The 110,510-nt window shown below is 35.3% G+C and overlaps 6 protein-coding genes across 7 annotated transcripts; 3 read left to right on the top strand and 3 right to left on the bottom strand.

The window, feature by feature from the left end:
• Positions 1-6,292: 6,292 nt before the first annotated feature.
• Positions 6,293-8,895, top strand: LOC144441315 (potassium channel subfamily K member 18-like). Its single transcript, XM_078130873.1, has 2 exons — positions 6,293-6,719; positions 7,940-8,895. The coding sequence occupies exons 1-2, from the start codon at positions 6,293-6,295 to the stop codon at positions 8,893-8,895; spliced, it is 1,383 nt and encodes a 460-aa protein (XP_077986999.1).
• Positions 8,896-11,435: 2,540 nt separating this feature from the next.
• LOC144441037 (phosphatidylserine lipase ABHD16A-like) lies at positions 11,436-35,931 on the bottom strand. The gene is made up of 20 exons (XM_078130547.1): positions 35,863-35,931; positions 32,031-32,087; positions 27,857-27,923; positions 26,521-26,607; positions 26,196-26,281; positions 24,708-24,778; positions 24,123-24,212; positions 23,141-23,214; positions 22,676-22,824; positions 21,909-21,972; positions 21,647-21,696; positions 21,125-21,289; positions 18,956-19,019; positions 18,170-18,233; positions 17,722-17,778; positions 16,964-17,023; positions 16,204-16,280; positions 15,365-15,463; positions 14,485-14,531; positions 11,436-13,766 (listed from the first exon to the last, which is right to left on the bottom strand). The coding sequence occupies exons 1-20, from the start codon at positions 35,929-35,931 to the stop codon at positions 13,641-13,643; spliced, it is 1,623 nt and encodes a 540-aa protein (XP_077986673.1). The 3' UTR covers positions 11,436-13,640.
• Positions 35,932-37,184: 1,253 nt separating this feature from the next.
• Positions 37,185-38,680, top strand: LOC144441314 (microsomal glutathione S-transferase 1-like). The gene is made up of 3 exons (XM_078130872.1): positions 37,185-37,328; positions 38,123-38,202; positions 38,446-38,680. Exons 1-3 carry the CDS (start codon positions 37,185-37,187, stop codon positions 38,678-38,680), a joined length of 459 nt encoding a protein of 152 aa, XP_077986998.1.
• Positions 38,681-39,173: 493 nt separating this feature from the next.
• LOC144441480 (rab GTPase-activating protein 1-like) lies at positions 39,174-73,138 on the bottom strand. Of its 2 annotated transcripts, none has more exons than XM_078131062.1 (21): positions 73,043-73,138; positions 71,643-72,143; positions 67,074-67,305; positions 64,727-64,907; positions 58,912-59,180; positions 54,844-54,910; positions 54,079-54,178; positions 53,366-53,532; positions 52,961-53,126; positions 51,729-51,973; positions 50,919-51,032; positions 49,965-50,039; positions 49,576-49,701; positions 48,586-48,729; positions 48,001-48,042; positions 46,794-46,922; positions 45,175-45,267; positions 44,694-44,804; positions 44,067-44,171; positions 43,437-43,592; positions 39,174-42,778 (listed from the first exon to the last, which is right to left on the bottom strand). In XM_078131062.1, the coding sequence occupies exons 2-21, from the start codon at positions 72,124-72,126 to the stop codon at positions 42,470-42,472; spliced, it is 3,315 nt and encodes a 1,104-aa protein (XP_077987188.1). In that variant the 5' UTR covers positions 72,127-72,143; positions 73,043-73,138; the 3' UTR covers positions 39,174-42,469. The 2 variants fall into 2 exon arrangements, with proteins under 2 accessions (XP_077987188.1, XP_077987189.1); XM_078131063.1 differs by having other exon boundaries at positions 71,643-72,126; positions 73,043-73,133.
• Positions 73,139-75,840: 2,702 nt separating this feature from the next.
• On the bottom strand, positions 75,841-81,747 carry LOC144441313 (solute carrier family 35 member F3-like). The gene is made up of 6 exons (XM_078130871.1): positions 81,509-81,747; positions 80,453-80,672; positions 80,026-80,151; positions 78,464-78,653; positions 77,377-77,466; positions 75,841-76,001 (listed from the first exon to the last, which is right to left on the bottom strand). Exons 1-6 carry the CDS (start codon positions 81,745-81,747, stop codon positions 75,841-75,843), a joined length of 1,026 nt encoding a protein of 341 aa, XP_077986997.1.
• A 1,861-nt stretch (positions 81,748-83,608) lies between these two features.
• Positions 83,609-93,231, top strand: LOC144441014 (uncharacterized). Its single transcript, XM_078130521.1, has 9 exons — positions 83,609-83,929; positions 84,719-84,839; positions 86,591-86,707; positions 87,194-87,291; positions 87,919-87,999; positions 89,104-89,235; positions 90,107-90,256; positions 90,926-90,973; positions 91,191-93,231. The coding sequence occupies exons 1-9, from the start codon at positions 83,855-83,857 to the stop codon at positions 91,299-91,301; spliced, it is 933 nt and encodes a 310-aa protein (XP_077986647.1). The 5' UTR covers positions 83,609-83,854; the 3' UTR covers positions 91,302-93,231.
• Positions 93,232-110,510: the final 17,279 nt, after the last annotated feature.

Here is a 110,510-nt window from a genome sequence, read left to right as displayed (position 1 = left end):
CACACACACACACACACACACACACACACATACATACATACATACATACATACATACATACATACATACATACATACATACATACATACATATTAAATCTCAGTCTTAGTGAAAGCAATTGCTGCCCAATTTGACAGTACTGGTGCATGGTGTTAGTTTTGTGCCTCTACAAGTGTCAGGTCAATACATGTATAGAATTTATAAATATACACCTAGACTTCTTTATTCTTTGAAATCTGAACACAGCGTTCAGTGCTTTCCCAGTTTCATTCATGGAACGGGGTTTTTCCGGGACAAAATTGTGTACGAGTGATAGTATTAGTCTCCAAATGCAAAGTACGAACTGTTGGTCAATATTAGTTAAACGAATGACTGTATAATCAAATATAATTTTAAGAACACCACAGAAGTGAGCCCTCAAGCGAGTCTTTGAAGTAAAACAGTAGGCCTACATACTACATGCTATTTTTCCGTTCCTTTAAAACGAACTAATATTCAAAGTCTTGTTTTTACCACGATGATTGAAAACAAAATTATGCCAGAGTCCTGTAATAGGTATCTCGAGATGAATTGAAGACAAAAAAAATATAATTCGTTAACGATATGATGTTGAACCGTGTACACGGAACCTAAACTTCACTTTTTCAAGTAATAAAGTGTATTGGTTTTTGGTAGCTCTAAAACTGTCAGATTTGACGTTGGTGGCGCTACATAGCAGTGCTTTGAGTAGAGTGTCATCAACGACTTGTCGTATAATAGTTTATTAAACAAAAATTTGCAATTTTATTTTGTTGTTGTTGTTGTTGTTGTTGTTGTTGTTGTTGGTGTTGTTGTTGTTGTTGCTGTTGCTGTTGTTGTTGTTGTTGTTGTTGTTGTTGTTGTTGTTGTTGTTGTTGTTGTTGTTGTTGTTGTTGTTCAAGAGTATGAGGTGAAGTTCTCTGCTTCGGTCCTAAGCTTCTAAACTTCTCTTCTTGAAGAAGAGTACTTCTGAGCCGAAGACTGACGTTTCGTTTGTTATTCGTTCGAATCAATATTTTTCAAAAATAAAATAAAATAAACCCTACCTACCCTATTTTAAGAGGTCATGTTATCGGAAACACACAACTATTTTTCTTTCGCCTAATTGTCATGTAAATTTCATTGTTTTGGAAGGTCCAATATCATATAGTTTCTGGATAATCCCACCAAAAAATCAAAATCCTCACGCTACTGTAAACACACCTGTGTGTGCAGTGGTCTCAAATTGACCAATCGGGTTTGATGATGTGTATTAGCAAGTCATTGTGAGTAACAGGCCAGTGATTGGCCAATTTATTTCAACGACCTGTACACTTGTGGAACATTTGCACGTGCTTCAATCATTTTTCTCAATATGAGCCTTGGTGTGGATAGGAGCACATGTAGTTGGTCAGTTACATGCTCGCTGCCCCTGTGATATTACTCTAGTTTGGTTTCTCCACGATTTCAGGAACAGACTGGTGAGTGAAATTGAATCACTGTGACCTAAATTTGTATGTATAGTCTTTTTAAAATGATTGTTTTTGTCCGCAAGGCTTGAAATCCGCTCTATGTGCCTCAAAATCCTACTGGGTTATCACGTGATTTTACTCACCACTGGGTTATCACTTATTGTCACTCTGTAAGTCTCATTGTAAGCCACGGTCTGCACATTCTACGCCATTTCGTTAACAATTAGTGTAGTTATAAAACATATGCCAAGTGTGGTACGGGTTTTTTCAAAATATGTATCCGACTATCGTACTCGCATTTTGTCTGATAGAATGTTCTCCCCATTTATGAACTTCTCAATCGTCCAAATCTACGAAAATTATCAGCAAGTTAGGGACATCATTTACTACAATTGAGTACACACCCCAAGAAACATTAATTATTCTGTACTGTACAATCATTTCACCATGCCCATAGCACTAATGATGAACCTCAGTTCAGTCAATTCAAACTGTGCTGTTTAGGTGTACAGCCATATATCGTATTTTCAAATCGATTCATATTTGACCTTTAATAACTGTGGTGTTAAAGTTATATTTTTGACCTGCAAAGACCTATATTTGATCACCACATATTCTTTGTGGCTCTGATTTAAGCATGCAGGTCTAGGCATTGAACTTTACTTTTGAATTAACATAAATTATGTAGTTTGTTTTTGAGCTTTTTGTCGTTCCTAGGTTTGCACTAAGTTCAATAATGAAAAATAAAATGTCAACACGAAACACCATCTATGTTTGAGACACAGTGCTTAACACTAATATATTTCAGACTCATGTTTTGTGTTTTATGCAAACTTTTTATTAGTGTTTAAATGAACAAATACATAATTTTTCTAGTGTAGAGCATTGTCTTAATATTACATCGTACTAGTGCAATATCTGGATATTGCACCGAACCAGTGCGATATTACACAATATCGATGCAATCTTGTAAGTAATGTACTCGTAAAACAAAGCGTTTAGACACGTGAAGTGGTGTAAAGGAAAAGTGACATACACCACCAACGGCATTTGTTTTGTCTAGGCGAATCGATATACCAATGTACACTGTTGTACACTTGCTCGAGTGTAGACCTATATGATTCCTCTACCTTTGTTAATATAGTATTACAATAGTCTGCTTTCTTTTATTGTCTTTTATGAGATAGCCATGTGTATAGTTTTATGGCGAAATCGCTTACCTTTGAGGATAGCCACTACTGAACGAAACGCAGGAAGATCCGTTAGGCGACCATGCCAGTGCTAGTTTATGAGGGATAAATACAAGTATTATACGAGAACCTACATTTCCAATCTATCTACATAATTAATTATGTTAACCTTGTAATTGTTTAATATCTATTATAGTACTATCTTCAAGACCCAAAGCTAGAACAGTAATATGCTAACTTCCAAATTGTCGTTTGCTTTATATATTATTTATAGTGACCTTTACCGGTAAACATCTATTTTAATCTCTTCACTGACATTATGAAAAAGATTCTTAGAACTTCTCCAACTTCCCACCTACAATGGAACTGTTTACCCATCAACATCAAAGAAGCGCAATCTAGTACTGCTTTTAAACAGTGTCTACAATCCCTGGATGTCAATTGTTCAATGTTTGGATTACTACTAACTTGCTCCCAGCTACCTCAATAGTGTTTTACGTACCTGTGTATGTGATAATCCGTACTCGGATGTTTACACAGTATTCTACAGATACAGATACAGATACAGATACAGATACAGATACAGATACAGATACAGATACAGGTACAGGTACAGGTACAGGTACAGATACAGATACAGATACATATATACAGATACAGATACAGATACAGATACAGATACAGATACAGATACAGATACAGATACAGATACAAATATATATACAGATACAGATACAGATATATATATACAGATACAGATACAGATACAGATATATACAGATACAGATACAGATATAGATACAGATACAGATATATATATATATACAGATACAGATACAGATACAGATACAGATATATAGATACAGATACAGATACAGATACAGATATATATACAGATACAGATACAGATACAGGTACAGATATATATATATACAGATACAGATACAGTTACAGATACAGATACAGATAGATACAGATACAGTTACAGTTACAGATACAGATACAGATACAGATACAGATACAGATACAGATACAGATACAATGAATAGTGGTATATCACCTTAAAATGCTTGGGGTAAATGGTCATGTGTAAGCATGTATCCAGTACTTATGACGGTTCAAATATAACAAATAATGTTACCGTAATACACAAAACGTCAGTAAAAGATATGGTGAGATCAAACTGTATTGGAGAAAACCCCGAGTTGTTGGCAGATATACAGTGGCGATATTTCATTCGTAGGTGCAAAAATTTGGAATGATATTCCTATCCAAATCAGATCGAAAAATTCCCAACATATTTTTAGGAAATCTCTTAAACAATATTTAGTAGAGCAGTACAGGTGATTAAATTGTAAACTTACAGATGTATTGACTTTTCGTTTATTGTATTAGACTTTTTCATGTAGTAAAAATGTTTTTTGTGTGTACATGTATATGTATATGCATATGTATATGTATATGTATATGTGATATATTTTCTTCTCCCAGTTATGTTTTCAGTCATCTTAATGACTGAACCCTCTTATTGTTTTCATTCGCAATATACAATGTCGGGGATCAGGCTAGACTAGCTGTAAGCTATTTCTTGACTCCCCATTTACCCTTCTCTCTTTTGATTTTTGTTACCATTATTTTGTAATCATTTTATACGATTGGGTAAATAAACCACTTATATATATTTATAAAATAAATGTCTTGTGTAAAACATACCCATCGATCAAAATACTTGCATGATTGAACTCCATTAAAAGGTACACGATTACAAGGGTCCTAGGTAATTAACACCTAAATCGTATTACATGAGTGTAATAGCATGTCGTGTACAAGTCATAATCATAAATTACAAATGGTATTCCTTCTAATATAATCAATTTATCTTTATTTTGGGAAAGGTTAATTAAGAACAGAGTTTTTATCTTTACTGATATAATACTTGTAATTACCGAGTCCATATCATTGCGGTGTTCGTCTTCACGTGCAGTGAATGTCTCCTGTCATAGATATGTACACCCCAGGGACCTGTTGTCGCTAACACAGGATGTAGCTTGTGATAGTAAAACCACAAGTCGCTTGGCTACACTCGGTAATGCTCGATTATTACTCGGCGATTACCAATTCCACCAAATCGTTAATTCCCTAGTATGGAGCAGGGGTTGCATGTCGTAAACCACTGTCCCTTTTACGGTAACACCAACCCACATTTTCTATAGGCCTAAATGGCACAATATTTTTCGTTGTGCCATCCGCATCAGTGGAGAAAAGTATGGCCTAGCTTGCGAGAATGGGAGACTAGATTCCAAGCATACATTTCTGGTGATAATTGTGTATTTGTGATAGTTGTAATCATTTTAATACATCCCTCGATAATTATCATACTGTGTGCGAAATTGTACGAAAGGGGCCTGGTACTTTAAAGCTGTTTATACAAAAAAAATAGTTCAACATTATAATGCAATTAGTAACCGTCATCGAATCATATGTTGTACTAAGGTATTTCTTTTTTTCCAACTCATATGGAATCTGTCAGTGGTAAGGTCAGTTTAATTAATGTTACATTTCGGCAATATTAATCATGGATGCACATACTGTAGGTGAAACTAGGGAGTTCCAACACAGTACAAGCTTCAGTTGTAATTTCCTGAACCAATTTGTTAATTTGTTCATAATTGTCGTTTACAGTGAATACAGTTTACAAGCAGTCCTGCTTTTTATAAAAGTCTTCTAATATTTCAAGACAGTTTGGTCGCGATCGTAATTAGCTTAATAAAACAGTAATTACGAGAAGTTTATAAATTAAATTGATTATTCAAGTTAAAGATGGGGAATATGTTTAAAGCACTGCCGTTGTCAAGCGCGCATGCGTGGGTTGTGAGCTCATACAAGCTCATACAGTTCGTTCAGAGTTTCGCAATTCAATACATGTACTAGAAGACCCCCTAGAGTAACAAACGTATCGGCCATATTAAATGACCTTTTTGAAGTGACAACCATGTCTTAGTCGCAGATAAGAGTCACCAAAAGACCCAGTTAACCGTGCATATGATGATACTGCCATGTATAGGTCACTATGTGACCCTTTTGCTAAATGTGTACAGGAATATAAAGGAGAAATTGCTGATGTTATCGCCTCATAAGCGTTTTCGATATTCCCGCCGAAAAAAGGACCTCTTTTGTGTGTAACCTAGACTTTCACCTGTTGAAAAGTAATTCCAAAAAAAAATTAAAAAGTATTTTTACTCACTTTTAAAATCTATTAAATTACATGTCAATACACATTTGTCAACCAAATTATTAAATGATTAGATATGTGAAAGTAATTGTGTCACTCAAAAGTTATTAAAATATTGCATACCAACTCGTATACATATTTGAACACCATTATTAATCAAAAGTAGTCACGTGATGACTACATTAACAAAATGAGGTAAAGCGGGGATATACACTGTCTACATTTGCAATAGCTTCTTGATGACATCTGAAATACTACAGCTAGCTCACACTGCAGTTCATTGTGCATGGTAGCTATCCATATTGTTCCAGTATAGTTTTTTTTGGCCAGCCAAAACTCGAGAATTTCAAGTTGATATTTTAGCGGCTTGCTATCTATCTACACTTGCCAGTTTCTGAAGTATGGGGTTTGTAAACGACCTGGTCCCTGACAAGGACAAAGGCATTGCTAGTTTGCGACATGCTGCCTGTCGTTTCAACGTTTTCAGGAAAAGTATTCGTAATACGACAATTCTATTTGTAGCTGCCATAGCTTACGTCATGTTAGGAGGGAAGTTGTTCCAATTTTTGGAAGGACCTGACAATGATATATCGCCCATGACATACGATGCGAACACGACACGTCCTGAACGCAACTTGACTGAGGTGCTATGGAACAGAAGCAGGTACATGGATATGGAAGAGTGGATCTTGTTTACAATGGAGCAACTGGAAAATCTACGACAATTGGATGATGAGTCGAAGAGGGAAGAGTTAGCCAGGCAACAAAGCACACGCTGGAATTATTTTTCAGCATGTTTCTTTTGTTTGACTGTCGTCAGCACGATAGGTAAGTATCTCAGGATAGTTTGATAATGACAAATTTAGATATTTTTGAACATGCCATATCAAGACTACACCTAAGCCATAATATGCAGTTGTGACGTACGTGTATAGCTGTTGTTTCTGGCGATGTCAAAATTAATACCCTTTATTAGAACAATTGTTATTTTCTGTTTTGTTGTTTGCGCCATTGTTGTTGTTGTTATTGTTGTTGGTGGTGGTGTCTTCGTTATCGAACCAAAAGATTAACAACACATCAATGAAAAAGGATTTCTGGCACTACCGAACCATTACATCTGTTAACGTTGTTTATGATGATTTTCGCCAACTGCTTTGGGCCACCGCCACCACCACCACCATCACCACCACCACCACCACCACCACCACCACCACCACCATCATCATCATCATCATCATCATCATCATCATCATCATCATCATCATCATCATCATCATCATCATCATCATGTTACGTTTGGTGTCAACATTTGGTCGTGTGTCTTTACATTACCCTAACCGATATCGAGGTACCAAGTCAGTTGAATAAAAATTCCACTTGTATGCATTGGTAGTAGGCTGAACAGTTAGACCCTATAGTACATTCTGATAAATACAGTAACCTGCAGTTTCAGTTCTCTGCACACTTTTATCTAGTCTAGAGTATCTTAAGTCATATGACCTGGGTCTCTGCAATATCGGAGGTCATTCGACCATGTAAATGAGCTTCATTTTCTAATTAAGTAGGTTTTTATTACAATAGCATGAGAACCAGTCATGCGAGGTGAAACTGCCCATAATCACTTACTTATAAATAATACAGGAATTATTGTTATTTAAATTGTTCATGAATTTATGAAAATACTATTGCATAAATTTTCAAAATGTTTCTGGAAGACAAACATGTCATTAACGGTTGAGTGTGTGTGTGTGTGTGTGTGTGTGTGTGTGTGTGTGCGTGTGTGTGTGTGTGTGTGCGAGTGTGTGTGTGTATGTATGTATGTATGTATGTATGTATGTATGTATGTATGTATGTATGTATGTATGTATATATGTAATGTATGTGTGTATGCATGTATGTATGTATGTATGTATGTATGTATGTATGTATGTATGTATGTATGTATGTATGTATGTATGTGAAATAGCGTTTTAATATTCCCCTGTAAACATTCATTTATAAGAATAATGTTTAAAGTCGTTTCGTCGTTTGTGTTGTCTTTTTAACAGGTTATGGAACAATTGCCCCAGTTACAATATCAGGTCGGTTCGCGTGCATCCTCTACGCTGTCATTGGTATTCCTCTCTTTGTCATATTTCTGGTTAAATTAGGAAGACTCATCGCTGTTCCATTGAAATACATCCATAAACGTGTAAAGCAGAGATATGTATGCTGCCAACAACTGATCACCGAACATACAGCTGATCTAACATTTCCAGGACAAACGGACACTCAAGAAAATGGTAGGAGTCACAGTGACAAAATGGTTTCTCCTGGATCATTTGGGTTACAAACAACGACTCGTATGGGCACATCAACTAGTCTCGAAGAAGTTGAAACATTTATAATGGATGGGAAAGTAAGTGATACCGGATCTCCAAGAGGAAGCTGGGAAATTGCTACCGATAAGCCGGGTAAAGGTAACGCGGCTGGTCTGAAGTCTCCTGAACTTGCCTCGAGCGAAGACTTTGATTTAGGGTGGGGGAATAAACCAGGGAGAAGTGTGAATTCTGGGGCATCAACACTTGAAGACGTGTCACCACTCGGGAAAGATATGTATGATGAAATAAAACCTGCCTACGAGAGTACACCAGTTACTTTCATTGTTATTGTATTGTTGGTGTATATTATGACAGGATCTGGTATTCTGATGCTATTAGAAGAAAAGTGGACATTCGTAGATTGTATCTATTTTAGTATCATTACTTTCACCACCATTGGTTTTGGTGACATCACCCCTGCTGATCGCCATGGTAAACTGACGTATGAAGAGATACTTGTAAGACAAACGTTCGTTTCCTGCTACATCGTAGTGGGGCTTGTTATCATGTCTATCGCCCTCAACCTAGCAAGAGATGAACTGAAAAGCAGAGTTCGTTCATTGGTGAAAGAAGAGGGTCGCAAAATGCAGAGATGTAGAAAATGTCTACCAAAATGTGTCTGCAGTCAGGCAACAGATGTATAAACAGCTGTGTCAGTTTACCCAAGAACAACTCAACTTTGCCAACTATCTTCGGTTTACGTGCTCGAACATCTCCACCTTTTAGACATTCACACGCCGAGACAAGCAGACGGATATACCTAGCTACGTCCACGCATATACACCTACACATTTATACTAATCACAGTAGATGTTACTTTTAGAAGAGAGTTTTCGGTTCGGGGTATTACTATCTTTAGACTTTAGTAGGCCTTATATTCCATTATATATAACGCAAACAGAATAAATTTATTCGAATAATATTTCTTCACGGACTTCATTGTCTGTGTTCTGTTCTATGACATCGATATATATATATATCCGTTTTGCCGGCGTTTTAACAGTACATACTATACCTTCAAATGGAAATTCATCTGTGTTGGTAAACCGTGGTGTTCACATTGAATACATACCATACCTGAATAAATTTCACCTGTACAAAATGTTAGTATCTTTAATTTCAAAAAGAGTCTTTTATCTCTCAATGCAAACTTTATATGACCCACTTTTATTTTTTTTCAAGTTGCATTTTCCGATAATACACATTCATTCATAACTTCAAAGTTCACCTTCATATTCGGGTTTTACCAGAATTTTTGCCCCATGCCCCAGGTTCGATCTGAACACATTGCTCTGAATTGAACAACATATAGATATGACCGGAATGCAACATTTAATACGGAGAAAAATCCAGACAGATGGAAAATGTGTTTTGATCTCCTGCTCATTTGTTTCTGTTATTGTAATGGTAATGAGGAATGTCATCTTTAAATTTATAAGATATCAGTCATTAAAATAATTTATACAATCAATATTTGTGATGGATAAGTGATTTCAATGATTATGACAGCATGATGTATAACTGATAATGATTTAAATACCTGGTGTATTAATACCTGCATGACCTCTATCAAACTGGGCTTTGCGCATTCTCTCAAGCAAGCATGTGTTGAGAGCACTGTACATTGCCGTAAAATGGTAAGTCATTTAGGGAGCCCTAAGTAATTGCAAGGGGCGTCGTGGGAATCGGTAAAATGGTAGTCTATTAGGGAGCCTTGTGTAAATGCAAGGGGCGTCGGGGGAATCGGTAAAACGGTAGTCATTTAGGGAGCCATAAGTAATTGCAAGGGGCGTCGTGGGAATCGGTAAAATGGTAGTCAATTAGGGAGCCTTGTGTAAATGCAAGGGGCGTCGGGGGAATCGGTAGTCATTTAGGGAGCCTTCCGTAATCACAAGGGGGGAGGGGGGAGGGAGTTGGTAAAATGGTAGCAAGATCCCACCACATTGATAGTTTCTAAAAAGGCATTTGTTGTTTCCCATTATTACCACCACCACAGTGAGTTTGTGTTTGTATTAAATCAATGTCTGTGTTTGGATACTTTATTTCTGAGCTGATGACCAGAACTCCCAAAGACGAGATGTGCACACAACTGACATACTTGGGACTGAGGTCAACATATCCACTCCCCCACATTATAACCAATAACTTGCAATGCTGTTGCCCCTTTACTACTGTGAGACGCATTCCTCTCCTCACACCCTAACTAAAAAAAGTTAATTCACTGCATTTCACTGATACGTTATGATATTACTTCACAATGTGGTGGGATGTGATAGTAGTAGGATTTGGAACTGGTGGCAGCAGTGGGACCATGCCATCCATATCAAGTATAACAGTATACTGTTTCATTTGCTAATTGACCGCATTAGAAAGGTCACATGCTAGTCTTGTAAACCAACCAATTGAAACGGTATACCTATACACTTCATATGAATGCTATAAATGAGTGTAGCACAGAGAAAGTGCTTTACTTCAGTGTTACTGGTTGTAAAATGAATGCTATAAATGAGTGTAGCACATAGAGAAAGTGTTTTACTTCAGTGTTACTGGTTGTAAAATGAATGCTATAAATGAGTGTAGCACATAGAGAAAGTGTTTTACTTCAGTGTTACTGGTTGTAATATGAATGCTATAAATGAGTACAGCACATAGAGAAAGTGTTTTACTTCAGTGTTACTGGTTGTATTATGAATGCTATAAATGAGTGTAGCACATAGAAAAAGTGTTTTACTTCAGTGTTACTGGTTGTAATATGAATGCTATAAATGAGTACAGCACATAGAGAAAGTGTTTTACTTCAGTGTTACTGGTTGTAATATGAATGCTATAAATGAGTACAGCACATAGAGAAAGTGTTTTACTTCAGTGTTACTGGTTGTATTATGACCATGACATTAGAATACAAAACATGATTGGTGTGGCATACTGAACTCAAAGTTGTTGAAATGGAAGTTTAAAGGGCTGTTGTGTCACTATAGATCCGTGACAGGGGTAATAATTGTTAGCGTCTGAAGCTCTCAGGAGAACAGATAAATCGTCAAGTCAGAGCAGTAAGATCATATCTGCTATACAATTGTATAGCAGATACGACCTTACTGCATTATTGCGACAAAATTATCAATACACATAATTTTAAAAAATCAAACAATTATTGCCGTACTTTTACTGTGTATAATTCTTTGCTTTTAATTGTAATAATCAAGTTGATTTGATAAAATCTCAATAACAATGTGTTCAGAGTATTACATACATGATTCAGAACATGCTTAAAGTAACAAATTGATTTCCCCAGACTAGTTTCAATTCAAAGTTACAGTGCAGTTTCTTTCAGCTAGAACAATTACACTTATCAATTTCAAACAATATTTCTGATTCCCCCACTCTTAGTCTTACTGATATCTTAGAAATGACTTGAATGGTGTAAATTATAAATAAGAACATAAAAACCTGCATAATATAACAGAACATACTAAACTACAAATTTTTTTAAATTTACAAAATATATCTACAATCATAACAAAACATACATTTATTTCAAGTAATGTGTTTGGCAGAGCATTTCAGTAATGAATGAATGAAGTGAATGAAAATGATCATATTTGGAATATTCAAATGGAAACAGCAAACTCCAAAGTAAATGGTTTCTTTGTAAACATCCGCAACGAGACAAATCAAACCAGAGATACTCATTTACTCTACAGGCAACTTGTGCTTATAATTTCTGAGTTACCCTATTAATCAAAACATATAATATGAAACAAGGCAGGGGGTTGCAGTTTCCACACACACACATACGATCAGATTCTCAATTCTAAAGTACTTGTCATTAACCATGTGATGCCATTACGTCCACTGAAGAAGTCGATCAAATCAAGTCTAGATGAAAAATTTGGACAAGGTAATATTTCCCACTTGTAACAAAATAAACTTAATCTATATCAAACATATTGTAATAAACATGAGTGTATATCAACATATACATGTGCATTAATATTTGCATTTCTTATTAAGTAGCTAGTCAATGCAGAATAATGTTACAGTACCTGCTTTCTGTATGTAATATTAAGTTTTGAAAACAGAAAACCAAAGATACAACTATACCAGAATAACTTAGGGTGCCTGTACTTAATTATATGTTTCCTATGAACAGACAGTACTTCTTCAATCAGGTGAAATAATGAAAAAAAAATTTGATGCTGTCTAAAGCAAGGTCAGACAAAAGTCATATTGTCACTGATTGTAAGCTAGCATCCCCACAAGTGCATACATTGTATCTCAGCAAAAATTATTGTTTATTGCTGAAATTCAAGTTGACAAACAAATGGTTTAGTTTCCTTCTGATTTTAATTGTCATTTTTCAGACTGTTAAAGTATGATTATGAACTGAAAGTATCACCAACTTGTACGCATACACTACTTTTGTCTTTTTCCCAACCAACTAACTCATCATTGTAAAGGTGTTGATAAAATGAGAAACATGGAATAACTTAAGTCCACACTTATCAAATCATAACTAGAATCTGATTACTCAAATGAAAGGATAGTAAGGTATTTCAGATCAGATTGTGGTTGTGATAATCACGATAAAACTGGGTTGAAGGATGACTTGTGGTAATAACATCTTTTTACAACTGCCGACATCAGACCATAGACGAACAGAAGTAAACGATTGAATTGGATTAATAATACTTGGCACAGCATGTTGGAACAGCAGAGGCTTGTATTACATTTCATGGTTTGATAAGAACTGTTTTATCAAACCATGGTGTGCAATAAAAGTATCGGCTATGATTATGTAACATTTCACAGCATATTAACTGGATAATAGATTTAGGGAGCACTTGCTGATTACTCAAAAATAATTTCTAACATTAATATTTTACTTTTCATTTGTGATTGCTTCTAGCAAGGATCCACTCATTTAACATAGTATGTGCCTCACAAATAAACATCTTAAACTTTAACTGTTACTTTGGTCAAGAAAACTCAAACACATTCTCGGTTCAAATCAGAGATTGTGCAAATTTTTGAAATACGAGTCAAAATTATATCAAATATTGTTGCCAACTACTATGTTAACTCTGCTGGGGAAAAAAGATTGTTGATTCTTTCAAATGAAGAAAACTGACCCCTCAAAGGGCTAGGAACAAGAACAAGCTATTATATGGCAACGTCTAGAGAGACTTCAAAAACTTTGATTTTCAGGGATATTGGTCTCGAAACATATTTCAACTTAAAAGACATACTTTGTAGATTGCTATTATATCACATTTAAATTGCAAGAACTTTAAAAGAGACAAAATATTTCACTCCATGACAATCAACAATAAGTTCCTTTTATACTGTTCTCTACTGGCCAATAAACACATGCAAACATTTTGTTCATCGTTCAACAATCATCTTGTTCTCCATCATAGATGACAAATTCTTCATCCAGTGTCCATGGCAACACAAACTGACTGGCAGGTAAGGGAGTACAGTGAGTTGAATCAAAGTCCACCATGTACTTGGTAGCCTGTAATATAAACGGTAAAAATTAACATGGTATATACAATAGAACAATATGTTATATATTCCACAGTGAGTTGAATCAGAGTCCACTATGTACTTGGTTGCCTTAATAACAGTACAGATTACATGTAACACACTACTGATAAGTAATGTTACTTATTATATCATGTGCAGCTTAATTGTATGCATTCAATCTGTTGTGTCACTGTGTGAAGACTTTCAACTCTACAAAGTGACTTTCCACTGGTAGTATAAAAGAGGTATCACTAACGACAACCTTTTTATGAAATAAAACAAACAGGACTTGCAAATTTTAGGTTTCCTTCACAAATCAATATATCATTATGTGTATACATCAAAACATATCAATTGTAGCGGTCATACCACTACGATCGATGTTGTGTAAAAACATGATGAAACACATTAAAACACTACCAGAAACCCAGCACTGTATATCACATTAGAAGTAAATTTTAATCAACTTATCAAAATCCCAGTAGTAAATATAGAACCTGTTATCATTGAAGGTGTGAAAGCTTTCAAAATTTGGTTAGAAGTGTGAAAATGAAGTTCAGCAATCACATTGACACCAGACCCCCTCCCTCCCTAAGCAAACAAAAGTTTGTTGATTGAGCTCATGTAACAGTGTGTGATCATCCCTTAGGTACTTCCCTATCCATGCCAGCCCTTAATAACTGAAAGAATAGTCAGCGTCAACTTACCAAAAATAAAAGGAGTTTCATCTTTATTTCAGGACTTAAGTCATCACCTGTAATATGAAATTGATAAAGAAATAAAGAAAACAATGTTTAAATTTATTAGCTTTTCACAGCACTTCAATATAAATCAATGTATTTGGTCACTTCTAAATGGCAAAGTCAACTCTTTCATCCATTGTTGTAGTTTATTTATTTGTGTCAGTAATAGTTTGTTAAAATCACAAGCAGAGAAAAGTCTGTGAGGCTGACATTTGCCAAATGGAATACAACACTACTGTATTATTAATGTCAGGTTTAATAGCAACCATAATCTGTATATTTCTTACTGTGGAAAAATTACATTATCCATAGTGATTTCAAATCCTGAATGAAAGTTCAGTTTGTGCTGTACTAGTAGTAACTGGAGTATCATTTTTCAATCAGACAAACATTATATATTCACTGAAAAATGTTAAAATACCAATAATTGGTTGATATTATCCATAAGCAGTACAGAAAAATTATTGAAATTGTGATCGCCGTTGAGGGCGCTGTTTGGGTTCAGACCAAAAAATCATGTTGATCATGTATACGTCTACAAAAAACATGTTTACCCACAGGTGATTCAATACTATTTACGCAGGTGAATCAATACTGTTCATGCAGGTGATTCAATACTGTTCACGGTTTACAACATTACAAGTGAGTTATTGTACCTAACAACATAATTTCCAAAAAAAAAAAGTTTCCAGTTGCCGCTAGTACAGCTTTAATACTGGTGGAGAATGTGGGTCACCAATCTCTTGTCCCACCACAGACCAAGTCCAAGTCCACCCCTACTCCCATATCCCAGTAAAATAGAGAGACAATTTGCCACACCACATGTATTAGAGAATGTACCTACCTATAAGCATAGGAAATCCTGATGAGTACTCCTCGGAGTAACTCTGTAGTAACTGTAAACATTCTGAGTCTTCCATCTCGATAGATGTTAATATAGATACTGTAAGATATAAATATTAATATACATATTAATATCATGTAAAAGTTACCATAAACATCAAGATAACAAATCTGACAACTCAAGTACAAAGTGTCATGATGATTAAGTGAGTAGTTCTTTTCCTACTCTTTAAAATTTGACCATCCAGAAAATATTTCATTTCTCATGAAATATTAGAGCTATTATTTTCAATTATTCCTATGGATATTCTGGATTTTTATATCGAGAAATCTGACAAACTTTCTCCAAAACCTCTCAATTTTCATTGTACATTATCATTCTCAAGTAGGTCCTGTTTCATCACCCCATAAAGATTAGTTGAAATCCTACTACAAGAAGTTGTTACTCCTTATTTAAAGTGGCCATATGGATGAGAATTGGGTATTCATTTTGAAATTGTAATTTATGAAACAATTCTCCTGTTTTTCTGCTTGAAAAATGATGTGAAATAACACATACCAAGTCCTGTTTGTAACTCAATAAATTGCAAAATTAAGATTCAAAAAGTGTAAAAAAAAAAAAAAAAAAAAAAAATATTTTTCATACAATGACAAACATTTTGCACATTATTTTAACATTTTGTAATTGACTGAGTTACAAACAAGGACTTGGTATATATTATTTCATTTTGTTTTTTCATGTAGAAAACATACTAAAGTTGTTCTATAAATTAAAATCTCAAATTAAATACCAAAATTCTCATCCATATGGTCGCTTTAACAAGCTATAAGTATACTTACATTGTGTTACTTGGTCATCTGCTGATAGGAAAGCTCTTAGTACTGATAGACCTTCGTCTGTGATGAGCTTTGGATACCTAGTACACATAAAAAACAACAAATAAATTGAAAACTTACTTCTTTCAGTTATCATACATTATTACACAAGTATCGAAATCTTTACTTTACGATTGCAATCTTTCAAGTCTGCCTAAACATAATTTCCTGTGTCTAAGTCTACATGTTAACATACACACACAGAGACAGACACACACACAAAAAAAATTACTCATACAAATACGCACGCACACGCACACACACACTCATACATCCACACACGACCAGATGCACATGCACATAGAAAGAAAGAAACACACATGCATGCATGCACATATTGTTGCAACTAAAGAACATGTACATATTAATTACACTTCCCTAGAATTGTCCAATAAATAAGTCCTTGCACTGACCTAGCTTGGTAAACCCTGTTACAATTTATTAATCCCTATGAAAGGTACAACCCCTTGTTGCTCTTGCTGCAATAGCTCTATCCTTCACTAAACAATCATTCCCTACGCAGTAGCTATTTACTCGTAGCATCAACTGAGGCATAAGTGTGCTATAAATAAAGAGACTATGTCATCAATGGAAAGAACATCATGTGCAGAATACTAGTCAGTAACTAACTCTCTGAATATCGTGATTCCCAAATTCCATAATTGTGATAAATCAGATCTTTCAGATAGTCAGAAATGCAATTACTGGGTATACAATAACCTACCTATGTTTTAAGACTTTCACCAATAAATCATTGCCACGATTCGATGAGACATTTTCTTCACTGTAATTAAACAAAATACACAGATGGAATAAAACTTTAATCAACACAAAGCTTTCTACATGGAAAGTTGCCAAATGCATCAAGCTCTGTTCCTGGTAAAAGATAATTGTCTACATTAAATGTTGACACTCTGTGTTTTCCATCAAGCTATGAAAATATTGCACACACAGTTCATCTCCAAAGCGGTGTGATCAATTTTTTCACTACCACTGTCCTCTTTGTCCTAGCAAAAGAATAAGTGGATGCACTAGATTTTGTGATATATTCTATTGATATGCAAGAAGTTGGCATAATCTATTTTGAGTTCCTAATGACCCAACCGACCCTAAATTTCAAGGATCTGACCAAAAATCATTTTTCAAACACCCTCTAGGGCCATCTGAGAAGAAAACGCAACTTCATTTATGGTAATATGTTGACACCACAAGCATGTATGTGGGTGAATTATGATACCTTTAACAATTAAAATAGTATTATTGTACCCTTAAAGTTAAATTGGCATTTCTAAGACATCCAGAATGTAACATTTGGCAACAATCTGGCAACACAGCAGTTCCAGACTGTAACATTTGGCAACAATCTGGCAACACAGTAGTCCCAGACTGTAACATTTGGCAACAGCAGTATTTCATGTAATCATAAGTAGTGATGTTTGTCAGATTGTTTTCATTTTTGGATTGATCAGTTTATACACTTACTCTGTGGTAATTATTTCATCTTTACTTCTTCGTATTAGCCTCAATGGACCAGAATAACTGTGAAGAGACAATAGTCACAAGTTGATGTCTACATTCCAGTTTGATGTGATAGAGGAAGAGGAAAAGCAATCTTGGGTAATTTAAATATCTTCTTATACGTATTTGCTCATTAGTTTCTAGTGTATCATATGGAGATGGTATTTCAGTATTGAGAGTTTAAAAGGTGTCCATGTCAGTCATTCTCAACTCTTGCAATCTCACTCTTCATATACTGCCTTCTTTAAAACACTCCATACATTCACATGTAAGCTTCAAGATGCCAGCTGTATCACATTTTACATATCTCAGCTGAGACCTATGACGATAGCCTATAGTAGTACACCCCCTGATAATGTTGATGAGATGAAGTTTGAGAGAATATTATGAGAGAATAAAAACAAAGACTTACTGTGAGAGTTGTTCTGCAATGTTAAGATTGACATAATCTCTGATTCCTCTGGTTATCACACCCCCTACAAGGCAACAGAAGTAAGATCAAGTTCTATTTTTATTTATTTATCTGGTTATCACACCCCCTACAAGGCAACAGAAGTAAGATCAAGTTCTATTTTTATTTATTTATCTGGTTATCACACCCCCTACAAGGCAACAGAAGTAAGATCAAGTTCTATTTTTATTTATTTATCTATCTATTTTGGCAAATATTTTCAACCACAAATAATAGGATGGTAACATGGTAAAATTTCTATGTTCCATAAATGTTATACCATAATTTTGTCACAGAAATAAGCAAGATACATGTATATACATGTACCTGGTTAGAGGTTGCTAAGAGAGATCTTCACAGATACATTTGTAAGTTTTGGGTGGGAATACATCCATGAAGATCTCTCATATCAAACTCTAAACCAACATAGAAGTATTGTTAGCAAGTCAGAGTGTTAGGAAGGGGTGGAGCCTATTCCATTGTACATATGCTCTCGGTAAGATGAATTCTTCTTGAAATGGAGAACTAGCAACTGAGTTTTGAAGATTTCTATTGGTCATTACATTAGGGTCAATGGAGGATGACTGCTAAAATATCAATACATGATGACTCCACCAGCTAACACTTTATGTTGAATGTATAGAATGAGACAGAATGAGAGGATTGAAGTATACCATTGAGAGCAGGTCTATTTTATGATGAAACATAAATTTTCTGTGACATTAAGAATTAGTTTATTTTACTTACGCATACTATCTGGCATCTTAGCAATAGCTAATGGCACGAGGTCATCAAATGTTGCATCAAGAATCTGAAAATATTTTAAAATTATATTATTACATATATGACAAATATCCGTATTTGACAGTAACCACAATGTGGTATACCCAGGGTAAGAGTTTGCAGTGTTCTCTGTGGCCAGTCATTTGTGAAACAGTGACAGGAAACACTGCCAGAATGAGTGCAAATATCAACAAGACTACACCATTCTGGCATTCAAGAATCATGGTGTTCTGTTAGTATTACATATGTACTATTGTGTACGTTGGTGTACAGTCAAAAATAAAACCGGTATTTTCACTGGTGGCTATGCAAATGAGATAAAATGAGATAAAATAGATCCAAAAGTAAAACCAATTCCTGATGAAAATAAGCAAATAAATGCATTTTTTTAAATGCACATATGTGTCTTTCCTGTTGTTACACACTTTTTGAACAATTTTTTGTTGGTTCATAATGTATTTCACTATTTTTCTCGACCATCGCAAGTTCTGGGGTATCAAATAACTATGCAAATTAGTGCCTTACCTATCAAATAACTATGCAAATTAGTTAGGTATTTTCACTGTTCATTATGCAAATGAGTAAACAACCTTTCGAACTACTTTATGTTTGTAAATATTGCCGGCGACCACTACTTTACAAATGGAAGATATTTCGGTGGATTCTGAACATAACGATTTGTTTAATTTGAATTATTTTGAACTTTCTGAGAGTGAATTTTATTATGATCAACAACAAAATAAAGCTGACCCGAGGCACGCGCCCAGCGACTACGGCCACCGATGCTTCGTACACATCAACAACGCCCAACAAATGCAGCCGATGGGAGATCGTGCAACACAATCCTCAGGACCATCAACCAGCCAGAACGCAGTCAATCAATTCCCACAGTTATGCGGAATGTTTTGAAAATACCCGTATTAGCGGTGGATCTTTCAATTTCACATTTCATGTCGCCGGAAACACCTCTGTCAAAGTTCTTGTCAATGTCAGTGTGTTTACATTATAAAACGCTGCAGACAATCCGTAATCTTTTCCGATTCTGATGAAGACTAACTTTTATAATATTGTACATTTTGAAAGATTTTACTGAAGTACTATTATATAGGACACTAAGAATACCACGCTGTTGAATTGTATCTGTTTCTACTACTAAAATAATCGTGTATGCATTTCTTCTGATCGGTTTTGTGAATGAATCACAGCGGAGCTAGCCAGCGAGAGCAGGTCAACACGTAATTTGCATATCAATACTTATTGTTGTTGACAACCAATCATCGCTCATAATTCACGTCTGTGACCTCTGCCTGACCTGAATGACATGAGCTGGTGACCTGATACATATTCATACGAATATGTTGTTCGCCCTTCCCCACCTGCATTTTATTGCGTTTTTGGTGTACATATGTAATAATAACAGAACCCCATGGCCTCGCAATGGACGGCAGGGCATACAGAAGTTATTTTCACTCGTGATTCGGTTTATTCTGCTGTATTTTCACTCGCTATCGCTCGTGAAAATACGCGGCAGAATAAACCGAATCACTCGTGAAAATAACTTCTGTACGCCCTACCGTCCATTGCGAGGCCATGGGGTTCTGTCATATTATCACATCTGTTTATCCACAACATCAAAATTTCAAAAGAACATATCTGACCACTCGTGATTTTGAATACATGGAACACTCATATGCACAAGCAAATACAACCATGTTTTACAGTATTGCACTACTATCGCATTGTGCAGTGTGTACACAGATGCTAGCAATCACTGGTACATAATGTAACTATACTGTTTTCAGTATTGCACTTTCAGTATTGACATGCTAACTCACGGCCCTTGATGAATAACGGTTGTTACAATGGACCCTGTGACCTGCGACTTATCGCAGGTCCACTACTGTATTAAGAATACCCATCTAAACATAACAGCTCCCTTTTGATAATGAACCAAAAGTATTATCAGGTTATTGAAAAATGAAATAGGAATGTATATCTGTTTAACGGAATTGCTTTCTCTTCTTTTGCTTGTTGTTTTGTTTTTTTTGGGAAGGGCTTGAATTTCTTGAGGAATCGAATAAACCTGTTCTAACGACTCCTTGTATCTCCTACAATGTATTATGAAAAACTCACCACAGCCCTGACATCTGGATAATTAGCTGCTGCCAGGGAAGCTGAATATCCACCTATTGACCATGCAAACAAGATGATATCTTCCACTTGAAAACCTAGTTTATGGATAGCATACTGCATTACAACATCTACTGCATTGGCTTCATTCTGTGGCATCGGTTTACCCTGTATCAATCAAATTAACATGTCATCAATTATTAAAATAATCAAGCATAAATTTGCATATCTAATTGACTAGTGACCAATCAGAATTCAGATATCTACTACACTGGCTTCCTTCTCTGGGAATGGTAGCCCTGTGTCAATTTAGTACAATGTGTGATCACTTATTCATGATTCAATGTCTTTTAATGCCAAAACTTGACAAACTTAATTTCTGACTTTAACTCTTTTCACCAAAGGTCACTTTTTCACAGTTCACATACCTATTATGCAATAAAACTGATTTGAACAATTTCAGTGTCTTACTAGGACACCTGCCTGCTACCAGACATATTATTGTAAAGATTTTAACAAACTTACCGTACTACCTGCAAATCCTGGATGATTCCATCCAAATACTGAGTAACCAGCTATGGGAAGATATATCATATATGTTATGTGAAACTAAAATCTAAATTATGTACATGACAAAAAAATTTCAATCATATTGGGTGCTTTTTCATGATGACTAAGTCAGTAAACTTGCATCAATTCTGGTAAATACATTAAATGTAGTTTACTTAGCAGAAAATTTGTTGAAAAATTCCTATAATACTTTGTTTATAGTTTATCACATATATACCTTCAATAGGTGTGCAAGTACACCCAATTTCATAAAAACCTGCATTGCCTTCACAACACACAACCTGTAAATAACAACGGAAATACAATATGTTGTAAATTCTAGCAGGAAAAGTACATGTACCACCAACACACTCGGTGCCATGGCAGTGTATACACCGGTGACTTTCTATCAGTTCATATTATATCATCTACCGTTTACAAATTGTAAACCAGTGTAAGAGTGTTATACTCCATGATAGGTGAGTGCAAGTGTGACATACATGGGGTATGTGCATCAGTTGTTACAGTGTTCTACGCTGACATACTTTCACGAGTGTAGCAATTGAAAGTAAGGCAGAAAACACGGCAAGCACAAGTACCCACACTGCCACTTATGGGTCATGGGGTTTTGTTATCTTTACATCTGTTTATCTGAAAAATTTACTGCGACATCGATGTGTTTATACATAATGTCCCCCGTGATGAAAATTGCAGCAGTCGCATCACTACAATCAATGCAATGCAATGTAAAAACATAATAAACACATTAAATATTAGCACAAACCCAGCACTGTATATCACATTAGCAGTACATTTTCATGAACTGACATTTCAATAATAAATACAGAACCTGTTATTGTTGAAGGAGTGAAAGCTTTCTAAATTTGGTTAGAAGTGTGAAAATGAAGTTCAGCAATTGCACTGATACCAGACCCCCCCCTACCCCACCATGAATTTTTAAATTCATCTATCGAGTTTGTGTGACATTGTGCAATTATTCCTTACTAAGATATTGCCGTTACTGAATTGTTCTTCTTTGTTCCGTCTATCTATAAACATAGTATCAATTTTATTTCCATCTCTTGCCAGAAGCTTGGCTCTCATTCCCTTGTGGTCATCTATTAGCTTGGCTCTGCCTTGTTGTAACATAGGACCTGATAAATAAAACAAATAACCCATATTATTTTCGGATGGGAATATTTACCTTTACGAAAAAAAAAAACCGTTTTCCTGTGAATATCAAAATCAAATATTGGACCCGTCTATTCAGCACTGTTTGAGGTTCTGAATTTATAATTTTGGACTGATGATAAGATTTTATGACCAAAATCACTGCGTTTTGATTTATTATCTAGCCAGAGACTCTAAATAAAATCCTAACCAACTGTGTCAGTCTGTTGATTTATTACTTTAAATTGTTCACACATTCAAACAACCCATCCCAACCATATACCTGATTATATTACTCACCTACAGCTGATGCTAGCACAGACACTGAACCAGGATAAATCATTCGACGACCAAATGTATGGACGAGTACATAACTAAAATGACAGATTTGAATTCAGTAAGGAATATGTAATATACATGTGACAACACTGTGTCAATTACAACAATGATGTACTAAGTAGCCTACTAACGAAACCTACACATACTTACCTCTATGTTAAAAATGCTAATTTTCAATTCCGGGTCAGTGTCTTGACACTTCCAACGTGTATCAAGCCAACATTTTCATGAATACAGTCCCCAAAATACAACTACTTTCAAAATTACTGTGATAGATTTCTTTCCTGTATTTTCACAATAATGTAGTCCAACATTAGGAGATAAAAACACTCTGTAATAACAGTAGTTTCATAGGTGCTCTGTGAGCATGTTACACGGCAAAAGTCGTCTAGCATAATGAGCATCATTCATTAATTTATATGCAGTGTAGGCCTGGAATATCCATTCATATTCCAGGTTGTACTGAGGTCACACAAATCATGTGAAATCACCCTTTACATGTAAAAGTTTGGGGAAACTTGGATAACAGTCAAGTACATATCGCCCTCATGAAATTTATTTGAAACAAATTCTCAATTAAAAATGTGAATGAAAGTACCTCTGTTTACACTACTTTGGGAAATATTACACTCAGTATACTATTTAGCACATAAAGACATACTAAATGGTTTCCTCAGCTAGAAGATGTGCCGAACATTTATGTATATCTGTATAATTTATATGTAGGTTTCCTGCTGGTCACAGACTGCGTGAAGCTTTGAACCTATAACCTTCTGATTTATGGCGCTTTAGTTTCAAATAATGTGCCAAATAAGCTGTTTTTATTTACCTATATTTTGTTTAGTGTAAAGTTTTTGTTTAGTTCTGAACAGTATTTACTGGAAGGAAGGGAAAGGACAGATTTATACAAATACAAATACTGACAGATTGATTCTATAGTTACCTTAAAACTTGACATGGTAAACCTTTCACTTTCTCAGCCAGACGTTTTGATTTGTATTTTTTGGGGGTTGACTTGGGTTTCTTTTCATCACTGAAAAATAACAACATGCATTCATCAGAACACAAATTCACACCATCCAATAATTTGTAAATGTCTAACCAGATCTCCACACCATCCCACACCATCCAATCTATGTATTTTTTACCAGATCTACATACACCATCCCACCCCTTCCCTGTGTTAAATGTCCAATCCTTAGGCAAAGAAAAATAATTGTGTGTTTTCGATAACATGGCATAGGAAAATAGGGTAGGTTTCATGTTGAGATTCCCCTTCTGTGATAGTTTGATGAAATACATGTATGTACAGACATCACTGGGGAAAGAAAACAGACATGCATGAAGGTCAAGAAGACAAAGAATTTCTCATTTTTTTACTTTGAATGTTTAAAAAATGTTGGCGGCTTAAACTAGGGTTGGTCAGGTTATCAAAAACAATTTTTTTTTTGCCTTTAATAGCACAAATACAAATACTATTGTCTTTCATAAATTGTCTGGTTGTGTCTAGAAGATAAAAAATCCTTACCTTGATACCTCATGCCAACTAAAGTCTACAGGCCAGGCTTTGAAGTGATAGTCATACAGGGCTAGCCGTCTCTGTGGTAAAAGTAACAATTGAAAACCATATTTTAGACAAAATCATTATTTTTTGATGTTAACAACAAAATGTACAGATTACTTATCCCCAAAAAAATACATTCAGTTAAAAAAAAACTATGATACGACAACAACATAAAGACTCATTAAAAGTACAAACAGCAGTTGGATAAAAAACTTGTTTTTGAAACAATTAGTTTTGGTTTTAAAAGGCCTATAACATGTACCAGATGGTAACATATCAAAACAATGGGTAATTAATGTGACTGATTATACACTTTGACTTTCTGGTAGTATAGGTTTAAAAAAGAGACTCAGGAGATGGTAGCTCATCCCAAATGATATTAGCTGCTGTCAATGATAATTTCCATGACTTCATTTGAAATAGCAAATTCGAAATTTTGAAATGTTTTGCCGCTGGTAGCACACTCACTTTAGGGAGGTTGCAGCTACTTCTGTTTTGTCCCTTTGTAATCGATCAATAATTCGCAATAGCGCTTGCAGCAGCAGCAATCTAGCAAAAGTTATTTCTGAAGAAAGTTAAAAGTTCTGTCCTAATAAACTGAGAAATAGGTACCTTATAATATGTACAGATACATGTATATTTCCAGTGTTTGAAAAAGAAATAATCGTGAGCAAACAAAAGGGTCTGACAGTCAACTCAATTTTCTGAAAGTACTCTTGCTAAATCACATGTCACTGCAGACGCTATCACGAATGCAACAACAAAACGGAAGTGGCTGTGACCTACTTAGAGTGAGCGCCACAGTAGCAAAACATTTTGAAATAGTGCTGTTTAATTTTTCCATTATCTTAAAATCTTGTGAGAGCCTTTTAATAGTATGCAATATTTGTGAAAAGTTTTGTTGTGGTGGCATTCTATGATGAACACATGATAATCACTGAGCTTGTGTCAGGGAAATATTCAGCATGTTTTCAAACTACAGAGGGCGCTATACCATCTGGTACAAATGTATGTCCACTTTGTGTGTCACAAATCTCCGGACATCATGTGGAGTCATGATGGGTGAATGGTTAGCGTGACCGGCTTGGAATCTACAGGTTGCAGGTTCGAGCCCCGTCGCAGCCTGCTGTTTGTTTCTGAGTGGCTAAAGTCCTTGGGCAAGATTTGAACCACGACTGTGCCTCAGTCAACCCAGCTGTATAACTAGGGACCTGGTAGGATGTAGGTTGCAATGTGAAGGCTTTAATCCTATGCGCTTAAATGGCTGCAATGGATTGTATGCTCCCCAGGGAGTTGAGGAAGACTAAAGGGCCATTGTGCCGTTCTGATCTGAGCCAGGGGTAATAATTGTAAAGCGCTTTGAGCACGGAGTGGGAAAGCGCTATATAAGAAACCAACATTATTATTATTATCATGCATGGTAACATATATATATATATATATAATACTCACTCTGTTTTCAGTGTTTTTGTTCATCTTTGCTTCATACAAAATTTTAATAAATTTTCTATATTCTTCATTGGAAAATCTGCCAATTCCTACAAGAGTCAAAAAAAATGTCAAAAGCTGAAGTATTTAAATTTTTTATAAATTTTCTATACTTGTCACTTGAAAATCGATCGATCCCTACAAAAGCATGGGTTCACCCATAAAATCCCTCTCTATCATTGATGCTGTTAGTCTTTGTTCATCACATCACTAGGATTTAATTCCACTATTGATGAAGTTGATTTTACTTCTAAAAGTTAGGAAAATTTAAAAAAAATAATAGACCTACCTCTAAAAATGACAGCTCCACACAAGATAATAAATACAGTACCAGTAAATCTGGCAATACTTGTCACACCATCAGATGTAAAATAACCTGGAATGGGAGGAAAAAATGAAAGCAGGTGTATATTGCAGGTATAAAATTAAACATCACACATACATGTATATACATAGAATTGGATATGCGGAGAATGTGTCATCATTTAAATCTATGCTTTCATCATTTATTACCAGAAGTTTGTGAATTCATTTGAACTGACTGTCTTCTGTACATGGTTCTCTGTAAATGTCATGTGTGCAAAAAAGTTTAATGTCAATGAATTTGTTATTATTAATATCAGTTTTTGTACATTCACTTTGATAATTTATTTTAGAACTGATGTGTTTTTGATGTTAGTTGGACACTAGTAGAGGTGCTTGTCACCTGTTTGTTCATTCCATTTAATACACACTGTCTTTTGGGGTATTTTTGGATTTTTATTGTTTCCTTGTCGCTAGTGTTTTGGGTATATGTATATGGGCTTTCTGTCTTGTTGTAGTCTATTGTACATGTTGTCACTAGTGTTTTGGGTATATGTATATGGTCTTTCTGTCTGGTTGTAGTCTATTGTACATGTTGTCACTAGTGTTTTGGGTATATGTATATGGTCTTTCTGTCTGGTTGTAGTCTATTGTTATTTTGTTTATATCATTGTGTAATTTTGACTTGCCAATGATGAAGAGAGTAATAAACAAAAAAATAATAGGACTGCAAATGAACACATTATAGGTTCTCAATCCTCATGCAATATTATAACTCTAGATGGCGCTGTTCCAACTGTACAGACAAATTACAAACAAAATGTTTCATTTTTTAAACTGAATAATGACAGCATCAGTGTTGTCTTTTATTTTATATACTGAAGATTGGTACGATATGTGTTGCCTTTCTGGCGATTTTCATTGTTATAGATGGCGTTATTTCTTTATTTTTTGCAGGGTTGGTCACACACACACAAATAGTTTAAATAGTAAAGAGACACTAACTACTGGGAAAATGTGTTATCAGCAAACTAAGATAGACACAGACTAAAACTATTGTTGTTGCATGTGGTAGATTACACAAGTGGGTGACATCAGAGCCTAAGTTAGTTGTCTGTGTAGATATAATCACCCTGTAATGAAGATAGTGCAAAGACTGACTGAGGTTGAATGTGTGACCACTTCAGAAATACTTGCTGCAGAGTGTAAATCAATATCCATTGATAGTGTATATAATTTTGCAAAATTAGCTTTACTTTGTGTCTATCGTAGTTTGCATATAACTTGATTTCCATGGTAATACAACATTTACTACAACTTACCTCTTTTATACAGATACAGTCCAACACCAGGAGACATATACCATGTAAAATTCCACAGAAAGTTTACCTTTAAAGAAAAGTGAGTGAAAACAACAAATAAATACAACACATAAATCAGAAGATTTACAACATAATATTTAATAGTGGTATTTGTAAGCATGTTGTACAATTGATGTCTAAAATATGATTTCCTTGTCAACAGACTACATTGTCATGACAAGGGGAACGTAGTCTGAAAGGTACGCTGTGACATGATGAGGCATCTCCAAGAAACGGCTGCGGACGGACAGACGGACAGACGGACGGACGGACAGATGGACGGATGGACGGACGGACGCACGGGCAGACAGAACCCAATCCATAAGTCCCCGTCCCGGACTCCGTCTGGTGGGGTCTAATAACACAGTCCCTCATAAAGTTGGTGTTTATTGGGGCAGATATAGTAATGTCCAAATATGGTATATTTGTCAGCTCAGGATGCTACTTATACGGTACTGTTTCCGTCAGTTGGGTTCATTGATTGGATGAACAACTTTTTGTGCTGATTGAGGGACTTTGACCAGACGTGGTTTAGTTAGAAACCACATTGATATCCAGACTAGTTTCGTTATGAAACACATCAGAGCACATGTGTTAACATGTTGTCTATCCTCACATCAAAATACATTTTGGACTGTGGGGAAACAAAGCATATAACCTCACGTGTCTGACAGTGTGATGTTATGCTGTGACTTGCATCAGAGCACATGTATTTGCACGTTGTCTATCGTCACATCAAAATACATTTCGGACAATAGGAAAAGCCAACTAAAAATTAAATGCATGCAAACAAAGCACATTGTCTATCGGCAAATCAAAATACATTTTGGACCATGGGAAAAGCCAACTATACAAACAAAGCACATAACTTCACGTGTCTGACAGCGTGACGTTATGCTATGACTCGCATCAGAGCACATGTGTTTGCATACTGTCTATCGTCAAATCAAAATACATTACGGACCACTTTCCGAAAAAAGCACACAATGTCATGTACACATTTTGTCACATCAAAATATTTATTGTACAGTGGGAAAACCAAACTTTTTCAAACAACATCACATGTACATGTATACTGGTATAGAATTTTGTGTCTTCATATTTCCACATACTGACAACTGGCACATTCAATATTCATAAGACCCCAGTTTTTCAAACAAAAGATGTAGATAATACAGAAAAGTAACAACATACCTAGGCACTCTGACCAGGACTTCAATGCAATATGCCATGAATGTTGCATGTATTATTATTTTTTTAGTACACATAATTTATCGAGAGGGAGGGGGGATTATTAAAGTACAATAACATGAAACAAAGAACAAATTTAAACTGAATTAATCTATACTACAAAGAAAAACTACTCACTAATATAATAATAGCACATAAATCAAAATATATTTTTAAAAAGAGTACATTTCAAACGTAAAGTTATATGTATTTAAACTTTGAGGTGGATTTGATATGTTGAATAGCTCTGTTTAATAAATTGGCCTAGAGTGATAGATGTATTTTCTTTGAACTTGTATTCTTCTGGAAGCAGATTAAAATTGGTTATGTTACTTTCATATTTTCAAAAAAGTTCTTTTTAAATGTCTATCATAGAGGGGGCACTGTAATACAAAGTGTTTTTTGTCTTCTACATGTGATAAGTCACAACATTTACATGTAGTTTATTATCTAAAGTTTGCTGATGTTAGATGTTACTACTCCCTACATCAATCTGGGTAATGAAATCTCATGGCAACAACACCTGTACAACAACCGTTACAATCAGGCAGACAAATTAATCTTCTTTACATGTATCTGAATACTTGAAATCAAGGCTAATATTCCTTACTAATTTCAACATACACAGCTGTTACAGTAGTGATCAGAAACTACACTTGTATACTGTACCATTTGAACCCTGGGGGCAAATTTCACTAAAAAGTCAAAATTCTTAAAATCTCTCCAGACTTTGCCATATGGGAGCATGCTTCTGGTTCTTTTGACTTAATACAAGAAATGGGTGGGGGTTAGGGGTTTGACCATCCTGTTTTCAAGGAAATCTTCAATCTTTTATTTTCCCATAGAGTTAATGCAGTATTCAGCGGCCATATTGGATTTGGCGGCCATATTGGATTCTAAAATGGCTTAATTTTGCTAACATTTTGACCACAATTTCACCCTTGATTTTTTTCTTGATTTTAACTGAGAAAATGATGACACAGACATACATGCACACACAGAGACACAGACTTTCATCCCAATTGGACAATAAAAGTACATTGTGTATGTGTTGAAAGTAATATTGCATAACATGAAGATGAATCTGTCACACATTAAACCATGTCTGTTGGATACCCTGTGTTTATACAAAGTTACATAACATATCTGACATGTCAGTGCAATAATTATGTATCTTCTATTCTATTGTATACTACACTGGTGCGACAATATGGAAATAGGTCTGTCACGCATCAAACCATGTGAGTTGACTTGTATATATCTATGTTTAAACAAAGATTTCGATTTGTTCAAAAAGTGACCACATATGAGGCAAAAGCAATGGAGGTGTACACAGAAATAGAAGTAAATTGTTACCATTGTACCTTTTTGCATGCAAAAAATGTTTAGGGTCGACGACCTAAACTAGGTATGGTCAGGTTATCGGAAACACACTATTTTTTTTATTTGGCCACATGAAAACAAATCTGTCACACATCAAACCATGTGAATTATATACCCTGCATTTGTACACATCAAATGTGTCACGCATCAAACCATGTGGGTTGTATATATCTTTTGTGTTATACAAAGCAACACTACATATGACGATGAATGTGTCACGCACTAAACCATGCTGGTTATATACCCTGTGTTTAAACACATAAAATGTGTCACACATCAAACTATGAAGGTTGTGTACATGTATATCCTTGAGATAATACAAAGCAACACTACATATGACGATGAATGTGTCACACATCACACCATGAAGGTTGTGTACATGTATATCCTTGAGATAATACAAAGTAACACTACATATGAAAATGAATCTGTCACACATCAAACCATGCTGGTTATATACCCTGTGTTTAAACACATCAAATGTGTCACACATCAAACCATGTGGGTTATATACCTTGTTCACAGCCTGTTTTAAGCAGTACAAGAAATGACCTGACTAAATATTTTACTTCTTTTACCAAGCTTTGTGCTAATTCTGATAGAAGGCCAGGGATTCAATCCCAGGAACTTCTTGTATTACCATTATCTTATCAGTGCAGCCATAAGGATAACATACGATCATTAGTTTGCTATAGACAGACTTTTTCTATAGCCCTGTCAGACAACTGTATCTCAAACTGAAATAACAATCTTAATCTGAAGTGGGACTTGAACATTAGAAACATAGCCAACTTGAGATGATATTGTCATCTAAATAAAGTAATTTCATGAAACTTCTTCTAGTTCTGTATTGATCTAGATCGATGGTAGCATAGAGGAAGAAGGTAAGAGACAGAGAGGAATGAGAAAAGACTCTAAAAAATAGTGATACATGGCATGGCAAGTACAGTAAAATCATGAAATCTTACTATACCACTGCTATATTTCATCATCAGGTTCAACAAAAACTGTAATAACTGCTACATTTTATCCACTGGCTCAACAAAAATCTTACTACACTCGACCCCCTCGGACTTTGAATGATGATCAACTTCATGTAACTATTGCTCAAGTCAAGGAACTAAAAGTTACCGTCAACATTATACAGATCTATGCATGCAGCAGTGTGATGTACCAGCCTGCACATATTCAAGTTTTCCGCTAGACTGTCAACAGTCGTCCTGACTCAACTAAAATCTTACTAACCCTACTATGTTTCATCATCTTGCTTGACAAATATTACTGCTGGTAAGATTTTATGGGCCAGACGATAAAATGCAGCAGTTTAGTAAGTTTTTTGTCGAACCAGAAGACGTTTTGTTTCAGATTGCGTTATTATACATGTAACTGTAGTTGTTTCACCACTGTGAGACTAGTAGTTACCACTACTGTGACTAAACCATTACAAAGTTATAGCTTTGTTTCTACCTATCAGCTATACATACAAACCAAACTTTGAGAACATACTTTAAAGGAGACTTACCCACTTGACGACTGTATCGCTATGGCGTTCCAGACTATTGGCTTCATAATCTCGTCCCTGTCATTAAACATTAAAACACAATATACATTAATATACATTCAATAATTTCATTGTCTGCAACATATGTATATTCAAATTACTGCAATAAATAAAACATAACATCCACAGATAACAATAAGTACAATGGCTAACAAGTGGTCACAATCATAAACTATTCAAAATATATGCATATATTCTTGATATTAAAATGTATATACCTTATGAATATTAATTATAGTCTAGTCAGGGTTCAAACATTGTGGGTCGCATCAAACTAGGGAGCAATATCATGGTTTATGCTATGTTCAAGCAATATGGGTCACACCAAACTTGTGTTATCGGGCCCTTATGAGAACAAGTCTGTGGACCATCATTTTTTTCAAAAATCGGATTCCATCAAGAGAACCAGATCTTTTTAGACTATAACAGTAGTCTGCATAATGTGTTCGTAATTACTGGAATTTGTAAATACCTGCATTCAGCAGGTGACAATTTAAATTTACTGGCATTTAAAAGGTGACGTTTCAATTTTACCTGCATTTTGGCCACATGAAAACAAATCTGTCATGCATCAAACCATGTGAATATACCCTGCATTTGTACACATCAAATGTGTCACGCATCAAACCATGTGGGTTGTATATATCTTTTGTGTTATACAAAGCAACACTACATATGACGATGAATGTGTCACGCACCAAACCATGCTGGTTATAATATACCCTGTGTTTAAACACATCAAATGTGTCACGCATTAAACCATGTGGGTTGTATATCCATACATGTGTTTATACAAAAAAACACTACATATGAAGATGAATCTGTCACACATCAAACCATATGCGGGGTATATACCCTGCGTTTTGGCAAAAAAAATACAGCTGAATCATCAAGGGATCGCCGAACGACTGTGCCTATCATACACATTTTATGTTCCCTAAGAACAATTTAGATAGATAAGAAACAGGCTTCCCACAGACCACTCAATACAAATATAAACAACATCATCCAACCCCTACTGATACACAGACACACTCATCGTCCTCGGCACAAACAAGCTATTGAAAGTCATCACATTGCAGGATTAGATTTTGACGCATACAAGTGTATTGATTCAAAGTTGCAAGTGACTCTCACATTGAAAGACGTAAATTCATATAATTTTCAATAATACTAGAACTAGGAACTAGGTACATTGTGATAACTGTGGTCTTCACAACATTATTTTACGTAAATTTCACCAGTGGGATCTGTAAGTAGGGTTTCAAAGATATCGGCACTGCAGGAAAACAAAACACTTCTCTGTACCATAACAAAGCGTCATTGCATACTATTTCAACTACCATGTATTTCCTCCGCCAACTTTGACAGATGAAGAGTCTGTGTTACAAAAGACTGTTCTGGATTTGTACACTGTACATGTTGATTTTGAAGTTCTGGTTTTGGTCTTAGTTTTAAACTGTTGGGAGTGTCTCATAATTCTTGCTGAACCATCGATGGTTTTAGCCTACGTATTACCTATTAGCTTGGTATTACTATTAGTGACTGTAACTGAACTTGAAGTGTGTCCTGTATGTAGTGAGTATCTGTTACGATTAATGTGTTGCTTCATGCTTGAGAGTATGCCGCAACATCAAACTTAGGGGCCGTGTCATTTTAAAACTGACGCACAAGAAACGTAATTTCTTCATTTTCGTTTTATTCACACGTTTCCATAATTTATACACAGTTGATTTTGATTGTCGCACCACGACAGTGATGAACACGTTATAGCGGCTTTCACAGTCATACATGTTTCAACTATCACTTGAAAACATCTACAAATCTGTTTGGAATTACTAAACTACGGCTAAATAATTATTTCACATGTTTCAGGTGATCGAACTTTATGGTTTTCACGTTAATAGAAGGATTGAATCAACATCAGTCGAACGATCAACTTGTTGTTAGTACTGAAAAAACGTTCACAATACCACGCTATCTACGACAATTTAGTCGAAGTTTAGAGGTCATGTCAAACGTGACATCTCATCATCGGTAATTTCCGGATTTACATTTTTATTCGTTTCACAACGTGGCCTAACTGTGAACCTTAGGAGCATTTTAGCGATGCCCTCTCATAGTCTATTCAACTCAATTATCGTGAATGTCCTATAAGTGTTGCCACTACGATTGAACGATCGGCTTGTACCATGGCACCTTTGGTAATTTTCGTTGACAAGGTCACACACCGTTACGTACGTAGTATAGAGTGCAGTGTTGTTGTTTATATTTGCGTACGTTGGACCTCATCGTGTCTAAACAGCCTACCCGACTAGAATTTGGCATAAGGTAATACTCAAAGCTAGAGTTGCAGGTACAAGAAAACAAACAATGTCTGCAATATTACATGAACAGTGTAACCCCTTGCTTTGGCAGTCGGTTTACGTGTATCATCCAAGTCGGAAGAAATTGGTTGACGTGTGCGTCCCAAGTATCATCATTTAAGCTTATACTTATAGTCGGGATGACAAAACAAACCGTTAAAAGTCTTTTGATTTCAGGAACTTCTGTTTAACGTGAAAACCAAAAAGTTCGATCGCCTGAAACAATTATTCAGCAATAGTTTAGTAATTCCAAACAGATTTGTAGATGTTTTCAAGTGATATTGAAACATGAATGACTGTGAAAGCCGCTAACGTGTTCATCACTGTCGTAGTGCGACAGTCAAAACATGGAAGTTGAAACAGTATCAATGACGCTTTGTTATGGCACAGCGAAGTGTTTTGATTTCTCGCAGTGCCGATATCTTTGAAATCCCACTTACAGATCCCACTGGTGAAATTTATGCAAAATAATGTTGTGAAGACCACAGTTATCACGATGTGTTTAGTTCCCTCAAACGGGACGGGTCAACGCAATCGATAGTATGAGCACAAATGCATCGTATATTCATCGATGAGTGGAAGTGGGTCTCTTTTATTGTGTATACATGTACTTCCATTTATCCTAATATATGACAGTCGGTTTGCATGGTTCCCTGTGGTGATATGTGTGTGCACATACAGTGCCTGCTTGTCGGCAGAAGTGTGGTGTTGTTTATATTTGTAATGAGTGGTCGTGGGAAGCCTGTTTCTTATCTAACTAAATCGGTCTTGGGGAACATAAAATGTGTATGATACGTGCAGTCGTTCGGCGATCCCTCGATGATTCAGCTGTATTTCTGGTCTGCGTGCGCATCACTAAAATATTCTCACATCAGTCTTTTTTTGTGTGTTTCATACAGTCTGCAGATCCGTGGGGAAACACAAAAATAACCCTCCCTACTTCAGTGAAGACAACTGCAGAGCCAATCATGAACAATCAAATGACATCTGCCCCACATACACACTTGTTCTGAAGTACTAAATAAAAAGAACAGTAACTACAATAAATGGTAGACTGAGTGACAGGTTTGTTGAGAATTTAACAAAAAAATGTTTAAAAACATCTGTCATCAGACCATTTTAGACAAATTGTCCTGACAATTCAAATTTATCTTCGATTTTGGTTCCCTCGTGTTTTATTGTAGCATTAGATTCTTGTTTAAATTTTTGACCAAAAATTGAAAACATCTTATTCACAAGGATTGGAAATATCATTAGTGTGTATTTCCTTGCCCGTGTTTATGATCAATTTTAGATGCCGACATGACAGGCTAATATTTATTTCACGTCTAAGCCTACCCCGACTTTCAGGTTAATTCAATACCTTTCCGGACAGACTCTAGGTTTTGAACTTCACTTATTTTCGTACGTGTGAATGAAATACTCACCCGAACTTCTCCCCGGCTGTAAATTCGGTAAAGCCGGGGTCCAAAAGTGCACTTTATGAAAGTCGCCATTTTGACTACCTTGTGACCTCGTACCAGGCTGCAATTAGTTGTCTGCAAAAAGATTTACATCACAGAAAAGTACTGTTTTGGATAATTTGCAATATCAATTATTATGAGATTTTATCTTTTTAAAACTCAATTTGCAAGATTTTATACGTCACAGACGGCTTCATACAAGATCTCTTGACAAAATGCGGCCCTACAACTGCTTGTTGATTGAATCTGACTCGAGAGGGCGACATTTATTGGGTACCATGTTGGGTTTACAGGTGTATTGTTACTATTCAGCAACAACTTGAGATTCTATCTACATGAATGGCGTTAATTATCACCACAAATTAGCATTTATATTTTACTATTGTCTAAAGCATTGCAGATGGTGATCTGAATATAATTAGTATTGTACTTGTTCAATGAAATCAGTCAGTAAATTGCAAAAATATCTTAGCTTTTGACATCAAACGTGAATTTTTACCTTCCATATTCTCCAGCTGTTTTTTCGAAGATATGGGTGCCATCAAAATTTCAATCCGTCTTTTCAATCACGTGTTCTCCCCACTGTTATATACAGATTATCCTTTAATAATACACATTGCATTCATGATTCATCATTTGTCAATCATGCATATCATTAAAGTGGCACAAGCTGAGTCTATAAGCTTTTTTACTCAAGTGAAAATACTTCAATAAAACAGTCCAGTCGACGCCTGTCTTCTGTGATATTCAGATTGTCTTCTGGCATTGTTGGAATAGTAGATTGCATACACAGGGATTTCCTGACGTCATCGGATCGTTTATGGGTTATATCTTAATACCAGGTTTGAGTTGTTGAGTTGAGTTGAGTTGCAAGTCATGGTGGTTAAGTATGTTTCAGTTTAGAACAATAATGCGAGTAACTTTTACATATGCAGCAAAAACTACGCCGAAATACGTATACAATATAACGTGTGTCACTTTCATAATACCACAAAAACGTAGATCTCCGCGGCCTACAGGTAACGTGTTTGACTGGCTCAGAATATTGTCACGTGATAAAGTAAAGTTCTTCGCAATTATGATTTACTAATATACCCTTCTATTGTATTACGGCGATATACCTTTGTTTAACAATATCCACCACATACTGTGTGTACAGACTTGCAAAAATGAGGGTCGCCCTCAAAAATGTATTTCACTTTGAATTTTGTGCTCTTACTGAAAACACTTGCAGAGACGAGGTCGTGAAACTCAATCAACGGTTGCTTTGAATTGAGCTGTGAGAGATGTCAAACTCCAGTAATTCAGAATCCCTCAAATGCACCTTAGACAATCAAGTTTTCTGGGACTTTGTCTTCTTTGCCTGTGTTCTCATCATCAAGTGGTTAGTTTTGGCACCGCTGACTGGTATACTACGAAAGATTAAAAACGTGAGTATTGTGCATTTTTGTAAAAACCTGCAGTGCTAAATCACACGGTGGTCAAATTTCATCGCACTGTTGTATAGGAGCAGGATGAACGGATGGATAGGTGTGTGGATGGCCGGGAGATATATGAGGATGTCTGGGTAAAGAGAGTTATATGCATGAACTATACAATTCACACGCAAAACCTGATATCAGAAAGAACTTTTTTTCACCAACATAGTCTTTGACCAATAGAACAAACTACCTGACAAGTCAATGCCATATCATCAACACTCTATGAACCATTAAGATAACTACACGAAGGACCAGATAGATGATATTTAGAATCTACGTGTAAAAGGCCTTGGATTACTAGTTCCGTCAACCAAACTGAACTTCAACAGACCTTATATATAGTTAGTCAGTGTTGTTAGTTATGAGTCACGATATCCGTTACAAATGTACTTTACCTCGACAAGTGCAATAATTGAGATTAATCCATTTGTAACATCTTGCACATTAGTCAATCGTCGTATACCACTACCCTCTTTACGGCTAGCTAGGCGTATTATTTGTCGTTGTTTTCGCGGAAAATATGCTTTTTCTTTACGAGAATTAGTTAGTGCTCTCCCCCTTAAACGAATTCCTTGAAGAGTTGAAAGGGGTCGAGGCTACAGACGGATAGCGTAACAACATAAACGTTTATGCACTCTATCATAATTTCAGAAGACGTAACATAATTGCATGCAAGGAGTGATACCAATGATTGTTAATTTTTGTTATCATTTTCTTCAATTATAACATTGACAACGGTCCAGGCTTATGTCAATTTAGAAGATACAGGTAGTGCTGGTAGCCAGGCCGTCAAGCAGGACCCGGATGTCGAAAGAATTCGCAGGTAGGGCTTTTATCTGTTTTCTCTATTCCTAAAACTACTATTCACGGAGATGAATATTTATCAACTTAAACCAAGGCGTTGTGCGAAAAGAGACAACTTTTGGATTGGTTGTAAATTTCTCATATTTGGAGTTAAATATTATTGTTTGATGTCATCGGTGACATGGTCAAAATTCCACCCTTTAAATGCAATTTACTATCATGATAATACGTAATTATATATATTTTTAATTTCTCTACAAAGATGCCATCAGAACGACGTTGAAAACATCACTCCGTTCCTCATCCTCGGACTCGTCTACTCAACAACCAATCCTTCACCGGTGGTGGCGCTGTACATATTCCGTATATTTACTGTTGCTCGTTTCTCCCACACCTTTTTCTATCTGTCTGCCAAACAACCAGCCAGGTCAATGTCCTTTCTAGTTGGCATGGTTTGCAACGTTTCAATACTCCTGCAGATTCTTTACAGTCTTTAGATCATGATGGTTTTTGGGAAGAATTGCTGTGGTGTTTGGTTGAAGTCTTAAAGAAAAATAATTAATGTGAAAAACGTAAAGTAAGCCGAGTCTTCTTTTAGTCTATAGGCTATCCATTTAACACTTGCACTATTCAATGGTTTTCCCTTAACTGTCTTCAAATTCAGAAAACCAATGGTTATCCTGTAACCTAAATTTTACATGACCTCAGCAAATTGTGGTCTTGGTACACTACATGATTATTATGTACAGCCTAGCTTTGTATCCTGTTTACACATAGCAACAGATCCTTCAGTTTTTCTGACATCAATAAACAACAACAAATCAAGTTAAATAATTGTCATACATAAATTTCAATTTATGAATGAGAGACAACAAGTCTCCAAGTGTGTGAATGTAGTAAGATTGTAATGTCTGGGGTTAGATGGATGGTGTTAATTTCTATGTAAATGTTTAAATAAACATGCACCACACATCGCCATTGTTTTCTTTCAGTTACTTTACTCCTTTATTGATACATATATTTGAAATTTCATACACTTGGCATGGCAAGCCATGTTTATAGCCTAATATCACAGCTTTCATTCACTTGGCATGGCAAGCTATGCTTATGTTTCTTAGCTTAATATCATTGAAAACTACAAGAACAGATTTTGCTCAGAACAATGTACATTTGACCTTTTTTTGACATAACTTTACACTTTGTTATTTGCTATAGTTTACAAGAAGATGTCTTCATCACAGAACATTTAATTATTTAGCAGGGGGTTGAACTGAAAGTATACACAATATTGGTAATGAAGCCTTATATATGCCACAATGTGTTACTCCCCTTTGGATCTATCCACCCCTCAAAAGTATAGTATAGTCTGCTGTTAACATGCATGCTGTATGACTGTCAATGACCATTTCAGAAAAGCTAATAGATACATACACATTGCAAGAAAACAAATGTGTTTTTCAACTATCCAGCTTTGACAATGCTACTATAAACATAAAAAAACAAGATGTAGAGTTGACTTTTCAAACCCCATTGATTCAAACAAACAAACAAACAAACAAACAAACATATGATAAAGAACGCTACTTAAGGGAAGATAAAACACAACAAAGAAATAAAACAATTTAAAACTTCATAATCCATCTTTTTATCAATTTTATCTTAACGAGTGTAACCATTTGCCAAGCCCTGACAGTTTTAGATGACAGTGGAAAGCTTACCATTGGAAGTTGCCTTTCAAAAGTTGTGTTTATTTCTATCAATACAAGCTTGTCACAGTATCTATGTTGAGAGCAACCTTTCCTCTGTAGTAGATATTACTGATTACAAGAACCTCAGGATGGAATGATACTCTTGTCTCAGGCAATCCATGGGCACAACTTGTAAATATCCAAAATGGAATTTACTACTTACTAAAAGAAGTTAAAATTTGAATAAAACTGAAAAGATTGACTGAAGGTCAAGAAGGTCAATTTGATTGGTCATGTGACATGATCAGGTGACACCAATGCACTAGACATATGAATATTATAATTTATAGGATGTCAAATGTAGCTCAAACGGCAAGAATTGAACGCTTGAATTTGTCTCGTTCATGCAACCACCTCAAACTAAAATAATTATAGCAATGCTTTCTTCTTGCTTGAGATATGTTTTTATTTGTCATTTTTCACTATTCATGCAAGACAAAAAATAAACATTAAAAAATTTTAAATTGCATTAAAATAATCATCTCGTATGCCCATGGATTCACTGAAATGCTAGTACTATCAAGTCCTGTAATATCTACACTGAAAATGTGAAAGTCTAAATCTTGTGATTCAATGGACTTTAACATGACATCTCACACTGTACACCATTGAGGACAGACAACCCAGCACTGACAGATTGCCCAGTATTCAATTCTTACTTCACAGCAGCATACATTATATATGGCTTGGAATTAACAAGTAAAAAATCTTGTTCCATTTTTTTTCATTTAAAAACAAAGAAAAAGTTACAGGGGAATGTACAGAATCTGGAGATTTCTCTAAACCCCAAAAACAATCAAAATATTCCTAGACTTCAGAAAACAACAAGTCTGAGAGATAACAAGAGAAGTGCATTTCCTGCATCAAAATAAATATCTACGACGAATTGGTTGATAAAGTTTACAAGAAATGTTTGTACTCTTTTAGACACACATCAGACACTAAGATATATGCCCTATTGGTACAAAAATCACATTGCAGTACTATGTATTAGCATTACAAAATTTCCATGCATTCAAATGAGGTCATTTGCATAATATTGTATAGTTAAGATGACATGCTGGGATTTGCAGGCAAGGCAAGTAGCGTGTTTGATAGAATACAATTTGGATAACTCTAATAGCTATTATAATGGGGTAATTCCTGGGAGTCACTTTTTGTTTCATTTAACTTTTCCAACTAGATTTTGCCAAAGAAGATATGCCTAAATATCACAATTATATTAGCTCTCTTTGCCAAGATTAATAAAAATCCTTAGTGCAGAATAGTCAACTACAATGGATGTAGCTTGGGAAGCTGATCTGTGAAATTCAGTAGTCTGATGAAACAGTGCAACTTGTTTTCTGAAGTCACTGTGAGGAATTGAACAAATGTACTTCTTACTGTCCTTGAAAAGGTTAGGTGTATTTTGTTCAGTCTTGGAATAGGAGCAACTTAAACCATGCATCACATTGGGCCAATATCAACAACAGCTGTGCACATACGCAACATAAAATGGAGCAAGCTGTGTTATCATATATAATATATCACACAACTACTCAGACAAATTTTAACTATTTATATATATGACATACATTGTACCTAGCCATCTACTGGAAGCATATATTACATACTTTTGATTATCATTATCACTACATGAACATTTTGACCTGGGTTTTTCAAAGATGGCTGACATGCAAATTACCTGCTTGATTATGATTGGTCTTGGTTTATACAGAATACAGACTGGCTTTCTCAAAACCCAAAACTACCATGTGACTCATGACTAGCTATTACCCCTTCTTGGTCTTTTTGTTTAGGGAATGAGTACATTTCTGATTATTTTACAGCAATACCTGGCATTTAATACACTACATTGTGATGAAAAACAATGTTCTCTAGTGACCAAATGTGACAGTGGCATACATGAACAGTGCATTCACATGTCATAATATGACAGGTTTGTCTAGAGTGTCACACATTGTATCAGAAAATTCCCCATGCATAAACCTGTTTGTAAATATATGAAAACACTTGTTTTAAAACCTGTGTTATAGCAACATCCATTGGGGTAAACTGTAAGATACAGTTGTGTTGTTCAGCCCTATCATGCTTCGTGAGTGCTGGCTGATAACATGAATGTTGTATCTTACAGACTACCATTGTGTTAACAGACACTTATTTACATTCAATTCACTATTCCATGGTACATGGTACATGGGCTGTTAATCAATGTTGACATACATGGCCGAGGGTGCTCTTTATGATCAAAATATGATCACATGTAACGGGCCACTCATTATTGTTGACATACTTTTAGATGACTGAGGGCGCTCTTTGTGATCAATTTAAGATTACACATGGGTGATATTTCTTGTTGGCATACTCTGACATGGTTGAGGGCAGTCTTTGTTGTCACAACCATTTTGGTACAGGTAATTCTTTCTGAAACTGACCAGTAGAGGGCATTCTTCACGGGAGCGGAATTATTATAGTGGGTTCTCTTTCTTGAAAGGTCTATTGTTGAGTTGAAAATGGCAGTGACAGGAATGATTGTCGTCAGCCTTCCTTCTTTGAAGTGACTTCTTTGAGTTGAGTAAATGTTTTAGAGAACCAGTTGTTTTTGGAGGCTTGTATTTCTCCCACAGCAGCGGTCAGCTGATGTTCCAGATCTTGCGTCTTACATTCGGACTCTACCAATTGCAGTTTGGTCTGGGCAAGCTCTAGTTCAAGTTCCCGCAGTTTCTTTTCAGCATCGATGACCCTTGGATCAGTTTCTTCTTTGGGTATTTTGTTGGTGACATTTAATTGCACATTGCCGTTGCTTGTAAACATTGCTGAACACTTCTCACACATTGACACAGCCTCCTACATGGACAAGACAGGAAATATCATGCATTTTAGACAGTTTACTGAAATGGCAAGTATTCTAGTGTTACAAGGATTTTGCCCAGTGTTCTCCTTGTAAGATTGGATTCACTATGGTTGAATGGTTAGAGTTAAAGGAAAAGGGTATCTTATTAATTAACAATGTTTACAATGGGTAACACTGAAGTAAAGTACTGTCTCTATGTGCTACACTCGTTTATAGCATTTATATCATGTGTTAAAGTATACTGTTTCAATTGGTTTATTTACAAGCCTAGCATGTGGCCTTTCTAATGTTGTCAATTAGCAAATGAAACAGTATACTTTTACACTTGATATGGATGCTATAAATGATTGTGGTACATACAGAAAATGCTTTACTTTGGTGTTATGGGTTGTAATAAAACGTTAGACAGGATAAAATGCATTGGTTTCATTCACTACACTTCTCAGTATGGCATTGGCAGTAAATTGAACTTGGGTGGAAGTGATGCATGGGCCTTACTAGTCAACTTCCGTTAAACATATTGTTGACTGTTTGTAATGTTATGGTAATTACATTAACAATAGAAAGACTTAATGCATTTAAAAGATGAAGCTATTAATGTAGCAAAGCACTACATAGAAAGTATTCATCATTATAATTAGCATAACTTACCCTGATTCCCTGTATTTCTGTTTTATATGATGTCTGTTGTTTCTCTAACCTCTCACTAAGTTGTGAACAAATCTGTTTATATTCTCCTACTATTGTGGTATTCCGTTGGTTTTCTTTCTCTTGACGTTCCAACTCTACCCGACACATTGTCTTCACCTACAGGATAAATAATGGTTTAAGAATTTATCACAACCAAGAACACTGAATGTTAGAGCTGCAGTTCTAAATATAAGTGTGTTGCTAAAAAAATATCATTGTAACTAAATATATATTTTGGTACAAAAATAACTTATAAAGTTATCAAACTAAAAATTTAATATAAATATTTAATGGGAAAAATTGTAGAATAAGTCTGCATGCACACATGTGAGATAGTTTGAGACAAATAATGAAGTAGTAGTGGGAGGTGGAAAGTATGCCCTCAATGGCACATGTACTAAATTCTGTTGTTTAAATCTGTTATTCCATGACAACTGGCAATTGTACCAATAATATCAGCATTAGTCAATATCAATTCAGAGAAAGAAGAATTTTGAATGAAAGTGGCATGTTCATGTTGTGGATTATGCTGAAAACGATCCTGTTTTGCCCCTAAGTTGTAGTTTTTTTGTGTACAAAAAAAATACTAACCTGTTCCAACTCAGTAGTTAACCTAACCACTTCATCCTGTGCCTCTATACACTGTTCTTTAGTGGTCAACAATTCCTTGTGATAACTATCAGCTTTATCTTCTGCCTGTGAAAAGTACAAACAATATAAATTATTGACATGAATGTCTCAGATTAAATGTGTATATATCACCATGCCATCACCTTCATTTTCAAGACAATGGTTATTATATGATGTCCCTTACTATAAGGTAAAGCTGGACCTACTTTCAGTCAAGTTGAACAAAAATATGGAATATATACTCTGGTTGTTCTACGTCACATCAACGTGCGTTTACGTCACAGCAATGTACGTGTTTGAAATATTGCTATTACTTTCCCCAATTTTTCTTTTGATATTACTGGCACTGGTATAATTGTTATTCTTCAATATTTTTCTTCACTCAGCCAGAAAATACTTGTGACCTACGGTTTTTGTCACTACGAGTCTAAAACGATTCATAGTACTAAGGCCCCCTTAGGTCACTCATATTTTCCTTGGCTGAATGAAGAAAAATATTGGGGAATAACATCTAATTATCAGACAGAACCTTGTATGACATCTCTAGCAGTAAGTCGGTGTATACTGTATGCTGGCAATGATACTTACTGTGTCAAGGTCATGCCTTAGTGCTATTTTACTTGTCACAAGTTCATGGGCAAGGTCATCATTCTCCTGTTCCAGCCTCATATTGGCCTCCACCAGCCTTTTATTCTCACGCTACAGGAAAAACAAAATTGTTGCATCAAGATTTTGTAATAAATGATGATGCATGAAGAGTTCATGTCATTTGCAAAGGACCTCAACTTCTACATATAAGATACCACAGTGTCTAGTGATCCAGGAGTAGAACAAGGCAAATAACATACATCTCAAACTCAAACAAAAACAAAAACAACAACAACAACAACAACAACAACAAAATCTCACTTGTTTAGTATTCTCACTGCATTGCTGAGTCAATAGTTAAAGATGCTAATTATTGTAACAGCGGCCAACACATACTGTGTTTTGTGAATAGAGCTATTCATACATTCTACACTGTGAGAGTAGTAAACAGGCAATGTGAAATGACAAGAGTTAAACTCACCTCATATCTAGACAAGGGATCTTCCTGCTCCATCTGTTTCTGTTTTATCATGTAATATTCTTTCTCATATTTCTTTAATTTCTTAGAACTCAGCTGGAAAACAAACACAAGGACACGAATACATTATTTTTACCATTCTTCACACACACACACACACACACACACACACACACACACACACACACACACACACATACACACACACACATACATACACACACACACATGAATGCATTCGTGTGCACTCATTCCCTCAAAATAAAGAGACGTGTATTATACACACCCTTATGTATATACAACCCAACACATTTGTACATGTCCCCTCCACACACACACACACACACACACACACACACACACACACACACACACACACATATACACACATACACACACGATATTAATATATTTATTAAATTATGAGCAGCACTTCAAGCTATCGTCTACATTTCTGTTTTATTAGAAATTCAATATCATGTTTTTGTTTTTCAAAGATATCCTATTCCATAACAAATGTCAACTATAGCCCCCCTGGAATATAAGTTAAAATAAAGGCGAAAAAAATACCTATCAAATTACATAATTATATACATATTGGGAAACCAGATTGCCTAACTGGATTTTAGGAGTGGCAAAATCACCAGATAGAATTTATATACACACTGTTGTGTTCAAGAAATTATAATCTACAGACAAGTAACTCAATAAATAAATTTTAATCACAGACTAAATGAAAGTTTTAAGTGCAAAGAAGAAGTCACTAATTATTACTCTGGTAATTGAGCCTTCAGTTTACTAAGATAGACACAAACTAAAACTATTGTCACAACATGTTGATACAACAATGATACACTATAACTGGACATTGGTTTAATTATTGTCTCAATAAGGAGTTCAAGTTCCATATACATGTACTTGCAGTGTAGTGTTTTGGGACTTCCAATGTTTACACTATCTAGTGTCTCGATTACAGGGTGATTAGAATCACACAACAGAGGAACTACTATCACCCACTTGTGTAATCTACCACATTGAAGAACAATAGATTTGGTTTTACAGGTTTAGAAGGTTCCATTACCAGTGTCATAACTTCACTAAAGGCAACTTGCTCACTTTCATGTGACTCAGGCATTGGGGTCAAAGGTCAAGGAAGACTTGGGGTGAAAGGTCAAAATTTATCCTTGAAAGTATACTGATCTTAATAACTACTGGAGAACATTTCACATATTACATATCTATAATTTTTATAATATTTCATCATTTTGTCTGTTTTAACAAGCAATTGTAACTCTACTTATCGATAGTAAACAAGTTCATCTTCGAAAAATTTCTTATTCTACTCTTTAAAAGAACTCTGATAGCAACTACACGTTGAAAAAAGATAAGTTATTTTACAACTTATTGCCAATGTTCTGCAAACATTATCACTTTCAATACATTGACCTTTGACCCTAGTGAAAATGAAATGAATGAAACATGTGCTGTAGACTTCGAGATCAAAGCAAATTTACAGAATGGAAGAAAGCGGAGGGTAGAGATTACTCACTCTGAAAGGGCTAGAAACATGTCTTCCTTCACCACACCACACCCATACATAGATAATCAAAAACAGTTTTTACCTTAGTGGTGACTGCTATATGCAGCAACTCCTTAGCGTTTTCTTCTGCTCTGTACTTCTTTGGCAAAGTTACACGGAAATACTTCAAAGCGCCTTCAAAATCTAGTGCCAAGAGATCCCGTTTGGATGTCTGGAAGAATGCAGATCAAATGAATCGTGAATGTGCTGAGAGAATATTTTATGGTTGACAGTGTCGTGAAATCTAAACCCTGGGATTACGTGTCATGCTATGTTTAGTATTTAGGGCTGTAGTCAGTAGTAAGCCTGCATGGAATTTCACTTATGCATTCAGGATATGCTAATGAAACTCCAATATGCAAATTTGTGTCAAAGGTCGTGATCTGTCGTCTGGTTTCTAAAACAGCAAACTTGGTGTGAAGTACATTTTCACCACTTACTTAAAACTGAGTATGTCAGTGAGGTCAGAATGGAAAGGTCAAAGGTCACTCTTGATATAGGAATACATGTAACATACACTATGTCTCTGATTACAGTGATGTGAATGTAAAGAGATCAGATTCCATCATCTCTTTCTCCCTGAATGATAACATGTGATGGACCTGTATGATATTTCATCAATGAAATACTTAATCATATGAATATACAACCCTTCATGTGCAGTTCAATAATTCTGCGTCAGTAGACAGCAAAAAAACAGCTACTTATGTTAGACATTTTTCAACATATACTTGTTTTTCTGTTCAGCAGTTTCATGCTGTCTTTCTTGGCATGACAAAATATATTGTTTATCCAATTCTGTAGTAGTTTCATACAACATGAAGGAGATCGTGGTATCATGGTAAAGTATTTGAAAACAGGGCTAGGTTAACCCTTTGGTGACTTGGTTTCTGTAACTCTATGTATTAATTACACCCTCTATACAGGGTATCAGGCTTTACAGCGTTGATAACATGGCTACAGCTAGCTTTATCCAATGAACAGTTTAATTTGGAAATTCATACAAACTGTGGAAGACTATGACATTAGGGTTTAGTAGTTAACTTTACATCAAATACAGAATCATGAGTGTTTGGAAGCAAGTGCTCAGCATTTTGTGAGCTAGATATCCTTACTGCTATTTTTTGTTAAATCCTGTTTTTCCCAATTTTGTGTACAAACAAATACCCCCCACCCCCCTAGGCAAGAGGATTAACCTTCAACCTACCCCTTCAGTTATGTACATCAATTAATGAGATATATTATCTTACCTTCAGTAATGCTAATGCAACATTAAACAGTGTATTCACTCCCTGAAAAAAACAAATAACAACAAACTTATAGACAGAAATACATATATAATATTAATGTCCTGCATGTTATTATCATAAAATACGAAAATACTTAAAAGATACTGACAATTACAATAACTCATATCCTTCCCACAACAAAAGTAGCAGTTATTCTTACAGCTTTTTGCACTGTATACAGCTCTGATCAACCCCCCCCCCCCCATCTTTTGGGTTTTCTGTTTTCAAAACACAAAAGCTAAAGAATTCTGATTAAACTAACCACTCACTACATACATCTATACTTTCTGCTGCTGTAAAAATGTGTGTATTGTAATAGTGACAGCTTCAGACTTCTTCAGAAGTGTTTATGTGTTTGTTTGTTTCTCTCTGTCCATCTGTCTGTCTGCTCATGTCAGATTATTTGTATGCTTGCTAGAATTTTGACTCAAACACAAAGTGTCAGAAATCACATCATTTCAAAAACGACAAAAGTCAAATTCCAAGTCATTTACAGTGTATATCTAAAATAACAACTGATTCATCAATGATGCCGGATCAACTTACTTCACTTAGAAAGATATCTATTATGTGGAACACCATGAACAGTGGAAACTTGGCTGTGAACAGAGTCAGGAACCACTGAGATGCATACATGTGTGCTTCAACATTGATGTCAGAGAAATGGAAGTACAGATCAGACATGGTATCCTGGATAGAGATATAAAGACATACAGAATGTTTTAGCCCTATTACCTCAATAGCGCCCTCTACAAGTATGAACACATGACATAAATGGCATGTACGGCTGAAAAGAATTATGCAATTTTTATTGCATTTTCTATTCTAACATCTTAGTAAAGCATGCTATACTGTGGGGTCAGGAGATTTTGAGTAATCAATATGTATGCCTGTTTTGACTCGTGTCATTTCTAGTTGGGCAAATTTCCATAATTTCATCACCAGAGGGCATGATATATTGGAAAGGTCCATTGATTGTTTTCATACAGTGACTCTGATTTGTGTTTTGGTACTTGTATTACTTTGTAATGCTTCTTGGTGAATAACTGATAGTCATTATCATAGGTCAAGGACTTGTCCTATAACCAAGTTACACTTCAAATTTGATGAGTTTTTAGGTTTTCCACCAGAAAGTCAACCTTGTTATTTACAGCTCTGTTACATAACCTCTTACCCATTAATATGTTAATTACAAAATTCACTGTAGAAAACCCATCCTGCATATCTTGGGCAAATAATCCGATGTTTCCTTTCATGGATTAACGGTATGTAGACACTTAATTTGTGTAATAGTGTCCCAATAACTGAAAAAGTGTCTGCTAAATGAAACTGAGAACACAGTTGAAACAATGGGAAGAGTCGGACAGGAGTATAACTAAAGTAAATTTCAGCAACATTTTGGTTACAATTATAGAACAGCAAGTAGATACGCCGCTATAAATGGCAATTAATTTTATCAAAACACTTCCTAAATGATGATCAAATGATACAGAGTGATAAAATAGATGGGTAACACACATGAAGAAACTTGATTACCTCCATCAACCTTTCCAAGATGTGGAATTTACAGTGTAACAACTCAAAGTCATTACGGAACAAATCTCGTAGTCCATACTCATACATTATCTTGACAAGTACGGCAAATGCTTGTTCCTCTGGCATCTGTTGGGGGGAAAAAAACATAGAAAAGGTTATAACAACTAATACTCTTTTAGGTCAACTTTCGTCCAAGGTCACTCACTTGTCTCTAAGCATATACTTAGAATCATATATCAGTTTAGTACTGTAGAAAACAATGCTTTCATTGCTGTGACAAATTATATCCCATATTATACCACGTCGTCCCTGACAACTGATCAAGAACGTGAATGCTGGTGTATATGTGAAAATAAGACAGCTGTTTTTGGAATAGAAAGTCAACTTACATGTAAGAGTAGTACGGCTGCTAAGAATGATATACCCTGGCAGTAACCAACTTCTTCATCATAAACTGCATAGGACTATAAAACAACAATAATATCAATCATTGTTGTGCATTTTTGGGAGAGCTCAAAGTTGGTAATTAGGATAGAAGTGCGCCCTCTGTGTCAGTCAGTTGACATTCTTGTTACCCTTGTCATATAGATTAGTCACTCATTCAATATCCATCAGTGTGGTCACATCAACTGCACTCAAATTTCTTAGTTAGGGAGTACTTTATGTAGTCTGTCAAATCATTGAAAATCAGCATGAAATGTTCTGGAAGCCAAACTCACATTAATTTTAAGGAACATTATTTGGGGGGAAAAAACGATCCTGACTGCCAGTCATCCATCATTACTATTCTATTTCTGTCATCAATATCAAGTTTATGAAATATGAAAAAATTGTTCAATAACATGTTTTCATGAGTGTGTTTGGGAAACTTTTAACAGTTCAGTTCAAAAGCAGTCATTTTCCCTTTTTGTATGAAGTTTAATTCAAACACTAGCACACACTGTCATCAGGTATTTTTTATAGCATACAGCAACAAGTATATTGAAAATTCTACATTTATAACTGTACACTAGCTGGATAGATTTATTATTGTGGGTGCACCTGTTAATTACTCACTAACACACATCTAAGTGAACAATCACAGAGGATGCAACAGACTGTATGCTCACCCAGGGAGTTGAAGAACTATAAAAGCGTGTTGTGTCACTATAGATCTGTACACGGATAATAACTGTACAGCACTTATGATTATGGTAATATTAACATTCAACTATAAATATTATATGATGTGTGGCAGGAAAAAGCAGCAGAATTCCAAAACAATGTCATAAACTTCATTTGAGCACAGAGTGGGAAAATGATATAGAAATGCTAACTTTAGTATGTCATTATTCCAATCTTACCCTACTAATTTTGAGTAAAGCATCTTGTCCCAGTCCACCAGTTTCCTTAAAGTAATCATGTGCTGGGAAAGTTCTATTGATGTCTCTCTCAATCACTTTCTCAGCTTCTGACTCCTGTAATGAACAATCATGAAAATACAAATGATAAAGTTATCAGGACTGTGTACTTGTAAAAGATATTGAAGAACGAGAAGTCAGATAATCAGATACTTTGGTGACGTAATTAGAACCAATGGCCATCAGAGATTATTAACGGAATGGTCAGTTCATGGTGTAAGAAAAGGGGGGGGGGGGGGGGGGGGGGGAACCAACATAGGAAATGGTCAACAGATGTGACAGAATGGATGTACCAAAGTTTGTGCCAGGCTTACGTATGACTGGAGGGAGTAGAGAATCAACATTCTCCACAGAAACAGGGCAAATAAAATGACTTTGGTTTTAGGGTTAGGGATTTTACTGTATATGGCCAGGTTGATAAAATGGTTGTTACTGATAAAAAATGTCAAATCCTAAAATACTAAATGCTTTTCAGAAATGCTCTAAATAATAGTAATGTTGGAGTAAGCTAGTCCAATGTACGGGTGGCTTAATGCTTTGCCGTAAAAGGGTATGCATACAGAAATCTATCAACCATCCATCATAGAATATCGTCATGCTGGGGTACCTAGTCCAATATACAGGTGGCTTAATGCTTTGCCATAAAAGGGTATGCCCACAGAAATCTATCAACCATCCATCATAGAATATCGTCATGGCAAAAGAACACTGATTGAACATTTAATACAAAGACTTCTGATATAGAAATCTCACCTTTGTCAATAAGAGTCTATAGTGTTCCATGAGTCCATCATGTTCATGACAACCAGCAAGTAACTGCCATACTTCGCCTCTCAATGCTTCAGGTATACCTTTCCGTACCAATGATGTTAACTGTTTAGGTTTATTACTCATGTTAACCCGCCACTTTGCCAGTACTTCTCCCCACATCTCTAGAATGTTCTCTTCACAGTCTTTAGATACATCTCCAAAACCACTCAGTAATGGCTCATCATTATCTGTACAGGAATATATTCAGTGAGTTATTTGACCATCCCCATTTGTAAGTTGAAGGGACTTTAATACTTTCATGTTCTCAGCCAAAACTACAAAAAGATTATATCACATCACAATACCCCAGACCCCCCACCCCACCCCACCCCACCCCCCATAGTATAAATTAAAGACATGTTCAAGGAGAACGTCACAGCTGGAATTGAAGAACATTTTCATAAATTTGGATTCTGGATTTTTGGATTCACATGATACACATGCATTTGCCAAGAAACACCAAGTAGAAAGTTGAATAATTAAATCATTGTGTGATCAAGGTCTGTAGTAGACGGATCAAAATGTCACATTCATTCCCAATTCACCGTTCCAAAGTAACTATATTGTACTGTCCTATTGATTCTTGGAACCATGAACAATATATTCTCCAAGTTGAAAGTTGTTCTTTATCCATTGTTTAGTGTACAGGGCCTTGTCAAGGATAAACATTGTCTTACAAGAGTCAGCAGACATACTTATGTGTAATAGCAGACCATATATATTAATAGAGTACAACATATATATTCATGACTCATAAGTGTTTATTACCTTCAAATAAAACAATCATAAATATTTATGTGATTATGCATGTCTACTGACCCCCATGAGACAATGTGCATCCATGGCAAGGACCTACACTGAACAATGAATGATGGACAAGTTTCAATTCTGGGTTGCTGTGGCAATTGCGTATAATGTAATTGATGTAAAATCATGAAATGACTCTCCAGAACCTAAAGTTTGCAAAAATGTAATTATTTTTTCTTGAATGGCATTTCCCATTATGGTTGCATGCTTTCTATGTGTGGAAATATTCATGACCTAAGGGGTTGTCACTACTCATATAGTGACTTGTAGTGACAAGGCCCCTTAGGTTACTTGTATTTTTCTAGGCTGAACGAAAAAAAAATTTGGGGAATAATATCTAACTTTTTATTATTCTCATTATTACATACCATCGTCATCATCTTGTGGAGTTTCAGTAGTACTGTTACCCATATCAGTAGAGTCTGATGGTAAACGTGGTGGAGACTGTACCCCACCTCTCTGTCTCTCTAAATCTGTCTCACTTCTCAATGTTATCACTTCATACGCTGGTTCATTCTCTATCTCACTCGGGATCTGGAATGTTTAATATGCATTATATACTGTAAACCGAAATATTGCTGGTCGAAAATTCTGCTGGTTCTCAAAGACTAATTTTTGTGAATAATTAAATTAAGTATGGTGCACTGTTTGTGTACAAAGAGTCATTTTAGTCACTTCTTATTTTCGTGTGTTTGTTTTCCAGCAAAATTTGTGAAAATAAGTCTAAAGCAAAAATGTTCATGTTTATTATAGAAATTTACTGTATGTTTCACCTCTTTGAGTTGTAAATAAAACAATTCATGGATTGGTTTCTTGTTGAAGTACCAGAATCTTTCTGTGACAGGGAAGATCCGAGCTTTGGTCTCAACACGGAATCGTACAGGTTCCTGTATTCCGGCAATAACTAAGTCAGCTGCTACTGTCATGAACACTCTTGTACCTGTAAGCAGAAATATTTGTCTACTTTACTTATCTCCAGTAATTGGTTATAAAAGTGGATTGACTTCCAACAAAAATTCTACTTTACTTTCAATTACTAACATTTCCAAAAGTAGTCTCGTATCAATCTGCAATTTAAAGCACATAAGGGGCAGATTTTCAGCAAAATTTTCAGAAATTTGGGAAATTTTTGTTGTTGAGCATCTGCACCAAATCTTTTGAAAAATCTTGACAGAAATACAAATAATTCCATACTGAGTTAACAAACACTTTAAAAAGGCAGTCATTTGGGTATTCATTTGGTACAAACGTATGATCAAACCATTTATGATAATTTTACTCCCTATTCAGAATATTTAATTTTTCATATTAAATTCAATATAGATTGGTTTTCATTTTTATTTTATGCTCTTGTCCAAATGTAAGATTTTCATTTTTTTAATCACATAATATTACCAGTAGTAAGAACATATGATAGCAAATTAAGTCATCTTCTAAAAAGTTTTTGATTCTGTGACTAGCAATTCTCGTTCATGAATTAATGTACCTTTTGTTGTTTCTGTATTAAGTACTTCAAAACTTGGGTCTGTTGGATCCCACTCTCCAGACAACACCGTTTTACCATCACTGCTGTCTCCCATGGAAACCTACAAACAAACAAATAAACAAACAAATCAACATGTTACAGCACACCAGATGTCTGATCCATACATGTACACCTAGTGGACAGACCAACTCAGGGAATTGTGCTACCTTTAAAAGTGACCACAGGTTGCATAGTGCCAAATGTTCTATTAAGGGCTTGAGCTGTACACCAGAGCTACTCTCATTTTCAGCTGTTGTTCATAACCTTCTGAATACAGATCCAGGTCTTATTACAAGACTACTTACAGTCCCTTGCTACAAAAACCTACACAATTACTAGGAATGCCCACACAAAACTTTGGTAGTGAGCAAAAATTTCCATAATTTGTGAAAGGCTTTTGTCCTACAGTGAACTCTGACATCATGCAATAATCAAAATTCAATGTGATGGTCAAAACTTGTGTTGTTTGACTTATCAGGAGAGGTTACATTTGAAATAAGTTAACACTGTCAGTTGACCCTTGATTGGTCATCTACCGCATACTCCCAATGACATCACAACATAAGCCAGTCACGATCCAGGTGTAATAGTACTAATACGCCAGTCATGACCCAGGTGTAATACTAATAAACCAGGTTGCCCTATCTAGTCCACTTCGCAATACAATGTAGAGGTACATGTAGATACCGGTATAATGATGATCACCACTTGTGATCATTTCCTTACCATATCTAGTAAATGCATGTCTGCATGTTTCACATTTCTTCCTGGTGACAGCAATAATCCAAAACATCTGAAAGTGAAAGTAACAAACAAAATATCTAAAATACCAGTCATGTATGAAACATTACAATGATTATGGCTATTGAATGACTGATTATACATACTGATAAACTACAGGTACTGAGTACATTGCACTCTCTAACTAAATTTTACTATATCTACTGAGGTGCTTTATGGCAAGGGAGAAGAGCGCCCTCGATGGCTGACCTTCCAGGCTACAAGTTTATATGCTTCTTAATTTTAACAAGACAAATTTGTTTACAGTGCAGATACGTCTACATTTTGTACTTTGTGAAAACCTAAATGTTGAATATATGTAAATCTCAGTACCTGCAATCTATGAATATAATCATTAAATTACCAAATTCACTGTAAATTCATAGTATTCTTTTCTACCAAAACCTCCAAGTTTGGTTCAAATATTATTCTATCATGGTTTATTGGGGTAGGGGATATGGGTAGTTTGTAAGGTATGCCATGACGGGGCGCCCTCACACATCAATCAACCAAGAGTTGATGAGCTGGTGAGAGTGGAGCGACATGACATATCTTACAGTCTAGGGGTATAAGATTTGATGAGACCATTGTTCAAAGTTCAAACATCCACCACCATCTCTATTTTGCTGACACTATTTTCTACATGTCTGTTCATACATGGATTCTATTCTCAGCTATTCTCATATATTGGCATGAACCACTGAAGTCTGCTTCATATAGTCTACGGTTGCCTCTGGTGTCTGAATAATTTTGCTCTTTTTTTTCAAAATGAAGGAGCTGATCTTCTATTAGTATTTTGATTTCACTTCATGTAAACTAATTCCTGTATAAAAATTTCTAAGAATGGAAAATCCACTACACCGGTAGTCACTTTAAGAGTAATAGACATTTCCTGTTTTCAAACAAAAATATATCTGGCCATCAATCATATCTTTTCTTTCAGATTTTAGTCACTTTCTCTTTCATTTTGGTTTGTATAATCATTTACATTGATTCAGGCAGAACTGTGATGGACAGAAACCATGGCAACATGAAATCTTAGAAAGCTAATATTTCAAATTTTGAATTTGTGACAGTGCACCAAAGTTGCACTATCTATCAAACTGACCAGGCTATTAAATTAAGAAATAATTGTATGTTTCAATGAAAAACATGGTCCTAAATCTATGACAAGCGTAGCAATGTTTTTTCTGTCAATTATAGCTCTGGTATTACAGATTTTTGAATATCAGATTTAATGTAGCAGTTTTCGAGACGCAAGTTCAATTTGATTTAAACTACTATGCCATATATCCTTATGTAAACTGTAAAAGACAACTGAAAAATTGCAAGAGAATTGTGAAATTTACATTCTCGTAAACAAACATTACGATGCGCTCCATACAAACACAATGCCAAAATGTATTGTCATCTTTTGATGAATCTTTGAAAGAAAGAACAGAACAGTAGCCATGCATAGATGTATACCATATGAATCCCAACCATTACAATACATGCTACTGTATGATGCTTTTATGGACTACATATAGATCATAAAGTGTTCTAACCAGGAGTAGATAATACAAGTATAAAGTGATATATATATCCCAGTAAACTGTCAGAAGAATGAGAATATTTGTATCATTCTGAGCAAATTACCTTGCGGTTATCAAGATTGAACTGCTATGTGTAATAGTGTTAAAATTAATATTCTGGCATCAGATTGAAAATGACATTTACATGTAACTTAGTACACATGTAGGCATATTCAATCTAAGAATATATCACGATATTAAAAATACCACAATAGGAATAGTAGTCTTCATCCTGAAAAGGTTTATTATGTTATAAGTTCTGAATTTCATATTATCTACTCCACATCAAAACACTCCATTTCTCACAGTTTGATATGATGAGAACAAGGATATCCCAAATTTGAAAAACAAAAAACAAAAAACAAAAACAATTCTTTAGTCCTGGTATGAAAAGCTAAGGTTACAGCCTCATATCAACACATTGTGAAAGTGACTTGGCAAACCAAATGTAGCAAACCTACAAAGCAATGGCAGAGGGTGATAACCGATATATATCCCAAGCTTATGTTGTCAGCCAATGACCAATTTATGATACACCAGGATTTGGGGAGATAACCTGCTTATTACCCTGATACTGGGATAATGACCCATTCATGCTACACTGCCATCAGGGTGATAACACATTTATCACACTGATACTAGGATAGTAGCCAATTCACGATGGACCAGTATCAGGGTCATAACCTGTTTATTACCCTGATACTGGGATAATGACCCATTCATGCTAACCCATTTATTACCCTGATACTGGGCCAAAGACCAATGCATGATGTACCAGTATCAGGGTCATAACCTGTTTATTACCCTGACACTGAGGTAGTGGCCAATTCATGATGTACCAGTATCAGGGTCATAACCTGTTCACTGTATACCAAGTTCAAGGTGATAACCTGCTTATCATATATCCATGTCACTGATATGAGGGGTAATGAATTTATCAAATTTCCACGACATGTCTATTTTTCACTGACATACACATAGGCAATCACAACAACTTTCCGATCTGCTAAAATGTATATCACAAGAAGACCTAATTCTTTCCATAATAAAAGGAAGTTGCATATGAATCATCATGTGACTGTAAATTGATATTTCATACTAATACATCATATCAGCATGGATGTATGATAAGGCTAAGATATTTACCTGTATGACAATTCCTTGTAATGGTTGTCATAGCTACAGACATTAAAGATAAGAGGAACTTACATCTCATTTCAAGGGCAAAACATTGACAGGAGCTTGCCAAAAAGTTATTGATTAAAGCAAATGAAACGTGGGTACTTTTTCTTAACATTCTTCTATCCTCAACCACAACTCATACACTACACACTACATATACATTGGGCTAAGCTTTCAATGGTTTGATAAATTTACATTGTATACAGACAACACAACAGACCTGCTACCTGTTCCAAGATGCATCATGCGTCTCTCCATACAATGCCATGTATTGTGTACGCTCTGAGAGGTGTGCACACGCTACTCGGGGAGATGATTGTCACCTGACTGTACCCTGAGTTCACCTGTAAAATCCTTCTCTGTCATTGATGGTGTTTTGTCTTTGTTCTATAAAATCACTCATAATCAAAGAGGTCAACATGTCTTTCCATAATTTCCTGATGAAAATGTTATTTCAAACGTAACATAGACAACACAAGACTAAATGTAACAACATAAGTGACATCATCTCATACAATGCATCTTGGAACCAAAAAATTGACTATTATATGCAGGCCTGGTCCTACATTCCAATATCTAATGACTAAATTGTAACCTTCCCTTAAATCTCAAAATGGCTAGGATAAGCCAATCCATACATTGAGTCCAGCTTTTTTTCAGTGCCAAAAATTAAAGTAATCTATGAGATTTCATCATTTTGATTTTCAAACATGCTTAGACATTATAGAATTATAAATTAAATCACTTTCTGGCTGACTAATATAACATACTGGGAAATATCACAATCTTAATCTGTGTATGCCTACATTACAAAATCTGACATGAAACTGCGGGAACTTTAAAACCCATCACTCATAGTCTACGAAGTACTAAGAGTGTAGAGAATTTATGATTACCATATTCTCATCAAATTTAAACACTTATTTTGAAAAAGAAATCTATCAAAATTGGGGACAGGTTTATTCAGTTATAAGTAATTATCTTCAAATTAGTTATTATCACAGCATTATCACAGAGAATATCAACTTAGTCTTTGTACTGTAAGCAAAGCACAATCACTCAATGTCAAAAACCATCACTCACACTGCAATATACCAGTGCTTATTCAGGAATGTAGCTAATTTTAAAGTAAAATGTGAAAAGTGGATTATATCTAGAATGAGACTTGTAAATCTACCCAACAACAGATACTGGTTGAAACAAAGGGTTTTTAAACAAATTCCTGGAAAATTTTTACAGAGTACTTGGGATCCCATACCTGTCAATACTTAGTAGACTGTTGTTGGTTTGTTGTACTGTCACAATAACTTTCTTGATGCAGTCACGTCGTAGTTTGAAGCAGTGCTTCTCTTTTGGGACGTGACTAAAATTGCCCTTGCCATCTTCCTCCTTGATATCTAAGCTGACATCAAAGCAGAAGAGATCCCCCATATCTCTGTTAGGAGTTCCTGGGGGACTGCTGAGAGATGATGGACTTCGCGGTGCTTTGCGAAACGCTGAGGCAAAGCTAAAGAGGATTTTCTCTACCTGTTGAAGAAAATACATATTGTTATTATATATACATACTATCACTGTCAAGGAGTAACATCACACCTCACATCTTAAATAAAAGTGACGCTTGCATCACAGATTAAGTCAAGGTTACAACAGAAGGTCGCTCCAAGAGATAACTTGATGTGAATATTAAGTTGAATCATACAGTACACAGTGTTTTATTGAGGTTGGGAATCCTAATGACAGAATGGGGAAATATTGTAAATAATCATCAAAACATTTCCATCTCTTCTATCATAATTTTAGCGGGGTGTTCCTGGTAGATTTTATCAAATCACCGCCCTAACAAAACATAGGCATGTGTGTACAGACAGACAAAGACTGACACACACACACACACACACACACACACACACACACACACACACACACACACACACACACACACACACAAATATGCATGCACATGCATACATACATACATACATACATACACACACAAACAATGCATGCATGCGCACACATACATGCAAACACAAACACACACATACACACACACACTTTCCTATCTATGCCAATAAAGTATTTTATTGATGACAGAGTTAATAAACATATGATTCATGTAATAAACATAACTACAGCTCTAAGTATGATAAGACATAACTACATTGTACAATGTATGATTAATGACAAATTCATGTCACTGTATTACTGTATGCACTCTAAAGATCTCAAAACTCAATTTGAAACCTTCATGCCTCATTAAAGGGGCACAAGCTGAGTTGAAATGTCTTTGGGCATAGTTTACGATACACGTTTGTCAGGTACTCACAGTATTGTACTTACTGAAGTACACTTTAAATTTAATAGCCACAACTTGCAATTAACTGAACTCAAACCGGGTATTAAGATACATTTTTGTATAACTCATAAATGATCAGATGACATAATTTACCATACATACCAAAAAAGTTCAAAAAATCCCTACTATGCAGTCAACTGTTTTAACATCGTCAAAAGGCAATTTTGATGTAAAAGAACGCATGCATAGACATTAAAATCATTTAAAAATAGTTTAATCAAGGTTATTATGTAAGTAATTTCACTTGAGTAACAGGATTATAAACTCAGCCAGTGCTACTTTAATACAAAGAATTCACACATAATTTTACTATTACAGTAATATAATCACGTCATGAATCATTGCTGGTTAAACTTTATCATATCCATTCACACAAACATATTTCAGTATGCAAAGCATACACTGATACAGTTCTTATTTCAAACGAAACATATGACCTTTCAAAACACTGCCTCTTATAATAACACTAAAACTGCAAAGATTATTTCTCACAAACACCATGTGTATCTAGACTTTTAGATATTTCCTCTATAAATCTTAACTTTTTAACTTACTTGCTCAAGGCTGATTTCATTGACATCCATATTTTTTACAAAATTGGTCTATACTTCTGTGTATTATAATTTCTATATTTATAATTTGGGTAATTATTGATAACAAATACTACATCATTGCAAGATTACACACATCTGTTATGATTCCCATACTGACTATACATAACGACATATTTCATATCAAAGGTTTTCATCACATTATCATATCCAGTGTTGCTGTGGGAGCCCTCTCCTGAAAAGCTTCCTTATTGATGTTTATGATAATGAAACATGTATTGATATATCTCTGCTTTAGTTACAAGCTTACACATACTGGTAGTTGGGTAAATATTCACTATTGTTTTTACATGCAAGTACAATGTTTATGTAATAATATAATGGATGTATGACATCATGTAGCAATAATGTTATGTCTACACATAGTGTGCCATTTAATGAAAGAAAACATTGAGGAGGGGCAGAGGCGGTAGAGGTCAGTATGATAAAAAGTGGGTTTCTTGTGAGTCATCACAAATTATGGGATATAGTATCACTATAGGGTTATAGAGTATCACTAGATTTTGGTATGTCACAGGCAATTCTTATGTACCAATGGATGGCATGTCATCCCTGCATAAAACACACTGCCAATAAGCTTACTTGACATGGTCATTTTATACACCAACCACATTGAAAACACTGCAAAGTGAAATTGAACCATGTTTGGTTTAATTAGATTCTAGGACACACAGACTACTACACATTGTATCTAGACTACCAAATAAGTAGTAGTCCAGGGCACATAGACTACTAAACATTATATCTAGACTACCAAATTAGCAGTAGTCCAGGTGACGTAGACTACTAAACATTGTATCTAGACTACCAAATTAGCAGTAGTCAAAGACACATAGACTACTAAACATTGTATCTAGACTATCAAATTAGCAGTAGTCAGGACACACAGACTACTAAACATTGTATCTAGACTACCAAATTAGCAGTAGTCCAGGACACATAGACTACTAAATATTGTATCTAGACTACCAAATTAGCAGTAGTCCAGGACATACAGACTACTAAACATTGTATCTAGACTATATACAGTCAGACCCAGGAAGTCAATAGAAAACTGTAACTGAAATTGTTCACTTAGATAAATCGGACTACCAAGAGTAGAAGATAATTCCATGAATTTCAAATTTATATTCAATACATGTCCATGATATGACTGAAATCCATCTGTATTGACAGCTTCCATCACATAATGACTATTTCAGTATATCATGAACTACAAACATTCAAAAATATCAAATTACGAGAGAAACTATGATTCTCAAATTCCATGATATGTTGAAAGTAAAAATCGCTTGTTGCATTGCTGCCTGGTACAGGTTGCATTTCAGTAAAGCATATTTGTCTCTGACATTTAGATTACTGTAATTTGAGTGAAAAATCTAAACACAGCAAATATACCATAGATGAAACAAATTGGCTAGCAAAACCATTCAGGTCTGTTTGACGTTTATCTCATTTCATTTCCTTTACATGCGGTGTTCATTTACATTTGAACAGATTTTGACAAGACTAGTTTGTACAATGTAGCCATGCAAGGAGAAACATGTCAGTTAACTCTCCATTAAATCATGGTTTGGGTTTTTACAAGTATCATCTAAAGTGACAGTAATGTGGTTCATCTTATCATGGAGGATAACTGTCTTCCTAAAATCCCTCTTTTCAAATCACAGCGTGTTCTTTTGTTGTTGTACGTTCATTTCCTATGTACAGTGGAAATGAAGCCTTGCCTTCAATTGGCGACTAAATCTATTTTTTTGTACAGAAGTCATTTCTTTGTTGTTAAAATTTTAATTGTTGGATATTTTGGAAGATAACGATAAACATCTTCAACTTGACATTAATTGCAATCATTAAATTTGGCTGTTTCCTGTTTTACTTAACTTGTAGTTATTTGTGTACAAACAAGTACTTCCTGGTAGAGAAAAGAAATTTATAAGAAATTTTGGTACACAACTACTTAACAATCAATGTGTTTTCAAGTGATTACATATTAATATAGACAGTACAAATATTTTGAACTGCCACACTTACAACTTACTGTACAACATTTACTTCAGTTTAGACACACTTCATTTTGTCAAAGCTTCTGATGTTATTCTTCCAATGTATATCTGTAAGTCATTTCAATTGTTCACGAAAGGGACAACATGATACAGTTTTCCAACATTTCAGATTTGAAATTAATATTCTCCTAAGAAAATGTGGGAAGCCGATACACAGCAGATATTCTCTGTAACTGTTAGTATCTAATAAAAATGATATGTCATTATGTACATCGACATAGACTATTTACAGAATATGACATCCTCTTAGATATTTTGACAAATAATAGAATTTGACATTAATGCATGCCTAATGGTACAGATAAATGAAACAGGACATCTCATGAATATTCAGATCCATGACCTTTAACCTCTCCCTCACAGATCAGTTCAATGAAAGTTTACTGACATTCAGATATTGACCTTTGACTTTTCATCCACCAATAAAATTCCATGTAATATGATCTCATGAATATTCAGATCAAGGACTTTTAACCCTTGATATACCTGACAAAACAGACAGCTATGACACAAATTGCTAAATTCCATTTCACTTTAAATTATCTGTCAAACAGATAAACGTATCATCTGTTTTTTGGGGCAAAGGATTTTTTTCTGACAAGCTCTTCAATGTGTTTTATAACTATGATCACAGTTGTCTATACAATATAGTCTATGCAACATTAGAATTAAGCTTGTTATCATTTCTATTCTTTCGCTCTGCCACTTTCTAGAAGTGTCAAGGACGATATTTCTGACATGAATTATAATTTATAGCCTAGAATCTAGTCTAACTTTTCCCCTAGCATGCCTAGTATTTTGCTCTCACTTTTCCCCTACCATGCCTAGTATTTTGTTCCCATTTTTCCCCTACCATGCCTAGTATTTTGTTCCCATTTTTCCCCTACCATGCCTAGTATTTTGTTCCCATTTTTCCCCTACCATGCCTAGTATTTTGTTCCCATTTTTCCCCTACCATGCCTAGTATTTTGTTCCCATTTTTCCCCTACCATGCCTAGTATTTTGTTCCCATTTTTCCCCTACCATGCCTAGTATTTTGTTCCCATTTTTCCCCTACCATGCCTAGTATTTTGCTAGCAGCCATTTACTAGTATTCAAACCTAAAATTAGATTACGATTTCCTGTAGTGACAATTTGAATATGGTAATTATGTTTACATCATAAAGCTCAACCCTCTGAGTTGATTCTAATCATGTGGTGATACTATTGATATCATCTCACAGCCACAAAATCTTAAATCTCAATAAGAACTTGCACCTGATTTCTGACCAAAGCTTCCTGACAGTGAAATGATACTAGCCAAATACCAGACGTGGTAGAGGAAAGGTGAAAACAAAATCCCCTCATAACTGGATTCTAGGCTAGATGAATCAATGATAATAACATTTGGTACAGACAGAGAGTTACAATATAACAGTAACACTCACAGACATGGTTTATTTGGTGAAGACATTGTTTTGACTAACATCTGAGACACTGTGTTCGTTGTCTGAGATGACGCCGGCTGTTTCTGATCTAGTATTGAATGTGTTGTGCCTGGTAACCTTGACTGATTATCACTTTTAGTGAAACAACATTGCATTTACACTCACACATTTACTACCGACTCATAACTCTCCCAACTAGGTGCTCGGGCTCTTCATGAAAGGTGTTTTCACAAGGAAAAAAACGATGAATGGTTCAATATTGTAACAATGTTGAGCAGACTGTACTTGGACACAACACTGGTCTTGGTTGTAAGAATGCCTTTCAATGGTATGGAGCTCATCTTATTATTTCTGAAGTTGATACTTTGTAGCTTTTAGCTTTTCTAGCAAAAGTACTTTCTTCAAAACAGATATGACTTCAGTGATATTTTCTACACTTTATTCCTTGGTCTAACATATATAGTGAAATTTTAAATACGACTGCAACTTCTAGAGCTATCTGTGTAAACATCATCGGAAAACTGACATAGCGGTAACATTGTATTTTGCCATTCATTTTTTTGGCGATGAGATTATTTCAACGAAGAAAACAAAGTGAAGGATGGGAAGTACTTACTGCTTCAGGTATTTCGCATCTAAAGACGTGACACTGAAATATCTCATTATTTCTCCTTCCATGACCAGTATTGAAGGCAAAACAATCATACTCATGGGTACCTTCAGCGCCACGGCAACAGAATAGGATGCTTGTGATTGGATACTCGGCAATCTGTGATTTGCCATCCGGTTCAAGAAGTCTGAAATAGAAATATTGCCAGTCAAGAAATCGTACTCTAATGCCTGAATGATATGGACACTCGCAATGAAATGAAAACCTCTCACAAACCTATGATCAACACACTACTAAAAGGTAAGGGGGGTAAGCAAAATAAATTTAAAATATTTGGAATTTAAAAAGGAAACATCACAAGACATGCAGCTTTTGTTTAGAGGTAAATGCATTGGAGGGTTTTTTTATTTGTAATAGAAAGTAGCCAATATACCTTATAAATTCTGAGTCCGAAGATTGAGTACTAGAATTTTGAAGGCAAGGACAAAAAAGAAAGAAAAGGAAAGGGAATTATATGGCTAAACTCAATATTTTCAATTTCTACAAGTATCTATATTTGTGTGTTTTTAATAGATTTGTGTCATTTTGGGGTTATCTGAATTCCCATGGCAACCAGAATATAGTAAATTTTCATTCCTATCAAGGTTTCAGCCTCTGGATTACAGTTATTTATACTTTATACAAGCCAAGTTGAATGTGTTCAAACAAAGAATATGGATTTATACACAGGTGACTGTTATGAGTCATGATAATGCTTGTCTGCATCACTCGTTCTGTGATGCTCCAAATACGAGTTTAATACCCAGCAACGTTCAAACCGCAATAACTCTTTTCATTTTCTCATTTTTCATAATCTATGCTTGTGCAGGTATAATTACATTCTTCACCATTATTTTTCTTCATTCAGTCAGAAAATATTTATGACCTAAGGGGTTTTGTAACGTCTTATCTTCAACTCAATATGACAAGGCCCCTTAGGTCATGCATATTTTTCTGAGTGGAACGAAACAAAATATTGGGGGAATTATCTAAATGTTCATTGTATGTTTAACCAAATACAAGATATATAATGGGATATTCTGCAATAAAATAAGACGTGTCTATCTTATCATGTCTGTAACAGCAAATTACTAATTTGATACGAAATCATTCCACAATACATTTTCTTTCATAAAATATATATTCGTTTATCTGGTATGTATTCAAACTATAAAGATTTCCCAGCTTTTCTTATTCTGCTGAGTAATATGTGACATTGGTGCTATTTGAGTTGGCCTTGTAGTAACAACATCCTTAGTTACAAACATATGTACCTTCCTTGTACTTCCAAACAAATATTGGAGAATACTCTAAACAAGTAATGAGACTATTCACAATGTACACATACATAGCTGGTACAAGTAGGAGAGCATCCTGACTGCATGTAGTAATATCTCAATGCAAACACAATTTGGTAAAACAAACACTTTGCTTGTACAAATATTTCTTGTCTGCATAATTGTTTTATTTTGAGGCCGAGGTGTAATATTTTTATCCCATTTTAACTTGCATACATACATACAAAATGTATCTGTGTTCATTACTCATATTAATCATATTTCTCATTTAACAATATATTGAATATTATGCAGATCAATATCAAAATATTATAATTTAATAATAATGATGGCGGCGGCTATTTATTAGCTTTCTATAAACACAGGTATCTTTTAGAGTCTACATTTTTTATTATGCCTTCATAGAATATTTGTTTTAAAAGTCAACATTATAACAATCTAGTGGTTACAGGATATTCTTAATAGCAACAAATGCTGTACTCAGCTATTTGATAAATCAATGTAGTATGTCTTTCAAAAATATGAATTTGTAACTTGTGTTCTTACTTTGTCCAGTAAACCAAACACATTGTCAGTTAAATTCAAAGAAAAAATCTGGGGTGATCATACGTATTTTTGAAATAGGGTCAAAATTGAATCAAAATTACTACAAAGTAAACAATTTTAGAATCCAATATGGCTGCCAAATACTGTGTCATTATAAAACTCTATGGGGAAATAAAAGATCAAATCAATTCCTTGAAAACAAGAATGTGAAACCCCACAATCTCTTTTATTATTTCAAAAGACCAGGAACAAGCTTTCATACGGCAAGATTTTGAGAGATTTTAAGGTCTTTGATTTTAAAGGAAATTGCTCTTTGAAGCACATTCTGAGAGTTTGGATGAGACAGACAATACAACCTTGTACTATACATTACGTAATTTTAATTGATATACTTTGATTGTTTATCATAATTTAATCACAAGTTGTCAATGACAACATCAGGACTATCTCTCTATATACTATGTACATACCTAACAATGCCTTCTGAGTTACTGGGTACTGACAATACCACTTCCATAGCATTGGAGCCATGTGACTGTTCTTTCAGGATACCCATGATACGAGCCGCTTCTTTCTCACTCCTTGGTGCATTCATGGTGGCTGAGCCAAGATAAATGATACGACTAAACACAGTGTATTCTCCATCTATTTCTTCGGGGTCAGTTGATGGAGATGGGGTTGATTCAGATCTTACTCTAGTACCTATCAAGATACAACAAGAACACACATTCAACCTATTGTCATATCTAGGGCTCTGTACCGTGACAAATGAATTTAAAGAAATTCTGAATTTTTGGTTTAGTGAGACCCAAGTTCTATCACTCAGTACATCAGAACAGAAACAACATCAGCAAGTTATCATCTATTTACACATATTGAGGGAGGGAAAAACTCTAATCTATTCTCAACTTGCTTTACCTTATTTTAACAAATAAATAACAATTACAAAGTGAAAGGATAAATATTCCTAAATAAAAACAGTGATCTCAAATAATACATACAAGTATAGAGTACACTGAGATGAAAACATAAACTTGTCTCTTCCCTTGTTTTTATTATGTATTAACAATAATCACAAAACAGGAAGTTTTACCCTGGTTTCACAAATGTAATTTGAAACTGTTAACAGTGCCCAACTTCCTGGCTAACATTGTGCTGGATAAAAATAGAAATTTAATGTATACATAGCTCATTTGTTTTTGTTAAGGGTAGTGAGTAGGTAAATGCTACTTGATTTTTTAAGATGTTTTATTATAAATAATGTTCTACACAAATTGTATCATAATGTACTACATTTTACCATCTCTGTCACGATTTCAAAATAGAAGCCAGCACGGACGAAACAACATGACCTGTCTTATAACCTATCATCCCAGGTATATTGTGTATATATGTATCTAGATTACCAAATAAGTCCAGGACATATACATGTAGACTACTAAATATTGTATCTAGACTACCAATTAGCAGTAGTCCAGGATACATAGACTACTAAATACTGTATCTAGACTACCAAATTAGCAGTATTTCAGGACACATAGACTACTAAACATTGTATCTAGACTACCAAATTAGCAGTAGTCCAGGACACATAGACTACTAAACATTGCATCTAGACTATCAAATTAGCAGTAGTCAGGACACACAGACTACTAAACATTGTATCTAGACTACCAAATTAGCAGTAGTCAAAGACACATAGACTACTACTAAACATTGTATCTAGACAACCAAATTAGCAGTAGTCTATGACATGGACTACTAAACATTGTATCTGGACAACCAAATTAGCAGTAGTCCATGGCACATACACTACTAAAAATTCATAAAGTCTGGGAGATCTGTGGAAATAATTTAGAAAATTGCAGCTAAAACTGTTCTCAAGTGTTATATCTGACCATCAAGTATAGACATTAAATTTATACAAAACATTAATCACTGCGATAGATACATGTACATTGTAAGTTAGACCCTGTCAATTCTACTTTCATTTTATTTGCTCCGTGACCCAAGTTATAATAATGTATATGTATACTACACATACTGTATTCCTCAGTGGTTTGTTTGGACTCACACAGTGTACAATTCTGTTATCAATCCTTCATTTAATGATTTATAACATGACAGTTGTCATAACTTTAATATTCACATGGCACTACTAAATCATGAAATATTAAATAACACAATAATCATATTTGGAACTTGACAATAAATTTTCTGTAAATTGAAAACATTTTTGCTTTTCCTGTATATATATAGTAATACAATATATAGTCATCATGTACTCTAATACCAATGCAAAAATGTATTAATTATGAAATGTCTTAATTGTGAAATATGCTAATTATGAAATATATTATTAATTGTGAATTGTTAATTATGAAATATATTATTAATTGTGAATTGTTAATTATGAAATGTATTATCAATTGTGAAATTTCTTAATTATGAAATGTCTTGTGAAATTTGTTAATTATGAATGTCTTGATTGTGAAATTTGTTAATTATGAATTGTACTATTAATTGTGAAATGTGCTAATTATGAAATATACTTTAAATGAGCACACTTCAGGCTAAAATACCAAAGATTAACCTATCAATTATAATTAGTCTTAGTTTAATTGATTTCTGTGCTGTTCATTTTGTCAAGGCAAATGACAATAATTGCTAATCATTTTATATTTTGAATTTAAGTAGTATGGTGTGTGTGTGTGTGTGTGTGTGTGTGTGTGTGTATGTGTGTATGTGTGTGTGTGTATGTGTGTGTATGTATGTGTGTGTGCGTATGTGTGTGTGTGTGTATGTATGTGTGTATGTATGTATGTGTGTGTGTGTGTGTGTGTGTGTATGTGTGTGTGTATGTGTGTGTGTGTGTGTATGTGTGTGTGTGTGTGTGTGTGTGTGTGTGTGTGTGTGTGTGTGTGTGTGTGTGTAAATTACAAAATGTAGGTCTCTCCTCCAAAGATTGCTGAAGGTTGTTACATCTACCATGGGTGACTAGGGTCTATAGGTATGATATGAGTGACCTAAAAAAGATTGGCCCTCACATCCGCAGTGGTGACGACAGAAAGGGGGAAAGAGGTAAAACTGGTAGTGCTTCCCATGCAATGTATCATAGTTTAGGTGGGGAACCCTGGTAAAATGATGTGGGAACCCCGGTAGATTTTACCTACTTACCGCCCTTAAATAAAACACTGGGTGTTTCAAATATTTCCTTTAAATCGTGATCACTGTTTTTTTTAAAAAAAACTAATTTCAGTTTCTCCAGAAATCATTCAGAAATTTCAAGCAGGTTCAGTGTCTCTGTTACCTTGCCAAGAGACAAGACTGTCTTAAATTATGCCACCAGGGAATGTTATTCAGATATAGGTCATGACCTTAATGTCAGAAATGTTCCAATATCACTAGTCACATGTTACATTTTGTAAATGTTCCTTTATTTATTCAAATATCATAATCTCTATCATTTACTTTCTTCTCACATTTTCCTTTGTGTGATTTTCAAGGTCCTGATTGTTATCAGCAATGCTGTCAAAACAGCCTTCATTGACTCTAAAAATAAGTAAAGTACAGGGGGTGGAGGGATTTGAACTGAAAATCATGACTCAGTGTATCCAACTGAAAAAGACCATACCTCCACAGATATGTCTACTCTGATACATTTCAAAGTGGCAGCTACAACAAATATGTACATTTCATAATTTGATAACTAGCTTATAATTTAATGTGGCACAAGCTGAGTTTATAAGCTTTTTACTGACGTCAAAATACTTTAATTTAACTATTTGAATATCAGTGCATACCTTCTATAACATTACAGTTGTCTTCTGGCATTGTTGGAACAGTTGATTGCATAGTATGGATTTTCTCAACCTTTTTTATACGTATAATAAATTACGTCATTGGATCATTTATAAGTTATATCTTAATACCAGGTTGTAGTTCAGTCAATTACAAGTGATAATCAAGTAAGTAAAATACTGTGTCACAGTGAGTACCCTTTAAATATACAGCAAGAATTACACCCCAAAAGAAATAACTCAGCTTGTGCCCCTCACAGGAAATCAACAAGGTCTGCTAATAATTAACCTGATAATTAAAATCACAGGTGTACAATGTAAATATTTACAATATGGCTACTGATAATACTTTACAATAGACATTATTGTCTTATACATAACCTAGTTTCAACTGTTAGCAAACTTCTCCTACACATATTTCTGTGTATACTCACAACTATAAATAGAATACTATTTGAAATATCATTATTATTCATAAAGTTCCATTTTATAAAACAGCTGGCAGTATATTTGAACAAAGAATTTCCTTCATTTATTTTTGTAAAAATTCCAGGAAAAGAAACATGTTTTGTGTTTTTTCTGGCATGCTTAATTTTTGTACATGTCCAGGAAATCATCGACCAATCATGACTTACAAATGTAGGAAAATCAAGATTTTCTTCAAATCTCAAATGACACTGTGTATATTATATTATTATTTTACTGTTCGAGTTACTGTCATACATGTAAATCAGGAAAAAAAAAACTGTTTTTTCATCTATCAGCTTTGATATCATGAAGTTTAATTTTATTTTACTTCTAGAGCTGATATAGATAATGGCTGTACCAACCTACTGAACTGAACATGGCAAGATGGGATTGACCCAAATCTTTCAGACATTTTTGTTTTTTTCATTGGTTATCGTTTCAAAGGACAGTAAATTCAACTCACTTTAATACAGGCTTCTCTTTATCCAATTATCAGTGTTTCGTTACTGAAGGTTTTCGAACCCAATAACAGTAAGGGGAATATGGTAAAAACTAACCAAATTTTGCATGTACTGATAATGTTCGTGGATAACCCCTGTCATGTGGAGGGTCTATACCCCAGTAAAGTAGAAGGAGAACCTGTAAACACTTATAATGGAGGTGTGGGACCCATTGTCAAGTGAACATATCAACACAGAAATACTAATATTTCATATGTAAAGCTTTGCTGGGATCTTATCATATATTAGAGAGAACTAAACCAATACTTACGACTTCCTAAATCCTTTGGTCTCTCCTGATTTGTGTCACAGTTAGCCGATACTGCACGTGGCCGATTCAAAGTACTTTTATAAAATGTACTTTCTCCAATATTTGTTGATATTTCCCTGCTTGGCAAATTCTGAATTATTTTTCCTCCATGACTGCCAGTCTTTTCTGTATCACTGTTTGACCGTTTCAACCATATATCCTCGCTGTCATTGTTCTCTTCATTTTTTTGTTCACCAGGTACAGCAGTCTTAGCACTGTTCTCAGCCTGGTCTTTTAAAACTTCCTCTAAATTATGTTTCAATTCCTCCATGTTTCCGTTGCCTGCTATTTTCAATCCTGTTTCTTCTTTGACAGTTTTCAAACTTCCACTACCACTACCATTGCCATCCCCTGAATGTGTAGCTCCTTCAGAGGGTGACACCAGCACATATTCCTCAGTTGTCGACAGTGAGTCGGTGGAACTACGACTCACTGTATCGTCCATCTAGATAATAACAATACCTAGAAGAATTAAATGGGAGGAATAACTATATTACATGAATATGGAAATATTCATATACAAAGTTTCAATCTCTCTTGCTCTCTCAAAGTCCTGGTGTGTAATCCCAAAAGTGAACACACACATGTAGTTTACAGTAGTATTTTTCCAAAACTTTTTTTAACATGCATGTCCGCCTCAGCGTCTTTCTAATGTTTCTCTCTGATAGATGTACTTTGTATATCGACATCTTGAATTATCTACAGAGTAACTTTCAATTCAACAAAGCAGCACGATGACTTTCCCTTTCATTTATTAAATTTCACAGTAGCTTTATGTAAATTCGTCTTTAAATTATCCACATTGATACGTTTCAGCATGGAAGTATAACCCACTAATGTGTATCTAATACATGGTCCACGAACTACATGAACTTTGTCTGTGAAACCACGGTTTCCTGTCAATTTTTATATCTCGCCTCGTCTACATTCTCTCTATTATTATTGGAATTGCGAAACTTCCGCATTTCTATCTAGTCGCTAGTCAGTCAAGCTTGCCAATGTACACTTGAATTACCATAACTCTCAGCCACTGAAACATATCCGTTACATGTAACGGTTAATGCAGCTAACGTTATGCATTCTAAGCAATCTAAAGCCTCGCTGAGGACCACGATCTCGGTCAAGAAAGATTCACAACACAGTCACTGGGTCGGGAGTCGTTGTTTGTCACACAGAATCGAGAACATTTCATGTATCATAATCCAGCAATGTTCCTCTCACTCACTGACTCAGAGGTGGGTCTCTGATAAATCCACATCCTTCGGGTGATCGACTGTGATTTCTTCATTCATTTTCCCCCATTGATTGATTTAACAAGCAAGTTCAACGTTACAAGAGAAACGTGAACGTGCCGATCTTACCTTTTCTTTTTTTTGTGAATCACTTTCCTCAGAGATGATTTTCCAGGTTGAGAATATAAAATTAAAATTAATCCATTACGTCTGTTTTCAACCTTCTGCTCATGCGCAATCGGAAACGCGTAGATTTATGGGTATTTTGAACAATAATGTAGAGGGCGCTAAAGTTGCGAACAAGTGCAAACATGAAATAGCAGGTTTCATGAAAATATAACTTTAGATAAAAGCCTAATAAAAAAAGTATGTGGTTCCGATTACGCTCAATTGTAGAATAGGTGTGGTAGGTAGATTTTTTTTTTATGTTATTATATTTTTTTCTGTGTTCAGGTTTTCATTGTTTTCCAAATGTTTTTCTTGAATACATAAAAAAATGTTTAGGTCGGCAGTGAAAAGCTAGGTGGGGTCGGGTAACCAGAACCAAACAATTATCTTTCTTAGGCCTAAGTAAAGCAAATTATTGAAACACAGAGTGCTCAGGCTTGCTTAGTTATGTTTACGCAAAACATACAAAACAAACAACACATAAACACTGACAAAAATGAACAATTGGGTATTAAATGACAAATCAATATCAACTATTTCTATGTTCCTACCATTTCACATTTAGGAATATATATTGTAATTATTGTTGCATAGCAACATTGATGATTTATAATTACCCTGTCATTAATGTTAGTCAGTGTTTATATATTGTTGTTGTTGTTGTTGTTGTTGTTTTGTTTTGTTTTTTTTTATTTTTTCAAAAGTCAACTTTTATTAATATCCCTTTGAAAGAATATATACATCGTGTAGCTCACAAAGCATTAGCAAACTCTTTCAACATTTTGTTCTTCTTATTATAATAGATATAAAATATTTCTTCTCTTATTATTTGCTCAATATCTCTTCTTTCCAAAATTCTCGCTTTATATACGGCAAAAGTCGCCACCATCAAGATTAAATACATCAAAAGTCTTACAATATATTCTGTATCCATACACAATGTGCTTCCACAGCAGTCTTACGTTCATTCTATACAATTGATTGATTATATTAATACATTTTCTCCAGAACTGTTGTTGTTTATTTGTTTTCATAAGCATAACTATACCTGAGCCCCCTGTGATATCAGAACCGAACAAATTGTACTTTCAAATAGGGAGCTATGAAGATTTATTCAGTCAGTTTCTCTGTGATTCAGTGAATCTCTGTAGCAGTATCTGGAAATGATACCAGTGCACTGGAGTAGCCAGCTCAATCAATCAACCAACCAACCAACCAACTAATAAATCAATCAATCAACCAACCAACAAACAAACCACCCAATAACCAATAAACCAACTAACGAATCAATCAATAAACCAACTAATCGATCAATCAATTAACTAATAAACCAACCAACCAACCAACCAACCAACCAACCAACCAACCAATCAATCAATGACAAACCTATCAATTAATTAATCATCAATCAACTCTCACACCACGGAATTATTCATAAAAATCAGCTGGGAACTCTACATATTTCATAATTTATTCATCAACTGCTTGCTTGGTTGTTCTGGATTCCTGTCTTAGACAAAATCCCCAAATTTTCATGTTCAAAGTAGGGAAACATATGTAGATAATTTACATTTCAAAAAGAAAAAATGTACTCTATCAAAACTGATAACTTTTACAATCAAATAGAATGCTGATATGCCTATGAAGATCAAATGCATATCGCCCTCTAGTGTCAATAAGTCTAAACTGGTTCCCCTTTCGAATTTCATGCATAACAACTGCTGTGAGTTGGGAGCTAGCCTAGCATCTAAACTACAACAATAATTTTTAAAGTCAAATTATGATATAACTTCAAAGTGTCATTCTTTTTCTGTGATGTCTGTTCTGTTAGTAGTGGTGTAACACAGTCACTTGTGGGCTAATATTCTATTCAAGGATGGTCATAATAAAAAATAATGGCGTTATTAGGTATTTTTGAATATGTATTAAATACCAGTCAGTGTTTGCACAAATATGTTATACAAACAAGATGTGCAAATGCAGGCGATGGTATTTTTTTTAAATATTTGTAAATATACCTAATGACGTAATTTTGTAATTACAACCATGGTATAGCTATAATGCATGTAATGTGTTCAGTTCACGTTGATAATCAATACACCATAAAGGTAGTCATTTGAGCTTTACGAAAACAGAAATAACCAGATATACATGTCTTGATAAAATACATTTGCAGCAAGAGTATCAAACTAATAAATATTTATCTAATTTTATATCAGTGTAATATTTAAAGTTGGTGGTCAGAAACACTTAGTGTTACTGTCTCATTGTGAAAGCGACTCACAATTGATGGTAAATAGCTGGAATTAAGATATCAATAATAATTTGTCAAAGTAAGAGTGTGTGAAGTCTCTCTGGATAATGGCACGCCTGTGTACAGAAGTTAATTTAGGATATAGACACAGACACAGACACAGACAGACACGCAGAGACACAGAAACACAGAAAATGCAAATACATACAGACACTGAGACATTTACAGACAAACAGACAGACACACAGACAGACAGACAGACACACACATACATACATACATACATACATACATACATACATACATACATACATACATACATACATACATACATACACACATACATACATACAGACACACACACACACACACACACACACACACACACACAGAATATGCTGTAGCAGCTATGTTGTAGTCTGCATTGTTGTGGGAATTGCACAGTGCCTTCGCTATGCTGAGTTACTGTAGTCTTCATTGTTGTGGGAATTGCACAATGCCTTCGCTATGCTGAGTTACTGTAGTCTTCATTGTCGTTTGAACTGCACGATACCCTGTGATGTTCAGATACTGGAGCCATCATTGTTACAAATCCACTAATGATGGAAAGGAATGCTATTATTTTCATCCAAGAAAAGCTGACTTCATAGGCCAACACATCTACCACTGGAAAGGAAAAAATAGCAAAATGGTATTGTAGCACAACTGTACAGTTTTTAAAAATGTTTTCCCATATGCTGATACATTCATTTGTCTATTTATCCCTGTTATCTTTGCAATATACTAAAAGTATGTGATCACTTGGCTGCTGCTATGGGCGTGGTCTTGTTGCTAGGCATATTTGCATACATTTTTTTGAATGTGTCTGTTATCTTTGAAAAATATGTGATCATTTGGCTGTTGCTATGGGCATGGTCATGTTGCTAGCCATATTTGCATACATTTTTTGAATGCTTATTCATTTGTCTATCAATTCCTGTTGTTATCTTTGTAATGTATGAGATGACTTGGCTGTTGCTATGGGCGTGGTGTTGTTGTTAGGCAAATTTACATACATTTTTTGAATGTTTATTCAATTGTCTTTTAATCCCAGTGGTTATCTTTGTGAAATTCCTTACCGTTTGGCTGTTGCTATGCATGTGGTCTTGTTGCTAGGCACATTTGCAAACATATTTTGAATGCTTAGACACCCCTAAGAATATTCCCACCAAATTTCAGACCGATTTGCCCAATAGTTTTTGAGTAAGTTTTTTGACGAAAAATTACATTTTTCGACACAAATCACACACCGGTAGTAAGAACATTTTGATTTGAACAATTTCCCAACTAGACACCCACGGTAATACACCCATCAAATATCATGGCAATCGGTACATGCAGGAAATTTAACCTGCCAAACACAGTATGATCATGGAGGTCTTGATATGACCATTTTCCTTCCCCATAAAATGTGTGACTTCTTATTCTTTGTACAAACTTTCTTTTTGAATGCCCAAAGACTAAGATTTAATTCAGCTGTGCTAAAAACAGGCCTAGGAACAGATGTTAATCTTTACGCCATTCACACTGATGTGTGAAGTAGCCCAGAAAAGATTCAATGATTTCACTGCATCAATAAAACAAGAATTTTTCATTTCCAGGCTGAAGTCAAAGCATTTTGTAATACAACAAATCACATTTCGAAACATAAAATGCACATTTCTGATGCGATCATTTTCATTTGAACAATTTCCCAACTAGACACCCAAGGTAATGGACCCACCAAATATCATGGCAATTGGTTCAGCGTTTTTTGACTTCAAGTTGTTTACACACACACACACACACACACACACACACACACACACACACACACACACACACACACACACACACACACACACACACACACACACACACACACACACACACACACACACACACACACACACACACACACACATGTAAGCAAACACTGTAGGTATAAACTAACATACCTCAGCAAAACAATTTCAAGGAATTAAAACACTTAAATAAAGGAGTAACAAAAACTATTATTTACCTGCATTGACAGGAATGGCCATCAGAGTTCCAAGTGAAATATTCACTGGAGATGTGATACAACTACCAAATATTACCAAACAGTTGAAAACTACAGAAAACAAAACATGTAAACAACCGTGTTTAGTAAAAGTTGCTTTGCTTTCATCAAGTTGGCAATGTACAACTGCCGACATCAGACTGTGGATGAACAGAATCTGGGGAAAGTAAACAGCTGAATTGGATTAATTAATAACACTTGGCACAACAGCTTGGAAGTACATGTACACATATTTATACAATAGTTCACATACACAAACAAATTAGAAGTTGAGTAAACATTCAAAAAATGTATGCAAATACCCCTAGCAACCATGACTACGCCCATAGTAACAGCCAATTGGTGGTGTATTTCACAAAGATAACAGGGATTCGTAGACAAGTGAACAAACATTCAAAAAAAGTATATGCAAATATGCCTAGCAACAAGACCACACCCATGGCAACAGCCAAATGATCACGTATATTATAAAGATAACAACAGGGATTAATAGACAAAGGAATAAAATTGAAAAATGTATGCAAATATACCTGGCAACAAGACCACGCTCATAGAAACAGTCAAATGATCATGTATATAGCAAAGATAACATTAGGGATTCATAGACAAGTCAACGAACATTCAAAAAATGTAGGTAGAAACACGGGAGTACATCTAGAGTTACGCTTGTGGGGAATTTGCGTGTGTTCCCCTGGCATTTCATGCACACATTAAGAGGCCATAAAACTGTTCTTATTAAGCCACAAAATGTAATACAAGTATCTGCTGTTCCAACCTGCTGTGCCAAGTGTTATTACTCCAATTCATTTGTTTACTTTCCTTGTTTGTAACAGGTTCCGTTTGTCCATAGTCTGATGTCTGCAGTGTATCAAATCACTGACACACCTCAACAGCAATTAGCCAAGCCTTACAATCTACAACAATTTTTCATCATTTCAAGGGATATCAGTTTCGTCATTAACTCACGAAACAATGATAGTTTTAGTTTGTGTCTATATTAGTTTGTTGATATAATAGTAAGTTTGTCATAGTATATGTAATAACTTACCCAATGTTGACAAGGCAGATACTGTAATAATACTCCATGGTACATTCTCCCACATATAACTCTCTTGATTGGAGATATGGAATAAATACGGAATCAGCCACATACAGAGTAAATCACATATACCAAGCAATGTCATAAACAGTGATACATTGGATAATGATGCATCACCCAAGATATTATGGAAAAGTACCTGTATGGTATGCAGAGATATTGAGAGAAAAAGACTAAATCAGAAAAGATATGTTCTCCCACATATTCATCAGGATGGACTTATTATAACAATGCTAAAAGAATGGTACTAACCATAACCAAGAAATAAAGTGAAACCTCTACAAGTAATTGGTGACCTCGCTCTGTCAATCTTTGTTGCTATGTAACCAAGCTATCACATGACTCTGCTGATGTGGCAGTCTTGTAGATATGGGAATGGAGGAATTAGCACCGACTTGACATTATCATTGTTGTCAAATACTGGCAAATTTATCCCAAGATTTCCAGATTCAAACTTCAAAGGCTGTGATTGTCTTTTGACTGTGACTGCCCACACTCTAAATGTCTCAAAATTAGTGGTCATCTTTTATGGTGGGGTTACAATATTCAGGAATAATAAGTGTGACTGTACTCATATATGTCTTCAACAAACTCGTGGGTGTATACTTTTTTTTTTGTAATGATGAGTCACACAATGGAGTTGGTCTATATTGCTTCACACTGTCTTTTTTTGACTATTAATTAAATTTTTTTAAACTAACTACATATTTTTCATCCATATACCGTAATACCATATTAAAGTTACAATCATTTAGGAAATACACACAGATATAAAAGAGGCATTTGTTGTTTCCTGTTGTGAATATTTTCCACCTCACAGTGCTGTGAGCATTTTCAAGTTGTCTCTTTATCTTTTCTGTCACTATTGATCAGTAATAACTATAAATACATGCATTCACTAAGTTGTATGTAGAGATGATAGTTTCAGTTACCAAGACTCTCACCACTGTGGGGTCCACTAATAATTATAAATACATGCATTCACTAAGTTGTATGTAGAGATGATAGTTTCAGTTACCCAGACTCTCACCACTTAGGGGTCCACTAATAATTATAAATACATGCATTCACTAAGTTGTATGTAGAGATGATAGTTTCAGTTACCAAGACTTTCACCACTGCGGGGTCCACTAATAATTATAAATACATGCATTCACTAAGTTGTATGTAGAGATGATAGTTTCAGTTACCAAGACTCTCACCACTGTGGGGTCCACTAATAATTATAAATACATGCATTCACTAAGTTGTATGTAGAGATGATAGTTTCAGTTACCAAGACTTTCACCACTGCGGGGTCCACTAATAATTATAAATACATGCATTCACTAAGTTGTATGTAGAGATGACAGTTTCAGTTACCCAGACTCTCACCACTGAGGGGTCCACTATGAGACCCCAGACAAGAATCTGAGGAAACTTAATTCAAAGTTTTCTGCACTCAATCTGTGGTGAGAGTCTGAGTAGCCAAGACTATAGAGTTGATAGAATTTGACATTGAACACATGTACCTTGTAGAAAGCGCCCCCAGTGGTTGCCCCTAGACACAATAAGACACCAGTAAGGCCAGGAGGGAGGGCTCCATCAATGTATAAAATTAACAAAAATCCAAACAAAGACAAAAATATGGATATGGCCTGTCAACAAATATAAAAATATATGACACTCATTAATGGCATTCAAAATTAATATATTCCTTTCATGTCAAAATGACTTCAATATTTTTATAATAATACTGTAATTACTTTAAAATTCAAGTTGCAAGAATTTTATGTAACCAATATTAGAAATCTACCAACATCTGTGTCTACTTTTTTTCCGGGAATTTAAAAAACGACAGTCAAAGTTTTGAATAGAAATCCTATGGGATGCTCCATCTTGATGGGAATGTTCTCTTATTTACGAAAGACTCTTTAAATTTCAATAAAAAACACTTACCCGTAACGTTTGTATGGACTCATGAAATAAAAATACAGCAAAAATACAAATATAGGCAGAACTGGTAGAAAAGATAGCCGAGGCATCAGTTGCAGTAATAGTTGTCAATGATTCTAGGAATAGATAGTTAGCCAGTAACCACAGTAAGCACATTGGCCATATCTTGGTAACAAAGACACGGAGACTGAATCCATTGAAACTATTCCCATAGTCACATGACCTACATAGATTAACATACATGAATTACATTTACGAAGGAAAGTTGAATAATTGAAAAGTTTTAATTTCTTTGTCATTAATACAATACCAATTTCCATCAAATTATGCCCTGTAGTGATGATGGACAGCTGTGATGTAAATGAGGGAAAAGAGTGAAAGTATTTCTTATTTGAATCATACCCTCTAGTTATGAAGAACAGCTGTGATGAAAATGGATGAAACGACAAGTCAATAGACCTTTGTAATGAATGCTGCCCTCTAGTGGCAAAGTAGAACAATGATGAAATTGATTATCAGACAAGTCAATCTTCCTTTCTCATAAATCATTCCCTCTAGTGGTGAAAGATAGCTATGAAAGAAATGGGTTGACAGAAAAGTCAATACACCTTTCAAATGATGTCATCCAATGGAATTGGTAGATGATAGCAATGAATGAGATAAATTATGGACCTTTCCAATAAAGCATACTCTCTCATGATGACAGATAGCAGTGATGTAAATGGATGAACTGATAACAAAACGGACCTTGCTCATGATCACGCCTTGAACTGATGTTCAATGATCTGTAAACGAATAAAATTATGACATTGTAATGGACCTTTTAAATATACCATGCCCTCTAGTGTTGATAAAGAGCAATGATGTAAAGTGGTTTTAAAGGCATGAAAATAAGCCTTCAAATAATGTCAGTCAGTCAGTCAGTCAGTCAGTCAGTCAGTCAGTCAGTCAGTCAGTCAGTCAAAGATGATAAATCATCTATTCCTTTCATAGCATTGTACAGGTATGTAACTACAGGTGCATTTAATTCCAGTATTCATGAATTCATTTATAACCCACCTTGTTCTCTCTCCAGAGTTTTCCTGTTTGCAACATTTCTGTACTAATTTAGATAGTGGATAGAAAGCAATAAGCCAGGCTGTAGAAAACCATATATATAACATAGTTCCATCAAAAGAGGGTGCATACATACACGTTGCTAGCTGCATACTGCTTGATAACGTTCCACCAATCAGAACAATAATAGTGATGTTCATGGCAGTTTGACCCCAGGTTTCACCGACAATAAACTTCTGCATTTCTGTCTGACAGTTAGAAGTATCCATGTTTACTGCACTGACATTGGATTAACATCAGTGCTGGGTCTCTATGGTAATAAGTAATAAGAATTTCATCAATTTTTGTTAGAATTACTAGTGTGGGCTTCCTTTATGAAAAAAAAAGATTTAAGCTTATGTCATTTTGAGATAACAAGGCTTCAGTGACTGGCTGATTATAATAAAGAGAGGTCCACAACCAAATTAATACAACACCAACATATAGTGTGAAGAAACCATAGACAAATTAATAAAAACACACCATGATGTGTTCTTCTATTGAGGTAAAAATTACAATTCATAGTAAGATATCTAGCAATTAGTATCTCTGCACGTCAAGTTAGGAAGGCTTTGTTGCAAGCCATCTTCATACATTGTTTGGAGAAACCATAACAATTTTAATTTTAAAAAATCCATGATGTGCAAAAATTAAAAAAGTAGTATGGCTTCATAGTAAGATTAGTCTACTAACCACAGTGGTTAGTAGACCACAGTTGGAATCCAGACTATAATAAGATATCTAGCAATTAGTATCTCTGCAAGTCAGTATTAAACTAACAGCAAAGCCTCATTGCACACACATACATACATACACACACACACACACACACACACACACACACACTCGCACACACATATTTATATTATCTATATATAGAACCTGTGTAAAATTAGATATATATGTATACATGCACACACACACACACACACACACACACACACACACATTCGTGTGTATGTAAAACACAATTAATAAAAACATTTACCTTCCATTGCATTGTAAAAGCATATGTGTTGTTTATACAACCAAGCTACCATGTCTGTAAAAACTACAAGCATGATTTCAAATAGCTGCATTAATTGTGGCATTGTTTTTGCATTTGAGCTTTTATCATGCAATCAAAACAGACTCCAGAAAGACAAAATCTCAAAAAATAATAATTAACACTACAATTATTGCAACTAGGTTTCAAATCAATGGTAAAAGACAAACATCTATAAACTGAAACCAATTTTTTTTACAGAGCTAAAATATCTGTCAACCAAATATCGAGAAAATTATTTGTAATAATTTTTGTCAGTAAAATCAAATATACATAAAACGATACAGAAAGACATTGTAATTTACACAGATACAAACAATCAATTCATGCAATTACAAACACTTTTGAAATTTATATACAATGACTCCTTACCAATAACCTTTGACTTCGTTGATAAACTTAGGCTTATCAGCACATATGCATGCCATGGTCCATGGTATGTTACACACGTACCCGGTGTTTTCTTCGCTGTATTGTTAATGTTAGCTCAGACAACTACTGAGTGGTCTGAGATGTTAGCAAATTTAGAGTTTGTCGTCAACTTTCTATGCACCCGAATTCCTTTGTTCATTTGTTTTACGCAAGATTCTGTGCATTTCACGGCTTTATTCCCTAGGTGACTAATTTTGTGACAAATATACTCTGCAGCTGTTTTTACTTTCCCGTAAAAAAATGGTACCGGAAACTTTGTTTACAACCAGTCAATGTGTTGCGTGAAGTCTTTTTCAGGGAACCAGGAGATATTTAATATACCAGCATCAGCCTCTGCTTTTGAATGGTGGGGTCCTCCTAGAGCCTCTAACTTACTGGTAATTTTATCTTTTAATTTAGACGTCATTTTTGCTATGTTTCAGGAATGCAAAACGTAAATTATGATATAATGGTACTGTTTAAGACCTAAAATGGATATGGACAACATTCAACGTAATTTTATACCCTCTGAGATGCCATCAGAAACCAGCCATATTTTGAGCAATAAAAATCGGCAACTTAGCGGGTCTGAAAACAAGTGGCTAGCCACCAAACTTCCGTCGTCAAGAACCCAGTCATGGTACAAATGCTCTGACTTTTGCACTTGTATCAGCCAGCTAACGAATTGTAGATGAAGGCCGAGTTGCCTCCCACGTATTCGTCGTTATTATGAATACCATTTGTCGTTCAAGATAATCTGAGAAGCAGAAAGGACTGTCGAAAACTGCGGCGAAATGCACCAAGCAATGTCCATATCCTGGCCGTAGGAAATCATAACACACAGTCAATGAGTCATGTTTTCTGCTGCGACTGCAGACGAAAACTTTTCAAAAGTTGACCTCCGTAATTTTGATGGGCATAAAGATGAGGTAAGAGTGTATATAGATGAAGTCTAAAATGTCATATTAACATTGACAAAGAAAACACGAGTGCAAGCTTTGAATGTATGTTGTTTATTTACACACAGGTGATTGTTTACATCACTGTCAACACCACTTTGCCTTTGCTGGTGTGTTTATTCATAGACAGTGGAGGGAGACCTCCACTGTCTATGGTTTATTAAAAATCAAATGAACTAAAATGGTGGTAATGGTGTATTTATTCGGAAACTTTTGCCAATCGCCCCCCCCCCCCCTTTAAGGAGGATTCCGGGGTGAATAATATGGATAATATAATTCTCTAATTCATTATCTTTGTATTCAATACTGTAGTCTAGTGTTTTATTCATATTTATATTTATAATTATCTATTATCTTTGTTCTTGTTATTTTTGTATGTTTATTGACAATAGATAATGTATTTCTTACATTATTTCATGTCAAATAAAATATACTGTACTACTACTGTGTGTATAATTATGATGAAAATAGTGTTTTGAAACTTTTTACCAGACCTTTGAAAGGTAATTCTTAAATACATAAAACATAAATATACTCTTTCTATGAAATATCTAGTCCTGCTTGCAGATGGGGTAAGTCTGAACTTGATTCTGATATTGTCCCTTTTCCTTCGAGGGACAATGTCAAAATCATGTCTCGTACACAATCTGCAAGCAGGACTTCAAAGTATCCTGAATTCCACTTCCAGTGTGTTGGTGCTAAAGTTATTAAAGTGACAGTGTAATCAATTTGTAAAAAATTTTTTTTACAAAAATTCAGGTCAACTGTTGTGCGTTTTCACCCGATATGGAAATCCTAGTGACGGGGAGTGATGATGGTAGAGTGAGAGTCTGGAATAAAATGACTGGTCAGATGGTGTGTAAACTGAAAGGTCACGAAGGTTGGTGCACCTCAGCATGTCTCAAAGTTGTATTTACCTGAAACAAATTGTACTCCTAATTCCAAATGAAATCATCGTCAAACTGGAGCCATTTTAGCCCATGATACATTCTGAATAGCTATCCAGTATGTATTAAAGTGGCACAAGCTGAGTCTATAGAAGTATTTTACTCAAGTGAGAATACTTAAATAAAACCACATACCAGTGTATTGCTAATGACGAGTTGATGTATTGTCTTCTATAACATTATGATTGTCTTCTGGCATTGTTAGAACAGTTGATTGCATAGTAGGGATTTCCTGAACATTTTTTGATATGTATAATAAATTACGTCATTGGATTGTTTATGGGTTACTGGTATATCTTAATACCAGGTTTGAGTCAACTGCAAGTGGTGGTTAACTATACTTCAGTAAGTACAATACTGTGAGTACCTTTTAAATCTGCAGCAAAACCTACACCCAAATATGTATAAGCACAGATTGTGCCCCTTTAATAATACAGTGGCCATTTGTATTTTGATGGCTCGTAACTTTTGCTAACTTCATTTAGCTGAAGCATGTTTAGCTCCAAATAAGATCAACAACAAATGGCAGTCATTTTGACCCATGGTACATTCTGAGTAAGTACAGATAATAAAAAAAAATTGAGAAAAAGACAACTTTATTTGATAAAAGTGTGAAATTAATGTATAAGTAATACAACTAGAATTAGAAGTACCCAAGTACATGTCAATAATTTTCATATCTGTTGTAAAAATTCTGTAATTCTTAAAAAAATTGTCTTTTTGGCTTAGTGTTTGTGTGACAAATACTTACATTTAACATTACAACAATAGAGAAATTGAAAGGTCATACATGAACATTTCATCAGATTTTATTTTGTCAGTCTGTCTATTGATACAAGGCATGAAAGGTCAACACAGGGGCAACAACGGATTACCATGTCTGCATTGAAACTATAGTGACAGAAATATTTGTACAGGGTGTAAGATGTCAGTCAGCTCAACACTAAACACTGCAAAACAATATCAACTATAGTGTGATTGTCAGCAAATATGCCAAAGCACTGTTTTAATCCCTGTCTAAGCTTTTGTTGATTTAACACAGTCTATTGGCTGGCTTCGTAGTAGTCTGTAAGGTATGCAGTGATGGAGCGCCCTCACACAGTGATCAAGCCCTCGGTGAGGGTGGCGCAACACAACGTATCTTACAGTCTAGCTTTGTAGGGATCAATACAGAACAACTGAGATAAATTAATGTATATTATTGTATTTCATATGTGCTTAAAGGAGAACACCATTCTAGGAATAAAGGCATTTTCGTAAAGTTTGGGTTCTGGAGAGTAATTTTATGATTTCACATCACATAAATTTTGCACGATTGCCAAGAAACACCAAATTGAATCTTGTTTTACATTCATTGTTCTGTGAATGTCTCAGCACTGGTCCAGTGCTGCCTCATTGGATTCAGCAGCAGCAGCATATCTATCTGTATCGGTATCTGTATCTGTATAAATACGTCCAATGACCAGATAACTGGTATATGAATCAATGGCGAAAGAGAAGGCACTTAGTCATGCTGGATGCTTTGAAGGCATCAACAGTTCCAGCTTTAACTACGCTATCTTCAAGAATTTTCTAGTCTATTACTGTTCATGAAAAGAATGGGTTTTTGAAGATGGCTGTATTACAGTTTGTATTGTAATATTTCACTAAAGTTCTAAAAATTAAATTTTGAATTTTCTTGTAGGTGCAATTAAAAGTGTTGCAATAACAAATGATAGTAAATACTTTGCAAGTGCTGCATATGATGGAAAGGTCATTATATGGAGAACAAGAAATGCTGAAATTGTACACATTCTATGCGGTAAGTTATATCCAGCGTTTTTAATTTTACTGAGGTTGGTGAATCCAGGTAAAGAAAGGGGGAAATGGAAAAAATGACAGTGTTTCCTGTACAATCTACCATAATTTTGTTCTGGAACCCTGGTAAAATGACTGGGGAACACAGGAGGATTTTACCTACTTACTGCCCTTAGCAAAACACCAATACATGAGGAGAGAAGACATACGGTCTCAGTGCAGTGTCTGTGTATGTGTTTGATAAATTGATGGCTGTGTTAGGTTATGGTATGAATGTGTTTGTGTGCATATGTGTCCATGTGTGGATAGTTCTATATTTATGTTGTAACTAGATACAATATTGTTGCAGAAGTTTTTTTTAAAATAGAAAGTTCACTATGTGAGACCTGTAATGCATTAGAGTACCAGCAGTACTTGTTATTGTGTACACTGTTTGTATCAATATCATAAACTCTGTTTATCACTAACATCATTGTGTGTTTTGTTACAGGTCACTGTAGAAGTGTAGAAACTATCAGTTTTTCACCTGATTGTCAGATGCTATGTTCAGGATCTTGGGACAACACTGCAATAGTCTGGAATGTTGAGGTAGGTATACTTCTCGCCACATCACACACACAAACACACACACACACACACACACACACACACACACACACACACACACACACACACACATGTATGCATGCACATATGCACACACACACATGTATGCATGCACATATGCACACACACACATACACACATGTATGCATGCACATATGCACACGCGCGCGCGCGCACACACACACACACACACACACACACACACACACACCAGTAAGATTTACAGTCATCAAAGTATTTTGATAACACACATTTAACAACATTGTCAGAAGAGAAGTTTGTATGTTTTATCATTTTTCTCCATTTCCAATGGGGTCCTGAATACATGTATAGGACTTACACTGGCCATAACTCACAAGCAGTTTAGTAGCATTGAGCTTTCAATCTGTCTTGGTTGATGATCCTCATCAGAATGACAGATTCATAGTTATATATGAGGACTGCTGGTCACCATCTCTGGGCTACCAATTTGAGAAAGTGGTTGTCTGCTGGGACTACAAATTTAAAAGTTCATTTGAGCCCAGTGAGAGCATGTACGTCTTACATGATTGTAAGCAATCATTTTTACAGTACTGTGTACACGTATGCATTTATATGTTTACCCTACAGCGTGGTATTGCTGTGTATATTCTGAATGGTCACAGAAATATGGTGCAATGCTGTGCATTTTCTTATGATATGAAGTACCTGGTAAGTGGTGTACATTTCAGTAACAGGTAGTAGCCTGGCTTACTAGTATATATCAAGATGTGAAATTTAAACAATACTTGATTGGGTAAAATGCGCACATTGAGAACACTGCAAAGTACAATATACAAATGTAGTTATATAGGTAAATTCTGATACTAGACTATTTTACATTTTGTAAACAGCCTCTAAAATCAGACCGTCATCATGAACACTTCTAAGTACAATAACACCATTTTCTGACGATTTGATGTTCCTTAAAGTGGCCATATGGATGAGAATTTGGTATTTATTTTGGATTTTTATTTGATAAAAGAGCTTCACTATGTTTTTCTACTTGAAAAAATAATGTGAAATAACATATACCAAGTCCATGTTCACATCTCAATAAACAGCAAAACACTAAACAATGTGTAAAATGTTTGTTATTGTACGTACAATAACAAACTTTTTACACTTTTTGCATCCTTTTGCAATGTATTGAGTTATGAACATGGACTTGGTATATGTTCTTTCGCTTTATTTTTTCAAATAGAAAAACACAGTGAAGCTGTTTTATCAAATAAAAATCCAAAATAAATACCAAATTTTCATCCATATGGCCACTTTAAAATACAGATGAATTGTACTATATGATGATAATATGTATAATAGGCTTATGAAGTGCTAGAATGTACTTTGATGAGAAGATCATTCCTATAGGAATGCATTGTATGTCATTTTCATTACATAACATTGTAACCCAGCAAAAATTAATGTGACCGATTTCATTCTTCTCACCACAAGAGAATAGATAATGAAATATGGAATACCAATTTTATAACCCCCCACCCCACCCTCCTCAACTTTTCAGTGCTTGTCACTACTACCCAGTTCTCAAAACACGTATCCACTTGCAACATTGCAAAAGTGTAGTTGTGACTTTACTTTGGCCTGCAACTTGAAGAGATAGATACCAATGCTTGTGAATATCAAAGACCAACCTGTGTCCTTTTTCTGATAGGAGAGAACCATTAATTATACCCACATACATGGACAAAGTTGTTTGATAAAAGTGCATAGAATGGAGCTAAAATATAAGTAATTAACTTCTTGTTTTCCCTGTAGGCCACTGGATCTTGGGATCATACAGTGCGTGTATGGCCATTGGGTAACAGCAGAGATATGGACACTGTTAAAGTTCTGACTGGACATACTAGCAATATACATGGTGTAGCATTCTCTAGACAAGGCATGCTGGTAAGTGGCTAATTCTCTGTAGAACAAGGCATGCTGGTAAGTGGCTAATTCTCTGTAGAACAAACGTGTAAGTGACTAATCATATATCAGGTTGTTGTTGTTCATCCAGTTCTTCTACGATGCCATTGGTGCTAATTTTTTTAGCAGGATAAAGTTTACACACTCCGGATATACTGTACAGCATTTTTATGATTGTTCAGTGTAATTGTGAGTTTGTCAAATAATGTTGATATGTTTAATTTTCTGTCTGTACAAATCTTCATTTATGAAAGACACGGCTCTACAAAGAGTTCCAGCTGAGTCATACTTTGTTCATTTCATGTACATGTGACTGGTTTGTGTTTACAGTTGCTAACCATGACTTATGTCCGCTATACAAGTACCTCAGTATTTGAATCTCTTCTTTGTCTATTTCATTCTTCTTGCTGTTATTTCTATTATCAACACAGGAAAGGTTTTGTTAGAGGTTAGAACAGAATTTTCACCCAGCTTGTTATTTTGTCACAAGTGTGTGTTGAAAGGCATGTGTGTTCTTGTGTTTTGAATTTGTTTTATAGTACATTCTTCCATCATGACCAGATAGCAATAATATTTTCATAGTTTTAAGCTTTCACTTTAGCAGCCAAACTACTTAATGTGATAATTTACTTTCAATGTTCAATGCTGTGTGTTTTTGGCAATAACTGAGAACCTGCAAGTTTCCAGAGAGTGATTGGAAACACCAATTTCACACCAAACACCTTGTGCCCGATTCACTTTGCATGATAGCTTAGATTGATTGTGGCATGCAAATGAATATTTCTCCATCATCACATCACGAACCTTGTATGTATCATGATCTTACATTTTGTTTGTATTCTCTTCTCTTCAGGGATCAGCTTCATGGGATAAAACTGTACGACTGTGGAACCCCCGTAATGGTCATCTCCTTCATCTCCTGAAAGGTCATGATGGCTGGGTGCAAGCTGTGACCTTTTCAACTGATAGTACTTTGGTTGCCAGTTCCTCAGACGATGAAACCGTATGTTTACCATTGTAATCACCTGATGAAAGATAGGCTGAAACTGTAGTAGTTTTATAGACATAGGTCATAGAGATACGCCATTGATACCTTGGAAATAGTAACAAGGGAGATAGAAAATTATCAAATGATTTAATATCATACTACATTGGTTTGGAAAGATGGCTGTACAAACTCTAAACTGCAAATCTTAATTCTAGGTGGTCATCACATATTTAACTACAGTGCAAGTACACGGTTGCACAGACACCATTCCAAGCCAAAGTTGGTGTAAGCATACTAACGCATTTGATAATTTTCTACCTTCCTTGTTACTATTTCAGAGGTATCAATAACGTATGTCAATAACCTATGTCTATGACCTATGTCTATAACCTATGTCTGATATTGATTGTCTGACTCAATTAGCTTACTCAAACTATTTTCTAATCTCTCATCTTTGCAATTGAATTTTATATTTCACATTGATTGTTTACTTTCTACTAGCTATCTGTGCTTTCTTTTCTCTTCTCGTGCGAAATAACAGATTTCAGTCATCAATATCAGTTTGTGTCATATCCACTTATATATATAGTATTTATATATATAGTAATATCCACATAGTATTTTGCTATGATGTCATCCCACAACACGATAATAATCCTACCTTATATATTGTCTTCTACGTAGGTAAGACTTTGGGATGTTGTCAGTGGTGAATGTATTAAAGTCTTGGAGGTTAGTACTAATAATTTAAAGAAATACAAATAATATTATAATGATGAAAAATTACTTGTTGAGCTTCTTGTTGATATACAGGATTCTTAGAGTCAACCGTTGTTGTGCTATAACTGAAAGTTGCACAAATGACAATTGGCACAAAAGTATATTGAAGTTTGACATTATGAAATATATTTGTATTAGAAAACTAACCTCAAAATTTGTTTTGTTGTAGGCAAAAACTGAACGAGCTCATTTCTGCACTTTTACTTCTGGAGGGACACTCGTGGCATGTGGAGCTGCACCAGTGGCAGCACCTGTACCTGTAAAGATATCAGGACCATGATTTGAAGTGACCAGCCAGGTTAGCGCCCTCTAGTGAGGGAGAATACTTTACTTTGTTTTTTAGGGGCAAGGACTTTCATTCCTTTGTTAATATAAAACAGGTTACCACATACAGTTTGCTTGTCTTCCAGATTTGAGGTCAATGCGTGTGTCACTCTGTCTAAAATGAAAGTTGGTGAAAGATGATGAATATGATAATTCAAGGTTAAAATGACTTGACTTCCATAACTTTGCAACACATTCATGTAGTTTCCAGTCATAGCTATAATGACTTCTGGTTACATTTTCTTTTGCAAATTTTGAGTCCATAGACAAAATTTAGCTTTTTTTATTGAACTTTTAAAGCCTATGAGATTTGAGTAAGAGAAATCTGATATGTTAAATTGTTAAGACTTTACTCCAGGTATGGATGACCCTTGACCCTGGAGGCACTGATAAGCAGGTGCTATGAGAAAATATCTATGCGTGTAAGCCAAACTACAGCATGGATTATTGGACTGAGCCATCATGATGTGAATCACAAGGTCTGTCATGTATTTTATTTTTGGCAAATACAAGTTTCATAAATGAGAGTTTGAATAACCGACTACTTCATTTCAAGTATAGATAGCAGAGGTACTTGAAATAGCAGAGATTACCCAAGACTTGCCAAGACTATTGCTAAGTATGGTAAAATACTCACCTATTTAGACCCCTACATTGAGTTGAAAATTTGCTTCTGAACAGCGCCCCCAGTGGCCAAAGTGTACAATCTTTCTTTTTTCGGTTTAGCTGGCATATGAAGTATTGTAAAGTATTGCTTGTAATTGTATGAGTCAATAAGATTTACCCATGTGTATGATATTGTCAGTTACCATGGTGACAAGTTACAATACATCTCTATCTTAGTGGATAAGAAGCCAAAAATAACATACACATGACAGACATCATCATGATGGGGATGCCTTGTTATTATTGTTATAAACTGTTTGAAGTGCTCCTACAATATTCCATTCTTCAAGTTAAAAACCAAGTATACATAATCACATGCCTAGGCAGCTACATGTACCATTTACCGAATTTGTCTTTCTAAAATGTCAAGAGTCCCTCCGAACCTCCCCTACATAGAGTACAATGGATACTGTTTCTATGGTTACCAGGGAGTTCTGCACATCCTACGACAGAGGTGGTTGGTCTTTGGTTAGTTATAGGATATCTTATTGACATACTTTATACTTTGTTTATAGTACTTCATTCTTCAGATGAAAAATAGACAGTAAAACCAGCCAACTGGCACATCCCATTGTAACATAACATAATACAACATAACACACCACCAGCCCCAAGTATCTCCCATCCTGGTCTCAAACTGGCAACTACAGAAGGTTTATCAGTCTCTGAGCCATTTTGTGAAAACACTCTAACTTAGGTGATCAATGATATTACTAACACCACATTTGCATCTATGCTCTCTCAACGGACGTTTGTTTGTTTTCTTGGCTAGTGACTTCTTAGATTATTTGACTAATCATATACCCATTGTTATTGTTATACTGTACTATATTTCAAAATAACACAGTTGTTTACTAACAATTGCCTGCATTTAGAGTAGGCTTGGCTGTCCAGGTAGAAATTTATTATAACTTAGCCTAACATTTCATCGTAATTAACTTTCCACTAACTCATGTTTATATGTTCATTACTTACTGGTTTACTGAAGTCAGCTGTAATACAGTTCAACACAATTTATTCTACAGATTGTACTCGATTTGAATATATTGTTTAATCAAAACTTTTCAAACATTGAGGTTTGTGTTCATGTGACAATCAAAAACAGATACCATAAGAAATATACAATCTTTTCAAAATGACCCAGTTATTGTATATATAAGACAAATGATAGTCTGTATAGAGAGACAGACAGAGACAAATAGACATACATACATACATACATACATACATACATACATACATACATACATACATACATACATACATACATACATACATACACACATACACACATACACACATACATATACATACACACACACACACACACACACACACACACACACACATTGGATAATAATTTTGAATAGGAGAAATTTTGTCATTACAAAATTGCGATGTATGAAATAGGATAAGCCTATCAAAGACAATGGAATTACAGAACATTCAAAATGTCCATGTACAAAACAATAAGTGTCGTGTGCTTGATAAATAACATTGCTAACAATTAAACTTTCACAATATTTACTTCCAAAAACCACTGTAGTCATTGGTACCAGTGTGTACAAGGATTTTCCAAAATATGTCAATTTGAAAAGTCTAGTTTTTTGTCAATTTTTTACAAAATCCTTCCTGTGTAGTCTTTAGCGACCCCACAAAAAAAAAGACAAACAAACAAACAATTCAGAATGATGAAAAGAATCTTTGTTCCCAGGTGTACATGTGTAATTTTTTACAAAATCCTTCCTGTATAATCTTTAGCGCCCCCACAAAAACAAAAGACAAACAAAAACAAATTTAGAATGATGAAACGAATCTTTGTTCCCAAGTGTAGAAGTGTAATAGAATTCAGGAATTTTCAAGATGAAATTCCATGTTTGCCATCCATTACCACTATTTCCAACAGTGCCTATTTCAGCAGGAATGTGTATGTATATTTCAGCATTTTTTATTTTGTTTGTGTTGTAGAAGATTAGCTTTTAGCCTCTTGTACAATTCAAGGTATTACATATAACCGAAAAATCCTTGAAACATTTAAGCAGCTACAATATTTATCACTTTACCACAATTTTTGTAAATTTTGAATTCAACATTCCTTCCATTTTTATGTATAAGAAATTTCAAACAAAGTTATATTATTTACATTTTTTGTTTTTAGAAATATACTAACTTGCTTGTACATATTTTCATCAAAAATTGTAAATTTTTGATAAAGGAATATATCATATTGTTGACATATTTTGTTTGGAATAAACTTTTTTTTTATCATGTAACTCTGTGCATGTATTTTCTTATTGCTATTTCTTATAGCGTTGACTAACCAACATAGTTAGACTAGAGATTTCCTCCACTACTTAGTTATTTACCAAACTGAGTCCTGGGCCCTAAGGTCAGATGCACTTCGTTTTCACAACACATGTAGCTGGGTTGTTGGGGGTTTTTTTGTGTGTGTGGTTTTTTGGGGGTTTTTTGGTTTTTTATTTGTTGTTTTTTTGGTTTTTTGGTTTTTTTGGTTTTTTTTTGGTTTTTTTGGTTTTTTTTTGGGGGGGGAGTGTTTACATGGGTTGCTTTCAAATAAGACATTAATTTGGAAATGATTCACTTTCAGCAGCATTTTCAAATTATATGGTAAGATATGAGTTAATGTCGTGGGTCTTGGATGTCAGCTTGGGTAGCATGGTTGATAGTGTACTCACCTAGTGTTTTAGAGGTTCAGTTGCACTGTCCCTCTCCTTCATTGGCTATGGTGTAAACTGGGACAGCACCTGCCAATGTTGTTATTTGTAGTTTGGGTGGGTTTGGTTTGGGTGAGAGAACGGACAGGAATGTGGTAAAACATGGGTTATTGTCAAGGGTCTTGGATGTTGTTGACCTGGGTAGCATTGGTTGATAGTGCACCTGTCTAGTGTTGGAGAGGTTCAGTTGCACTTTTATTGCATTTTTTGTTTGAAATTGTTAACAAGTATGGCCTCAGTTGAACAGGTGTATTTTTCACTCTCTTCTCTATTTCAGAACAAACATACATAAAACTGATAAAGCACTGTCACTGTAACTAGGTATTAGTATGACATCCTAGCCTAGTGCCAATGCTATGGACAGTGGAATTAAGATAGCACTTGTACTTTCCTAAAGAGCGCCCTCTATAATTAATGTTGATATGCTTGTGATTTCTACTCTCACCAAACCTTTTATTCAGGAACACACAGAAGTAGATTCTACACAGACATATTTAATGGCATTATTTTGGATTTGAGAAAAGAAAATGTGAAATAAGATAAGTGATTTATTAATCATTCATAGAATTAATGAACCATAATAAAGCTATTCATGTTTATTATGTTTTAGTGTATGTTTTGAAATAAGTCTAATATTAGATCATTTCAGATACAGGTACATTTTACATTATTGTAGTGAAGTCATAGGTTTTAAACCCACTTACATGTGTGGTGTCCACTTCTAAAAGTTCAAAAAGGTCGCTAAATCTTGCTTGCCATAGCTATTGTATGTCAAATACACATTATTTATGTATGAGAGATATACAGATGCTGGCTGTCGAGGTACTAGTAAACACATTTACATGATCAGCATTCTTTAGATACGCATGCACAGTACAAATCTCTTTTTTCTTCCATACATGACACTTGACAGGTTTAGAAAAATACAGGAAAAACACTTTGATACACATTTTCCTTGGTGATGCATGCAGGCATGAGAAACAAATCAATTTTTGTTCATGGCTTCTGCCTCTTCAGGTGAAATGTTTAACCTTTTTTTAGCTCTCTCCAAAACTGTTCTCTGATCAGTTCTCTTGATCTGACACATACTTCTCAGGTTATTCATATGGAAAAAGGAAGAAAATTATGTGCTCGCAGCTCAGTGACAAAATCCAAAAATATTGGCCATTAGTATCATTTGGCATTGATCGAACGGTTTGTGTTTGTGCACTGATATACATTGTAGGGAGTCTTTCTGTGCTTAGTCACATGTTTCCATTGTACAGGATTATTTGTTATAAGCGTAAAACGTAACCATAAACACAGAAGACTCCCTAGCTTGCTGATGCAAAGTAAAGTGACCTATGATCACTGGACATCAGCCATATCCATTATTGTTCAGATATTTTAGAAATATCACTTTCAGGACATTTCAGAGAGTACAACAAACTGTTGAACGCTACGCCATTTCCAGACTTCATACGGAGAGAAACCCCATGAAAACTTTTTTTGAGAATGACAACAAGGCAATATAACTTTAATAGTATTAAGCTTTCCATCCCTGCCTTACATTACGGTGAAAGGACGTAGAAGACAACAACATAGGTGTTTAACATCTGTAAATTACAAACAACGTCCTATTCCACAATTTTCTCATCATCATCATTATTAATCTATTTCAAATTCGCTTCATAAATTGCGCAGTTCTTCTGATGGTGGTAAGCATTCCAGTAATGCTTAGAAAGTCATACAAATTCATTTGAGTGATTTTTATTCTCAAAGAAACTATTCAAGCATTTTTTATCGTCAACCCTCAAATGCATTTTATTCATTTGTTCTATTATTCATTGTAACGACTAAAAAGCCAACAAATGATACTAAAATATTTTGCACTTGAAAGTCATGCAGTATTTGAGTTTATTCACCCTGCTACTGTAAAGGAAGTTGTACATAACCATTACTAAAATAATTGAGGATGTGACCTTGCACCACAGTCAAAGGAATGCAGGGCCATTGTCAAGACTGTTGTACTTGTAGTTTTTACACAGAGATTAAAACACAAAACATGTTTTCTTTACTAAAAGATAATTTCTACTCACAGTCAAAACATTTCTTGGAAGTGAATCCTGAATGTTTGCCAACATCTTGCCATCATTGTTCATTGTCACAAACCACCACCATTTTACGGTACTGTTCTTAAAGAGCCGGTCCCTACTTTGATTTCAATGAAATAAAAGCTCTTGTTTGCGAGAATGTCAATGTACGACACCCCTGATGATGCTGACAAGATGTTGGCAAAATTTGGGACTCGATCCCTTCCAAGAAATTTTTTTAACTCTGTGAGTAGATATTTTCATTTATTAACTTATGAACATTCACTATTACATGTTTTCATAATATGACAGAACCCCATGATGTGCTAGCGCAAGTGTGGTGTACTCGGGGTATCTGCCTGAGTACTTCTCTACAGTCGTACACGAGTGAAAGTGTAGTAGAAAACACTGCAAGCATGAGTGCAAATACCCCTGACTACCCACACTGGAACTCACATGGCATTGGGTTCTGTGATTATTACGTATGTTTATCTGAAATGGCAAATTTCCATTAAAAAATCACAAAAATCATACAGTGAGCTCACGCAATTTTGTGTCCTCATTTGCATATCATTTGCATGCAGGTATGCAGTAATATTTTTGGTATTGCACTACAGTGAAAATACCACTAGTATGCCATGTGCACAAGTGCAAGTAGCCTCAGGTACATATGTAATATTAATAATATCTAGATATCAGTTTATAATATCATGAAATACATAATACATATTTGATGTGAGAATGAAATTAATGTTCCCGGACTCTGTCTGGGTTCATAGTTACTAACCAAAATTTCTACTCACAAAGTCATAAACTTTTTGGAAGTGAATACCAAATTTTTGCAAAACATCTCATTAGCATTGTCAAGGTGTATGACTTTTTGACTTTGTGAATAGGATTTGATTTTCACTTCTGACATATTTGATGCCTAGCAGCAAGTGTTCTCAAACCAAGACCAAGACCAAGTTTTACAAGTATGTGAAATTCACTTGACATAAATTTGTACATCAATTTTGAAGTGTGATCTGCACACATATTGGCTTGAATGTTTCAAGACAGTAAATCCGTGGTCACTGTTTTAAAATGTTCTTTTCCTATATACATACAAACAACGGGTCTTTTTACAAGTAGTCAAATACAAACTGTATTCTACCAGTCATACCAACAACTTAGTTGCAATAGTAAGATACAACTTACCATGATTCCACAGAAATCAAATTTTTTTTTTTCAGTCGAACAGTTTGACATCAATTTAACATATTACATACAAAGTTCACAATTTTACATACCGGTACTTTTTATTGTTTATATTATGATAGTTTTCTGAAAAACAAGCCAGATTCGTGCTACTAAAAACTAAAACATGCTGTGGTCAGGGAAGGTTATCAGTAAAACTATAAACTAAATTTACAGGTTGAGTAAAAAATGATACAACAATGTAATTTACGTGAAAAAATTTCTCCAGACAATGACTTTTATCCGACTGACTTGAATCATTGATAAATTTTTGTCAAACTGACAGGTGAGAATCCTACCAGTAGTCCTAATAACAATGATTTAAGTATACTTAGTAGGTACAAGAGTTTTAGTAGCTTTTTATGTAACAGTAAATGAACCGTAGAAAACAGTAAAAGTTACGGCCCATGGCCTTTTATGGGGAGGGTAAAAGCTCTTTCCATGCGCCCACTCATTTTAAAGAGGGACTCTATCCTCCCACCTGACCACAGTGTTTTGTTTTTCCAAACAACACACTTTCAGTCTACACCACTGCCAACTAGGGCTATGACAGTGTCCCTCCCTCCCACCTAATTTACATCTGTTTGCTTTAGTTAACAATTTATATGTGTAACTATAAAATTGCAAACACTTGAGGAAGTAGAACTTTTATTTTAGACATGTACTTGTAAAACATAATTTAAAGTAGAAAAACTAACTGAGATAGAAACTAGCATTAGTTTCATCACACACACCTGTCCTTTATTTTGTTTCAATTATTATCCCCTCAACAAATGCAAACCCAGTGTTTCTAATGTTTTCTCCCACCCCTCAACAAACTTATTCACCCTGATTTCTAATGGTTGCTCCCACCCCTCTCAGCAAACATGTTTGCCTTGTATCTCCAATGATTGGTATGCTCTCACCCCTCAATAAACATGTTCACCCTGTATTTTCAATGATTGCTCCCCATTTTTTTTTTAAGTAGGATTTGCTATCATTATGCTGGAGGGGTTCTGCCATAAAATAAATGGTGTGTGTTGTCTGACTTTGTGACATATTCGCATCTGTTTGGTTTGTGAAAACATTGCCTTGCAGTCTCCTGAATGGTCCAGTGCCTTCAAGTCTAGAATGCACAAAACAAAGAACAAAAAATTACAAGAAAAATACTGGCAGGTGTGGATTTAGTTTTTATACAACATAATATCTAGTTTTTCCTGAGGTTACTACTGTACCCCCTTTTAACCTCACTGTATTCTAGGGTTATACAACATATCCTGTGATAACACACTCTACCTCATTCACACCACCTCGAGTTGGGTAGCCACATACGTACCCTGATAAACCCAGTCCATTCTACAGGTAACCACATACCCTGATAAACCCAGTCCATTCTACAGGTAACCACATACCCTGATAAACCCAGTCCATTCTACAGGTAACCACATACCCTGATAAACCCAGTCCATTCTACAGGTAACCACATACCCTGATGAACCCAGCCCATTCTACAGGTAACCACATACCCTGATAAACCCAGCCCATTCTACAGGTAACCACATACCCTGATAAACCCAGCCCATTCTTTAGGTAACCACATACCCTGATAACACCCATATGCCACATTCATCCCCACCCTATTCTTCGGTGGCCACATACCCTGATGATACCCATATGCCACATTCATTCTCACCCCATTCTACAGGTAACCACATACCCTGTAATATACACACTATTACCCTATATGTGAGATAGATAGATAGAGAGAGAGAGAGAGAGAGAGAGAGAGTGTGTGTGTGTGTGTGTGTGTGTGTGTGTGTGTGTGTGTGTGTATTAGACTATGAATGTGAAGGGTCACACATATCCAATGAAAGCCTGCATTTGACAAGACACTATTTATGTACAGGGTCAGCTGGCAGCTATCAGTATAAGCTACAGGTAAATAGTCTGCTGTAATCTCTGTGAACAAGCCTAATTCTGATTCTAGATAGACGACCTGATTATTGGCTTACCTAAATCTATTAATCCCGCTTTTATATCTAATTCATCTTTTGCTGTGATGCTTGGCAAGTGTTTGTCAATACCAGGGCCAGATTTATCAAATGTCCCGACAGAGATTGCGGACTGTGTCGTCAAACGTAAGAAACATGAAAATCACAAAAGTAAAATGATAGCGGCAAGATTTGACCAGATTTCAGTGCCATTGATATCTGTATTTGCATTGTTTCTTGTATGCAGACAGAACTATTAATCTTGTAACCACATGCATACATTTACACATTCTGAAGCCTTGAAGGTATATTGACCATGTCATGATGATGCTTCCTTGTCCATACAGAACAACTGGAATTATCAACCTCCTCTTTGTATAAATAAAATATTCATAATATCATGTCTTTCGAATTAATCTCTGTATTGTATACCTCCTAACATGACCTAAAGTAACTCAAAACATATACAGTAGCTTTTTGTAATATCACATACATACATACATACATACATACATACATACACACATACATACATACATACATACATACATACATACATACAATGATACATACATACATACATATACACACACACACACACATACATACACACACACACACACACACACACACACATACATACATACATACATACATACATACATACATACATACATACACACACATGCATGCATGAAGACACACATACATGCATAAATTATTAACTATTCATATTGTGCCGTGTATATACCTCAGCATGTATGTCACATGTCTTTCCACATCTCACATTACAAGATAATATTCCTAAAAGATTTTGTTGACAAAAAGGGGCAGTTAAAGCTGGTAACCCCTAAAATTCCATTGAAAGTGGACCAACCCAATATACAAACTAATGAGACTGTACCAACTTTTGTAAGATAAAGGTAAGTATGCAAACACTTTTTTTTTATGTGCAGTTTTTGTACAATTTATTGCATAATATAATGTATCGTGATTTTAAAAATACTTAATTATAATATAGAGCAAATGAAAAATAACAATTCAAAAATATTTGAAGAATCAACAATAACGTCTTGTCAGTCTATGTACTAGGTGAAGTTATCTGAAAGAAAATGAGAAACTTGGTCAAATATATACAAATTCCTGAAAAGTAGCTGGAAAAACATTGTTGGGTGGCCGGCTGTATTTGCCGGCTGCCGCCCTTACATCTACATCCCTGGCCCACCATATGATTCATTAACCGATATATAAGCATATTTGCTGGTTCAATTTACTTGAATTTTTTACAAATTGAAGCTCATGTATTTAGAATTATTACCAGTTACTTTATTTTGGGTAAATCAGAGTGAGTTTTGTTTTTTAAGAAGAAATTGTGAGGTGAGGGTGTAATAAGCAGTGTTCTGCCAAGTTTGGGTACCATACAGAGGGGTGGGAGGGGTGCGGGGGGGGGGGGGTTGTACCTTGTGCTATAATTATGGTGAGAAACCTTGGTAACACACGCGTGAAACCTAGGAAGATTTTACCTTCTTAGGGATGATCACACAATGTCACACAAGCTCAATAAATGAACTTCATTCATTTAGGACAAAACCCCTTCCCCTAAATGAATGTTCACAAGTGCGACCGGTACAATTTTCATCAGGGTTTACACATCATATATAAACGTGTTGATGTCGCAGTTATGAACATTCGTTTAGGGGAAGGGGTTTTGTCCTAAATGAATGAAATTCATTTATTCAGCTTGTGCAACATTGTGCAATCATCCCTAATTGTAAAGTTATTTTCATTATCATCTTTACTTTCATGTATTGAATTTCCCTTTCCCAGAATTTTTTTTTTCTTGCATTTTCCATTTTGTGTGTGTGTAATTTCATCAAGGAAAGCCAACAAACATACGAAGATAAAAAAAAAATCACAAATAAATCTTATCACCCTGAGATGAATAACATGCAGATTATATATTTATATTTAAATATATTATATATATCATTGGGACTTGACAGAGAAAAGAAATACATCATAGCGTATGATTGGATAAGAGATCACTGCAAGGCTTTGATTGACCAATCAAAGCAAAGAATCTGTTTTCATTAAATACTCATTATAGTCAAGGTTGGAAAGTCAGAAAGCTACATATTGTAGTAGGATGCCTTCACAATATGTTTTTATATCAGTGTAAGTCTTATTTATTATTCAAATGTGACATTTCTTGTTTTAAATTTCTCTGTGCAGTTATTTCCCTAAAAATCACACTCTTCAAACACAAGGTATTGATATATTAATTTGTTAACATTCATTGTCTGTTTGTTAAAATCCAGACAGAAAACCTGTTCCTGGTGATACACAGACTGACTGCTATCACAGTGCTATGATTGCCATTACTTAACAACGTTTCTAGAGATGGTAACCACGTCGGAGACTAAGTCCATGTCGAGTAGTTTGATAAGCAAATAAAGCCATATGTGCAAAGAGCAGCTGTCAGATTTGGCAGCTACAACATACAGGTGATTCTCACCTATGAACTCCATCATAATGTCTGTTGTCAGTTTCTTCCAATAATTGCTGCTAAGTTTGTAATTTAAATACCATTTACCACCTCGTTATCTGTTGGCATAGTACAGTACATGACTCTTGTTGACTTTGGATTTATCCAGTGTGAGATTAAACATGTAAACCTGACAAGGTCCTACATGAAAAAATGATCACTGTTAAACTTTATCAAATCACTAAACACGTGTACTCAGGGGGCAAGATCAAGAACTGTGGTTGTTTTAGAGTAGGAGACACCAGACGACCATTAACAGTACTGCACCATTTAACTGATACAACATAAGTGATACCTTGTAACAAGTTTACAAAACATTGTGATAGCAGAGTTTGTTTTTTTACAAGCCTGATGAGTGTTACAGGTAGAGTGTGTTTACCCAGGCCTGTATAATAAATTTAGTGTTTCCTAGAGGACTGCTGGAGTAGGCCATGTTAACCTCCCTGATAACCTCTTACAAATTATGGAGTTCCAATAGTTCTAGTGGGTATTTAATGGCTGGTAAGTGAGTTTACGAGACACTATGTCAGGACATTTTGTTGTCTAAATTGTAGCGTTCAGAGTAGACCTTGTCACTTAGGGTCATCAAATTATCATGTACCATAAGAGATGATAAATTTTTTAGAATGTCCCAAGATCAAGAGAGGTCACAGCAAGGCACAACATTGTATAACGTATTGGGTCATCTGAATGCATTACATACATAAATACTAGCTTTCTTTGTTCCCGTTTTTAAAAATTCAGTGGTACATTTATCCCTAGACAGTCACATCACATTAGGTTATTAAGCCTGGCACATGCATGTGTTAATGCTTGTAAGTGAAGGCCATACTTTATAAACTTTATGTTTATGCGTTAAAGATCCAATGAAAATGAAGTCTAGAGATCCTGCAGTTAATTCTACTTAGCCGCCAACAGTTCAAAACTAGTAAACAGTCATATTAAAGTAGGTTCATGAATTTCTGACATTTCTCAACTGAATTAAAAAATATTTTTCCCCTGACTGAATGAAGAAAACTTTGCAGATATGCAGTCAGAATGAAAATGCAATGGAAAGGAGAGTTATCACTAATGACGGCCTGTTAGAGTATTTGGTTTAAAGTGGAATGGACTTCGGAAAGAAACTCTTCAAACTTTTGCTGCTACTTTGCTCAAGAAAACTCCATACAAATTGTTGAAATAGAGGTCAAAATGATATCAAAATTTAGTCATTTTAAAATCCAATATGGCCGTTGAATCCAATATGGCCGTAGAATCCAATATGGCCACCGAGTACTGTGTTAACTCTGGGGTCACCATACAAAGGTTTGAGATAGAGGTCAAAATGATATCAAAATTTAGTCATTTTAGAATTCAATATGGCTGTAGAATCCAATATGGCCGTAGAATCCAATATGGCCACCGAGTACTGTGTTAACTCTGGGGTCACCATACAAAGGTTTGAGATAGAGGTCAAAATGATATCAAAATTTAGTCACTTTAGAATCCAATATGGCCGTAGAATCCAATATGGCCACCGAATACTGGAAAACAAAAGATTGTCGATTTCCATGAAAACAAGATGGTGAACCTCAAATTTCTTTTATTATTTCAAAAAGGACCAGAACAATCTTTTATATGGCAAACTTTGAAGAGAAGTAATTAGGGACACTTGTCCCCATGGGTATGTTCTCCTAAACTGCAGATGAAAAAAGTAAATCACACAGCCAAATTTTCAATATAGAGTGGTAAGTAGGAGCATTGCACAAAGAAATTAAATGAACTGTTACAGACTTGTAGAGACGAAGTATAATATTAATAATGGTATACATGTTCATTGTTCCTTTCCACAATGAATGCCATATAATAGGCTGTACAATTATTACCTCTGGCAAAGACCTATAATGGCACAACAACCCATATAACTTGAACTCCCTTGGGGCATTAGATTGCATTGGAGTAAGCCCTTAACACAAAAATTTGACCAACCATGTCCCCATTCACACAGGTTGGTTGACTGGGGCACATGGGTAATGAAATCTTGTCTAAGAACTTAATTAAGCCATTCAGAAACAAATTGCAATGGTTAGGCTCAAACCAGCAAAGTTGAAGATTTTGATCAAACCACTCTGCCATCGTTGCTTCCTATGTGTGAAAGTTGTTGGTAGACTAGTACTATTTGTGGATTGTTAGAAGAAAAGCTAGTCATTCATTTGCCTCTTACGACTGACTACAGTCTTGGTTTGAACCGCGGACCACTAAAAGAGTTTGAACTCACCCAGCACAAACTAGGTTTAATTAAATTAACCAGGTGTGTATGCAAAAAGGTTTTCACCTACTGAATAACACAGTTATCTCCAGGTTTGGCCCTACTGAATAACAGGTTAACTCCAGATTTGGCCCTGCTGAATAACAGGCTATCTCCAGGTTTGGCCCTTCTGAATAACACAAGGTATCTCCAGGTTTGGCCCTACTGAATAACAGGTTATCTCCAGGATCGGCCCTGCTGAATAACAGGTTATCTCCAGGTTTGGCCCTACTGAATAACACAAGGTATCTCCAGGTTTGGCCCTACTGAATAACACAGGTTATCTCCAGATTTGGCCACACTGAATAATCCAACACAGGTTATCTCCAGGTTTGACCCTACTCAGGCTACTGAATAACACAGGTTATCTCCAGGTTTGGCCCTACTGAATAATGCAGGTTGTCTCCAGGTTTGGCCCTACTGAATAATGCAGGTTATCTCCAGGTTTGGCCTTACTGAATAATGCAGGTTATCTCCAGGTTTGGCCCTTCTGAATAATGCAGGTTATCTCCAGGTTTGGCCTTACTGAATAACGCAGGTTATCTCCAGGTTTGGCCCTACTGAATAACTCAGGTTATCTCCAGGTACTCTGTGTTCCCCTGCTAGAACACCTGGGTAGTGCACACTGGCAAAAATATTGATGATTTTGAATATGTATTACATGTAGTAATGGTATATATTTGTTGCATTTGTATGTGAAAGCCTATAGGTGGGGGGGGGGTGCAAATATTTATTACTGAGAAGAAGAATGTCTGTGTCGTGCAAGCACTTTCTAAAAAAACATCTTGGCTTTAAGACATCTCGGGGAGGTCTCCTAAAACCTATTCTGAAAAATTCCAGCATGTGAGTATGCATTAGTCCTAATCACTGTCCATCCTACATGTACATAGGTGCCTGAAGCACCATGTAAACACAGCTAGGCATTCAATAGGATTGATGGTGTATATGAGAAGGCATGTTCACACTTTATCATGATTTCATATTGCTGTTAAATTCATTGGGATTTTGTCAGCAGGGTGTAGAAGAGAGCCAACCGCCAGCTAGCAAAACACAACCACCTACTGTCATCATTTTACATGCTATTTTGATAATTCTCCATTCACTTTTCAAGTATATTTCCATCGACTTTTTGAGATCTCCCACATGTACATGCACTGTGGAATTAGCTACACCCCTGGGCAATAAAAAGTGGTAAAGAAAAAAGATGATACATTGGAGGAAAACATTGACTTCCAGCATTGACCAAATTTTCTGAGCAGAATTTAAGGCCAGGAGCAACCACTATATTAATCTGGTCAGTTTTCTAATTTTCGAAAACGTTATTTATATCTTCTTCATTTTGCTAAATTTCTAAGACTTTTCACTTCTCTATCACTATATTTAAGTCATATATTTAGTGCTATTTTTCATAATTATTCTATTATATTAAAATGCTTCTATATCAACATTTTCTTTACTTCCTTTATCATGTTATATAATTCGTTTTTTTACACTGCAACATTCTTTCTTTTGTAGTATCATTCGTGCCGTTTTTCTACTTTGTTATGTCGTGTATATTCCCATTCCATTCATCTAATCCCCTCTCCCGTGTTATTCCCTTAATTTCTCCTCCCAATCCCAGTACAATGTGTATTTAGTGTATGTACAAAGTCGCTAAGACGTGGAAATACACAATCGACCAATGGCTGGCAGCGAGATCCAATACCGGAAATGAGATAGTTGGAAAGAGTAAAGTGCTTTGCAAAATACAACAGGTTGCTAGTGTTGACACTGTCTTCTCTGCTTAACTTACAGACTTTATTTACTTCCTGGTTTTTCAGTTGCGAAGCTTTCAAGAACAGGAATCCGATAATTAAACCTCGACTCAAGTTTACCTGCCTTCTAAATGTAAACTATTGTGGTTTATTGAATCTAGTACAGTTTCTTGTATCAAATTCCCATATCTGTGGTATGATTTGATTTTTAAAATTTAAAATCTGATAAAGTTGTTCCGTTCTCCGTGCTCAATACGTTTCGGATCGATTCAGAAATCGATTGCCTAAAACTTCAAATAAAGTTGTAAACCCGTACGCAAAATGCTTGTTATTAACAAAAGTACCGATAGCTTTTGAATTATGAAAATGTTCAATTATCGCGCAGAAGATTAGTAACCATCTCATTCAGCTTCTATACGCCCGTACATTACTAATAACGCCTCACTTTTTGCGGCCTTTCTCACAAACGCGGTGCTCTCACGCACGCGCCCCCTACTCCCAGAAGATCAACGTTGAAAAAGGCCACGCTACAGTGGAAAACGCCCTTCGTAAATTACCACAGCCACCATTGCTTTGATTTTTTTCCAATTTATATACATTCCATTTTGTTGTGTTTTTACGTCGGGATGATTCTGATTTATGTAATTTTTATAATGTGAAATTCCAACCTCTGTTGCCTTGACAACTAATTTGGCGCGTTAGTTTTACCATGCGGATATGAAGAATTGATGGCGTTTTTGAGATTTAAATTCAATGGAGCATTGATGATTTTATAAGCAGTCGATCACTTTCCTTGTACACCAACTGTTCAAGGATCAGATATGGGATTTGTTAACTTTTACTATTCGTTCGACATTTCGACATTTGGAGATGATGGGTTTTTTTCAAGTGGTAACTTATTCGCCAGTGATTTTCTAAATTATTGTACCCTTTTTATACGATATAAGTGAGAACGAACATCAAAGTGGCACTTTGAATTGGGAAAAACAAATATAAAGCCAAAACAAGATATTTATCTGCAATGATTTTTCCCCCGATGATACACGCGTTGGCATGGCAGTGATTTGTCTTCACTTGTTTCCCGTTCCCTGGAGCAGCTAGCTGCGGAACGAGTTTTGCACTGCTGTTTTGATTTTCTTTCTGTGAAATACCTATTTGAATGTATATGTAGTGTCGTGGTTCAGGTGACACTGTATACCCCCAGAACGTTACACTTGGAATTTGTTAGACCTCCAGTCGTGGTACTTAGGGTCATCATCATATACGTGCCCTACTCGGCTTTTATTCTCCCTGTAATAGTGTGATGCTCGCACAACGACGTCTCTTTATATCGCCCCTGCAATTTTCCCCCGGAATAATTACAAGCCGTGGCTCGCTCTTTGTCCTCTTGTCTGTTCGAATTGGTTCAGCTAGATGCTACCCAATGACACGTGTGCCGTTATATTCTGTATTTCTTAAAATTCGCCACTTTCAGAAGTTGTTATGTCGGTCAGAAAGCGTGAAAAAGTATCCCTCGATGATGCGTCATATATTCTGCAATCCCCGGGCCTAGTACGGCGTTAATGACATAATGTCCCCTAATAGCCAGTCTCCTTTGCTGACAGAATTCACGCTCAATTCGTTTCCATTTTCGTGTCGCGGACAATTTAGTGTCTGGCAGTTTCAAACTCTGTTTTCTATTAAAGAACTAGAAGTCAGACAAATAAAATAAGTTCAATAAAAATGCACTCATTGAGAGCAAGACCACAGGTATTGTAAAAGTGCCTTATTGAAGAATAGCATCCCGGTAGTGTCAGTCACCTACAATGTGGTGAAGTCAAAAGTTATGAATTTCTGTTTGGCCCTAGCGTTACTTTCACCGTGATGAGATCTCCGATTTTTTATCACAATATGCGCATGGGCACATTCGAAGTAATGAGGATTGGAAATGAAATTCTTTTCCATGATTTTATTTCCATTTTAAATATAAATAGAATCAGGGAAAAGTATTTAAGAATGTTGGTATTATACATTCGGATATGAATTCTAATTGTTTACAATGTAAAACACTTCATCATGTTCTCTCTTCGATTGAAAGTTTTATACTTTATAGGCTGCAAACCTAACAATACTTTTGGCGGGAATATCGTCAGGTAGCAAAGTGTAGCGGGATGAAATTAATGTTACAGCTGAAAGAAGATCAATAGAAAATGTATGGAGATAGGACAACGTGTAAACTAGCTATCGACACTTAAAACTACATTTCACACTTAGCTAGCTACTGTTTTTGCAAATCAATAGTCTTATCTGCTTGTCTTTCCCGCTATTCGTCAAATCCGCCACATTCTTTTGAAATCTCCTGTGCATTTATTTGGATAACGATAGGTTTACAAAGCGTCGGCCGCAAGTTCTACCGTTATCTGGATACAGACGATTAGCTTGTCTTGTGTTGAAATTTAGTCTTAACGTTTGGTGATGAGATGCAAGTTACACATTGTGCAGATCTTAGATGAAGCATCAATCTGTTGCCGCTTGTCACCATGCCAACCAACACAGCTCTGTTTAGACAATCAAACCGAGTTAAAAACAATACGAATTCACAAATCCGTTTTTTCGATATATCAGGTATAGTTGATTCATTGTGAAAATAATGTACTCACATTAGTCCAACGACGACACTAATTAAGCCAAGTGCGTTTTTCTTTGCATTTTATATCGTTATGGTCAAGTATCGCACATTTTCAGGAATTCTAGTATTAAAATATCGCCGGATGAGTCACGTGCACGCCACGGCCTCTCCATAGTTTACAGTTGCCATCACGAGCCTTAATTCCGGTATAATATTCTGCCACTGGATAGACAAGTTTTTCGAGCGTAATTTTGCTTCCATCGCGACAGTAGTTTTGATTTCGCCGACCATACCACCGTTGCCGATCTGTACACACAGCTGTTTTTTTTATATGTGACAAAAACTCGATTTTGTGCTCGACGTCATATACGTTCCTATGTCTACCGTGTTTAAAACACTTCCGCCGTCCGGACACGGTCAACAATTTTCACAAAACGTAAAACACAGTATCTAACAGTTCTCCCATAATATCAGATTTAGTCGTGTAATGAACAGGAAGGTGTTTTCTGTTTTTAGCAAAATAAATTTGTAAAAACAAAATAAACTTTAGAGGGAACTTTTCGGGCATCTCAAAGTTTCGCACAGGAGTCACTAAGCTAGCTGCCCCGTCGCGTCGTCGCAGCACGCGCTGTTAATACAATTTACATTGACTGACTTCTTAATGAAAATGATCGACATGAAGTGAATATGTAAATTTTGATTTTCTTATTATTTCACTGGCTTTACTTATAATGTTTGTTTGTTTATTTATTTTGGGGGATATTTTCCGTTTCATTACCTCAATATTTATTAGTTAACACCTAAGGTAAAATGTGAGCAGAATCTGTTACTATTATTTTTATAGGTGTTTGCCAAATGAAAATAGCAGTAGTACTTAACTGAATACCAATGACAGCCTGTGCAACTGTTTGTATTTTGCGTGGAACGAAATTGAATATCGTCGTTTTCTTTGCGTGGAAGAAATTACGCAAATTTAAAGTAACGCAAAGGTGGCGAATACAATAGGTTTACAATGTAACTTCGTGTACAATCAGTTGCGATGTGTGAATGTGTGTTCTACAAGCTACCAGCTGACAGTTTCCGACGAGAAATTATACGTAAAACCCCGGTAGCTTCAACAATTGAGTGGTCGTAATCACGTTTAACTAGTATAGTCATTGGTCAACAAAAGCGCTTACAATTTTGACCCGCGACCTTTTAGGTAAACGCTTAATGTTGCAGACATTTATCACATCTTCAGCTGTGGGCTCGCACGGCCCAGCGGCGAACGTACAACACCTAGTAAATTTACT

The sequence above is a fragment of the Glandiceps talaboti genome, chromosome 10, assembly GCF_964340395.1.
Source record: "Glandiceps talaboti chromosome 10, keGlaTala1.1, whole genome shotgun sequence".
NCBI classification, from domain to species: Eukaryota; Metazoa; Hemichordata; class Enteropneusta; family Spengelidae; genus Glandiceps; species Glandiceps talaboti.
The sequence above is the reverse complement of the archived record's forward strand: the minus strand, read 5'-3'. Positions and strand labels throughout refer to the sequence as shown.

Bases quoted from the DNA above. Each gene is read 5' to 3' on its own strand.
- LOC144441315 (XM_078130873.1), top strand. From the start codon at position 6,293: ATGGGGTTTGTAAACGACCTGGTCCCTGACAAGGACAAAGGCATTGCT. The intron at 6,720-7,939 runs GTAAGTATCTCA...TCTTTTTAACAG, and splicing joins GACTGTCGTCAGCACGATAG to GTTATGGAACAATTGCCCCA.
- LOC144441037 (XM_078130547.1), bottom strand. From the start codon at position 35,931: ATGGCGACTTTCATAAAGTGCACTTTTGGACCCCGGCTTTACCGAATT. The intron at 23,215-24,122 runs GTAACTATAGAA...CTGTCATTTTAG, and splicing joins TTACCATGTCAAGTTTTAAG to TTATGTACTCGTCCATACAT. The intron at 17,024-17,721 runs GTAAGTGTATAA...GTTTAATTACAG, and splicing joins GATGAAATAATTACCACAGA to TGAAGAAAATGTCTCATCGA.
- LOC144441314 (XM_078130872.1), top strand. From the start codon at position 37,185: ATGTCAAACTCCAGTAATTCAGAATCCCTCAAATGCACCTTAGACAAT. The intron at 37,329-38,122 runs GTGAGTATTGTG...ACAACGGTCCAG, and splicing joins TACTACGAAAGATTAAAAAC to GCTTATGTCAATTTAGAAGA. The intron at 38,203-38,445 runs GTAGGGCTTTTA...TTCTCTACAAAG, and splicing joins GATGTCGAAAGAATTCGCAG to ATGCCATCAGAACGACGTTG.
- LOC144441480 (XM_078131062.1), bottom strand. From the start codon at position 72,126: ATGGACGATACAGTGAGTCGTAGTTCCACCGACTCACTGTCGACAACT. The intron at 67,306-71,642 runs GTAAGTATTGGT...GTATCTTGATAG, and splicing joins ACCAAAGGATTTAGGAAGTC to GTACTAGAGTAAGATCTGAA. The intron at 53,127-53,365 runs GTGAAACATACA...TAAACATTCCAG, and splicing joins TTTATTTACAACTCAAAGAG to ATCCCGAGTGAGATAGAGAA.
- LOC144441313 (XM_078130871.1), bottom strand. From the start codon at position 81,747: ATGCAGAAGTTTATTGTCGGTGAAACCTGGGGTCAAACTGCCATGAAC. The intron at 80,673-81,508 runs GTGGGTTATAAA...TAATCTATGTAG, and splicing joins AACTCTGGAGAGAGAACAAG to GTCATGTGACTATGGGAATA. The intron at 78,654-80,025 runs GTACATGTGTTC...CATACCATACAG, and splicing joins CTGGGGGCGCTTTCTACAAG to GTACTTTTCCATAATATCTT.
- LOC144441014 (XM_078130521.1), top strand. From the start codon at position 83,855: ATGTTTTCTGCTGCGACTGCAGACGAAAACTTTTCAAAAGTTGACCTC. The intron at 83,930-84,718 runs GTAAGAGTGTAT...ACAAAAATTCAG, and splicing joins TTGATGGGCATAAAGATGAG to GTCAACTGTTGTGCGTTTTC. The intron at 90,257-90,925 runs GTATGTTTACCA...TCTTCTACGTAG, and splicing joins GTTCCTCAGACGATGAAACC to GTAAGACTTTGGGATGTTGT.